Consider the following 144179-nt stretch of genomic DNA (forward strand, 5'->3'; position numbering starts at 1 on the left):
AAAAATACATGTATAAGCCTACTAATGTAATAATAATAATACAAATGTATATTTAATGTAGCTACATAAAATAAAAAAGTAGAAATGTCTGTTTAATAGCAATGACGACAGTGATAACGTGTGTGTTCGTTGATTGTGTGCTCTTGGTAAAGCAGAGATGGATATGCATTTGGTCCAGTAGATGTGCTGTTGATACAGTAGAGGGCATTGTCAAGAAACAGGGCTCTTTAAAAGTGTAGAACCGTGTGTGTGTGTGTGTGTTGTGTAGTGTGTGTGTGTGTGTGTGTGTGTGGTGTAGTGTGTTTGTGGTGTACTGTAGTGAAGTGTGTGTGGAATAGTGTAATGTAGTGTGTGTGTGTGTAGTGTGCTGTTGATACAGTAGAGGGCATTGTCAGGAAACAGGGCTCTTTAAAAGTGTAGAACCGTGTGTGTGTGTGTGTTGTGTAGTGTGTGTGTGTGTGTGTGTGTGTGTGGTGTAGTGTGTTTGTGGTGTGTTGTAGTGTAGTGTGTGTGTGTGTGTGGTGTACTGTAGTGAAGTGTGTGTGGAATAGTGTAATGTAGTGTGTGTGTGTGTAGTGTGCTGTTGATACAGTAGAGGGCATTGTCAAGAAACAGGGCTCTTTAAAAGTGTAGAACCGTGTGTGTGTGTGTGTGTTGTGTAGTGTGTGTGTGTGTGTGTGTGTGTGTGTGGTGTAGTGTGTTTGTGGTGTGTTGTAGTGTAGTGTGTGTGTGTGTGTGGTGTACTGTAGTGAAGTGTGTGTGGAATAGTGTAATGTAGTGTGTGTGTGTGTAGTGTGCTGTTGATACAATAGAGGGCATTGTCAGGAAACAGGGCTTCTTTAAAAGTGTAGAACCGTGTGTGTGTGTGTGTGTGTGTGTGTGTGTGTGTGTGTGTGTGTAGTGTTGTGTTGTGTGTGTGTGGTGTAGTGCGTGTGTGGTGTGTTGTAGTGTAGTGTGTGTCTGTGTGTGTGTGGTGTGGTGTACTGTAGTGTAGTGTGTGTGTGTGTGTGTGGTGTACTGTAGTGAAGTGTGTGGAATAGTGTAATGTAGTGTGTGTGTGTGTGTGTTTGTAGTGTTGTGTAATGTGTTTTTGTGTGTGTAGTGTAGTGTGTGTGTGTGGTGTAGTGTAGTGTGTGTGTGTGTGGTGTGCTGTAGTGTAGTTTGTTTGTGTGTAGTGTACTGTAGTGTAGTGTAGTGTGTGTGTGTGTGTGTGGTGTAGTGTAGTGTGTAGCGTTTTGTGTGTGTAGTGTGTGTGTGTGTGTGTGTGTCTGTGTGTGGTATACTGTTGTGTAGTGTGTGTGAAGTGTAGCGTAGTGTGTAGTGTGTGTGTAATGTACTGTAGTGTAGTGTGTGTGTGTGTGAAGTGCAGTGTAGTTTGTGTGTAGTGTACTGTAGTGTAGTGTACTGTAGTGTGTGTGTTTGTGTGTGTGTGTGTGTGTGTGTGTGTGTGTGTGTGTAGTGTAGTGTACTGTAGTGTGTGTGACGGGATGTGTGAGTAGTGTGTGTGTGTAGTGTAGTGTGTGTGAGGGGATGTGTGTGCGTGTAGTGTGTAGTGTGTATGTAGTGTACTGTAGTGTAGTGTAGAGTGTGTGTGTGGTGTGTTGTAGTGTAGTGTACTATGTGTGTATAGTGTAATGTAGTGTGTTTTTGTGTGTGTAGTGTAGTGTGTGTGTGGTGTACTGTAGTGTAGTTTGTGTGAAGTGTACTGTAGTGCAGTGTAGTGTGTGCATGTGGTGTACTGTAGTGAAGTGTGTGTGTGTGTAGTGTTGTGTAGTGTGTTTTTGTGTGTGTGTGTGTGTGTGTGTGTGTGGTATGTTGTAGTGTAGTGTGTGTCTGTGTGTGTGTGGTGTGCTGTAGTGTAGTGTGTGTCTGTGTGTGTGTGGTGTGCTGTAGTGTAGTGTGTGTGTGTGTGTGTGTGTGGTGTACTGTAGTGTAGTTTGTTTGTGTGTAGTGTACTGTAGTGAAGTGTGTGGAATAGTGTAATGTGTGTGTGTGTGTGTGTGTGGTGTGCTGTAGTGTAGTGTATATATATACTAATAAATACTAATAAAACAAGCTGGAAAAATAGACATTTATTTATTTTAATATCTTATATACTGTATGTATAGCTGGTGCAACCGGCCCCTGTAGTGCAGTGTGTGTGTGTAGTGTACTGTAGTGTGTATGTGTGTAGTGTACTGTAGTGTAGTGTAGTGTAGGTGTGTGTGTGTGTGTGTGTGTGTGTGTGTGTGTGTGTGTGTGTGTGTGTGTGTGTGGAATAGTGTAATGTAGTGTGTTTGTAGTGTTGTGTATTGTATTTTGTGTGTGTGTTTGTGTGTGTGGTGTAGTGTGTGTCTGTGTGTGTGTGTGTGCGTGTGTGTTTGTGGTGTACTGTAGTGTAGTTTGTTTGTGTGTAGTGTACTGTAGTGTAGTGTAGTGTGTGTGTGGGTCTGTGGTGAACTGTTGTGTGTGTGTGTGTGTGTGTGTGTGTGTGTGTGTGTTTAGTGTAGTGTTGTGTGTAGTGTAGTGTTGTTTGTGTAGCGTGTGTGTGTGTGTGTGTGTAGTGTACTCTAGTGTAGTGTACTGTAATGTAGTGTACTCTAGTGTAGTGTGTGTGTAGTGTACTGTAGTGTAGTGTGTGTGTGTGTGTGTGCTCTAATGTAGTGTACTGTAATGTAGTGTACTCTAATGTAGTGTGTGTGTGTGTGTATGTATAGTGTAGTGCAGTGTAGTGTAGTGTAGTGTGTGTGTGTTTGTATGTAGTGTAGTGTACTGTGTGTGTGTGTGTAGTGTACTGTAGCATAGTGTGTGTGTGTGTGCGTGTTTGTGTATAGTGTAGTGCAGTGTAGTGTGTGTGTGTGTGTGTAGTGTAGTGTGTGTGTGTGTGTGTGTGTGTATAGTGTAGTGCAGTGCAGTGTAGTGTGTGTGTGTGTGTATAGTGTAGTGCAGTGTAGTGTAGTGTAGTGTGTGTGTGTGTGTGTGTGTGTGTGTAGTGTACTGTAGTGTAGTGTGTGTGTGTGTGTGTGTAGTGTACTGTAGTGTAGTGTGTGTGTGTGTGTGTGTGTGTGGTGTGCTGTAGTGTAGTGTGTGTAGTGTAGTGTTGTGTGTGTGTGTGTGTGTGGTGTGCTGTAGTGTAGTTTGTTTGTGTGTAGTGTACTGTAGTGTGTATGAGTGTAGTGTTGTGTGTGTGTGGTGTCGTGTGTGTGTGGTGTGTTGTAGTGTAGTGTGTGTGTGTGTGTGTGTGTGTGTGTGTGGTGTACTGTAGTGAAGTGTGTGTGGAATAGTGTAATGTAGTGTATGTGTGTGTAGTGTGCTGTTGATACAATAGAGGGCATTGTCAGGAAACAGGGCTTCTTTAAAAGTGTAGAACCGTGTGTGTGTGTGTGTGTGTGTGTGTGTGTTTGTATGTGTAGTGTAGGTGGGTGGTGTACTGTAGTGTGTGTTTGTGTAGTGTACTGTTGTGTGTGTAGTTTGTGTGTGTGTGTGTGTGTGTGTGTGTGTGTGTGTGGTGTACTGTAGTGTGTGTGTAGTTTGTGTGTGTGTGTGTGTGTGTGTGTGTGTGTGTGTGTGTGTGGTGTAGTGTGTGTGTGGTGTGGTGTACTGTAGTGTAGTGTGTGTGTGTGTGTGGTGTACTGTAGTGAAGTGTGTGGAATAGTGTAATGTAGTGTGTGTGTGTGTGTGTGTAGTGTTGTGTAGTGTGTTTTTGTGTGTGTAGTGTAGTGAGTGTGTGGTGTAGTGTAATGTGTGTGTGTGGTGTGCTGTAGTGTAGTTTGTTTGTGTGTAGTGTACTGTAGTGTAGTGTAGTGTAGTGTGTGTGTGTGGTGTAGTGTAGTGTGTAGCGTTTTGTGTGTGTGTAGTGTAGTGTACTGTGTGTGTGTGTGTGTGTGTGTGTGGTGTACTGTTGTAGTGTGTGTGAAGTGTAGCGTAGTGTGTCGTGTGTGTGTAATGTACTGTAGTGTAGTGTGTAATGTACTGTAGTGTAGTGTGTGTGTGTGAAGTGCAGTGTAGTTTGTGTGTAGTGTACTGTAGTGTAGTGTACTGTAGTGTGTGTGTTTGTGTGTGTGTAGTGTAGTGTACTGTAGTGTGTGTGTATCGTAGTGTAGTGTAGTGTGTGTGACGGGATGTGTGTGTAGTGTGTGTGCGTGTAGTGTGTGTGTGGTGTGTTGTAGTGTAGCGTAGTATGTGTGTATAGTGTAGTGTAGTGTGTTTTTGTGTGTGTAGTGTAGTGTGTGTGTGTGTGGTGTACTGTAGTTTAGTTTGTGTGAAGTGTACTGTAGTGTAGTGTAGAGTGTGTGAAGTGTAGTGTGTGTGTGGTGTGTTGTAGTGTAGCGTAGTATGTGTGTATAGTGTAGTGTAGTGTGTGTGTGTGTGTGTGTGTGGTGTGTGTGTGTGTGTGTGGTGTAGTGTAGTGTGTGCATGTGGTGTACTGTAGTGAAGTGTGTGTGTGTGGAATAGTGTAATGTAGTGTGTGTGTAGTGTTGTGTAGTATGTTTTTGTGTGTGTGTGTGTGTGTGTGTGTGTGTGGTGTAGTGTGTGTCTGTGTGTTTGTGGTGTGCTGTAGTGTAGTGTGTGTGTGTGTGTGTGTGTGGGTAGTGTACTGTAGTGTGTGTAGTGTGTGTGTTTGTGTGCGTGTGTGTAGTGTAGTGTTGTGTGTGTGTGTGTGTGTGTGGTGTGTTGTAGTGTAGTGTGTGGTGTGCTGTAGTGTGTGTGTGTTTGTGTGTGTGTGTAGTGTTGTGTAGTGTGTTTTTGTGTGTAGTGTAGTGTGTGTGTGTGTGTGTGTGTGTGTGTGTGTGTGTGTGTGTGGTGTACTGTAGTGTGTGTTTGTGTAGTGTACTGTAGTGTGTGTGTGTAATGTAGTGTTGTGTGTGTGGTGTGCTGTAGTGTAGTGTGTATAAATTACTAATAATACTAATAAAACAAGCTGGAAAAATAGACATTTATTTATTTTAATATCTTATATACTGTACGTATAGCTGGTGCAACCAGCCCCTGTAGTGCGGTGTGTGTGTGTAGTGTACTGTAGTGTGTGTTTGTGTGTAGTGTACTGTAGTGGTGTGTTGTGTGTGTGTGTGTGTGTGGTGTAGTGTAGTGTGTGTGTGTGGAATAGTGTAATGTAGTGTGTGTGTAGTGTTGTGTATTTGTGTGTGTGTGTGTGTGTGTGGGTGGTGTAATGTGTGTGTGTGTGTGTGTGTGTGTGTGTGTGTGTGTGTGTGGTGTACTGTAGTGTAGTTTGTTTGTGTGTAGTGTACTGTAGTGTAGTGTAGTGTGTGTGTGTGTGGGTGGGTGGTGAACTGTTGTGTGTGTGTGTGTTTAGTGTAGTGTTGTGTGTAGTGTAGTGTTGTTTGTGTAGTGTGTGTGTGTGTGTGTGTGTGTAGTGTACTCTAGTGTAGTGTACTGTAATGTAGTGTACTCTAGTGTAGTGTGTGTAGTGTACTGTAGTGTAGTGTGTGGTGTACTGTAATGTAGTGTACTCTAGTGTAGTGTGTGTGTGTGTGTATGTGTGCGTGTATAGTGTAGTGTAGTGTGTGTGTGTGTGTATGTAGTGTAGTGTACTGTATGTGTGTGTGTGTGTGTGTGGTGTACTGTAGTGTAGTGTGTGTGTGTGTGTGTGTGTAGTGTAGTGTACTGTAGTGTGTGTGTGTGTGTGTATAGTGTAGTGCAGTGTAGTGCAGTGTGTGTGTGTGTGTATAGTGTAGTGCAGTTCAGTGTAGTGTGTGTGTGTGTGTAGTGTACTGTAGTGTAGTGTGTGTGTGTGTGTGTATAGTGTAGTGCAGTGTAGTGTAGTGTGTGTGTGTGTGTGTGTGTGTGTGTGTAGTGTACTGTACTGTAGTGTGTGTGTGTGTGTGTATAGTGTAGTGCAGTGTAGTGTAGTGTGTGTGTGTGTGTATAGTGTAGTGCCGTGTAGTGTAGTGTAGTGTGTGTGTGTGTGTGTATGTAGTGTAGTGCAGTGTGTGTGTGTGTGTGTGTGTGTGTGTGTATAGTGTAGTGCAGTGTGTGTGTGTGTGTGTGTGTGTGTGTGTGTATAGTGTAGTGCAGTTCAGTGTAGTGTGTGTGTGTGTAGTGTACTGTAGTGTAGTGTGTGTGTGTGTGTGTGTGTATAGTGTAGTGCAGTGTAGTGTAGTGTAGTGTGTGGTGTGCTGTAGTGTGTGTGTGTTTGTGTGTGTGTGTAGTGTTGTGTAGTGTGTTTTTGTGTGTAGTGTAGTGTGTGTGTGTGTGTGTGTGTGTGTGTGTGTGTGGTGTACTGTAGTGTGTGTTTGTGTAGTGTACTGTAGTGTGTGTGTGTGTAATGTAGTGTTGTGTGTGTGGTGTGCTGTAGTGTAGTGTGTATAAATTACTAATAAATACTAATAAAACAAGCTGGAAAAATAGACATTTATTTATTTTAATATCTTATATACTGTACGTATAGCTGGTGCAACCGGCCCCTGTAGTGCGGTGTGTGTGTGTAGTGTACTGTAGTGGTGTGTTGTGTGTGTGTGTGTGTGTGTGGAATAGTGTAATGTAATGTGTGTGTGTGTGTGTGTGTGTGTGTGTGTGGTGTAGTGTGTGTATGTGTGTGTGTGTGTGTGTGTGTGTGTGTGTGTTTGTGGTGTACTGTAGTGTAGTTTGTTTGTGTGTAGTGTACTGTAGTGTAGTGTAGTGTGGGTGTGTGGGTGGGTGGTGAACTGTTGTGTGTGTGTTTAGTGTAGTGTTGTGTGTAGTGTAGTGTTGTTTGTGTAGTGTGTGTGTGTGTGTGTAGTGTACTCTAGTGTGGTGTACTGTAATGTAGTGTACTCTATGTAGTGTGTATAGTGTAGTGCGGTGCAGTGTAGTGTAGTGTGTGTGTGTCTGTGTATATTGTAGTGCAGTGTAATGTAGTGTGTATGTGTGTGTGTAGTGTACTGTAGTGTGTGTGTATAGTGTAGTGCCGTGTAGTGCAGTGTGTGTGTGTGTGTGTGTGTGTGTATAGTGTAGTGCAGTTCAGTGTAGTGTGTGTGTGTGTGTGTATAGTGTACTGTAGTGTAGTGTGTGTGTGTGTGTGTATAGTGTAGTGTAGTGTAGTGTAGTGTAGTGTACTGTGTGTGTGTGTGTGTGTGTATAGTGTAGTGCAGTGTAGTGTACTGTAGTGTGTGTGTGTGTGTGTGTGTAGTGCAGTGTAGTGTAGTGTGTATGTGTGTGTGTATTTTGTAGTGCAGTGTGTGTGTGTGAGTGTAGTGTAGTGTGTGTATGTGTGTATAGTGTAGTGCAGTGTAATGTAGTGTGTGTGTGTGTGTGTGTATAGTGTAGTGCGGTGCAGTGTAGTGTAGTGTGTGTGTGTCTGTGTATAGTGTAGTGCAGTGTAGTGTAGTGTAGTGTAGTGTGTGTGTGTGTATAGTGTAGTACAGTGTAGTGCAGTGTAGTGTAGTGTGTGTGTGTGTGTATAGTGTAGTGCAGTGTAGTGCAGTGTAAGGTAGTGTGTGTGTGTGTGTGTGTATAGTGTAGTACAGTGTAGTGCAGTGTAGTGTGTGTATAGTGTAGTACAGTGTGGTGTAGTGTGTGTGTGTATAGTGTAGTGTGTGTGTGTATAGTGTAGTGCAGTGTAGTGTAGTGTGTGTGTATAGTGCAGTGTAGTGTGTGTGTATAGTGTAGTACAGTGTAGTGCAGTGTGTGTGTGTGTGTATAGTGTAGTACAGTGTAGTGCAGTGTGTGTGTGTGTATAGTGTAGTGCAGTGTAGTGTAGTGTGTGTGTGTGTATAGTGTAGTACAGTGTAGTGCAGTGTGTGTGTGTGTGTGTTTGTGTGTGTATAGTGTAGTACAGTGTAGTGTAGTGTGTGTGTGTGTGTGTGTGTATAGTGTAGTGCAGTGTAGTGTAGTGTAGTGTGTGTGTGTATATATAGTGTAGTGCAGTGTAGTGTGTGTGCTATTGCTTCAGTGGAGGTCACTGCTTTCACTGTTTTCATTCACAGCGCTCTTAGAGGAAGAAAGCGGCCGGACGTCTCACACACATCGAGAACCAACCCAAACCTGCAAAAACCACTTGAGCTTTTAATTTAGGTAAAGGCTACACACATCACAGCAGAATATTCACCACTCTGCTCTCATACACGTTCGATACTAACGAATGTCACGGTTTTGAACGCTTTCCGGGGCTCATTTTGAGAGTAGCTGTTAGCTTTAGCATCTCTTGGTTTGGTTCAACCCGAGGTCAGCTAACGCTAACTAGCCTACTCAATGCTCAACATTTACACATTTTTCCGCTGAAAAGTGACACGGAAACGCCAGTACTGCTGAGCTAAGCGTTAAAACATTAATTTGGTGTGAAGGTAATTTGGTGTGGTGTTTGATATCGCTGTATAACCCTTGATATGAGTGTGTGATTATATGATTAGTTAGTCATGGCTCTGGCTGATTGTTGTGCTGCAGTCAGTGTTCCTGCAGCTTTAGCTCAGTGTCATGTTACTCTTCCTATATTCCTTTCAGTTTACATTGCTATCGTGTTTGCGGGCAAATTGTACATTATTATAATTCCTAAACTGATCCCTTTGTCTTGATCTCAGTTGTTGAGGAAAAGGAAAATGTGTCTTTGTAGACAGTAGTAGGCAGTCAGCTGATAGGTGTCAGTTGGTTGGATATGTTGATTTTCTTATTAATGATTAAGAATTATTGTTATGCTTTTTAGTTAATGTGTCTTTTTATGCATTTCAGAGGAACAAAATGACGACTGCACCTTATAACTATTCCTATATTTTCAAATATATCATTATTGGTAAGTGAGCATATTAAACATATATAAGATGTTAATATAGTACCCGTTGGATTTGCTTTGTTTTGGTTTTAATTTGCTCAAATGTTTGTCATATTTTTCCTTGTATGATTGTTTGGTGTCTTCATAGGTGACATGGGGGTTGGAAAGTCGTGTTTACTTCACCAGTTCACAGAAAAGAAATGTAAGTACCAAGTGTGCTTATAAATACACTAAAACAAGCAAGGATCCATTAAAACCCCTTAAACTTTATTACCTAGAGGTAATGTGGCACAAATATTAATATGAATAAAAAAAGTCATCCACTTAGCAAACAGACAAGTCATATATCAAAAGATATATAGTGATGAAGCTCTCATTCTCAGGAATGTTTTCTGAAAAATGAGACCAATTTTTTTGCAATTAACATCTGTGCTTCTGGTGGCACACGGCAATACACTATACATAACTGCTTTTAATTTCGTCTCGTTTTAGTTATGGCTGACTGTCCTCATACAATTGGTGTTGAGTTTGGCACACGGATAATGGAAGTGAGCGGGCAGAAGGTGAAGCTTCAGATTTGGGATACAGCAGGGCAGGAGAGATTCCGAGCCGTCACGCGCAGCTACTACAGAGGAGCCGCCGGGGCCCTTATGGTGTATGACATCACCAGGTAGACCAGTACGGTGTTGTTGTTCTCATTTGATGCCAAGGTTCTTGTTTGCTGCTTTTGATCTGTTATAATGTCATTTTAATATATTACAGTGCTCCAATAAGGGTGTAGTGTCTTGCTTTATCTTATTTTAAATGTGGTATCATTGTGATTCATATCGTTCTTATTAACAGGCGAAGCACATACAACCACCTCAGCAGCTGGTTGACTGATGCCAGGAATCTCACCAACCCCAATACTGTAAGATTGTTAGCTTCAGCAAGAGAAAGTAGACATTTTAAATGATAGTGGCATAAAAAAAAATCTTTAAATTTAAAGGAATATTCCAGGTTGAATACAAGTTAAGCTCAATTGACAGCATTTGTGACATAATGTTGATTACCATGAATATAATTTGAACTTGAAACATGAAGTTACAGTGAGGCACTTACAATGGAAGTGAATGGGGCAATTTTTGGAGGGTTTAAAGTAGGGCTGGTTGATACAAACAGTGTTATCGGATATCAGCGATGTCTTACAAAGATTCCGATGTCGATTGCGACACTCATTGACAGACAATGATCGACAATATCGGGAAATGGCAAAACCATGGATCTGGGAAGCCAGCAAATATAATAAACAGTAGCCCAGGGTGTGAATCTTGCAAACGCCACCCACAAAATGCGAAGAGGCTGAATCGTATTTCATGCATGAGTAATTTTGCTTATGTACCCGGAGCAGGCGGGCGACATCTTGGAGTGACACATGACAAGAAATGCTGTTAGTCACAAAGACACGTGCTTGAAGAAATACACTTTATTATATTTTTAAGAACAGACAAAAGAAAAGCCGTCATTGCTCGTGTCTGATTCTCTGTTTGTTCAGAGGCGTGCAACACAAGCTTGTCTCGTGGAACAAGTGCATGTAAAGAGTTTTTTTTTTTTTTTCTCTGTTTCATTCGTCTGAAAACTGTTTTCAAGAATAATGTCGTCTATGAGAATGCTGCAAATGATCTCCGATCATCTCAGGAGGTGCTGTGAGTTTAGTTCGCTTTATTTCCACACGGTTAGCATGCATTGTGAACGCAACTGCAGGTTCAGTAATAATATCTTTGTATTAAAGAAACAAAGACGAAAGTGATTAAATCATAAAATAATAAAAGACACGTTCACCTTGAACCTAAAATTGAGTTCTGTTTTATTTTCTTCAGGCACCATTAACTGTATTACCAAAAAAACAGAATACAAACATAAATTCAATAAGAGCACACATTTGGCAGCATTATTTTGGGAACACAAGGGAATTTATTAGGCTTTATTATTATGATTATTATTATCTTTACATTTATAATTGTCTTTAGTTCTTAATCTGTAAGCTATTAGTAATATTCCACCTGTTGTTGACAGATGCTTGTGTGATGGCAAATGGAGTCGTTGGAGACAGTAAATGTTTAAATAAGGTGGTTAAATAAGATTTTTTGATAACTATATTTTATTGCTTTTTTCATTTAGTTTAAAGTGCAATTTGAATTTAGAAATGTCTTTTTGTTTATGTTTTTCGTGTTTCAATAAATGAATTACATTTTTAAAGCAAAATCAATAAAGCAAAAACAAATCACCAACCTTCAGCAGGGGGGCTGACGATGTAATTGGATATCGACATATTTTTTTTAAGACGATTATCGATAAAATCATTTTTACATATCGCCCAGCCCTAATTCCGATTCAGTAGCTTTCAATTCAGTCATCGATGATGATTCGATTCATATGGGTATATTTAAGTTATAATTGTCCACTTTGCTTACATATGAAAGAAATTCTCTCCCAGCTTATGCTGTAAATAATACTGAAAACCTAAACTTAATATATTATGAAAAATTTAATTTAATAATTATATTTTATTATTGTTCATAATTTTGGTCTTATTTTAGCTTTTCAAAAATGAACAAAATATATTATATTGCATATATTATATTTTGTTACATGTTTATTGCTTACATGCATAATTTGTACTATTACAAGTATTTACTTTGATTTGTCGAACGTGCTAAAAACTGGTACTGTCCCTTTTAAGAAAACCAGCAGTTCTGTAAGGAGTGTCTGTAGGTGAGCGCATATGAACAAAAGCAGACTGGAATGGCTTTACATCATCCATGCTTTGCGTGATTAGAGTTAAATATTTTTTTTTTGTTATTTTTCATCCACAACTGACTGTAAAGAACAGAAAGGGTATTAAAAGAGACATTATTCAATGACAAATGGATTGCGTGGATCTCGTCTTTGGAGACACACACGGAACGAGTCAAACCAAACTTTTACTGTCAACATGGTGCTGAACTTCTTCCCCACTCCTCAATCATTGGTGAGTGAAGTCTTAAAATTTTCCAGCCAGTTGCCAAATATATAAATTTTTAGTTGCATAGTGTGAAATTTGGTTGCAAATGCAAGTGATTTCATCTCATTTTAGTAGAGGGTTGTGCATAGAGTAAAAGGTCGATCTTGGGATTTAAGAATCGATATCGTTCAAATGAAGATCGCGATGCATCAGATAATCAATATTTTTACCCAGTCCTAGTTTAAAGGCAGAAATGTGAAGCTTATCATTGTATAAAAGCACTTTAATTCTTCTATTAAAATTTGTTATTACTTTATTAAATTTGTTTGAGGGTTTACAGCATTACGTTGTCATGGCAACGAAGTTGTAAAAATTGTGTATAACTTTACACAGACAAGGTAAGTAAGGGATTTAATCATACTAAAATCATGTTAACATGCATATTGTTTTGGTCTTGTGGCTATAATTTTGAAAAAGTGAGTATTTTAATGCTTACAGGTTGACCCCATTCACTTCCATTGCACAGTTGAAGTCAGAAGTTTACATACACTTTACATTAATATTAGCAAACTATAGTTCTGGCAAGTCATTTAGGACGTACTTTGTGCATGACATGAGAAATCTTTCCAACAATTGTTTACAGACAGATTGTTTCACTTTTAATTGACTATATCACAATTCCAGTAGGTCAGAAGTTTACATACACTAAATTAACTGTGCCTTTAAGCAGCTTGGAAAATTCCAGAAAATTATGTCAAGCCTTTAGACAATTAGCTTATTAGCTTCTGATAGTCTAATTGGAGTCATTTGGAGGTGTACCTGTGGATATATTTTAAGGCCTACCTTTAAACTCAGTGCCTCTTTGTTTGACATCATGGGAAAATCAAAAGAAATCAGCCAAGACCTCAGAAAAAGATTTTTGGACCTCCACAAGCCTGGTTCATCCTTGGGAGCAATTTCCAAATGCCTGAAGGTACCACGTTCATCTGTACAAACAATAGTACGCAAGTATAAACACCATGGGACCACGCAGCCATCATACCGCTCAGGAAAGAGAAGCATTCTGTCTCCTAGAGGTGATCATAGTTTGGTGCGAAAAGAGCAAATCAATCCCAGAACAACAGCAAAGGACCTTGTGAAGATGCTGAAGGAAACAGGTAGACAAGTATCTATATCCACAGTAAAATGAGTCCTATATCGACATAACCTGAAAGGCTGCTCAGCATGGAAGAAGCCACTGCTCCAAAACCACCATAAAAAAAGCCAGACTACAGTTTGCAAGTGCACTTGGGGACAAAAATCTTACTTTTTGGAGAAATGTCCTCTGATCTGATGAAACAAAAATGTAATTCTTTGGCCATAATGACCATCGTTATGTTTGGAGGAAAAAGGGTGAGGCTTGCAAGCCGAAGAACACCATCCCAACCGTGAAGCTTGGGTGTGGCAGCATCATGTTGTGGGGGTGCGTTGCTGCAGGAGGTACAGGTGCACTTCACAAAATAGATGGCATCATGAGGAAGGAAAATTATGTGGATACATTGAAGCAACATCTCAAGACATCAGCCAGGAAGTTAAAGCTCGGTCACAAATGGGTCTTCCAAATGGATAATAGCCCCAAGCATACCTCCAAAGTTGTGGCAAAATGGCTTAAGGACAACAAAGTCAAGGTACTGGAGTGGCCATCACAAAGCCCTGACCTCAATCCGATAGAAAATTTGTGGGCAGAACTGAAAAAGCATGTGCGAGCAAGGAGGCCTACAAACCTGACTCGGTTACAGCAGTTCTGTCTGGAGGAATGGGCCAAAATTCCAGCAACTTATTGTGAGAAGCTTGTGGAAGGCTACCCAAAATGTTTTGACCCAAGTACAAACAATTTAAAGGCAATGCTACCAAATAATAACAAAGTGTATGTAAACTTCTGACCCACTGGGAGTGTGATGAAATAAATAAAAGCTGAAATAAATCATTCTCTCTACTATTATTCTGACATTTCACATTCTTAAAATAAAGTATTGATCCTAACTGACCTAAGACAGGGAATGATTTCTACGATTAAATGTCAGGAATTGTGAAAAACTGAGTTTAAATGTATTTGGCTAAGGTGTATGTAAACTTCTGACTTCATCTGTAAGTGCCTCACTGTAACCATTTTTGCTTTCTTTAAAGAAAATAAATTTTTGCGGTAAACAACATTACAAATGCTGTCGATTGAGCTTTACTTTTATTGAGCCCCAAATATTCGTTTAAGTAAATAGTGTCAGAATTTCAAACATAGATTATCTGCAGATGTGGTTGAGTCTACTGTATGTAAGATGATCTCAAACTTTCCTCAGGTGATCATTCTAATCGGTAACAAAGCAGACCTAGAAGCCCAACGAGATGTCACATATGAAGAGGCCAAGCAGTTTGCTGAAGAAAATGGTAAGATGTTTTGGACGTTGGTTAAAAGGAAAGCAAAAATGGATGTTGGAACATTAAAAACCATCTATTAAGGGCATCTATTGTCATTTCCTGAACCGCTCTTTGATTATTATTGGCAAGACCAAAATTATGGAGTGGTCAACAGTTGAATCTTGTTGTTTTGTGGATATCAGTACAAGGCGAATGAAAATATGGGAAACATTAACTGTAGAAAATTCCAAACTCAACATCATATCTTCAATCTTTTGAAACAGGTTTGTTATTCCTCGAGGCAAGTGCAAAAACGTAAGTGGTTTTTTCAACCTGTCTCATGACAAGTCATAATAATTAGTACGAGATGGCAAAATCGTATAGTATGAGTTTGCTCTTACAATAACGTACAACTTTTGCTCTCATAGGAAAAATATACAAAGTGTTGGATAGGAGGTTACCAAAAATCTGATGCCGGTTTTGTATTGATTTGAACTGCTGTTTGTTAATTGGTCGGTCTGTATGGGAACACGTATCTTTTTGTTCGAGCCCAGTCGTAGATATCTTACGATTTTCCCATCTCTTATGAGTCATTACGAGTTGCTATAAGACTTGTTTTTCAGTCTGTCTGTAATATTCCCTGCACAACATTTTAGTACTCTTTAGCATTTTTGCATATGTCCATCCAACAGAGGTGAGAATGTGGAGGATGCATTCCTTGAAGCAGCAAAGAAGATCTACCAGAACATTCAGGATGGCAGTCTGGATCTAAATGCGGCAGAGTCGGGGGTCCAGCACAAGCCTACTGCCCCTCAGGGTGGGCGCCTCAGCAGTGATGCACAGCCCCAGAAAAAGGGTTGTTGTACGTAACATTGTTTTGTTTAAAAAAATCTAAAACTGAAATATTGGATTCTGTTTTAAATTAGATTTTTTGCAGTTTCACATCAAATCACCAAATATTTATCCCTGTTTGTTCCTATTCAGGAAATAGTATACATGTACTATACAACATTACTATTGTTTTGAAAGAAATTCAATGGAAGGTCCATTGTAAAAATCAGATATTACTTAGGTTGATTCTGGCACAGTTATTTTAACTTAGTAATTGTTATAGTAATGTATTGAAAAGGACAGGACATATTTTAAGTCCTGGAGAATGTTTTTGCACTTTGCAGTTTTGATTTGGCTTTCTGAGGACCTGGAGCTTGTGTGGTATTACTGAGGTCTTAAAGGGATAGTTCACCAAAAAAGGAAAATTCTCATCATTTACTCACCCTCGTGTTGTCCCAGATGTGCATGACTTTCTTCTGCAGAACATAAATTAAGATTTTTAGAAGAGTATCTCCGGTCTGTTGCTTCCACAAAATGCAAGTCAAAACGGTCCAAAAAGCACATAAAGGCATCATAAAAGTAATCCATATGACTTAAGTCCTTTTTTTTACTATTAAACATATCGCTTCAGAAAAAAATGGATTGAACCACTGGAGTCTTATGAATTACTTCTGTATGGCTTTATTAGCTTTTTTTGAGCTTCAAAGTTCTGGCCACCATTCACTTGCATTGTATGGACCAAAAAAGCTGAAATATTCTTCTAAAAATCTTCATTTGTGTTCTGCAGAAAAAGAAAGACACATCTGGGATGGAATGAGGGTGAGGAAATTATGAGAGAATATTCATTTTTGGGTGAACTATCCCTTTAAGTCAGTCCTACTACAGGGTTTAAGATCCCTTTTGGTCTGTTCTTAAGCATCCATAAATATTTCAAAATCAAGTTTCTATCAATTCAGTGATAGTTTAAGAAACAGACCTGTTCAGGGACCATGTACCAAACATCCAGGCCCTGCAAACCCTCATCATATCGAGATATTCATGTTTTACATTGATAATTTCAGTTGCCTTATGATTTGATTTTGTTCACTCTGATGTGCTGCTCATTTTATTCTTACTCCTTGTAGCTTTTATCAAACAAAGGAATTCTAGCAATTCACTTGTAATAAATTGCAATAGAGAAATTTGCCTTTTTTTGAACACCTTGAAAGCATTCCATTAAATATATTTCCAAACACTGATCATAATATGCTCTGTGCTGGGTTTCTTTATAGGTTTAAACATTACGCATGACAAGACTGCTTTTAATAGGCATCATGTTATTTGCCCAGTGTAATTTAAGAATATGTAATGCAAACCCAACCACAGCATGACGAACATGATTGTGGGAAAACTCTGCCCAGATCCATTTAATAGGTCATCAACAAAAACTAAAAATGGGCTGATGTAACAACCAGCAATTGTTTCTTTTTCCATAGACGTTCATCTGCAACAAACTGGTTAAAAAAGGCAAAAAAAGCACTCCAAATATTTTTTCTATTACATTTCTGTATTATGGTAGATTGTAAACTGAAAATCCATGTTTTAATTTGCTCCTACTGTCTTGCTTTTTTCACATCTATAAACAGCAAAAACTAACCTGATCTTGAACTCAAGTATGCCTTCTATAAGTGACATTTGTTTGTAATTATGTTAATAAAGATATTACTGTAGACTGTTTTTGTCCACATACAAGCTTGTTTGCACTGTATATATGCAATAATGATGTGATAATCTTGGAACATTTTCTTTAAGAAGAAACAGGGACAAGAAAATGACAAAATAATTTTATTGCACTCATTTTAAGTTGTATTTGATTTTAGACAAACTGCATATTATAAGAAGTGTTGTAATAAATACTCTTCATATCTTGACTTTGAATACAAGGTCATTTTTGATAGTCATGTTAAAAAAATATAAATACAAAATCATTCATTTAGCATCTCAGAGCATTATGTACAGTCAATAACATGAGTACTAAACGACTGAAAGCGTAAATGAATGAACTCGCATGATGAAACCTGAAACCTTCACTACCCCTGTTGTTTTACATGTAAACATTAAATATTCTCAAAGCAATTGCCTAGTACAAGTATATATATCGAAAAAGGCACATCACAGTGTTGGTGTTAAAATAATTAAATTCTAAAAATGTCTACAAATGGCTTTCATCTCTACAGCAACAGAACCTAACTGAGGTAGAGAGTGAACCTTCACTGTACTTTTACCTCAAGTTTCAGTTTTCTCATTTGTATATGGAAAGTGTACATATTTATTGGTTCAAAGAAAGCTGAAACTTATCTAGGCTCTGTTAGGGGCCGGCACAGGTCTGTTTAGTGGCTTTGCAGAGAGCAGGAAGTCCACCTTGTGGGTTCCTTGTCACTCAAATCGGAGTCGTCTTTGGTAGAGTTGCAGAGGAGCTGGTCCAGCTTGTCGACGTGTCTGCGAAGACCCTCAATGCTGCCTTCAGTCTGTAGTCTGCGCTGAGTCAGAGCCTCCTGCTGGGAGAACATGCATCTGCGCAGCTGAACCTGGATAACATTGGATAGACACTTCTTGGATAAACATCATCTTGAAAGTGTCTAAAATGGTTTAAAGTAGAAACGGTTGTCTTTATCATAATAGACAATCTGTTTCCTCATTAAATGATTGAGATACAGAGACACAAGAGGAGATCTTGGGATATATCTAGAAAAAAGTGGATTTTTATGATACAAATTAATTTCACTTTACCTTCAGGTGGTCCTCCTGCTGCCTCAGTCTTTCTCTAAGTGCTTCCCCTCGCCACTGCTCATCCTGTTAGTAGAAAAATGACTGACATTAGCCGTTTACTAAATCTTAAAGGAATAGTTTGTGTGTTCTTATGCGGAACACAAAAGGAGACGTTTTATTGATTACAGCCCGTTATTTCAATGGCAGTGGATAGTGACTCACTTTAAAGCTTAAAGGACCCAAAAGTATCATAAAAGTAGTCCATGCGACTCGTGTGTCATATTCCAAGTCTTCTGAAAGCATACAAAGTTCTTTTTGAGAAACAAAATGCTTTGTTGGTTTGCGTTTACGCAAGAACGTGTTTTAGCGTTGAAAACAGCACAAGTTCTCACATGGACACGTGTTTCTATTCCTTTAACTCTTGCCGCGTTCATGATACACGCAAAAAAGTTTTGACACCATAGAATGAGGAAATTGTGCACAGACCTCATCATCAGTGTGCCTTGTTTAAATATTTGGAGGCATGAATGAGATTTGAGAGCTACAGTGGAGAGTGATTTTTAGTGAATAATGACAATTTTTTTGTCTGTTCCACTTCCTCCCAGAAACTTATAGTTTGGCTTCTGTAGACCTGGAATATAGTGCTCAAGTCATATGGACTACTTTTATAAAAAAAATTGTCATTTTGAGGCTTCACAGTCCCTGTTACAATTTACTTTAATTTTCATGGAAAAGAACAGCCTGGACATTCTGCTAAACATCTTCTATTGTGTTCCTCGGAAAAGAAAAGTTACATAAGTTTGGGAAGACAAGAGGGTGAGTAGATGACAACAGAATTTTCATTTTTATCTTACTTTAGTGTAACCTGTGCACTTTTACGCTATTGCTCCTCCAAACATTCTTGATTAACATGCTCAAGCTTTTGCCAAATAAATTAAGCAGAGAATACCTTAGTGTTGTAGGCTGGTTTCCACAAGGTGAGCTTAATACAGGGACTGTTTTCTTTCAGGCTGTCTGTGTCTGAGGAGGCGCTCGAGTGCGACTTGAGCTTCCTGTCCAGCTCAGCTGTCACCTGTGACCTTACAGAGTGCATGGTGTCCTTAATCTCACATAGCCGAGCCCTGCTCTCCTCTTGGCTCTGCAGCTGAGAGAGGCAAGTGACAGTTATTAATCTTTCAATATTCATTGATAACCATCTAACATGACTCCATGTGCTACAAAAATCAATCCAGCAAACAAACAAGTAAAACAAGCATAGCCATTACACAAAGACGTTGATCTACAGCAGATGTATTACAGAAAACAGATGTATGTCTGTCTCTGTTAAAATGCTGTTTGTACCATGTCTGGGAGGCAGAGCAGCTCTTGGGAAATGGTGCTGAGCTGTTCCTGCAGCCTTCTGGCTTGTTTATGGTTTTCTTGAGCAGCCTTTTCCACAGTTAGCAGTTCCCTTTGGAGCCATAAACGCTCCTGAAACAAGCTCAAGTTAGTCTGTGGGTTTACACTTCAATGAATTGACTATAACAAAGCGCTTAAGAGCCAAAACAAATATATTTTATTAGAAAGGCATCATACAACTAAGCTGTTACTATTCCATTAATGCAGCATGAAATATGGCAGTTTCCTTCTTTTTGCTTAATAAATGCACTGCAACTTAAAATCTGCAACAAAAAGTACTAAAATATAATAATGGTAATACCATGTTTTTTGTACATGTACCAATGTAATACCAGGGTATCACTGAGTACACTGCAGTCTCACGTAAATGCCATAGTACATGAATATGGTAATGATTCAGTCCCAAGTACGACAGTATTATCATCATCTGGAAACTATGCACCATGGCACCGCCACAGTACTCTTTCTCTAAGGCTGTTACCTCATTAATGATCTAAGCTGATTTATAAGCAGTGCTGATTACTTCTGGGTAGATTACTTCTGAAACATAATCTTTCAGATTACACTTCTTAGGTAATGTCATTTGAATATCAGTGGATTATTTATTGCATGTTTTGATGAAAATCTTATTTGAAATGAATTAAAGGAATGCTCCGGGTTCAATACAAATTAATCTCAATCAACAACAATTGTTGCACAGTGTTGATTACCACAAAAAATAATTTCCACTTGTCCCTCGTTCATTTAAAAAAAAAGCAAAAATAGAGGTTACAGTGAGGCACTTACAACGGAAGTGAATGGGGCCAGTCTATAAACGTTAAAATACTCACTGTTTCAAAAGTATAACCGCAAGATGTAAACATGTTAACATGATTTTAATATGATAAAATCTACCAGCTTTACCAAGGCATTTACCAGATTAAAGGGTTTATCAGTGTTACATTGTGTCGTCATGACAACTAAATTGTAATATTGGATTTAACTTCACACAGATAAGGTTAGTAAGCAATTTTATGACACTAAAATCATGTTAACATGTATAATCTTTACGTCTTGTGGCTATAATTTAAAAATGTGTGTATTTTAATGTTTATGGATTGGCTCCATTCACTTTCATTGTAAGTGCCTTACTGTAACCATATTTTTTTTTTAATAAACATGATATGGGCCAAAAATATTTTTTGTATCAATCAACAATATGCCACAAGTGCTGTCAATTGAGCTCAACATGTATGGAACCCCAGACATTCCTTTAGGTAGCAGTTTACATTCCTTTCATTAAATATTAAGCATGAAATAAGTAATTGTAATCTGATTACGCAAATTTAAAAATGTGATTTTATTACAAACACTTGTTTTTTTGTAATCTGATTACTGTATGTAACCCGCATTACATGTAGTCCATTACTATCCAACACTGCTTATAAGAGTCATGTAAACAATAAGGGTTTTGGAATGAAAAAAACTATTTGTCTCAATTAGGGTGACAGAATTAAATTTGAACAGAAAAAAAAATAATACTAAATAAAAACTAACAAAACTAAAAACTAAATCTAGAGCCCTAATTTATACATCCGAGTCAAAAACATAGTAATAAATAAACCTTCTCTACTCCTTGACGTTTTTGTCTGTCTGTGTGGGTGTGGTTCCTCAGAGCCTCCAGACAACCCTCAGCGCTGGTCCTCTTAGACAGCAGAGCCTCCTGCAGGTGATGTGTCTCCTCTACAGCAGCCTGTAGCCTGATGTCCTTCTCACACACCTCTTGCTCTAAACGCACACAAAATTCAGTACATAAACCTGCTGAGAGACTGGCTAAGACTGGTTAATATATTGGTCACCCTTTTAAAGATGTACTGTGGTACAGTGATGACATCATGGTAACACCATGTTACTTTGATATGTATATAAAATGTTGTTACACTAACTAGGGTAAAGTCATCAAAATGCTAGCCCCTGTCCAGTTTTTGCTTTCTTGTCTGCACCCATGGGATGTTTAATAAGAGGACATTTCAAGTATTGGACAGTAAAGAGTTATTCAAAACTCTACGATCAAGAAAATATTGATTAATTGAAAGCAAACTTCAAGACATTGCAAAGCAGGGAAGGGAAACACAAATCGGAGGCAAATGATCCTTTCTCAGACCAGATGAGCTTTGTCTAATTTGCTAGTCTAATAAACCAAATTAGATGCTGTCATGCAAGTTAAAAAGCATTTCAGATACATGATCATCCGTGGGCTGTATCATATGGCTAAAATCTAAAGAAACATGTTATAAGGTTATGCATCCAGCTCACCCAGCTTAGCCACTTGCTCTTGCAGCACAGTGCACTGATTGTGCTCCCTCTGCAGAGTGTCACTCTTCGGGTCCATTTCTGCTGCTGCAGCTGTGAGCGGCTCCCTTCTGTCCATCCTCAGGGCCAGAGCTCTCTGTTGCCTGCAGCTTCTGCTGCTTCAGCCTCTGCTGCTGCTCCAGATCAAAACTCTGCTGCTGCTGAACCCTGACCAGCTAGATGCACAATATAGACACAAATATCATGACTTCTCTACTCTACGACCCTCAATGAACACAAGCTCCTATTTCAGTTAATTAGGTAGTAAATTGTTATATCATTAAAGCAATAATCCATAAGAGGCCATGCATTACAGTGATTTGACAATGGATAAGGAGTTAAGTAAGTGTTATTAGGGTGCCTGAAACCCCTATAACTGTGGTAAAATCACTGTAATGCATGACCTTGAGTAGTTAATTGCTTTTATATAATGCCAGCAACAACAATATGATAAAATACACTAATGTTCAACTAGATAGGTAGGCTTAAGGATGTCAAATCAAACTTTGATGTTGGCTTGACAAAGCCTTGCCTGAAAGTGTAAACTAGTTTTACACATTTTAAGCTTGATGGTTACACAGACATACAGCCAGACAGCTAGCTAGATAGACAGTCAGACACACTGTCACATAGATTTGTTTACATTTGAATTTTTTAAAGTTGAAGTTTGAATTAACAAGCATTCTTTTGGACCATTTGAACATTCTGTCAATGCAAGTCTATGGGATATTTCTGATATTTGATTGTGCGCTGTGCGAAAATGGTAAGTTCAATCAGTTAACAAAAGACATAGCACACTATTACAGAACAGTCCGAAGGTCTGTGCCAAGTTTGGTGGATGGAGCTTGAAAGCTGTTTTTGGTCTCAGTTTAGGGATTTTGGAAAACTTTTGTAGAATAAACATAATTATTACATTTATAATCTCAATCAACATACATAAATAATATAGTTAATTGGACTAAATGTTGAGTATATAGTATACTTACAGTAAATACTATAGATGATGTGAAGTCACAGATGACAATCAAAACGTATCTTTGTGTGCTACTTGTTTTAGCAGACTATGTTTGCCAGTTGTTGTGACTTAGTTGAAGATCAGATCAAATTTTATGACCATTTTACACATAAATCCAAGTAAATCTAAAGGGTTCACAGTATTTCCTGCATGAAAACAGGCTGATAGATAACAGTGGGTTACTTCACCTTTTCATGTTCTTCTAGCTGAGTCTGTTTCTTGGCTACTTTTGCCTTAAACTCCTGCAGTTGCTGCCCCAGTTTGTCCAGCTTCTGTTGTCTCCTCCTGATCTTCTCCTCTCTCTCCTGCAATTCTGCCTTTTTTTCCTTCTGCTGCTTGACGAGCTCTTCTCGCTGCCTCCTCGCAGCCTTCACCTCCTAAACAAGTAAAAGAGATAGACTTTTCATGCTGCAGGACAGTAATATCCTTGAAACTGCAGCACTTTTCCATGAACTCACCTCTCTGATCTCATCTAACTGAGTCTGAGATTCCACAAGCTGTTTCTTGAGTCTGTTCAACCCTTCTGTAGATATAAAAAGCATGAGTGCTCCTGTCCATAGCCTCCGTAAACCCACAAGAGCAGGTATTATGGAGCAGTAATGCTGTTGAAGAGCGGATACGACCACATACCCTCTAGCTGCTCCCGTGTGGCTGCAGCGTCTCTGCTGATCTCCTGTCGGAGGTCTTGTGTGTGTTTGTCGAGCTCAGCCTGTCGTTTGAGCAGCTCTGTTTCTGCTGCCTTCGCTGCCTTCTCTGATGCCTCCAAACACCTGAAACCGCAAAATCCATTTCAGCTCCATCAAAAATCCATCAAGTCATGCTTTAAATAATTTTCTAAAATGTAAACACTTCAAATGAACTGCATAAAATTAGTCTTATAAAGTCTGGTCCACACTGTTGCTTATTCTGGCCAAAAAGTGCCCACATAGACAGGAAAAGACTGCCTGACCGGCATGTAAATCAATCACTAGCGCCACCGAACCGAATTGCAAAAATAAACATTATTTATAAACATTGTTATTATTAACAGCCTTGCGAATGGGCTGGGTAGCTCAGTGGTAAAATAAGCTGGCTACCACCCCTGGAGTTCGCTAGTTCGAATCCCAGAGCGTGCTGAGTGACTCCAGCCAGGTCTCCTAAGCAACCAAATTGGCCCGGTTGCTAGGGAGGGTAGAGTCACATGGGGTAACCTCCTCGTGATCGCTATAATGTGGTTTGTTCTCAGTGGGGCGCATGGTGAATTGAGCGTGGTTGCCGCGGTGGATGGCGTGAAGCCTCCACACGCACTATGTCTCCGTGGCAATGCGCACAACAAGCCACGTGATAAGATGCGCGGGTTGACTGTCTCAGACGCGGAGGCAACTGGGATTCGTCCTCTGCCACCCAGACTGAGGCGAATCACTATGCGACCACGAGGACTTAGAGCGCATTGGGAATTGGGCATTCCAAAATTGGGAGAAAAAGGGGAAAAAACCCCCCCCCCCCCCCCCCCCCAAAAAAAAAAAAAACAGCCCTGTCTTCTGTTGATCGAATGAATAGATAGTCCCGCCCTCAACTCACGCCATTGGTTAAGTCAATGCTATTGTGTCAGGTTGGATGAGCCGCTCAAAACAAACAGAGGAATTATTATAGTGCCACAGAGACGAGAAGATAAACTACGAATGGCTTAGTTGTCTCTGCATAATAGGCCGGGGTGGAGAAAGTTACACACTTCAGCTTTAAAGCTCTTATATGACAGAGGAGTTACCTCTGAGCATGTATACGTCTGGCCTCCAGGTTTCTGAACTGTTCCTGCCGACTGCTTCTCTCTCTGACTGCTGCGTCTGTTTGCTGTTGCAGATCGAGGCTCTTCTGCTGTAGAGCATGCAGCTCTGCTCTCTCTTTCTCCAGCAGGATCGACTGTCTCTCAGCCTCTCCACACTGCTCCTGCAACTCCTGCTGAACACGCTGAAGTTCTACACGCACCTAGGCAGCATACACTCACACGTAAACTTCACATATACGTCATACTCCACACTCTCACTTGAAATATCTGCTGGACTTCTACATGTGGAGGTGAAATGTCCACATTAAGCTTAACACAGTTTGTTGGACTGACCTGTAGTAGAGTTTCCTGGTTCTTCTCCAGTTGGTCTAATTTCTGGTTATGCTGAATCTTCACCCCCTCTAGTTCACCAGTCTCCAACTGGACCATTTCTAACATGTGCTTCAGCTCTAGACACACAGACACACATTATTCACATCTTAACATGAATTTATTAAGTGAACCAGGGACAAAAAACGAAATGTTTTTCCTTTCGGTTCGTTCTGAGCAAAAACTGTATTTTTTTGTTCTGGTTCAGAAGTTCTGCAGTCTCCTTTCCAAATGGTAACCGGTTAGAACAAAATAAAAGAACGATTAGTAATGTTACCAATTGCAGCGTTGCCAGATCTCACAAGAGAAACATGCAATCTGGTCTGGAAAAATGAGCTCAAAATAAGCCACATGCTTCAAAATAAACAAAAAAAATGTTGATTTATCACAATAGAAATCGTAACAAGCATAGTTAATTAACAGTTAAGTATAATTTTAATTACAGATCTGCTTCTCAGTCAAAACGGCAGCATCAAATCTGTATTAAAGCATCATATCTAACAATAATTCAGTGAAGACTTGGAAACAACTGAGAAATGTACTTTTTACCTCTAATAATGTTTTCCTTGTACCTGGATTAGCCGTGCATGTGTATGTAGTAATTATACATAGTTGTTAAAAAGCTCTTCATTCAGAGAATGTCTCATCCACAACGGGCAATTAGGCAAAGAAATGTGTGATGCAGCAGTTTCCTTCAGGTTCAAATCATGAAAAAATTATCGGAACAAAATTAAACGGTTATAACCGGTTTTCAGCATTTAAAAATAACGTTTTCACTCCGGAACAATTGAAAATCACTTTGTTCCAGTTTTCGGTTACATTCTGCAAAAAATTTCTTTCGTTTTCGGTTTTAGTTCCTTGAACCGTTTTTAGTCCCTGAGGTGAACATTTGATATAAGTGATCATGATGAAAAAGCCACAAGAGGCAGTACTTTACAATGATTTTATCCTGGTTAAGGGGTGTTGTAAGGCACTGCATGATTTTTTTCTGCCAAGTAATATAGTTCACTTGCATAACTGTAAGCTATTTACAGTTGCCAGCCAACACAGTTACTTGTGGCCAGTTGCAACAAAGCCCTTAAAGGAATATTCAATAAATTAAGTTACAAGTTAAACTCTACCGACAACATTTATGTCATAATGTTGATTACTTATAATTTTATAAAAGCACTTATATTAATTCTTTTGTTAAAACTTAGGTATTATTTGAGCTGTAAATTCATATAAATCGTCATTTTTATGGTCATTTTAGGGTTTACGACATTACGTTGTCATAGCAACGAAGTTGTAAAATATTTTACAACTTTACACAGAAAAGGTTAGTAAGCAATTTTATCACACTAAAATCATGTTAAAGGAATAGTTCACCCCAAAAATTTAAATTCTCTCATAATTTACTCACCCTCATACCATCCCAGATGTGTATGACTTCTTCTACAGAACAAAAATTAAGATTTTTATAAGAATATTTCAGCTCTGTAGGTCCATACAATGCAAGTGAATGGGTGCCAAAATGTTGATGCTGCAAAAAGCACATAAAGGACTCATAAAAATAATCCATATGACTCCAGTGTTTTAATCCATATTTTCAGAAGTGATATGATAGGTGTGGGTGAGAAACATTATTTTTTGCTTGAAATGCTTCTCCCTGCCCACTAGGGGGCAATATGCATGAAAAATGTGAATCACCAAAAGCACAAGAAGAAGAATGTAAAAGTGATCTGTTTCTCACCCACACCTATCATGTCGCTTCTGAAGATCTAGATTTAACCACTGGAGTCTTATGGATTACTTTCATGCTGACTTATGTGCATTTTGGAGCTTCAAAATTTTGGCACCCATTCACTTGCATTGTATAGACCAAAAGAGCTGAAATATTCTTCTAAAAATCTTCATTGTGTTCAGCAGATGAAAGAAAGCTATACACATCTGAGATGGCATGAGGGTGAGTAAATGATGAGAGAATTTTTTATTTTTGGGTGAACTGTTCATTTAAAAAGCATATAGTTTACGTCTTGCTGCTATACTTTTGAAACAGCGAGTATTTTAGCGTTTACAGATTGGCCCCATTCACTTCCAATGTAAGTGCCTCACTGTAACCCAGATATTTGCTTTATTTAAAGAAAAGGAGGGACGAGTCAAAATTCATTTTTGTGGTAATCAACATTATGCCACAACTGCTGTCGATTGAGCTTAACCTGTATTGAGCCCAGAACATTCTTTTAAGTTAAAATTTTAAGGGTATTATTACTAAGGCTTTTCTTGACATAAGAGGTTTGTTGCAACTGTCTCTGGTATATTAATATAGAATTCATCTGTTGTGTGGTCACAGGTGTGTGTATATCATCTAGTTAACAGTAGGTGGCTTGTCTAATCAGATTTCAAAGCTGGAATGATCTGTTCTATCATTGTTATCCTTATGTTAAAGGAACAGACCTGCTTTGTGTTTGTTGATGGCTGAACAGAAGTTCTGCAGGGTTTCCTCTTCTTGTTGTTGATCTTTCTTATACTGAGCCAGTCTGCTCTTCCTCTTGGACAACTCAAGAGTCCAGCTCTCCCTTCTGCACAGCCAAAGACTGCACATCCCCAAAGAGCTCCTACACATACAGTTTATACAAGAAGTACTTCCTAAGTACTTTATACTTCCTGCTTCATAAACATTATTACCTCCTAATAGCTATTTTGTGATGGTGAGAGCAGTAATATAGACCTGAATTCTCTGGTGCAAGCTGTGCACGTTCTCCTCTCCCTTTCTGAGTACATCTAGCAGGCCCTGCCTGTGCTGCTCCACACTAACCCTTAGCACCTCCTCCTCCTGTTTCCACTGTCCCAGCTTTCTGTCCAAAAAAGACAGTTCCTTCTGCTGCAACACCACCTGGACTCCAAGCAAGAGATTCTCAAAGTCATATTGATGTGTATTTAATAAATAAAATCCTAAACATTGGTCTTTCTCAAATTTCAATGTAATATGCTGCTTGTTCATACAGGTGAGTTACCTGAGTGCTGATTTTGTCCAGTTCTGTTTGCCGTTGTGTTAGGCTGTTCTCTGTCTCTCTGCAGCTCTGCAAGAGTTTTGCCTCAATGCTCTGGGTCTCTTTGAGCTCCTTCTGAGTGACCTCCAGTCTATAAAAAATATAGATTGATTTTTATTTCCATGAGGAATTTACACTTTGTGTCCAGTGATTTACTGAAATGATAAGTTGAGTTTGCACCTGTCAGTCGTTTTTTCCAGCTTTCTGTTGACTTCTTGAAACTTTGCATCTTGACACGCCAGTACCTCTTTTACTTCTTGTAAAGTTTGTTCTTGGTCCTGTTTACTCTTTTGCAGCTCCATAACTTCCTCTTGAAGATTCCTGGAGTGGAACATTTACATGTTGATGCTGACTGACAAAACAGCCTAAAGCCTGGCATAGATCTACACTTGTACTTGTTTAAAGCTGCTGTGTGTAATTTTTATGAGGATTCATATTTTCTTTTATTTCAGTTTAATATGCAGAGGTTGATTTCCCTTAAAAAAATGGCTCTGTGGTGTTCTCAACATTACTCTGTTTAAGCGCTCAAACATTGCAATACTGACCATGTTTACATGCACTTAAAGGGATAGTTCACCAAAAAAAAAAAAAAAAAAAAAAAAAAAAATCTCATCATTTACTCACCCTCATGCCATCCCAGATGTGTATACAGCTTTCCTCAGCAGAACAAAAATCACATAAAGGAAGATAATCAATATCTTCAGAAACAATATGATAAAGTAGGTGTGGGTGAGAAACAGATCAAAAGTCCACTTTCACTTTTACATCTGAAAGTGAAAGTAACAGTAGAGATTTAGAGTACAAAAGGACTTAAATATTGTTCTATTTCTCACCCACACCTATTATATTGCTTCTGAAGATATGGATTTAAACACTGGAGTCATATGGATTACTTTTATTTTTCCTTTATGTGATTTTTGGAGCAACAAATGTAGCACCATTCACTTGCATTGTATGGACATACGGAGCTGAAATATTCTTCTAAAAATCTTCGTTTATGTTCTGCAGAAGAAAGAAAGTCATACACATCTGGGATGGCATAAGGGTGAGTAATTGATAAGAGAATTTTTATTTTTGGGTGAACTATCCCTTTAAGAAAATGGTTTATTTCATTTTTTTTTTTTTGCAGAAAGCGACATTCTAAAATGTCATGTAAAAAGAACAAAGATTTCCTTACACTGCTTAAGGGATTAAGAGAAAGCGGTTTAATACACCTAGGTTTCTCTAGGAAAATGCGGCTTACGTGGTCATGTAAACGCATAAGCGGCATTGTGCTGGGTGTTTGAAGAGTGCGCATGTGTGGAACAGACCAGTTAACAAACGTCATAGGACAGAGCCCTAGTCAAGTCAACACAGTGGAAAGAATTTAACATTTCTGTGAGTACAGTGGGAAAATCACACAAACTGTACCCCGTTTACATACACACCAATGTAAAATTTTGACTGTCCCTCACTTTCTTGTATGTGCTCGTACATTGGGGAAATCACGCAGTTTTACACAAGAGGGAAACCCCACTATTGCAGTGCAGTTCAGCTGCAGGTCACAATAGAAAGTGAAGGAAACAAACACAGCAACAACTCTGGAATATCTGGAAATAAAGCGAAGCAACGGAGAATAAAATAGCAAAGTAATCATCGGATCCCATGTTTGTTATTTACACAAGTGTCGCAAATAAATAATGTTGCTGTGGAGAAAGCCGCTTACCGGCCGAGCCACATGTACAGGTGCATCTCAATAAATTAGAATGTCGTGGAAAAGTTCATTTATTTCAGTAATTCAACTCAAATTGTGAAACTCGTGTATTAAATAAATTCAATGCACACAGACTGAAGTAGTTTAAGTCTTTGGTTCTTTTAATTGTGTTGATTTTGGCTCACATTTAACAAAAACCCACCAATTCACTATCTCAAAAAATTAGAATATGGTGACATGCCAATCAGCTAATCAACTCAAAACACTTCAAAATGGTCTCTCAGTTTGGTTCACTAGGCTACACAATCATGGGGAAGACTGCTGATCTGACAGTTGTCCAGAAGACAATCACTGACACCCTTCACAAGGAGGGTAAGCCACAAACATTCATTGCCAAAGAAGCTGGCTGTTCACAGAGTGCTGTATCCAAGCATGTTAACAGAAAGTTGAGTGGAAGGAAAAAGTGTGGAAGAAAAAGATGCACAACCAACCAAGAGAACCGCAGCCTTATGATTGTCAAGCAAAATCGATTCAAGAATTTGGGTGAACTTCACAAGGAATGGACTGAGGCTGGGGTCAAGGCATCAAGACCCACCACACACAGAGACGTGTCAAGGAATTTTGTCTATAGTTGTCGTATTCCTCTTGTTAAGCCACTCCTGAACCACAGACAATGTCAGAGGCGTCTTACCTGGGCTAAGGAGAAGAAGAACTGGACTGTTGCCCAGTGGTCCAAAGTCCTCTTTTCAGATGAGAGCAAGTTTTGTATTTCATTTGGAAACCAAGGTCCTAGAGTCTGGAGGAAGGGTGGAGAAGCTCATAGCCCAAGTTGCTGGAAGTCCAGTGTTAAGTTTCCACAGTCTGTGATGATTTGGGGTGCAATGTCATCTGCTGGTGTTGGTCCATTGTGTTTTTTGAAAACCAAAGTCACTGCACCTGTTTACCAAGAAATTTTGGAGCACTTCATGCTTCCTTCTGCTGACCAGCTTTTCAAAGATGCTGATTTCATTTTCCAGCAGGATTTGGCACCTGCCCACACTGCCAAAAGCACCAAAAGTTGGTTAAATGACCATGGTGTTGGTGTGCTTGACTGGCCAGCAAACTCACCAGACCTGAACCCCATAGAGAATCTATGGGGTATTGTCAAGAGGAAAATGAGAAACAAGAGACCAAAAAATGCAGATGAGCTGAAGGCCACTGTCAAAGAAACCTGGGCTTCCATACCACCTCAGCAGTGCCACAAACTGATCACCTCCATGCCACGCCGAATTGAGGCAGTAATTAAAGCAAAAGGAGCCCCTACCAAGTATTGAGTACATATACAGTAAATGAACATACTTTCCAGAAGGCCAACAATTCACTAAAAATGTTTTTTTTATTGGTCTTATGATGTATTCTAATTTTTTGAGATAGTGAGTTGGTGGGTTTTTGTTAAATGTGAGCCAAAATCATCACAATTAAAAGGACCAAAGACTTAAACTACTTCAGTCTGTGTGCATTGAATTTATTTAATACACGAGTTTCACAATTTGAGTTGAACTACTGAAATAAGTGAACTTTTCCACGACATTCTAATTTATTGAGATGCACCTGTATATGGGAGTAAAGTGTACGCTGCTTATAAAGTGCATGTAAACCGGAAATCAGTTTTCTTGCAATAACCTGTTTTCTCGCAATAAGCCACTTTCTGGTGTCCGTGAAAATGTAGTCATTAATTCAACCAATGTCATGAGTTTGGGACGCGACTACCTGTTAATTCAAACAATGGTAGACAAGGGAGTGTGTTCAGATTCTTGGAAAATATGCATGCAATCAGAAATTAGGAAGTAATGGGCATTTCCCAATCAGTGGACGTTTTCAACCCGGGATGGGCGTTTTTCAACTATCCAGTGAAAGTAGGGAATCTCTATTGTGGCAGGATGAGCAAGAAACAGACACAGTGGGTGTGGCGTCAAACCTCGGAGAGGCATTTATTGGAAATAATAATAAAAATAACATGATCATAAAAGGGGAAAATAAAGTGTCCAGAGTGAATAGTGTTCATAACAAAGGGGGAATCTGGCATCCTCGCGGTGAGACGGGGCTCCGTGAAGGGCAGGGTAGTGTCTGTGGAATGACCCAGGCATGAGCTGGGTCCATCGGCCACTCACGCTCCCCTCCAGGGTCAATGGCAAAAGGGGTGGCGGCATCCTTGGCAGCCTGACTTCCCCGGCCCGCGGCAGGTGAGAGGGGAAGGCGGCCCAGCCTCTAGCCCATCGGCCGCGACGTGAGCTGTTCTCCCCTGGCGACTCATTTAATCCATCTGGGGGTCTGAGGAGCGGGTCCGGCGGTGCATCAACTCATCCGAACCCTCCCGGCGTCCTTGGCAGCCTGACAACCCAGGCCCGCGGCAGGTGAGAGGGGAAGGCGGCCCGGCCTCTAGCCCATCGGCCGCGACGTGAGCTGTTCTCCCCCGGCGACTCATTTAATCCATCCGGGGGTCCGAGGAGCGGGTCCGGCAGTGCATCCACTCATCCAAACCCTCCTGGCGTCCATCCTTGGCAGCCTGACATCCCAGGCCCACGGCAGGAGAGAGGGGAAGGCGGCCCGGCCTCTAGCCCATCGGCCGCGACGTGAGCTGTTTACCCTGGCGACTCATTTAATCCATCCGGGGGTCCGAGGAGCGGGTCCGGCAGTGCATCCACTCATCTGAACACTTCCGGCATCCATCCTTGGCAGCCTGACATCCCAGGTCCGTGGCAGGTGAGAGGGGAAGGCGGCCCGGCCTCTAGCCCATCGGCCACGACATGAGCTGTTCTCCCCGGCGACTCATTTGATCCCTCCGGGGGTCCGAGGAGCGGGTCTGGCGGTGCATCCACTCATCCGAACCCTCCCAGCTCTGGTCCTGGGCATGCGAGGATGCCAGTGTGTGCACACATGGAGATTTGAAGCCGGCTCCCCGAGAAGAGGTGCGCTCTGTGTTTTAAAGACAGCAGTGATGAAGCATTATTCACATCAGGTGTGCTTTATTCACCGCTGTCAGAATGAGACTTGTTAATTATGCACCTCTTCTCGCTCTCCTGCCCAACTTCCATTGAAAGCCTGGCTGAAGGGCGGCCCTAAGAGGTGGGGCGACGATGACGAGCTGGAGGGGCGGATCATTCCGCCGCACTATGTAGTAGGCAAATTGAGAAAAGCGGTTGAAAAACACCCATCCCAGTTTGAAAATGCCCACTGATTGGGACAGGCCTGAAGGGTTGGTGGAATTCTATTTTAAGTGTGAGGTAGTTGTTTTACCTGAGTTGATGTTTGGTGTGCACCAGCTGTTTGGCGCTGTCTTGAGTTCTCTGTTCAATCTCCATCAGCTCTCGCTCCATCTCTCCCACCTGACTCCTGGCCTCATAATAGCACTGCATGTTCTCTTTAGTCTTCAAAGACACACATATTACATTGTTAGCATTTTTTCCATCAGGAAGTTGATTCATACATGTAAAATGTGGAGAGACTAATGTCTAACCTTGACTCTTGTGTCTCTGAGCTCCATCTCGGCCTCTAGCAGCAGTCTGTCAGCCTCTCTGAGCTCTGCTCTGCGCTTCATTAGAGTCTTCTCCACACACTCCACTTCTCCCTACACACACTGTTCCTCTTCTGCAAGAGAGATGGGGCTTTCTTGCAAACTCTTGATGAACCAAACAGTTGAAAGGCACAAAACAAGCACTTTCTATTTTTTGGATTTTTCCCTTTTTTCTCCCAATTTGGAATGCCCAATTCCCAATATGCTTTTAAGTCCTTGTGGTCATGTAGTGATTCACCCCAGTCTGGGTGTCAGAGGACAAATCCCAGTTGCCTCCGTGTCTGAGACCATCAATCCACGCATCTTATCACGTGGCTTGTTGAGCGCGTTGCCATGGAGACATAGTGCATGTGGAGGCTTCACGCCATCCACCGTGGCAACCATGCTCAACTCACCATGAGAACGAACCACATTATAGTGACCATGAGGAGGTTACCCCATGTTACTCTACCCTCCCTAGAAACCGAGCCAATTTAGTTGCTTAGGAGACCTGGCTGGAATCACTCAGCACGCCCTGGGATTCGAACTAGCGAACTCCAGGGGTGGTAGCCACCGTCTTTACCACTGAGCTACCCAGGCCCCACAAAACAAGCTCTTTGAAATAATTTGTGTGTTTATATTGAGTACTGTTATGCTGACTAACGTGTGGCGCCTCAGTGTGTGGACAGTCCTGCGCAGGTGTTTGATTTCCTGCTGTAACTCTGCTGTCTCTTCCTGCAGTGTGAGCTGCTCTTTCTCACCGTTGGCTCTATCAGCCCACTCCTCTTTCATTTTGCACTCCGCCTGCTTCAGATCTCGCTCCTGCAACACAAATAAAAACAACTGATTGATCATAAGATGGTGATTAAATGTTACTCTTTATAGGAATTTGGAGAACTTAACATAAATCAATGGATCATGATGTTAAAAAAAAGTCCAACATAAAACATTCATATTGCACATTAATACAGTATTTAGTGTAATATCACAAAGCATGACATCCCAACAAAACGAATCTGGAAATAACACTGCTTAAAGGATGTTGACAGCATCTGTAACATGCTGTCGATTGGCACAGAAAATTATTTGAAAACAAAAATCATGTTTACAGTAATGCATTTATAATGGAAGTCTATGGTGTGATCATAAAGGCAAAGGAATAAATAGTAATAAAAATAATCACACAGTTTGGAAATTACAGACATAACACTTTAAACATTATAAAAAATTAAAAATAAATAAATAAACATTATATCTTGTCTGTGTAAACTTGTATCCAATTTCTTTTAACTCTTTCCTTTCATGTCCATGTAACTTTCCCAGTAACTTTCACATGATACGCACAAGAATACCAGAAAGAGATGTGACATCACTATCCGTAAAGCACTGTTTACATTATGAAAATAATGCTGGTTAAAACCCTAAGTTCATCCACCTTGAAAAATAGTCCCACTGCAAAGGATTATCAAGACAACTGTACACATCAAATAATAACCATTCTTTTCTCAGACATGTGATTGGCAAAGAAAAAAAAAAAGGAAAAAAAAAAGAGGAACATTTACCGAGCAACCTCTGACCATTTTTGGAGGATTTCAATTCTTGAACACATAGGTGTTAATGAACACAAAACTACTCAAATGGAGTGCAGAAGTTATGAAACTGGGAATTTTTTTTATGTCTATTTAGCCTGTTTTTCTGTCTTCTGACACCTGCATACAGGCATATTTACAGAAAACAATTGAATGATCAGTGCAGGACCAATAAGCGCAAACCTAATAACCTATTCTAAACAAAATTCACCGAGTAAAAGTTACCTGGTTAAACATTCAGGACATTGCTGAAAATAATTAACAGGTAAGCAAGGCAGAAAAGTTGTGCATATTGTGCGACTTGCATTAGATACACTGCCATTCATAAGTTTGGGGTCACTTGACTGAAATGTTTCTCATGATCTTAAAAATCTTTTGATCTGAAGGCGTATGCTTATATGTTTGAAATTAGTTTTGTAGACAAAAATATAATTGTGCCAACATATTAATTTATTTAATTATAAAACTAAAAATTTAATAAAAAAAAAAAATGGATGATTGGACGAATAATTAAGAAAGCAGCCAATAAGTGCCAACATGATGGGACCCTTCAATACTGTTTAAGCATCAGGTGATACCTCAAGAAGTTGAGAAATGTCAAGTGTATTTCTGCAAATTCTAGGCAAAGGGTGACTACTTTGAAGATGCTAAAATATAACACAGTTTTGATTTATTTTGGAATTTTGTTTAGTCACAACATAATTCACATAGTTCCATTTATGTTCTTCCATAGTTTTGATGACTTTACTATTATTCTAAAATGTGAATATAATAATAATAATAATAAAGAATAAGTAAGTGACCCTAAACTTTTGAGTGGTAGCGTATACTACAAAATATTACAGCTGTTCACTCAAGAAAGTTATCCAATATCAGTTATGATAAAAAAAAAAAAAAGCTAGGTTAGAAATATTGCCCTGTGAGAAACATAAACCTAATATATTATTCTAAAACATGACATCCACTCACAGAATAACCACTTTAACAGCTGGCATTTCTTTGAAAATTAGCCTACTTGATGAACTGCCAGGGTAAAATACATTTTTGTTGAGCGAAATTAACAACATGTCAACGTGGTCCAGTGACAGATGAGACCTGGCTCACTTGCGTAGCATTGCGATCCCCATTATAAACAATGATGCTGTTTACACTGGAAGCATCCTTTGCAGTATGTTGCGTCGGCAATAAACGGATGCCCCATCTATTTCGTGCTGCACACACTGGCACTCCTGCCAGCAAGACAAATGGACCAGTTTAGAACGTTTGCTTTGTCCAGTGTAGACAGCTGTTGCGTCACGTAGTGTCAGCAGACGCACCTGGAGTAGACAGGTGAGGCGATTAAACCCTGAGCTTGAAAAAGTCAATTCGGATGGAACAATAAAGCCTTTGTTCACACCGCAGCTGAATGTAAACCAAATCAGAATTTTCACTCACATGTGACACAAAAAAGTTGGACTAAAGTGTGAAAACACTCATAGGAACTTGAGTTTCGCAACTCTGCTTCCCACAGCATGACCAGTGATCCCCACTGATACTTTGCTTTTCTTGTGAGAGGACATTTTCCTGCGAGTGCCGCCAGCAGGCTGGAAGCAGCATGTCTTCTCACTCGTGAGTCGTGGCACGTGCCGAAAAATGCAACATTGAAAGTGCTACAGCAGCATTTGCTTCATGCATTACACTTGAATGACTTGAATGAACTTGTTTGGGTGAAGCTATCAAGAGTGTACTGTTTATATTAACGCCTGATGAGATATTGCACCCCCCCCTTTTTTTTTTTACGGATTTACACAATTCACGTGGGTCACACTTTTAGATCGGAAAAGACGGAATTCTGTATTAATGCGGAAAAATCACATCCGTGTTTACTTAATAATTAATGTACTAGTACATCTAATGTACTAAAGTCTAATGTGTTCATGACTGAAATCTCTCACCAAGTCCTGATGTCCAGGCACATTACAGTGCAGTGTTCCATTGGGCACCAGGGGTATAGTAAGATTGCTGGGAGCGGGCCCGTACACCATCCAGGCTCCATCAAGGGGCGGCCCATAAAGGAATGTACTTGAGCCAATGGGAAGGCCAGATACAGGGCGACTGTAGATAACTGAGCCTGGAGGAAGAGCAGTACCATCAGGTTGAGTTAATGCAGCAGAACCTGAGGGAGGAGTGAAGCGTGGCCCAGACACACCCTCCATATCACTCTCTCTTCCACTGTCTCTGCACATCTGAGCATCTGAGAAGACAAACACATGTATATATAATAAATAATATAAATATTATAAATAATAATAAAGTGTAATGTATTATACATAATACATAATAAAGTGTATAGTATAATATATCTATATATACAGCTCTGGATTTACTATTTATAGGTTGTGTTTGAGTATCGGTGATGATCTGGAGGAGTTTCAGCAAGGCTGGAATCAGGCAGATTAATCTTTGTGAAGGAAGCATGAATCAAGCCACATACAAGGTTATCCTGGAAGAAAACTTTCTTCTTTCTGCTCTAACAATGCTCCCCAACTCTGAGGATTGGTTTTTCCAACAGGACAATACTCCATGCCACACAGCCAGGTAAATTAAGTTGTGGATGGAGGACCACTGGATCAAGACCCTGTCATGGCCAGCCCAATCTCCAGACCTGAACCCCATTGAAAACCTCTGAAATGTGATCAAGAGGAAGATGGATGGCCACAAACCATCAAACAAAGCCAAGCTGCTTGAATTTTTGTGCCATGAGTGGATTAAAGTCACCCAACAGCAATGTGAAAGACTGGTAGAGAGCATGCCAAGACGCATCAAAGCTGTGATTGAAAATCACCAAATGCTGATTTCTGAACTCTTCCTAAGTTAAAACATTAGTATTGTGTTGTTTAAAAATTAATATGAACTTGTTTTCTTTTGAAAACATATTTTTTGTTATTCTGACCAGTTGTCATTTTCTGCAAATAAATGCTCTAAATGACAATATTTTTATATGAAATTTGGGAGAAATGTTGCCAGTACTTTATAGAATAAAACAAAAATGTTCATTTTACTCAAACAAATAACTATAAATAGTAAATCCAGAGAAACTGATAATTTTGCAGTGGTCGCTTAATTTTTTCCAGAGCTGTATGTATATATACAGTTTATATACACCGACCGTTGGTGCCAGATGGGCTGGTTTGAGTATTTCTGTAACTGCTGATCTCCTGGGATTTTCCCGCACAACAGTCTCTAGAATTTACTCCGAATGGTGCCAAAAACAAAAAACATCCAGTGAGTGGCAGTTCTGTGTATGGAAACACCTTGTTGATGAGAGAGGTCAACAGAGAATGGCCAGACTGTTTCGAACTGCAAAGTCTACGGCAACTCAGATACCGGTTTGTACAGTTGTGGTGAGAAGAGTATCATCTCAGAATGCTATTCTGAGATGCGGGTTGGCGCTGTTTTGGCAGCACAAGGGGAACCTTCACAATATTAGGCAGGTGGGTTTAATGTTGTGGCTGATCAGTGTATATCATATAAAATATGATTATTTTATATAGTGCCTTTCGATAAACTTAAAGTCGCCTTACAAATCCAAAAATACAAGAAATTCAACTTTAAAGAATATCCTATTTTTTGGACCATTGTGACATATTAGAAGACAATTAAACATAATTCACATCCAAATCCTTATTACCCTTAAAAACAAAAACAAAAAACAATGAAGATTATCTAAATTGTAAAGTAAATTTGTTAAGTACAATTGTGAGTATACATCATGGTAGCATTTGTTATACTTAATTTAACTTATGCAGATTTTAGTATTTTTTTAAAGAAATGTGTACGACAGTATTTTCAATGGGATTCTACACATTATGGAGAATTTGGGGGGTGGGGGTGCAATTCATGTGCTGAACTGTCCTAAAAATTATGTTGCAAAATTGGATAGAAAGAATCGGAGCTAGAGGCACTTGCCTCTCCTTCCATGAGTATGTGGATGTGGGGAGTAGACCCAGTATCCTCCATTAAGAAGGGGTCTTCTCTCCCTGTGTGCTCTCTGGCTGGACTGCCGGCCTCTCTCAGGGGAATGAGGATGCACAGAGCCCAATCCTGAGTCATGTGTGCCCTGAGATCCCAGACTAGGAGCCTGAGGACAAAAAACATGCTGATTACTGTTTAAAACTGGTACTGGTGAAAAAATAAAGTCATTTTCAAGTGTATTCCTTCACTAATGCTAATACAACATTTGAAATATGATTGCTTACAATTTCAGTAGGTGATACATAGAACCAATATCCTGTGTTTGGCATGGGATATCCTAAACTGGACAGATAGTTATTCTGTTGCATCAGAGTCTCCCTCAGGGCTCCAATCTCTTCCTGCAGCTCTTCCAGGCTGCCATTGTTAACTAAACAAACCACATAAAACATATTAATAAATATAATGATCAGCCACTGATATTTCACTAGATGAAAATATCAGTGGTGCTTGCCTTCACAAAACTTGCAGCTAAAATGCAACGGTGTTGTGGGTGGTTGCCAGGGTGCTGTTATACTGAGGTTTTCTGAGTGTTATTTTTAATGTGCTGCTATGCAGTTGCTAGGGTGTTCTGGGTGGTTGCTTACTGGCCCAAGTCAAAAGAGCCCACCTCCAAGTCTCTATGATTGTCAGATTTCTAGATATGGCTTGGGTCCCTCCTTTAGTGTACGTCTATGGGACTTATTTGCCTGTTTTATGGTCTGCCAGGTAAAAATCTGATCACTCAGGAAAGTGATAGCACACCTCTCCTCAAAAAGCCTCATGATTTGATGTATTATTCATGTCCGTAGCATAGTGCAGGTGGTCTAACAACCCAAACTTTAACATTAAACCCAAGAGACTGTTTGGCATGAGACGGACCACTTCTATTAAAATTAATGGGAGAAATTGGAACGCCCAATATGGCAGATGTAGAAAAGGAAGTCCTGCCTTAAAGGTAAAAGAGACAATCACCTTTTAGATACAGATATTGCCTGTCAGTCAATTTGAGAATGTGCTTGCGCATTAGCTAGACATCATTTTTTAGCGTTATCTCAGATAAAGAGGCACAATTAATGATACCACTGTTGTCAGATTTTACTGCTGATTTAAAATATGATATTTGATCACAATCTGGACCAACCGTTTTGGACATTTTGGTCTTTCCCCATACAAGTATGACAAGATAGGAGCTGTACTTTAATGCCGTTTGCATCCATAGAAAATAGCTGCCCGAGAGCTTCCAAAGATGGCCGCCGATTGGACTGACTTGCCTTGAAATGGACTTTGAAAAACCTTAAAAAACTCTAAGTATGAGCAATACCTTAGCAAGCACAATTAATAATAAATGTGAGGATCAGCACTTAGAGTTGTTACAATGTTCTGTAAAATTTGCTCTTTTATAAAGCTTTTATAATGGCAATTGGCAAACAAACCTTCTTTGGCTTGAGCTAGTCTATCTCTAAAGCGTTTGGTCTGGGCCTGTTGTCTTTTCAGGGTTTGGCTTAATCTGTCCAGTTCTTGATGTTGAATGCTGGAGTTTGGGACACCGTGGGGATGCCCATCTGTCTCATGAGCCTACCAAATAAGAGAAACCAGCAAGAAGACATTAACAAACTGACAGTACTAAACCAAGTCTTTATGAAGATTTTGAGTAGATTCATTACCTTATCACTCAAAAGCCTCTGAAGAACCTGGATCTCTGCTTCGGCATGAGCCAGATCCTGCATGGCTTGAGCTGCCTGGATCCTGGTGCACTCCAACTCTTCTGCATTCTACAGAAACCCAAACACACACACCATCTCCACCAGTGAACTTTTCTCAAATTTATATTACATCTGAAAGTTCTGAAGTAGTCCACCCCATGTCTTACCACTGCTTTCTCCACATGAATTTTCTCCACAGTACTGTGATGTTTTTCTTTTGCTGCATTTAGTTGTTGAGCAGCCATTCTGTCAGCAGTGGAGAAAGATCTCCTGAGTGCCTGCAACTCCAGTTTGAGAGACTCAATCTGTTCCTGAGTCTGAGTCTCCTCAGCCTTCATCTAGAAACACACAAACCACCAATACAGAACTGGTTAATGCAATCCGTACAAAGTGAATGAACGTAGTACAATTGTGCATAAATACTCCATTTAAAAAGTTCAGCTTTAGACTCTTTGGATGCTTGGGGATTATTCAGAACATTTTACATTGTATTTTTCAGATTGTGGAGTCATGCAGGTCTTTGCATGTTATTTAGGGTCCTTTGTGAAAATTTTAAAAAAGTGTGTTGGCTTGTTATAGTTCCCAAAAGATAACATTAGTTTTTGAAACTGTTAAAGTCAACATGAAATGTCATTCACAACCCATTTTACTTCAGTAATGTGATGTATTTCTTAGTGAAACAGGTTATTCAACAATAAAAAAAAAATTAACTTGATATGATCTATCAGGAATTGATTGATCCATAACATGGTTTGCATTGATTTTGGAAGTTATTAATACATTTTAATGAAAATGTATAAGGAAACTGGTAACACTTTACAATAAGGTTCCATTTGTTAACATTAGTTAAACACATTAGTTAACATAAACTAACAATGAACAATACTTTTACAGCATTTAATAATCTTGGTTAATGTTAAAAAAACATTTACTTTTTTTTTGGGGGGGAGGCTCAATCCGGGTGGCAGAGGACAAATCTCAGTTGCCTCCGCATCTGAGACCGCCAACCCACACATCTTATTACATAGCTTGTTGAGTGCGTTGCCATGGAGACATAGCGCATGTGGAGGCTTCCACCACGGCATCCACGCTCAACTCACCACGCGCCCCACTGAGAACGAACCACATTATGGTGACCACGAGGAGGTTACCCCATGTGACTCTAGCCTCCCTAGCAACTGTGCCAATTTGGTTGCTTAGGAGACCTGGCTGGAGTCACTCAGCACACCCTGGGATTTGAACTAGTGAGCTAGCGAACTCCAGGGGTGGTAGCCAGCGTCTTTTACCACTGAGCTACCCAGGCCCCCCAAAAAACATTTACTAATAAATTTACAGTTAAAGTTGTAGTAGTTAACATTGGTTAAGACACTATGAACTAACATAAACTAACACTGAACAATTATATTTTTATTAACTAACATAAACTAGGGTTAATAAATGCTGTAAAACAAATCTATTGTTAATTGTTTGTTCATGATACCTAATGCATAAACTAATGTTAACAAATGGAAACTTATTGTAAAATGTTACCAGGAAACATCTTTTTTCTTCTCTTTGGAATAATGTGCACTGATGAATTGTGCACAATAAGACCTGGAAATGTAAGAAAGTAAACAGGGTAAATTTTGACTTCATGTTGACTTCAGGTGTTATAATTCAGCAATGAAAGAGGAAATCAGGAAGGAGGCAATTATATTGTACTGCACTAACCTAAAGAGTGCAAAGACAATAAATCTAGATATATAAAGTTGAATAAGGTAATTTCTATGTTTATAGCACCTGTTTATCCTGTTCTTCTAATTCAGTAAGCAGGCGATCCCTTTCGATTTCTGTTTCCTCCACACGTTGCAGCACCAAGTACTGCTGCTCATGAGCGTCTTCTAGCTCCTCCCTCAATCTGCGGAGCTCCGACTCCTCACCCCGCCTCTCTGCTGACTCCTGGAATCAAACACAGGGAAATAAGCATCACATCATACTAGGTGTGATGTTGGCGTAATTGTGCATTTAAGCATTAGAAACGACAATGCAAAAAAGTCAATTATGACCTCACAAATTCAGCTCACCTGAGTCTGTTCCACCTGGTATCTCTCTTGGTACTTCCTGAGTCTCTCTTTGAGGGACCTCATCTCTCCGGTGAGTCTGTCCTGACTGCGCTGGGCCTCGTCTCTATCTCTCTGAGCAGCAGATACCACATGATGCAGCTCCTGTTGCAACTCCACGACACTCTTATTCACAGCTTCACCAAGGTCTTCAAGTCTGGTGCAATAGGATGGAAGACAACATCTCTAAATCTCTGATGGATCAGTAGCCAGACAATCCACTTTAATTTTAATCAGATGTAAGGATCTAACAAACCTCTGTCCCTCTTGTCCTGTAGCTATGCCTCTTCTCAGCTCTTCTAAATGATTAACCACACGCTCTGGGCACAGAAACTTGTTCCTGACCTGCTCCAAATCACTCTGAAGAGTATCTACCCTCTTTTTAAAGGAGTCACTCTCCTCCTGTAAAAGATATCAGTGATTCAAACTAGAGGTTGACTGAAGGTGGATTTTGCCAATACAGGTGTTGCAAAAGGCAGATAACCAATTAATCGGTCGATAGTTTTTAAAATCCATTTATAGAATGAAAAAAATTAAGTTCTTAGACTTTCTTTACAATGACGGGCACAGACACAGATGCTACAAGAGGCCAAAATGAATAAAATCCCAGATGCAGTTTATTGTTCAACCAAAATCCCAATTACAACCAGAAAAATGAAGATTTGGTGCATCATACGGGAGTCTACAAGCAAAAAGTGAAAGCGACAGAGTCTGTAATAAAACACGAACCAACATCAGCTTGGCTTTTCAGAGGTGGCGACAACTCCGAGTTCTGAAAGGATTTAAAAGTGACCCAGAGATGACTTTTTTCTTACTCAACAGGTAAGATATTTAATTGATATGGTTTATGTATAATTGTGTAATCACACACATCTGTGTGTGTGAGTGTGTAGTGAAATACAATAATTATACTGTAATCGGTGCAGAACTTTTCACTTGCTAGCACACATGTGTATTTTCTTTACAACGGCAATAATTTATATAAATAAATCCTTTAGTCCTAGGCTTGCCAAGGACATGTGAGTCTTGAAATGATGTTGACCACTGGTTGGTAACAATGACAATCTATAAATTACTTACTACCGTGATCTATTTGGCCAGAATATCCTGCAGTTATAAAAACTTTACAACGTTTGACCTTATCAGACTAGCAATCGTTATGTCTAATGTTAATGAATGTTGCCAAACTTTTGTAATGTCATTTATTTCAAAACATCAATGTTTACAATAAGTCAAATCAACAGCATAAGATATGACACTTATCTGCTCAGATGACATGTTTTCGGCTATCCGTCTTTTCCATTCTTTCGTTATTTATTTGTCCATTCACTCTGATAAGATGTGTTGTATTCATGTGTACATCGGTGCCTCAAACCATATTCATCCACGCAGAGGAGCAGAGCCGAAACAATGTTCTTATGCAAGACACATGCAGTTTTATTTTTTAACCACTAGAGGCCCAATAGTTACATAGTGTATCTTTAGGTATTTACCAAATTAAGCTTTTTACATCCCATATATTCACCAGATGAAGGGTTTTGTATACCGTAAATATAAATTCCATATACTCACATTTTTCTTTGTATGCCCTAAATTCAATTTAGAACACATTATTGTCTAATCAAAATATATACCTCTAGAGGCCACTATACTGTAGACTAGAGTCCTCCAGCGCCAGCCACTATCAGCACAGAGTTTTGCTGATAACCAATAGCTTCAAAAAGCAACTATCGGCACAGACTAATCTGTAAAACGGTTATACTGCATAATCCTCCAACGCTGGCTACAGAATAACAGGGAGGAAAAATTAAATATTGGCATCTATCAGCATAGATTTTTGCCAATAACCGATAGTTCCAAAAAGTAACTGATTTGGCACTGATTAATCGGTAAAACCGATATATTGGTCTACCACTGATTCAAACATGTGATTCTCATTGTAGACAGGACAGTGATTCACTCAAGAATGATTCTCAGACACAGAGGTGGGTAGTAACGCACTACATTTACTCTGTTAGATTTACTCGAGTAACTTTTTGGAAAAAAAATGTAATGGCGGGTACTTTTCACTCTTAAGGGGGTCACACACCGGACGTGTCTGGCGGACAACATGACCCGTTCTAAAATTCAAAACAACTGATTTCAATGAAGGCATGCACACCTAATAAATGCGTAATTTAGTGAGAGATTTTTGAATGGAACTTTTACGCCAGCGGAACTTTACAGCTGTGCTATGTCACTCGAGTCAAGTTCATGACTGCAGCAGCAGTAGGCGCTCAAAACAAACACTTTCATCACACAATGCCTTAAATTTACACCAAGATAAGTGGATATTTCAAGATTAAAATTGCAGAGCGGTAGGTTTTGGCGATAATGTGGGCTTGTCTCGTGGTCATTTTCTGGGTGATTCTGTAACTATAGACCATTGTGCGTTGAACATGCGCTACATGAATGCCTTTCGGTTGTGCACCATCTCCATGTCAACAACTGTGTCTCCCACTGAAAGGGTTTAAACGCACTCCTCCCATGAACATGGGGAGCATTCCATTCAGAAGTGATCATCCCTATGCCCTATTCCTTTTGAAGACTTTACCATCCACTGTGAGAGCTTTGGAGGGCTAAAAGGTGTGGGGCTCAAAAATAAGGGTAATTCGGAACCCACTTTTTAAGTAATTTTTATTGGAAATTCTGTTTGAAACGATCTCACAGCATAAATATCATGATTTTTTTCCCTTCAAAGTGCTCTTTGGAAGGTGATTTATCCCATTTGGAACGCAGGGATGAATAGGGGAAAATGGGGTGGCGGACACTGCAAGCTGGGTTCCATGGGAGTTGGGGGCCCCTGGGCTTCAACCCATGAAAGCCTGTGCGTTAATGTGCCCCTGCCCCTTAATTGTGTTCCATGGAAGAAAGAAAGTCATATGGTTTGAAACATGAGGGTGTATGATGTCAATTTCCATTATTAATAATAATAATTATTATTATTATGTAATATGTGTTAAATGTGTATTATGTAATGGAATATTTGGGAGTAAATGCTATTGGATACTTTCTTACTCTTACTCAAGTCATTTGTAACATTACTACTTTTACTTCTACTTGAGTAATATTTTTTTTTTAAGTAATTACACTTTTACTTAAGGAAAGATTTTGGCTACTCTACCCACCTATGCTCAAACATCAATAAGGTTTAGAATTTACAGAACACTCTTTTTATTGGCAATGAAAGAGGTTTAAATGTAGTACAGTGATACATGTTTGGGGCTGAAGTGACTGAACTTTTCTTAAAGGAATATTCCAGGTTAAATACAAGTTAAGCTCAATCAACAGCATTTATAACACAATACTGATTACCACTAAAAATATTTTCAACTGTTGTTTATTAAAAAAAGAAGCAGAAAAAAGCGAGTTTATAGTTAGGCACTTACAATGGAAGTGAATAGGGCCAATCCATAAATGTTAAATATACACACTGTAAAAAAGTACAGCCAAAAAGTATAGCCATAAGATGTAAACATTATATGACTTAACATGTTTTAGTGTTATAAAATCGCTCACTGACCTTATCTGTGTACACTTACATCAACAATTACAACTTCGCTGTCATGAAGATGTAATGCCAGTAAACACTATTAGCAATTCTGTCACACTAAAATCATGCACAAAAGAGATTTTATCACACTAGAGTCAAGTTAACATATAAAGTATTTTGGTTTTGTGACTATACTTTTGAAACAGTGTGCATTTTAATGTTTATGGACTGGCCCCACAAAATGAAAAATCAAAAATGGAAATAAACGACAGATGAATTGAAAATATTTGTAGTGATAATTAGCATTATGCCACAAATGCTGTTGATTGAGCTTAACTTGTATAGAGCGCAACAGTCTGGTTCCAGAAGTAAACATCTCATTATTTTTTTCCATCGACAAATTGATTTCTAACAATACATTTAAAAAAAATTATTCAAATAAAAATGATTTCACTTGATTTGACTTTTATGTTACAATGTTTTTTCTACTTTGGCAACAAAAACTACATTTTCTCTATTTGCGCAATCAATCATGTGCAATGTTCAATTCAATGACATCATTCGCAATGTTTCATGGGATTGCAGTCTGTGCCCTCATGAAAGACGGTAAGTACACAGCCTTGTACCTTTGACGGACAAAAATGTCAAAGGTACAAGTCTGTGTACTTACCGTCTTTCATGAGGGCACGGACTACAATCCCATGAAGCACTGCGAATGACGTAATCGAATATAAAACTATGAAAATATATAAAACTATTGATTTTAGGTTGTTGATTATTGGTACAGAAAATACCATTTACTTGTATTGTGAAATATTCCGATACACACAAATAACTAAGTAGTTTGAGATTGCAGTTTGACGACTCGTTTGCATCATTCAGAGTGCGTCATGGGAGTGGGCGGTCGCTTCTGGGATGATTACGCAGGCTTTGTTGGCCGCGGTTCTCTTATGGTGAAGCATTCTATGCTGGACCATGGGTAATGTAGTTGTTCAACAGGAATTCCGCTATTAAATACGATTTTTTAAGCAATGAAGTTGAAATAACGCAGATGGATGGCTTCAACAGAAACATATATGGTTACCATCGATGAACAACCTCAGAGCTTATGGTAAGTCTGTCTTTAAAGGTTTATAAGTTAGCATTGAAAATCAATTCGTCTATGGAAGTAATGAATGGGATTTTTACTTCCAAATCCAAACTTTTAAGCTCTTTTGAACCCGGAATATTCCTTTAATGCAGCAATGTTGCCTGGCAACCGTAAACAGCCTTCAGTTAAGGCCGAGTATACTTCGCTTCTCTGCGTTCTGGGTCATTTTGCACTCGGTCGAGTGTTCAGCCTTTCAAAGTACACACTGACCGCGATCGCATAGTATTAACGCAATACAAGCTATAAGCTATGAGAGGCTGTGTGTTTCAATGATTTTACCATGGTTGAGGGGATTTTAGGCACTCTGCTCCACACAAATTCAAACATAACCATGGTAAATTCACGTTAACATACAGCCTCTTATGGCTTAATGTTTTTTTAGACATTGTTAATACTGACATGTTTGGGGTCACTGGGATCCAGGCTGTGCAACAGACTCTGCAGCTGGTCCATTTCATCCTGGGCTTGATTCCTCTCTGAACTCTGTCTGTCCAGCTGTCTCTTCAGGGTCTCCATCTCTCCTCTCAGCTCTCCCAGCTTCTGTATCCTCCTCTGAAGTTCCTGCCTGAGCTGATCCTTCTCCGCTTCACAGATCTGCATGCAAAAGCAAAAAACCCTATCATAAACATTCAAGTTTGTATTTACTGACTGATCGGATTTAATTAAAAATGACTGAAATAACAAAATACTGATCATCTCACCCGTCTATGAGAAACTGTCTCCTCTAGCTGTCGGAGTTCTTCAATGGCTCGGAGGATTTGCTGTTCTTTGTCCTTGATTTCTTTATGTAAATGGTGTAATCGCTCTTTAGCTAAAAAGCAGACATTATACAATTAAGCCACACTTAAAAATGTATGAATACTGTACTGAAATTCATTAGATAACAAAATATCAAACCAAGTGGTATTTATTTCAAAGAAAGGTAGCACAATTTTCACGCAAAATATATATAAAAAAACAAGTTTATTAAATTATAAAACAATATATATACTGTCGAAATTATGGCAAAAAGCACTATTTTGCTGTCTACTGTACTGAAATTCATACGTTTTTAAGAGAGAATTAAGTGTCCAAATATATTTTGGGGCCACTGTAGAGAACTACAAAATACCTAAATAACAGTCATTTCAGACCATTTTTATTTGAAACTGTAATGGCATATACAGCATGCACTTTAAGGTCCTATGGTGTGTTTATTGTTTTTGCTACTTTTTTCTTTTTACAATTTTATAGTGCCCTAGAACTTTTGTACCTCTGAGTTGGGCATGTCTGAGCATGTCATCTTCTCTTAGGTTGTCTGTCTCTGTCAGATCCACTGAGAGTAGCTGCTGTTGGTCTTGTGAATCAATGCTCTCTGATGTGGATGTGATGTTTCTTTTCTGATGAGCCTTTCCTATATATGGACTCTCATTTAAAGGTTCTCTATCTCCACCTTCTGAAGAACATAGAGAATGAGGGAAAGATCACTCTGAATATGAATATAATCCTACTATAGCCTGTTTAGAGTCATATATAAATCAGCACTGCATGATTCAGCTCTAAGCAGGTCATTCACAACTGAAGTCCACTAATGCCAAAATATATTATTGCTAATAAGGCTGCCAAAGCGAACCTGTTAACCAAAATATGCTACATTTATGTCACATAGTTAACATATTTACCTAATTTGACATTAAATTCTGTCCTTTTTCTAAAGACGTAACTTTCTCTTGTTCCTGGCTCTTATTCCTAGTTTGAACAAGAGCGGCATCATAGATGTTTGTCAGTAAAGGATGGAGAAACTTCCTTAGAGAAAAACCTTCTTAACAGCAAATTTATTTTATAAATTCGGATGGGACTTGTTGACATCAAATGGGAAAAATCAAGTAATGCTGCAGATACTGTCAATTATGTTTGTTACATATTTCATTTTCTTTTGGTTAAAGGAATAGTTCACTCAAAAATGAAAATGTTCTCATTATTCACTTACCCTGATGGCATCCCAGATGTGTATGACTGTCTTTCTTCAGCAGAACACAAATTTAGATTTTTAGAAAAATGTTGAAGCTCTGTAGGTCCTTCTAATGTAAGTGAACAGGTGCCATCAGGCTGCTGGGTATATGACGGTCCAAAAGGCATATTTAGGCAGTATAAAAAATAATCCACACGACTCCAGTCAATCAATTAATGTCTTCTGAAGTAAATCGATAGGTTGGTTTAAGAAACAAATTGATAATTAAAACATTTTTAACTTTAAAAAAATAGCTTCCTGCCAGCAGTCGATGCATCAGTGACGTAAGTGCTATGGCGCGTTCACGCGAGAAGTCGGAAGTGCGTGCTTTGTATACAACAGAGGAACGAACGTCACACGAGAGTTAGTTAATTTCAAACAGCATCCCAGCGCTGGCGAAAGCAAAGATTTAAAGTTAAAAAATTTTTAATTATTGATTTGTTTCTTACACCAACCCATCGGTTTGCTTCAGAAGACATTAACTGATCGACTGGAGTTGTGTGGATTACTTTTATGCTGCCTAAATATGCCTTTTGGACCATCAAATAGCCAGCAACCTGATGGCACCCATTTACTTTCATTAGAAGGACCTACAGAGCTTCAGTATTTTTCTAAAAATCTTAATTTGTGTTTTGCTGAAGAAAGACAGTCATTAAATAAAAAATACATTGTAAAAATGTAAATATTTAAAATCTAATATTTTACATATGATTTATCTAAAAATATATGTATTAAAAAAGGTGACTATAAACATGATAGAAATTTTAACCGAAAATAACTTTATGCTATGCATTATATACTGTTTATACACAGTATATACAATATACTGTATATCTATGTATGTTTGTATGTAAGGGGGGTAATTGATGCATAGCATAACATTTGGTTAAAATTATATCTCATGTTTATAGTCACCTTGTTTTTTTAACTAGTTCATTTTAATATATTCTATTGCATATATCTGCAAATTTTCAGCAGATCATTTTAGAATAATTAGAGCAATTAAGATGAATTGTTCTACAAATTATTCCACCAATGAACAGGCATTGATAAAACTTACAGGGTCTGGACTAAATGGAAGAGGTTCAAACTTCGCATCTATTTTGTGAAAAGCCAACTCCTGTTCCAACTCATAGTGCTTCTGACAGGCCCGGGTCAACTCCACTGTTTTCTGCTTCAGCTGTGTAGTCATAATGAAGACATTTAGAAACCAAATTTTACATAGTCCCAGAAAACACATCAGCAGCACTTAACTATAAACCTCTCAACCCAGAATAAGATTTGTTATTATTCCATTGAGGTTAAATGTGCCAAAAAAACTGTTACACTCATGGAAATACACAAAGCAATGATCAGTGAAGATTTACATTACTACAAAATGCAAACATGCAGAAACAACCTCAGAAACGTGCTAAAGAACATAGCAATGCCATACCATCAACATCTCTCTAAGCAAACACCTGGAATCTCATGAAAACACAATATTGACATCATACAGTGATCAGTGTGGCTTATGGGTAACAGATTGGACAGATGTGAATACCTGACAAAGAGAATCCAGCAGAGGAACATGAAGTGGAAGCTGAGGTTGAAGCAGGAATGAAGAGCAGAAACAGTTAAGGACATGCAGACAGTTTACACAAGAGCATAGTGACAGATACAGAAAAGCACCAAGGGTGGATGATTTTTGTGAGGAAAGCTGGAGAATAAAGAACTTTATGGATTCCAAAAGCATGACTAAAAGACGCTAGATGCTACTAAGTGATATCAATATGCCAAAAGTAGACCAAACATTAGGTATTTTTGGGACTATATAGCCTGTGTTATAGTTTATCCTAAAGCAATATTCCAGGCTCAATACAAGTTAAGCTCTATCATCAGCATTTGTGGTATGCTGTCAATTAATTTCGACTTGTACTTCAGTATGAAAAATATATGAATTTGATGAATAAGGAAACACAAACAAAGACTTTTCAACACTGTTTACAAAGTATCTTTAGGGCAACTGACAACAGTGTGTAGTAAGAACAGAGAGCTGAAAAGGGAAATGGCTAAAAATAGACAGGAAAAGGACAGTTGGGAAAATTATCCTCTATCCTTGAGTACTCTAAAAGCACATTTGGAGTGCATTTGGAATCTGCAAACGTCAAGACCTACATTGGAAATTAGACTGAAAGCAGATATATTAAATGTACAGATTAAAAAGGCAGTGCTTCCAAATGAATGATCTGGAAATAGAAATATTTTTCAAAGAAGATATCACAATTGCCTTGCTAACGATCACCAAAGCCAAAACCCCTCTTCAAAAAAAAAAAAAAAATCACCTTTTTTTAAAAGGAATTTTTCATCCAAAAATAAAAATTCTGTCATTTACTCACCCTTGTGTCATTCCAAATCTCAACACAAACTGAGAATATTTTATGAATTTACAGGGAATTAAATTAGCACCCGCCACCCGCCAAATACGGGTATTTCATGCACAGTGGAGGGTAATTTTGCTCATCTACCCGGCACTGTGGCGGGCGACCTGTAAAGTACATACGCAAATGACATGCAACAACATTAGGTAAATGGTCATGTGTGTTATCATAATTCAGAACAGCCTCAGAAATGGTTCTTGAACAAGAGGTTTCTCCTGTGTGCTTGTCTTCTCTTTAGCTTCCATATGTATGTTGCAAAATTATCATGTTAAAAATATTAATAGCCTATGGTAACATGTTATATTTTATATTCTAAAATAACATTGTTATTATATATAGTATATATATATATACTGTATATATATATATATATATATATATAATCAAAGTCGCTGGTAAAATTGATCATTCACCCACCACTGAGGCTGGTGGGCAAAAAAGTTAACTTCATACCCTGAATATCTCAGTCTAGTTTAGTGCTGACAAAAAAGCTTCTCTCAAGCACTCATGAACGTGCAACAGACGTCAAGATTTCCCTGAAAAAAAGTGACTATAGTTTTGGGTTGTTGCTCACCAAAACCTATCTTATACATTCAGAAGACTTGGATTAGGACACATGAGCTACCTGGACAAATTTTATGATACTTTTTGATCTTTTTAAGCTTGAAGTCAGTTCCTACCAACCACCATTGTATTGAAAAGATGGACCAATTTGGAGCAATTTATTACAAATTTTCCTTTTATGTTCCGTATAACAGATAAAGTTATGTGGGTAGGGGTTGCATTAACCAAAAATTCTCTGTCATTTACAGATTTTTTTAAACATAGACAGATAATTTCAAATGCTTTGCATCATTTTGACAGATCAAAAAATAAAATATTTAAACCTAGCGCCTCAGTTTTGATTCCACTCATGATTGTGTGTGTGTGTGTGTGTGTGCTCTTCCCCTGTGTATTGCCTGGTTTTAAGATACGTTTAGGGTGATCCGATCACAAGTGGACAGGCACCATTGCCATTTACAGACACATCACCATTTACACCTGATCGTATAGTATATGCATCTCTTTTGGCCCCTTCTGTTCGGATTTCGAGGAGAGTGACTCTGATTTAATGACTACATACATCAATCATTACAGTGTGTCAATGTATTACTGCATGATAATAAAACGTAAAAAGTATTAAAGATCAAAAAGAAAGCATGAAAAAATTGGCTTACCTTTTCTGCCAATTATACTTGCATTTAATCTTAGCGCACACATGACATTTAGAGCAGAATTCCGGTTATTTTAATGGAGATCTTGTTTAAACTGAGCTGATGTGCTTGATATCAGGCATACTGAAGTTCCGTGACGTCTGTACATGAGTGTATGTGCTTTAAATAAAATCCCAACCAGATGATTATTTCCTTTCAAGCCACACATAACTGCCAAATTTTAAAAAGCTTATTTTAGCTCAGTGGTTGATTGACGGGTAGAACTTTCACCCTAGACTCCTGTTTCACCAGACTCACACATAAAGGAATGTTCCGGGTTCAATACAAGTTCAGCTCAACTGACAGCATTTGTGGCATAATATTGATTACCACAAAAATGTATTTAGCTTTCTTTTTTTTTTTTTCGTTAAAGGCCAGTCCCTCCTTATCTTTAAAAAAAAGCAACAGTTGTGGTGACAGTGAGGCACTTACAATGGAAGTTAATGTGGGCAATTTAAGTGAATGGGGACAATTTTTGGAGGGTTTAAAGGCAGAAATGTGAAGCTTATAATTTTATAAAAGCACTTACATTAATTCTTCTGTTAAATCTCATGTATTATTTGAGCTGTAAAGTTGTTTAAATTGTAAATTTTACAGTCATTTTAGGGTTTGTTGACATTACATCATCAATGCAATGAAGTTGTAAAATTGGCTATAACTTTACAAAGAAAAGGTTAGTAAGTGATTTTATCACACATATTGTTTACATCTTATGGCTTTGCTTTTGAAACAGTATTTTAATCTTCAAAATTGGCCCCCATTCACTTCCATTGTAGGTGGCTCACTGTCAGGGTTGGGAGGGTTACTTTTGAAATGTATTCCACTACAGATTACAGAATACATGCTGTAAAATGTAATTGTAGTGTATTTCGTTAGATTACTCAAGGTCAGTAACGTATTCTAAATACTTTGGATTACTTCTTCAGCACTGGTAGATTTTTTCACTTGTTTTGACTATAAAAACTCTGCCAGTACAGTAAGACAAAATACACATGTTAAAAATACATTCTCTGAAAAACCTAAATATCTTATGCAGTGTTGTTTCTAAAACAAGATAAATCTAATTGATCTTGTTTTAAGGATTTTTAGATATTTTTACAGGAAAACAATAAAAAAATTATTATCAAGAATATGATTTTTGCTCTAATATCAAAAGCTCTTACTAGAAAAAAAGAAATTATGATCCAACATGAATTTTCTTGATTAAAAAATATGATAGTGCCTGGTAACGTGCATGTAAAATGGCTAGAAATAGCATTTTAGCTTAGCGTAAAGCTGACAATTTACACAAGGTTTATTTCTATTTCTTCTGCTTCAAACATACTTCAAACTTACTTCTCTGTCTGCTCGTATGAATGTAACACATCATAAGAAAGTGTTTCACCGCTGTTCAAATGCACTTTGGATCGCATCATTTATATGTATAAATCCCTAACCCTGCTCACTATAACTCAGATTTTTGCTTTTTTTTAAAGAAAACAAGGGGCAAGTCAGAATTAATTTTTGTGGTTATCAATATTATGCCAAAAATGCTGTCGATTGAGCTTAACTTGTATTGAACATGGAACATTCCTTTAAGTCAAAAATGTATTATACTGAATATCCACTGTTTTGTACTGTATGTGCCATTATAATGGATGCTACACCACTGAATGTAGCCTCAGTATTTATGAAATGAAAACAAGTATGACAGATAAAAAAAGACCATGACGAAAAATATTTTTTCTAGCGCAACCTCTGCATGTGGGTTTGGAATGACATGAAAGTGACTTTGGTGAACTATTCCTTTAAATCAATGTCGCATTAGAGTTCCTTTCATCCCTATTCACACTGGGGCTGATGGAAGTGAAAACTCCCTACTGAATCACCCTACCAGTTCATTCTTTGTGTCCAGTTCTCTCCTAAGCTGCTCATGGGACTGATGCTGCTCCTGATTCTGATGCCTCAGGCTTTGATTGACTGCTTCCTGCCAATCCAGTTCTTCCAGTGCTGCAACCTGCTCTCTCTGAAGCCTTGCAATCTCCTCAGCTCTAACCTCAAGCTCTTGCTCCAAACACTCAACCTCCTCTGTAAAGACAGTACTGACAGGCTCAGATCATACCACGACAATGGAGGCAAAGGTTGGGCCCATAAATGTGAAAGATGAAATGTTGTACCCATGTGAATGCGCTGATGTGCTTGCTCTTGTTCCTGCGGACTAATGGGCTGTCCATATAATATCTCCAGTGACCTCAGATGGAAGATCAGGAAGAAGTGGTAGTGGGGCAGACTGGAAACAGGGTTCTCTGCTAATGTCAGACTCAACGGTTCTTCAGTGTAATCACCTCATGAAGCTAGATCAAAAAGGTGGATCATGTTGCAAATAATATGATTTTGCATGCACTAGAATCAAACAGCAGTCTTTTACTTTAAGATGTTCAAGATGTGATAAAAGTGGACATGTTGTAGCTGGGGTAAGCAATTACTATTGCAAATTTAAAAGGATAAATATAGGCAAATGTCTAAATGTACAGTACTTTTCTATGAAAATCACAGAAATTGCCCCACCGAGAATATCTTGTTGTTCTGGAGGTTTATGGTCTGAAGTGATCGGAGCTTCTTTGCCAGCCACACTGGTAGATGTTCAATGTTGTTAAAGGCCAGATTCAGAACCTGAAGAATTGTCATGTGCTCTAGACCTTCAATTTTTCTGCAGTTAAATGAAATATAAAAATTACTTTATTGGCCTTTTGAACATAATATATTTTCCTGCAATTTCAGGCATAATGTTCTAAAACACTAATAATACAAAAAAGTAACAAAAAGTACAATGGTACTCCCATGGTTTTTTGGACACGGTACTATGGTAATACTTTGTTTTTTGGACAAGTAACATGGCAATACCATTTTTGGATATGTACCATCAGATTCTTTGAAGTACATTTAGTTATGAAATAATAAAATAAATATGATTTATGGAAGCACAAAAAAGTGACACTATTACATATCTTGGTCTTTAATGACCCAATACACTTTTGGTAATTAAGCAGTTATAAAAAAAGGATATTTTGTGCAAGTTTACACTATTCAGAAGAGGACGATTGAGGAATACTAAAGAGTGGTGGACATAACTCCAAAAAATGGATGAGGAACAGTGGGTGGGATGAGGTCCTTGGTCACTTAAAGTATTAAATCAGCAGAATTCCCAACAACAGTTTCAATGTATCACAGAAAACCAAATATTTAAACAAAAGACATGCTGAACAGGCAAGTTACTGTTTTGTCAACTGGCCCGAGATTTCTTACACTCTCAATGGGTCATCATTATTGTTGAGCTCTGGGTTATAAGTCTGGTCTGCTGTTGTATAGGTTGCAAGTGTACAGTAGTTCTAGTAGAGACAAGTCACTGAAATGACCACAAAGTTTTGGCACCTCCTAGTATCCCTGCAGTCAGTGAAGGCATACTGTATATCTGTGACGAGAAGGAGGGTGTGGCCGGGCCGTGATGATGCACGGCAGGCGCTGAATCAGCTGATCAGCGGGACAGCGAGATAAAGAGGAGCCGGAGGCGCCAGTTCGAGAGAGAGAGAGAGACATACGCAGCCGCGTTGTGTGTGTGTCATTATGTTTTATGTTGGTTTAAGTTTATGTTTACCATTAAACTTTATGTTGACTGTTGCCGGTTCCCGCCTCCTCCTTGTCCACCTTTGAACTGTTACATTGGTGCCAAAACCCGGGAGGGAGGAGGGATGAGCTGTCGCGGAGTCCTCGCCGCTGCCATCCGCCAGGGGAGGACTGTAGAGTTAATGTAGAGTCTTTTACTGTAGAGTTAATGTAGTAAGTAACATTACTAAACTGCCACTGCAGGCATGAGAGTCTCCTTTACTGTAGGATATGAGCAATAAAAGACTGATTTACCATCATCACTGTTATCATGTCTAAGATCTCCATCCTCAGTGTCCGACCATGAGATGGCTTTGGGTGACACAGCTTTGCTCTGGAGGCTCTTGGGCCATTTGGATCCCCCTGCTGGTGACCATTTGCGTGTCTGACCCCCTCTTTTCATTTTGATCTCATGTAAAAGGGATCTTGTTTTTTAGAGGTCTGGTTGTTTGAGGAGGTTGGCGAATAGGATGTTCATCCCGACTCACCTCGACTATTAGTAAAACACAGCCCAAGGCAGTTGAGTAGTAACATTTTCTTCAGCTTTGTGCTTTAAAATACAATGTGCATGGCCAAATTTGCCCATATGTAAACAATTAAAGACATCTAACAAATCAAAGGGCATTTCCTCATCTAACTGCACGGTATTTCGCTGATTTATGAAGACTGATCAACTTTTGTTAGCCTAGTTTCCATGGCGACCGATCAGGATATGCCACAGACCGTCAGATTTAACATGAACTGATGAGTCATTCTTGGTAAATTTGAAGAGTAATAAAAAATCTTTTTATTTTATCTTTATCTGTTGTCCCTAGCCTCTTAATGTGTCTCATGCGCTTCTAAATGTTTACAGTGAGCTTGCAGTCACTCGCTTTCTAATACGACTCCGACTCAAATGGTTCGCGGTGATGTTTGGATCACGTGACACAGCTACATGTATTTCAAATGAAAAGTCCTGCGCGCTCGAGGCAGAACTAGAGCCTCTCAACCAAGGTTAGCAAAACGCTGCGATACACTGGCGAGGAGAACAGATGCTGTTCTTTACCTTACGCCCTCTCCCATGTTCGAGGTTGGTAGTATCCAGATGGAGAAGGATTTCTGACAGAACCTGTTCCATGTGTCCTGTCGGATTTTCGCAGATGGTTTTGGACTATCTAACTGGTTGATTGAGAAACAGCTGGGATAATGTTTTCACTGTGTTTGGCAAAATATCTGCATGTGCATAGCCTATTGTAAAATTAATATGCTGTAACAATATTTTTGTTTTCATCCATTTAAAGGGATAGTTCACCCAAAAATGACAATTCTCTCATCACTTACTCACCCTCATACCATCCCAGATGTGTATGACTTTCTTTCTTCTGCTGAACACAAAGATTTTTAGAAGAATATCTTAGCTGTGTTGGTCCATACAATGCAAGTGAATGACTGCCAAAATTTTGAAGCTAAAAAAAAAGCACATAAAGGCAGCGTAAAAGTAATCCATAAGACTTCAGTGGTTAAATCCATATCTTCAGAAGTGATATGATAGGTGTGGGTGAGAAACAGGTCAATATTTAAGTCCTTTTTTGCTAGAAATTCTTCTCCCTGCCCAGCAGGGGGAGGTATGCAGAGGAGAATGTGAATCACCAAAAACACTACGCCCAAGAAGAATTTGAAAGTGAAAGTGGAGATTGATGGTAATTAAGGACTTAAATATTGATCTGTTCTCACCTACACCTATCATATCGCTTCAGAAGACATGGATTTAACCACTGGAGTCGTACAGCTTCAAAGGTCTGGTCACCATTCACTTGCATTGTTCTGACCTACAGTGCTGAGCTATTCTTCTAAAAATCTTCATTTGTGTTCAGCAGAAGAAAGAAAGTCATATACATCTTGGATGGCATGAGGGTGAGTAAATGATGAGAGAATTTTCATTTTTGGGTAAACTATTCCTTTAAGTGGTTATTTTAAATATGCATTAATTTAAATGTGGGCTAACCTTGCTATATTCAAAGTGTTTGCATATGGTGACAAATTTTGTCCTGTCACTATTGCCCCTGTCTCTACACTATATCACTACAGCACATGCAATAGTAAAGCTGCCAGTTGTGGGGAAAATAGATATATCATTTTTTCCCCCACACAAATTGTTTACTCCATCAATCTTCAATAAAAATGAAATAAAAATCATCATATAATTTAGGATCAGAAATAGTACATTTTATTTAAGGATGCTTTTAGGCCTGTTCAGACCTGTTGGATTATGCTATCATGTACAAGAACCCAACAAAGTTATAGAATAACAATAGTCATAAGAATGACATCTTCTACTGGCATTGTATTTTATCACTTATCCCCACAGCCAGATAATATGAAATCAAATTCAAAATCATTCAAAACATTGAGATATTGTCTGCAGGCGTCATCTTTGCAGTCATGTGGCCACCAGTTCACCCAAGCATGTGAGTCCATAGGAAACTTATACCTGAAACATGGTTTGGAGAAAATCAGTATAGTACCTGAAGCTTCAGTGTATAAAATGAAAGATGGGAAAGTTTGATTTTTTATGATGCGCGAACGTCATACTAACTGATCCAGCAATGCAAGGTGTTAAACAACTAATTAAAAAATTTAACAAGAGTTCTAAGCTGTTGTATAGTCCGAGAAAGTTCTTCATCAAACAGGATGCAAGATGTGTGACTGTTAAGAACTCACTTGTAAGCACGGCCCACTTGTATCTGCATGCGCTCAGCAGTCATGATTAGATACTGCTTACCAACTTCGAAATTTGTAGAACTGCAAGTTGCCTTTTTAATTAATTCTATCTCTGAATCTTTTTTTAGGTCGACTGCTTGTTCTGTAGAACAGAAAAAAAGTTGCATTGTGTCAGGAAGCTTGTTATAAAAATTGCTTATTTGAAAAAATATATAATTTTTATTTCTACTTAAATATAATGACACAAATATATTTAATACACTCTTGCCTTTTTTGAGGACTGCTTCAACGTTTGCTTTGTAAGTCACAAAATCCCCAGCTGCCTCTGAGGATTCAATTAACACTCTAAAAGCTGCACAAAAAAAAAAAAAATTACAAAATACGAAGTAAATTACACTCAAAATATTTTTGAGAAATATAATGTCTATTTTTAAGATTTACTCATTTCAATTTTAGGACAAATTTCCATCAAACTGAACTGAATATTCTTTAAATAGTCTACATATTATGAATTCAGAATAAATGAGAGACTTCATTAAACTTAATGAGGATGTACTTCATATTAATTTAACCTTAAATCAATATTCACCATATTTGACATTTTCTTTGCACACATCCTTCATGCGCTGTTCAATGGTGATACTGGAATCAATGGTGGATTTAAAGTTGCAGCATTCCGCTTATTTAAAAAAAGGACATAGAAATACAAATACATTTTTAGCCACAGACATATTACACTCAGCATATGGTCAGAGTAAATAACTTTATTCTTTTTAATTTTCTCATATAAATTTAAAATGAAAATGGCACAGCAGCAGTATGGTGCATGTGTTGCTTACCTGCCATGCACTGGCATTGGTCTCCCTCACAGAGTCGTAACAGCCTACGGCTTTTTGGATAGTAGTACTTGATGCATTCATTTGCTACCAAAAAATAAAATGCGTTTATTAGCCCACATATTAAAGTAGACTTAGATGAATGTCACAGTACTTCCCTGCAGTTTCCAGGTGAAATGAACACTAGAGGTGCTACAACAACTGTGTTTTTTATTCACTTTCATTCAAATCATGACTTCAGTGGCTGATTATGACTTTATAAATACTTATTTTTCTCTCTGTTACTCAGACCCTGCTATTTTATGATATCGACACACTTTTAATCTAACGCATCTTTTGAAAAACTATACATTTTAACGCTTGTATTACAGACCCACCTACATACGCCACAATATTAAAACCACCTGCCTAATATTGTGTAGGTCCCCCTCGTGCTGCCAAAACAGTGCCAACCCGAATCTCAGAATAGCATTCAGAGATGATATTCTTCTCAACACAATTGTACAAAGCGGTTATCTGAGTTACCGTAGACTCTGTCAGTTCGAACCAGTCTGGCCATTCTCTGTTGACCTCTCTCATCAACAAGGCATTTCTGTCCACAGAACTGCCACTCACTGGATGTTTTTTGTTTTTGGCACCATTCTGAGTAAATTCTTGAGATTGTTGTGTGTGAAAATCCCAGGAGATCAGCAGTTACAGAAATACTCAAACCAGCCCATCTGGCACCAACAATCATCCATGCAATTATCTAATCAGCCAATCGTGTGGCAGCAGTGCAGTGCATGAAATCATGCAGATATGGGTCAGGAGCTTCAGTTAATGTTCACATCAACCATCAGAATGGGGAAAAATGTGATCTCAGTGATTTTGATCGTGGCATGATTGTTGGTGCCAGATGGGCTGGTTTGAGTATTTCTGTAACTATTGATCTCCTGGGATTTTCACGCACAACAGTCTCTAGAATTTACTCAGAATGGTGCCAAAAACAAAAAACATCCAGTGAATGGCAGTTCTGCAGATGGAAATGCCTTGTTGATGAGAGAGGTCAACAGAGAATGGCCAGACTGGTTCGAATTGACAAAGTCAATGGTAACTCAGATAACCACTCTGTACAATTGTGGTGAGAAGAATATCATCTCCGAATGCTATTCTGAGATGCGGGTTGGCGCTGATTTGGCAGCACGAGGGGGACCTACACAATATTATGCAGGTGGTTTTAATGTTGTGGCTGATCGGTGTATATACACTTATTCCAAAGTGATTAGCTTGCGCGGTAACTTGCCTCATAGAGCATTGGACTTTGGATTCGGAGTACCGCGGTTCAAGACCATTCATAAAGTCAAGCTGGCACGTGTCATACAAGTAACACGAAATGATGTGGTTGCTTCAGAAAATGTTCTTTTCATTTCGCTTCTACATTTCAAAACACTATCGGTTAACTTTAGGCATTAATTAGGTAAGGATGTATTTTTAAACGTCTCTATATTTATATTTATATTTTAAAACACTATTGGTTAGGTTCAGGCTAAAGTTTTATGTTAGGGAGGTATGCTTTATTTATGAAAACATCCATCTAAAATTCACCTTAAAACTGCATCTGAATACGACAGCATTTTACATGCTTTTGGCTCCTCCAGCTGGACATTTCACCTGAAACCTCCAGCCAAACGTGTAATACAGCACATACATTTTGAATTGCAAAAATTTTGTCATGGTCACATAAATTTCATGAGACCAGGCTGCATAAATCAGCTTAAAGCTGAAGTGTGTGTTTTTTTCAGTGTTAAAATACTTTTTCCTATCAAAGCTTAATATGCAGAAACAGCTGAAAGAAAGCCATTTGTAGCTTGATTTCCCCGAAAAGTCTGTGGCTCTGTGGGCTTTCAAAACATTGCCTTAATTTGTTTGATCATCCCAACCAGGGGTGAGTTTCCCAAACAACGATGTAACTCACTGCTTAACCGCCATAGTACGATACATCATTGGAGAAATTAACTAGCTAGTCAATTGTTTCCCATAGTACCATAGTAACTTGGATGTTGCACATCCATTGTTCGAACCACGGTGGTTCAATAGAGCTGTCATTAATGACGTTAGATGGGGTGGAGTAAAAACTTCCTGGAATATTGAATTATAATAGCTCATTTATATGTACACCAGAAAGACGTTTAAAGCGAGAAGGCTGCTGAAGACATGAAATCGGCATGCGTTTTGTAATGAGACAGATGCATTGCTCTGCAATAGGTGTGTTTTGCTCTACATCAGACTTCGGAGTTCCCCTGATGCACTTGAGCACAAACGCACATGCGCACTCTTCAAATGAAGAGATCATCCCTATGCCCTATTCCCTTCAAAGTCTTTACCATCCACTGTGAGAGCAGTGGACGGCTGAAAGATGTGGGGGCTTCAAAATTACAGTTATTTGGAACTCACTTTTTAAGCCATATTTATTGAAAATTCAGTTTGAAGGAGGCTATCTATGTTGATTGTTCTCCCTTTGAAATGCCCTTCGGAGGCTGATTATCCCGTTTGGAATGCAACCAAAAACGCCACTTACGTGTTAACATGGAAACAGTGTTCTCCAACAGAAACTGCTTGTGTTAAAGCACTTTCTCTTTCTCTTAACAGCCTTTAAGCACTTGAAATGAGAACGGCACTTTCTGCAAAACCCTGAATACGTTTTTTATTTTTTTATTTTTTTAAATGCATGAAAATGTGATCAAAGTCTTGACAGAATGAAAGATATATATGGAATAAAAGTTATAGAAACCTCAACGAAGTGAAATGATGTCCACACAGCAAACTATGGTGCTTCTAACCACAGGTAAAGAGCTGTTGTTCCAACCACACAACTTTGCGATGCTGTTTGCGAATGTTCGTTGGAACTACGATTTCGGGAAACACCAAATCGCTAAACTATGTTGGTAATGATGGAACTTACAACCATAGTTGGCTAATGGTGCTTTTGGGAAACGCACCCCAGCCTGACACAGCAACATTAACTCAACCAATGGTGTGAGTTTGGGGTGGGGCTATCTGTTTTCCGAAAACCTGTTTGAAAACAATCATTTTTGCAATTTCATTTGGCAATGCTAGCTGGCCAGAAACAACACACTTCAGCTTAAACTTTAAGCATTTGTGGAAACATTATACCTCGATCATAAAATTCATAAACTCTGAATACAGAAGCACTAGTCATGCCAGTTTCAAAGTCCTCTTGAATACGGAAACCCACACAGTAGAACTCGTCTGAGGGTATCTGCGTGATAAGTAATGTATGCTATAAATATTCTATAGGATTAAACACACACATCACATTGTAAAAATAAAAAATGTGCCAGATGTGGAGATTTCTTATGCTCGATGATGCTCACTGAATCAATTTGAAGGATGACTTTGTCACCCATGATTTCGTAGTTGGAAATTCGAGACTCAAGTCCATTCTGGTACTGCAAAATTAAATGTAAAATATCACACAGTTTTATAAATAAATAAATAAATAAATAAATAAATATATATTGGATGAATGCAATACTGCAAGAGAATATTAAATCTCTTACCATATCTAGATCTTCCAGAACTGGGCTCACTCCAGTCGGCAAATTAATTTCCATTACTGTGAGTCCTGCCTCCCTCTCAGCTGCATTTTCATGTGGCTTGTATCTTCACACAAAATGGAAGGGGGGCATTTTCATTTTAAAGCATTTTAAAAATCATAATATTGCAGTTTTTTTTTTCCAATAAAAATATCTATAGATCCCTAATTTTACTTGATAAAATAATAAAATAATAAGACTTGTTTTCAGATATATCTAAAATTAAGTTATATTCTTTCCCCTTAAAACATGAAAAAAAAACAAAACAAAAAAACAAACAAAACATGTATACTGTATTAATAGGATAAAAATAAACTTCAAGAAATATTCTCTGAAAACAAGTCTTAAAGGGGTCATGAAATGAATTTTTTAAAATAATTTAATTATCTTCCCTGAGGTCCACTGATAATGTTAGTAATGTTTTTAGCACTAAAATAGTCATGGTTTAGTAATTAATTATCATTTTCCACCCTGTTTTTTGCCCTCTCTTTGAAAAGCTCAGTTTTGGCCACAGTCTCCTTTAAACTTCAATGTAAACACCCACTGTTCTGATTGGCTAACATCATTCAGCCTCTCAAATACACAGTCATATTTGAAACTCAGTCAGAAGAGAATGAACCTGCTCCACAACTTTATAACGATAAATTTCAGGGTTTACACATAACACACATCAAACACATTGCATCCGAATATATTATACTGTTCAGTCAAGCACCATAACCATCAAACAGTCATGACATATGTAATATTCATGAATGAAACAGTTTACTCACATTTTTGCAGTCAATTCCAAGTGTTTTTAACTGCACCATCCTTCAATAACAGTTCCTTTGCAAAGTTTGAATCATAATATGGCTGGTTCAGAAGCAGTCCGCACACATACATTTGTCTATTCATAGCACGATGAATAGACAAAGACACTCATAGGTGCACTGAGGCGCAGATCGCCAGAAATGTATACAAATGGTCAAAGACATCCAGCTAGTCCATGTTTACACCAACACCGACATACACCAATGATTAAAAATAGCGCAGATGGGTGAAAGAACAGTATGATTTTTTCAATTTCTTTTTCATCCCCCTTTCTCCCCATTGGAAAGCCCAGTTCCCACTACTTAGTAGGTCCTCGTGGTGGTGCGGTTACTCACCTCAATCCGGGTGGCAGAGGACAAGTCTCAGTTGCCTCTGCTTCTGAGACAGTCAGTCCACGCATCTTATCACGTAGCTCGTTGTGCATGACACCGCGGAGACTCCCAGCATGTGGAGGCTCATGCTACTCTCCGCGATCCACGCACAACTTACCACACGCCCCATTTAGAGTGAGACCCACTTATCACGACCACAAGGAGGTTACCCTCCCTAGCAACCGGGCCAATTTGGTTGCTTAGGAGACCTGGCTGGAGTCACTCGCGAACTCGTGACTCCAGGGGTGGTAGTCAGCGTCAATACTCGCTGAACTACCCAGGCCCCGAAAGAACAGTATGTTGAGCAGTTTGTGTTCAGTACAGCAAGAGGAATGAAGCCGAACGGAGTCTCCTTTTCTGAGTTGTTCTGATAAACCTGAGTTGTGTCTCCGTTAAAGCGGCATGATAAACATGACAATGGTAAAAGATGGCTGTCCAATGCAAAAATAACAAAACTTAAAAATAGTCCAGATGGGTCTTTTGGTGTTCAAGAATAGTTGGTAACACTGGGCCTGTCTCTCTCCCTCTCTGTTTACGATATGAGCTGAGCGCCAGTGGGCAGGGCCAAGGGAGCGATGACATGTTGTGGGGTGTGTAAATACAACTGAGCAATAACTTGTGACGTCACGAACACACAGTTTTTAAAATGAGACGTTTTAGCAGGGTGGGAACTATAAATGCTCTTTTTAGACTGGGGAGGAAGTTTTGAGTTCTGAAATTTACAGTAGGTTTTCATAGTACAGTTAATTCTTATATGTCTAAATATCAAGGAAAATTAGATTTTCCATTTCATGACCCCTTTAATATCTTGTACAATTTTTATTCCTGAGTAAATTAATCTTGTTTTAAGGATGTTTAGATATTTTACTGAAAATAAAAAAAAAATAAAAAAGATAATGAAAATGAATTCTTTGAAGTAAGAACATTCTACAACTTACTTTGCACATGCCACAATCCGCTGTGACAAAAACATGGGATCTGAACAAAAAGAAAACAGATTTGCACTTAAAGTTGTTTCTGAAATAATACTGGGTGTAGCAATGCAGATAAAGTTTAAAACCTACCATTTGAATTTTCCATACGGTCATGAATGTCAATTGAGGTATCAAACTGGCAGTTTTCATCACTTTCAGTCATCTCATAGTACACTGTTCTCAACTGTCAAAAAAACAGATATACATACAATGTATTGTGTAGAAAAGCAATTAACATTAAGACAAATACTGATCTTTGTGGCTGCAGCCTGGTCTCATAGAATGAACGTTGCTCTATATAATTTTTTGCAAACTGACTTGTACATGCCGCTTTCTACATTTTGCTGCAGTTTCCTGGTTAAATGAATACTAGAGGTGCTGCAACAACTGTGTGGTTTAAACATTGTCACACAAATCACGAGTACACTTGCTGATTTTGATTTTATACAAATTTATTTTTCACTCTATTACTCACCCCCCCGCTATGTTATCATATCAAAACACTTTTACTTTAATGCATGATTTTAAAAACAAAACATTTTAACACTTGTATTACAGACCCACCTACATATACACACTTATTCCTATATTGTTAGCTTGCTTGGTAGCTCAACTAATAAAGTTTGTGCTCGAAGGCTAAAATGTGCGAAAGTGGCATAGAAGTGACACAAGATGATGTGGATACTTCAGTTAATGTGTGTTTTCTTTTTTGTATTTCGAATCTGCGTTTTAAAACACTATGGGTTTCACTTATTAAAACCTCCATCTAAAATTCACCTTAAAAACCTTGTCTAATTACAGCCTCATTTCGCTCGATTTTGGCACCCCCCGCTGGACATTTCACTTTAAAACTGCAGCCAAATGTGTAATAAAGCACATGATTTCAGTTTTGCAAAAACGTTGTAATGCTCACATAAATTTCATGAGACCAGGCTGTCTATGTAGTGTTTAAGAAATACAGTGAAAATGACTCTTTTAATTAAAGCTCACTTACTGTCGCAAATGACACGCCAGAGCTCATTGCTGTTTTAACAATAATATCGTCATTTTGGGTCACCTTTTCAAAGAAGCAAAACATTTTTGTATTCGATTTGGAAATCAGGTCATTGCTCCCTTAAAACAATGGTTTACATAATTAATTGTAGAAATGAGAGATCTTACCTCTATTGGTTTAGCCACTGGCTTCTGCTGAGTTAGTTTTATGCGGCTGATGTCACCTTTAGTCCTGTATTCAATGTTGACCACCATGTCTAAATTGGCTTGTTTAATAAGGATGCTGTACTTAGTTAGGGCCTCCAAAGTGAGAATAGTATCCTGGAAATATGCAGAAAGTCAGATCACATTTGAGAAATATCAAAATTAAAAGCTAAAAATAATTGTTTATGCTGTATTCCGTATTTGTAAGTCACTTTGGAAAGAAAGAAAAGATAGTTGGAAGATAGTTGGAATACAGACAGACAGACATGCAATTTTGCTTGGTTCATTAATTTCACATATGAGGTGGGGATTTGAACCCAGGTCCCCACGCATGCCAGAGTCGAAAACTATACCACATGACTAACAAGTCTTATAATTTTGTTCTTTTGGTCATGTCTTATCTAGTCTAGGGCACCAAGTGAGCCAGGACTGCCACTGGTGTCCCTTAAACTGTAGACTGCATTTAAGTGTACAATGTAAAACTCCTTGCCACATGTGTAAGAGTACCTGCGTTGAATGGAGACCCCCTCCATATCTCTGGTCTTGCGTCAGCCAGTTCAGGATTGGTTTTGCATAGCTGGATTCACCTCTAAGTAAAGCATTAAGCAGGATGTAAACTGTTGTTTCCACCGTCTTTGCTGTTTCTTTACTGGGTTTTAATGGATCCTTGATGTCTTTTGTGTCTTCCCAGAAACGAACCGTGACCGGGTCACCTGCAAATGTAAAATAAAATCTGACAAGTTGTCTTATAAATATATGTAGTCTAAAATGTTTACAACAAAATCTGATTTATTTATTTTGTAAAAAAAAAAAAAATCAAAATATGTAGAATAGCATGAATAAGATTTTACCTTCAATCTGAGCTTCTTTTTTTAGTTCCTCATAAAGTTTGACTGCAGGCATACTATTCATGTCTGCTAGTGTCAGGGCATAGGATGCAATGGCTCTAACATATAAATTTTTTATCTTCTCCGTCTTAGAGAAGAGGTATCTTGCTGCATGATCTATGGCATTTTTAAAGGCCTAGATAGAGAAATGTGTTTTTAACCAACAAGGCTTCCTCAAGTATTGTCATCAGATCTCTATAATAATCACTGTATTGCACTTCAATCTGCATTTCAGATAGTTAATACATTGTCATTATCAGTGTATGATTAAGTTAATAACAGCAGTACCTCCCATTGTTATTCATAAGATGTGACGTACTGTCATTGCTACAGAGTAAACATTTCGATGTGGTAAAATTTGTCTTTTTCTGCGAGAGGATGTTCCAAACCCAGTTTTCCTTTATCTAAATTTGTTACATTTGTTCAGATTTTACTGCCAGTTGTACCTCTATGTTAACATTTTGGATCTTCAGAGCGTTTGTGATTCCAATCATGACATAAGATGTAAGGTAAACAGTCTCTTCAGTGACATCTGCTCCGGAACCCTTAAAGAAATAAGACAATGAGGATCAAAATGCAGCAAAACATAATAACTACACTCTATATAATTTACACAATCCAATGCGTAAGGGATAATGTACAGCCAGCCAGTCATTATCGCAAAATAAGCAGAACTTTTAAAACCCTTAAGGGGTTTATTTTGCGATAATGACCAATAGAACACGGCTGTTTAACAACTCAATAAATACAAGGACATGAAATATTGATTTGAGTTTATATTATTGTATTATCTTACTTGTAGATTAGCCTAAAGTGCCTTCCACTAAAAAAAAATAGTCCATTGCTATGTAGTAAACACTCAGCCTAGCAACAAGACGAACACTGCAACAATATTACAATATTAATGTATATACTATTTTCCATCTGCAATCCAATTAGCCTAACTTTTTCAATTGACTACTTAGCTAGTATATTTAGCTACAATGTAACATGTCCTACTCTGTTAAGTTCTCTCTCATTCATCTCTTTGAGTCTATTAACGATTTCTTAGGAATCTTGTTTTTCAATCTTTAAAGGTTTTATACTCACCATATACCGTACAGTATATTACAATTAATAGTGGTGTCATAAATAACCATTTTGAGTTGAAAGATGGTGCCAATTAGATATTTTTGTTCTGACAAGACGAAGACTTGGAACTTGAAAGTAGCACCGGTTTGTTGTAAACAGTGTGTGTCTGCTCAATGCCACAATTAACCAATCAGAATCAAGCATTCCAGAGAGCCATATTATAATAATTATAGTAATACATAAAATACATAATATACTATATGAGGTTTCTTCTCTTACCATAAGTTTTAGTGGTTTGATTTTTGACTTCTCAGTGAAGGAGCCATCGTTATTTTGACATTGTGTTATTAGCCAATGAATGGTGTTGGTCAGCACATCGGTGTTTACAGGGACATATTCATTCATATCAGCAAACGTCTTGACAATGAGAGCCGTCACCCTAGGGAGGTATTGCCCATGCAACAGTTTACCTCATTTCAGCAGACATTGGAAAATAAAATAGGGCTAAGAACTTGTAGAACAGTTGTTTACCAGGTGCTGGCTGATTTGTCCTCAACTGACCACATGCTGAAGGCAAATTCTCGCTTTAACTTAAAAGACATGATGCTGGTGATGCCTGGAGAGGAACAGTAAATCTTTGGATCACTTTATGGTTAGATCCATGCATGCAATTGTAAGTGCAGTTTGTGTATTATGCTATGAGGCACATGCTGTAAGTTATGTTACAATAAAAAATGCTAATATTACTGTTAATAACTTAATTAATAATGAATGATACAGTGCCTTTCATACAGGTCAAGCAGGTCACAAATTCGTAATATTATTTTTAATATTATTAAATCATAATATTAATGATGATGATAGTAATAATTGAACAGAAAATGCTAAAAACACAGAAAAGAAGGCCAGAGAAAAAAGCATGCTACAGTAATTGGACTTATAATATCTATTCTAGTCTATTCTATATTGAATCTGAAACAAACATCCCACCAGCTTGCATCTTCCTCTTTAATTCCTTGTGACTCGTAGATGCCTCTTGGCCCAGAATGTCCCATCCCTCTGTGCTCTCCAGGTAGTGGTAAACATAGTAGACTGGCAGAAGAGCCATGAGCTCCATCTCTGCCGAGCCTCTTGGCAGGTCAGTCAACTGCTTTAAACCTTCTGGGCTATTTATTATCAACAGAAGTTTTCCCAGAACTTCACCTGAAGTTGAGAGCAAAATATATAAATATATATGTAGTTACACTGTGACTTCTGATGTTGTTCTTTGATGTTCCACACATTGGCACATACAGTATCATCTCAATTTTGTCATGAGCTATCATACCGCCAACTATGAGAACACGGTCCACAGATGACTTTGGCACAACTTTTGGAGGAAGAGAGGTTTTGAACTCAAGTTTATGTATTGGGGTACCTGATAAAAGAAATAGATGAAGTGTGAACGAAATCATGACATGACCAGAGAGCATGCTGCTATTGTTCAGAAGTCCTTACCATAGACACCCCTGGGATCTATCCTTTTTCCATTTAGTATTTCCTTTCTGATTCCCTCTGGCTGTGAAGCAACAAAACCATTAGTAAGTCTGTTAGATGATCGTAAACACAGGCATACTTAACAGAAATGTGAGAGGTTTTGTTCTTTCAGTCCATTGTATTTGAACTAAACAGATAAAGGTTACGAAAGCAAACAGTATTTGTTATTCATGGCTACAAATTTAAAGGAGTCACATCATGAGGAACTGAATTGCCCTTGATCGTTTGAAATAAAAGAGTTCATTCATTTAACTATGAAAACATACGGTACAATAACTTTCAGAACTCAATAGTTCCTCAACAGTTTAAAAAGACTATTTATTCAAACAAAGCTGCAAACATGGCTTGCTCTGAACTTTAAGACTAAAAGGCATAGTTCTGCTCACACAATAATAAAATTATGTCATAATTTACTCTAATTTCATCTGTGAAATCAGTCAACACACAATGACATCAGTCATTTTCATTGCATCTTGTTTCAATACAATGAAAGCCCCTATTGAGGAATAGGAGGAAGTACAATAGATAGGCAATCATTATATCACAGCAGTGTGATAATTCAGGGCCAAAAAAAAAAAAAAAAGAATTAATGAAAAGATGATATGACCCCTTTAAAGAACAACATGTCAATTAAGTGCAGTATATCAGCACAAATGCATTAGAATGAAAGGACTTGTCAATAAACCTATTCTCTTATAGCACTGGCTATTGGCTCTTACCACGACTCTCAACATCTTTTCCACACTCTCAGTCCCCCATGAGGTTTTTAAAGTGAAAGTGAGTTTATGAGTGCCCACTTCCAATGCCATGATGTAGAACATGACCAAGGCCACTGAACGAGCCTCTACTTTCCCCTTGTTTTCATGTGGTTCTCCATATTTCCCTCGCTGAGTACCACGAAACACACACACTCCCTCTGGTGCAGTCAAGGTCACGGTGAACTACAGTATGTGTGTGTGTGTGTGAGATAAAGAGGGACACAGAGAGAAGGAAAACTGTAATCGGTTTATCACAATGGTGTGGCAATTACAAAAAGCTATATTATTATATGAACAGTCCTGGATGCTGATTGGTCAATACAGTGTTCCAGCTGTGCTATTACCCACTATAGCAAGATGACACCTGTCGACCATATCAGTGCGCAGCAGCCATAGTACATTGTTATTTTTGTTGCATAGCAATGTTCTGTTAAAGGGTTATTTCAACCAAAAATAAAAATTCTCTCATAATTTACTCACCATCATGCCATCCCAGATGTGTATGACTTTCTTTCTTCTGCTGAACACAAACGACATTTTTTTAGAAGAATATTTCAGCTCTGTAGGTTCATACAATGCAAGTGAATGGGTGCCAAAATTTTGAAGCTCCAAAATACACATAAGGGAAATATAAAATGTATCCACAAGACTCCAGTGGTTTAATCCATGTCTTCAGAAGCGATATGATAGGTGTGGGTGAGAAACAGATTACTTTCACATTCTTCATCTTGTGTTTTTGGTGATTCACACTCTTCCTGCATACCACACACTAGTGGGCAGGGAGAATAATTTATGATAAAAAAAATAACTTAAATATTCCCCACATCTATCGTATCATGTCTGAAAACATGGATTTGACCACTGGAGTCATATGGATTACTTTTATGCTCCCTTTATGTGGATTTTGGAACTTTAAAATTTTGGCGCCCATTCTCTTGCATTGTGAAGACCTACAGAGCTGAAATATTCTTCTAAAAATCTTCATTGTGTTCTGCTGAAGAAAGAAAGACATACACATCTGGGATGCCAAGAGGGTGAGTAAATAATGAGAGAATTTTCAGTTTTAGGTGAACTATCCCTCAGGGACTAAATCTTCTTGTGGAAAGATGGCACTTACTTAATTTTGTTAATAAAGTTTTAATGAAAATTGTGTCCTTAATATTTTTATATAAATATAGCCGCCATATTTATTTTGACGCAAATTAACTCTAGGTTGTTGGGGAAAGAAGCATTTAGTCTGTTCAACTGGTTGTGTCTGAAGGAATGTTCTGGGTTCAATACAGGCTAAACTCAATCAAGAGCATTTGTGACATAATGTTTATTACCACAAAACATAATTTTGATTAGTCCCTTGTTTAAAGAAAAAAAAGTTGGTTACAGTAATGCACTTACAATGGAAGTAAATGGGGCCAGTCCATAAACACAAAAAAACAAACAGTTTCAAAAGTGTAGCCACAAGACATTAACATTATACTATGTATTGACTTGATTTTAGTGTGATAAAAGAGCTTACTGATTTTATCTGTGTAAAGTTATATTCAATATTACAACTTCGGTGTCATGACAATGCAACCCCAGTAAATCTCTGATGTTATCACTAAAATTATATTAACACATATATAAAAAATAAATAAAACGAAGGACAAGTCAAAACATTTTTTTTTGTGGTAATTAACATTATGCCACAAATGCTGTCACATGAGCTTAACTTTTTTTGAGCCCGGAACATACATTTTATTTTTTCTCCCAATTTGGAATGCCCAGTTCCCAATGTGCTTTTTAAGTCCTCGTGGTTGCGTAGTGATTCGCCTCAGTCAGGGTGGCAGAGGACGAATCCCAGCTGCCTCTGCGTCTGAGACCGTCAACCCACGCATCTTATCACATGGCTTGTTGAGCGCATTGCCACGGACACATAGCCAGCCCACCGAGAGCGAACCACATTATAGTGATCAAGAGGAGGTTACCTCATGTGACTCTACCCTCCCTAGCAACCGGGCCAATTTGGTTGCTTAGGAGACCTGGCTGGAGTCACTCAGCACAGCCTGGGATTTGAACTAGTGAACTCCAGGGGTGGTAGTCTGCATCTTTTACCACTGAGCTACCCAGGCCCCCGAGCCTGGAACATTAATTTAATATCTTAGGTCACATCTATTTTAAACAACCCATGTTTTCTAGAGTATTTTGTTCACTAGAGATTTTTATAAAATATGTTTTATCGGTTGAATGATTGACACCAAGGTACACAACAATTCAAACCATAAATCAAACTATATGTCTGTCCCTCACACCCTCGTTTTCATTTGTGTTCAATTAAATATGGAGTCTGCCCTGACTAAAGTATATGGCTAAGTTAGGAATTGCAAAATACCATTCTACTCTAACTGTGATTGCCATACTACCGAAATAGTTATAGTAGTAGGTAGTGTGCTATTCTGAACATAGCAATTATCACTGTCCCCTGGTACCTTATTGTTTTGATAAATAATTTCTGTTCTAATCCTCAATCACATTCCACAGAATGATCAGAACTGAAACTCTTACTGAAGTTCTTGAAGTACGCTGATTGTAGACAGACCCCTTGAGCTCAAGCTGCTCTCCTCGCACCATGGAATAAGGCAAAGGGACTTCCATACTAATATCCTGAGACACCTGAACCCTTTTAGGATCTGACACACATATCCCTGTCCAAAGAAACAGGAGAGTGAGTCTGATTTCTATCCAAATATATCTCCAAAACTGCTAAAAAAAGTTTGCATGTACTGTATATTGCATTATTTCCTGAAAGGAATATTTGTTTTTGTTGGTTATGGCTTTATTCAGAATACATATACTGTCTACTATTTTTCTTGTGCATTGCTTTGTACCATCGGACACATGCAGCAATACATTTTCATCACATTGCATGTGAGTGGAGTCCAGTTATCAACTTCACATTTTTTTAATAACATTTTTGGTAGTCTAATCAAGTTATGAGTCAAAATAGAGATGTTTAAAGTAGTGGCTGTAATTACTTCTGTATCACTCTTTACACTGGAAATGGAAGGTCAAGTTAAGTACATTGCATTGATGCAGTAATCTGTGCAGTGTTATTTGTTGAATACTGAACATTTAACCTTCTGCATTGAGGTATTCCATGCATACAAAAATGAGCATACTGAAGAAAAATTAAGAGTAGTGTGTTAATATGCTAGATATATCAACTGGATCCAGGTGCGTTGCCAAGTATGCTTCAAGCAGCAACAAGGTGATGCTGAAACTAATTTCAATCCAGCCTGTTGACTCACCCTCATTGAAAATCCCAACTGCTTTCAGCTCCCAAGTAGTCAGTGAATCTGGGAGATCTCTGTTGATGCTAACTGATCCAGACCTTAAACAGCAACAAAAAAAAAAAAAGAAAAAAAAAAAGAACAAAAAAAGAAAGAGAAAGCCTTCATTGAGTTATATCACTCAGATTTCTAAGCTGCATTATTATTATTTGATTTGTTTTTTGCAATTATAAGATTATGATCAATTAAACTGAAGGGGTGTGATTTAGAAATGTTTCTTCTTACCTGCTGATTGTCTGTTCCTCCCATAGCCAACTTTCAGGGAAGTAGCTCCGAATTTGATGTGGTGCCATATCCATCAAAAACCCTATTGCTGCATTAAGTAATGGAGAAGCTTTTTCATTTTTAGTTCAAAAGGTTGATCAAGCTAATGTCAATGTACAATAAGGTGATGATGCCGTGGAAGAAACCACCATACCTGCACGACTTAGGATGATCGTGTCCTCGCTTTCTTTACGGAAATGTATAGCAGCTTTACAGCATTGGGAGAAGGCAGCTTTACACTTAAACTCTTTATTCAGTCTCCTAGCACGATCTTCACAGGATTCAAGGGTCGGGCTACTGTGTGCCCCAGATATGCAGCAATTCTTGTACTTCCCATATTTACGGGCTGTAGATCAAATAAGTGGGCCAGGTTTATTGCTGATGTTGTAAATATAAAAAGGTTATTCAACAGTTCTGGCCCTCTAATCTGTCTGGACAAGCTGCATTCACAGAGAGATGATATTTTGTATAACAGCACTGGGACGCTTCACTCTTTGTATCAGTACACTACAGTGGTTACTTTGACACCATGTGGAACTATTTTCGGTCACACTTTATATTAGGTGGCATTAACTACTATGCACTAACATTAAATACATGCAAGACTATGTATTTACTGTGTAACTACATGTTGTTCTGCAAAATTCCCACATGTGCTGCTACTGAGATTGAGGTACAGGTATGTTTAGGAGTAAGAGTAGGGTTAGGGTTAAGATTAGGGGTTAGAGTTAAGTTTTGGAGTTAGGGTTAGGGGCAAAGTTAACAGTGTAACTACAAGGGGGGGCCTGGGTAGCTCAGCAAATAAAGACGCTGACTACCACCCCTGGAGTCGTGAGCTCAAATCCAGGGAGTGCTGAGTGACTCCAGCCAGGTCTCCTAAGCAACCAAATTGGCCCGGTTGCTATGGAAGGTAGAGTCATATGGGGTAACCTTCTCGTGGTCGCTATAATGTGGTTCGCTCTCGGTGGGGCGCATGGTGAGTCGTGCGTGGATGCCGCGGAGAATAGAATGAAGCCTCCACACATGCTATGTCTCCATGGTAACACGCTCAACAAGCCACGTGATAAGATGCACGGATTGATGGTCTCAGACGCGGAGGCAACTGAGATTTGTCCTCCGCCACCCGGATTGAGGCGAGTCACTACACCACCACGAGGACTTAGAGCGCATTGAGAATTGGGCATTTCAAATTGGGGAGAAAAAGGGGTGAAAAAACAAAAACAGTGTAACTACAAATGTAATTAAATGCAAGTACTTTAAATGTAATTACAATGCAACAACGTGTACATAATAAGTACATTGTATCAAATGATTAAGTACATAGTAGTTAAGGCCACCTAATATAAAGTGGGTCCCTATTTCCTACTAGTGGAACAAAAATAGACATAATAACTGTACATATTCAGTCTAAAATGTATGTTACTTTGAATTAACTTCTTGTTAATAGAACTTTTGTATAAAAGCAATATCACACTCGATATCGTATTGTACTGAATTTCAGCTTGGCTGCAATGAAGCCATAGACAGTCTTGCTTGTGTGATACTTTGACTATTTTGAACATAGAAATGATTGTGAACTTACACATTTCCTGATACTTATCTCTCAGCTCAACTGAACGCTTTGGCCTAACCTTAGTTGTGCAAACCCCTGCTAAAAAAAGAAGAGAAAAAATAATTGTCAGCAGTTCAGCAAATTTTCTGCAAATGTAATTTCATTAAATAATATCCCTTCACCTGACAGAACAAACAACAGCTCAACTGGCCTCCTGAACTCAGACACATACACTGGCGGCCAAAAGTTTGTAATAATGTTCAGATTTTGCTGTTTCGGAAGGAAATTGGTACTTTAATTCACCAAAGTGGCATTCAGCTGATCACAAAGTATAGTCAGGACATTACTGATGTAAAAACAGCACCATCACTATTTGAAAAAAGTCATTTTTGATAAAATCTAGACAGGCCCCATTTCCAGCAGCCATCACTCCAACACCTTATCCTTGAGTAATCATGTTAAATTGCTGATTTGATACCAGAAAATCACTTGCCATTATATCAAACACTGATGAAAGCTATTTGGTTCGTTCAGTGAAGCTTAACATTGTCTATGTGTTTGTTTTTGAGTTGCCACATTATGCAATAGACTGGCATGTCTTAAGGTCAATATTAGGTCAAAAATGGCAAAAAAGAAACAGCTTTCTCTAGAAACTTGTCAGTCAATCATTGTTTTGAGGAATGAAGGCTATACAATGCTTGAAATTGCCAAAAAACTGAAGATTTCATACAAAGGTGTACACTAAAGTCTTCAAAGACAAAGGACAACTGGCTCTAACAAGGACAGAAAGAGATGTGGAAGGTCAGATGTACAACTAAACAAGAGGATAAGTACATCAGAGTCTCTAGTTTGAGAAATAGACGCCTCACATGTCCTCAGCTGACAGCTTCATTGAATTCTACCCGCTCAACACCAGTTTCATGTACAACAGTAAAGAGAAGACTCAGGGGTGCAGGCCTTATGGGAAGAATTGCAAAGAAAAAGCCACTTTTGGAACAGAAAAACAAAAAGAAAAGGTGAGAGTGGGCAAAGAAACACAGACATTGGACAACAGATAATTGGAAAAGAGTGTTATGGATCTTAACCCCATTGAGCTTTTGTGGGATCAGTTAGACTGTAAGGTGCATGAGAAGTGCCCGACAAGACAGCCACATCTATGGCAAGTGCTACAGGAATCGTGGGGTGAAATGTCACCTGAGTATCTGGACAAACTGACAGCTAGAATAACAAGGATCTGCAAAGCTGTCATTGCTGCACGTGGAGGATTTTTCATGAGAACTCTTTGAAGTAGTTTAAGAAGTTCTGAACATTTTTTTCTAATTGTAATAGTAATTTATATTATTAATGTCCTGACTTTACATTGTGATCAGCTGAATGCCACTTTGGTGAATAAATGTACCAATTTCTGTCATACCAAAATCTGTACATTATTCAAACTTTTGGCTGCCAGTGTATACATACACTCAATAAACTATCTAAGTTAGCATGTACCTGCACTAGAGGCCTTGGCGTTTGCATTGGTAATGAACATAAGTCCGGCGCGGTCAAACACATCAGCATTATTTTTGCCTCCTCCTCTTCCACAACCCAAGTCACTTTTCTCAACATGTTGCAGCACCTGCAACAAACAGACATTTGTAACATAAAAGTGGTAACCTGCAATTGGGAGCTATTTCTACCTGATCTAATCCTTAAAAGCAGTTTTGCTGATGTACCCTAATGTATTCAGGTTGATTCGGAGATGTTAAAGAATACAGCAGTTAACAAACAGTATGTAATTTCATTTTGAACAAATCTGCTATTTTACCTTTTTCAGTGGGTCCTTATCGTTAGGTTTTATGATGTACAGGGCTGTGTCTACAGCAGACAAGGCCACAAGGGACTCATCTCTTGTACTCTTAGTTGACACTCTTAATTGAAGCTTATCTTTGGGTTTGTAGCTTTGCTGTGTGTCAAGAGTTGAGAGGTCCACCTGAAAAATACACATACAACATACATTTTATTTTGGTCATCATTTAAATTCACAGTAGTTAAAAAAAAATATGAAATGTGACAATGTAAAAATGGTTAGCAAGCTGAACAGGGGAAGAAGAGAGGTGTTTTGTAACTTCTGTCTGCTTTTGTTTAATTCTGAAATACTTCCATCATATGTTTTTATTTTTTATATTTATGAATTCCAGTTTCATAACAATATTTAGTAATAAATATTGAGGAATATTTAATAAAATAAAATTAAAAAACTGAATATTTTAAGTTTTATTAATTCAATTTTGTTAAACATTACACAATTAAATTTGATGGAAGCTGAAATTCAGTTACATTAAATTGAAATGTGTAAATCTTAAAAATAGGCTAATATATGTTTTTTTAGTATCTAGAGTATAAGTAATTTAAAACAGAAGAACTAATAATGAGAGAGAAAATGACATTACATTTAAATTATTCACACAGTTAGCCTTAACATCAATCCACACAGAGTCTGCCACAAGCTCAGCATGTTCCTCCCCAGACAGGATGTAGTACACCAGTAAGCGAGCAGATGGCACCATTTCAGGGGTCAAGTGAATGTTAAGGCTTTGAATCTTGTCACTGACACGATCAACTGTGGCAAACTGCACAACTTTTCCTCTTGAGATGACCTGAGGTAGAAAAGATTATGTCATTTTAAATGACTTTCTTTGCATAAAGTAAACAAGATTTAGTGCAACCTTAGAGTAGAACCTAACAAATTTGTCATATTATGTAACATTCCATTTGACTGCATTAAAGTATGTGACTGACATTTAAATATTCACATGCAAGCTAAATTAAAAATAAAATGTATGACGTAACACTGTATGTAATATGTTACACATATTAAACATGAACTAATTACAATAGTAACAGCAATAACAGTAAGTTATTCCCCGGGCTATAACACAATTACACATTAGTAATATGTGTTCATTATGTTGTGAAATTTGTATTTATTATGTGTAATACGTATTACCTTAGGGTTTAATAATTGGCCTTTAAACAAAAATATTACATTCTGTATTTGATAAGTTTACTCAAACCATAGACCAGTGGTTCCCAAACTTTTTTAAACTGCGGCACCCCTTCATAGTGCCTTTTCCCCCACAGAACCCAAACCATTGAAAAAAATAAATAAATTAAACAAATATGTTTTTGAAAACACTCCTTTATTAAAAAAAGTATAATATTTTTTATAAATATTAAAAAATGTAATCAAAATAATGTAGTGGTCAAGTGTTTCTCCTAAACATGGCTTCAAGTTTTTAAAGTAATTATTCAAGATCTAGTAATAAAATAGAGTAATAAAATAAAAAATAGAATCAACCGTGCTTTTAGATTTTTTTTTTGTTATTAACATTTTTATTGATTCAAAAATTAACACAAAAAATACAGCAACATATATATATATATATTGAATCAAACACTTTCAATACTTTAAACATTAAACCCCCACTATATCCCCTCTCCCACCAAACTCTCACCCCACCCTGACCCCCCCACGAACACCCCTGTTGTTAATAGAATATAGACACACACACAGAAAAAAATAAAACTACAACATAAAATAAAATACAATAATCAAGTATAAAAAAAAAAAAAAAAATTTAAAAAATAAACTCTAAATTACTCCCTCCATCACCCCTCCTCGAGATTCCCCCAAAATTGCTAAATAATTGCCCCATTTCTTATTGTAAGAATCTCTAACCCCCATCCTTATGCTCGACCCCTCCTCGAAGGCAGCCACCCTCCCCATCTCCGCGCACCACTCCGGGAACTAGGGTGCTCCATCCGACTTCCAACTCCTCAAAATAACCTGCTTACCAATCATCACACTGGTCAAAACCCAGTCCTTCATGTACTTATCCTCCAAATCCATGACCTCCCTGTCTTCCAAAATACAGAGTCTGTGACAGAACAAGACCTGAGTGCCCAACACATCACACACAAAACTTTGCCCCTTCAGCCAAAATTCTTGTATCTTACGGCACCCCCAAAAAACATAGATGGTGTCTCCATCTTCAGAATGGCATCGCCAGCAGATGGGTGTGTCCTTAAGACCAAGCCTATACAATCTAGAGGGGGTCCTATAAAATCTATGTAAAATCTTAAATTGCATAAGGCGAACCCTTACATCTCTAGATGCAGACTTGATGTTTTTTAGAATTCTAGCCCACACTCCCTCCTCCAATAACAAATTTAAATCTTCCTCCCATAATCTTTTGAGAGAATTTAAAGCTCCGTCCCCCAGACTCTGAATTAACAGGAAGTAATACACTGATGCCTCATGACACTTCCCAAAAGCAGTAATCACCACTTCCAGAGTATCTGCCGCTCTAGGGGGGTGTATGCTACTCCCAAAAACAGAGCAGAACAGGTGGCGCAGCTGTAAATACTTATAAAATTGAGATTTGGGAATCCCAAAATGTTGAATCAAATTTTCAAAAGATCTCAATATTCCACTCTCATATAGGTCACCAAGTATATTAACCCCCCTCACAATCCAATCTGACCAACAGAAAGGGGACTTATAAATACATAGTTTAGGGTTCAGCCATATGCTCGAGGCTACGTTTTGTCCATATCGAGTGCAAATGCAAAATAACGGGGTGCGACTTAACCTCTCTGGCAAGTTTAATTGAAAGGCTTTGCAGTGGCGAGATAGGGGCAAGAACTTCCTTTTCAATACAAAACCAGGGAGGGGCTCTCTCAGGTGGAAACGACCAATGAGCCAAATGTCTAAGACCGAATGCATAATAATAAAACAAAATCTTGGGTAGGCCTAACCCACCTTTGTCAATCGGCCTATGTAACTTATTGAAATTTAAACTGGGACGTTTACCATTCCAGATGAAGGACTTCGCTATGCTATCAAATTGCTTGAAATAAGAGAGGGGGACATCTACAGGGAGAGATTGTAGCAGGTAGTTGAATTTTGGAATACAGTTCATTTTAATAACATTAACCTTCCCAATCATCGATAAGTGTAATGAAGCCCACCTGTCCACATCATTCGAAAACCTTTTTATTAAGGGATCAAAATTAACTCTGACTATATCAGACAAATTTGCTGGGAATAAAATTCCCAAATACTTAATTCCCTGTTTGGGCCACTGGAAGGCTCCCGGCTGGAAGGCCGTTACTGGACAGTACGCTGTCAAAACCAAAGCTTTGGATTTAGACCAATTGACTTTGTATCCTGAGAATTTGGAAAAGGAGTTAATAATTCTGTGGAGGCAAGGCATAGATCTAGTAGGGTCGGAGACGAATAATAAAATATCATCTGCGTAAAGCAGAAGCTTATGCGCCACACCTCCTGCTGTCACCCCTGGAAAATCATCCTTCGTTCTTATTGCGGCTGCTAATTGTTCCAGGGCAAGACAGAACAATAATGGGGAAAGAGGGCAACCCTGCTGGGTGCCCCTATCCAGAGTAAAATAATCTGAAATTAACCTGCTTGTTTGCACCGCTGCTACAGGGTGTCTATAAACTTAATCAAACCAATAAATGTACTCCCGAACCCATACCTTTCCAAAATCTTAAAAAGATAATCCCATTCTACCATATCAAATGCCTTTTCGGCGTCAACAGAGATGGCAGCGACCGGAGATTGATCACTCGCTACTGACCGCATGATGTTGATGAGACGCCTAATATTATCAGAAGAGCTACGGCCTCGAATAAACCCCATCTGATCTATATGTATAAATGATGTCATAACTTTACTTAATCGATTAGCCAGAATTTTGGACAAATTACTTTACATCTAACTGGATCAGGGAAATTGGACGGTAACTTTTACACTCGCTTGGATCTTTGTCCTTTTAAGAATCAGACTGATCCGGGTTTGCGTCATGGTTGGAGGAAGCTTTCCGTTCTTTAATGATTCCGTATAAACTTCTAACAAAAGTGGAGCCAGTTCTGTAGCATAAGATCAAAAAAATTCAGAGGAAAAGCCGTCAGGCCCCGGAGCCTTGCTTGTAGACAAGGCCTTAATTACCTCATCAAGCTCCTCCAAGGTTATCTCAGAATCAAGAGAAATTTTTTTGCTCAGTCGTCAGTTTAGGGAGATCTAATGGTTCCACAAAGTTTCTAATATCTTCATCAGTGGATGAAGACGTGGAACTATAGAGATCGAAATAGAATTCTTTAAAAGCATTATTAATACCAATGGCTGAGGTAAATATTTCACCACCAGCAGATTTCACTGAGGGAATGGTAGAAAAAGACTATCTGCTTTATATATCTAGCCAAAGGTTTTCCTGTTTTGTCCCCCGACTCAAAGTATGACTGTCTTGCCCTGAATAGCCAAAACTCAATTTTCCATGACAAAATAGTATTATATCTATATTTCAATCGGGTCAATTCTCTGAGGCCATCAGATGACATCCGGCGCTTCAGCTCTGCCTCGGCACTTTTAATGTTTCCTTCCAACTCCACAAGTTCTTGTGCTTTGGATTTTTTGGTGAATGAGGCATATTGTATGATCTGACCCCTAAGAACCGCCTTAAGTGCCTCCCAAGCCACGCCCACAGAGGATACTGAGGACCAGTTGGTCTCCATATAAACATTGATTTCAATCTTTAACATTTGTTGGAAATCAAGATTTTGCAAAAGGGACACATTAAGGCACCAACTATATGATTTCTTTTTCTCTGTATATGGCAACTCCTCTAAACTCACCAGGGCATGATCTAAGACTAAGATATTTCCAAATGAGCAATCAACAACAGATGAAATGAGGGATTTGGATATATAAAAAAAAATCTATTCTAGAATAAATCTTATGGACTGATGAAAAAAATTTATAGTCCTTACCGGATGGGTTCAAAAGTCTCCATATATCCGTAAGACCAAGATTTTTACACATCCTGTGAAGCGTCAAGGTTGCTCTAGGGGGTTTACACACTTTTGCTTCACTATGATCAAGGACTGAGTCCATCAAAAGATTAAAGTCTCCTCCCAATATTATATCATGAGGGGTGCCAGCGGCTTGCAGCATCCCTTCAATATCTATAAAAAAGCCCTGATCATCAGCGTTAGGTGTGTAAATATTAGCCAAAATCAATCTTTGCTCTTGAATTTCAGCTAAAACAATAATGACTCTTCCAAATATATCTTTAGTCTGTTTGAGACATTTGAATTGTAGATGTTTATTAATCAATATAATGACTCCCTTGCTCTTACTTAAAAGACCACCCCATATCTTCCCAATTTTTTCAGCTTCCTGCAGGGAGAGATGTGTTTCTTGAAGAAACACTATATCATATTTCTTACATTTAAAAAAAGTAATAACGTTTCTTCTTTTTATGGGGTGCCCCAACCCATTTACATTCCATGTGGAGAGAGATGGTACACTCATATTAACATTTGACATTTTGATATAGTAGAAAAAATAAACTGTGTGTCAAAAACAAAATTATACAGACCACATTCCTCATTAGTGAAACAATCAAACCCCGAACTTCCCCCCAAACAAAACAAACAGAAAAAAGAAAAATGTGCGCATTAACCCTGCGCACGAAAGCGCCAACCGGCAACAATCCCTCTAAACTCAAAAGGTCAATGAACGCCCACGAGCCCCCACGACAACTTTGCCATCGGATTGCTCAATTTTGCCTCACAAATTTGTGAGGCAAAATTACATAACAGAAAATACTTTGTAAAATAAACCCCAGCCAATAGGAAGAATAAACACAAAGAACATGTAGATTCATTCACAGAACTGTCTCAAAGGTGTGATCTTCCACAAAACAAATTCTAGCTGATATAAAACCGTTCAGATTCCTCGGACAGACAAACGAATGTTCAGTGAGCCGGCTGTTATGAGTTCAGCGGATGACGTAATCATTCCAATGTCCCGTAAAAATACTCAACAAAACAAATTCCAGCCAGCAGGGGGAATAAGCATGAAGAACGAACAGATGAATCAACAGCTGTTCCAAAGGAGTTTTATTCAATAGAACAAGCTCCAGTCGCTAGGCGGAACCAGTACAAAAAGAAACAAAACCTGCATCCCGGTTCCCCGGATGGTCGAGTCAATTCACTTGGAGGCCGCATAAACATATATACCATGACTTACACAATCCGTCAACTTTATAAAATACATCCTTTGTGTGAGCATGTAGATATTTTGCGGTCATCCATAGTGTCCACTCTCAAACTGGCCGGGAACTTCAATGCAAATGTAATCTTTCATCAGTGCAAAAGTTTCATTAAGGAAAAGTGTTATTCACAAAACAGGCTCCAGCCGCTCAGCAGAGCCAATGCAGTTTACTCACCCATTGATTCAATAAAAGACATTGCCTGATTGGGACATATAAATACTTTGCAACCGACCTTCGTTTCTATTCTCAGTTTGGCCGGAAACATCAGAGGAAAAGTGAACTTTTTCTGATGTAAGAGTTTCTTACATTCCTTGAACCGATCGCGTTTCTCTCTTGTCGAACTTGCAAAGTCCGGGAACAAGAAAATATTATGGTTCTTCCAAGAAAGCTTCCCTTTGCTCCTCACCTTGCGTAACACAAGATCTTTATCGGATGATCTCAGAAATCTGGCCAGAATTGATCGGGGCCTATCTCCCTCAGCAAATCTGTGAGCTGGGTCTCAGTGAGCTCGCTCGATTTCTAGCTTGTGGCCTGTTATGTCAAGCAGACTCGGGAAAAGCTCGTCTAGGAATTTCACCATATCTCTGCCCTCCTCATGCTCAGGAATTCCAACAATTCGAACATTATTCCTGTGGCTTCTATTCTCATGATCTTCAAGTTTTTCAAGGAGATGTTCCAAATCAACTTTGGTCGCGGGCGGATTAGTGGTTATTTCCCTCACCGAAGATTCCAGAAAATTGATTCATCTCTCAACATCAGTCACTCTTGTAACTATCTCAGAGAATTTTATTTCCATTGCCGTAATCGATTGACGTATTACAGTGAGATCCTCCAAGTCAGCAAGAACCTTCGTCTACATCACCGACATGTTGGACAACTGACGCTGGATTCCTTCTCCTGCCGCGCCATCCAAATTGAGTCCCTGGTCTGTAGGCCTGTCGGGGCTTTCATCCTGAACACGTAAGTGTCTTTTAATATCTCCAGAGCGGAGGATTTTGACTTCTTTTCCATGTTTTGCCTCAAAGAGCAAATGTGTAACTGGGTATATCAAATTTCACCAGATTATAACATGAAAATAATAAAAAATTTAGCAAAGTGCGCAGAGCTCATCGCTCACACATCTGCTTCTTGCATGGCGTCACGTGACCTCCCGCTTTTAGATTTTTTTTTGGAACAGCAGCAATTAATAAATAAAAAATTATGATTTAAAAACATAAAAAAGTAATTCAATGAAAAATAGAACAAATGTACTATCTGATTATTAGACATCCATTAATAAAGATTCAATACAGTCAGAGTTTGACTGAAAAGCAGACTTGTTATTGAAATTTATTGGGCGGTGAGTGCTTTTCTCTTATTCTTGTCAATATTGTTGTTAGATTAATATTAACAATAGGCATATAACAGCTTCAGCACGTCTATTAGACTGCATTTACACATCGCACAGATTTTATATTTTGATATAAGATTTTTGTCCTGTCTGCATCACATAATACAATAATGGCTTACATTAATATCGCATAAAGATGGCGCAGATTTTTGTTCCGTCTGTTAACACTCCCATAATACATTAACGTCTGTGTTTACATGCATATCGCGTCAAGAAGCACATTTAATTGTCGGATTTGATGCTACTTTTAACTGGTGGCTTTTTAAATATTAAACTGAGCAGAGATTTCTCAGCACCCCTAGCCATCCCTGGCTGCACCCAGTTTGGGAACCACTGCCATAGACGAAAGTAGAAACACGTGGCAAAATTATTTTGGCACAGAGGCTGTTTTGAACGTTTAGCAATGACCAATGAACCACATAAAAAATGTATTGTAACAGTAATGCAAGAAGCAGTAAATTATTTCAAGTTCAGTCAGGAAACTCTACAAGCTGATCCTTTGAACTTGTAATCTGTCACTCAATCGGCTTGCAAACTCTGTGGCCCAAGCTGACGGATCCTTTGACATGTAATCTGTTAGCCAATCAACTTGCGTACTCTGTTTTGTCTACCATTTAAATTCCTTTCTTGTTTGCAGATAGCTGGTGTAACTGCAGCATGATGTGAGAGTTTTCTTTCTGAAACCCTCCTCCTCCCCAGCACCACATGTCTATAGCTGCTTCAAGAGGATTGTATGCATGTCTAATTGTGCTGCAGCAGCATGTCCTACATGCTTGATGCAGCGTGTCTTATGTATGCCTAATTGTGCATTAGTTGTTGAGAACTGTCATGACTGAAAAACTTTACAGAAACAAAAGTAAAGATATTTGAAATGTGCAGTAAAAATTTCTGAAACAGAGAAATTAGAATAACTTCATTAAACACAACTTTTTATACAAGACAACCACCAGTGACTGCAAGCAACAAAATTCAGCTATAGTTTCTACAGTCATTCAGATGACTCAACAAATGTGTGTGGTTCTACCTGGTAACTGAAGGTCTTCAGGGAAAGATAGTCACGATAATGAAAGTAAATGTTGACGTTAATATACTGTCCAACTTTAAATTCTGTAGATTCCGATGGTAAATCGATGTGCAGGTAACGATGGTTAATTGATACATATGATTCAGCCTTTAGTGTAAGTTCAGCACTTTTCCAAGAATCATCTGCTGTCTCAAACTGAAATGAGAATGTGTATTTAGCACATATACAGTATCACCATAATGTTTAGCTGCTACTTTGTCAAATGCATCAAAATTAAATTACTCCTCTTTAGCAACCTGACCAAACCATTACATAATTTACAACTTCTGAAAGTAGTCACTCATTTACCTAGTCGGAAATTTACTTTGCTTTCTGTGTTGAAAGAGGCCACAATCATACTCACTTTGAATTCAGCTTTTTCTACTTTATCAGGTATGTTACTGATGAAATAAGCAATTCCATCCCTCTGACTTGTCTCTGTGATTGTATCCAGGTGCCCTAAGAATTTGAGCTCTTCCAGTTCTTTGTTAACTGTAGTTATAGTTGCCCTTGCCTTGACTGGCACACCTTTTACCGGTTCACCCAAAGGATCCTGAACCAAGACCTATGGGGGAAAAGTAATACAAAATATTCCAATGGATGAGACATTTAAACAGTGCATATATCTACTTATATATATAAATATGCAGTTATCTTACTCTAACAGGGTATGGTAAGCCTGGTTTTATGAAAGGAGGGGTTGCAATCAGACTCAGGGTAAAGGGAGATTGTGCAAATTTCACATTCGAGAGCACTGCCTGCTGGGAGAGACCACCTGATGATGAGAAAAGGTCCAATAGTTGTGTAATGTTGAATGAAGAAAATGTTTGTTCAGAAGTATTTAGGGAATGGCAGGTGACATAATGACTGAAACAATTGTGAAGGAAAAAAGACCACTGATGAGCATATTCAGAATGCTTTTGTCTTGTGTCTGAGGAACTAGCAACAAATGATAACTAGACCTACCAGTTGACTCCTGCAGTAAAGCTGTCACATGAAGAAAGCTGTTTTCGCCCATGTCACTCAGTTGCTGAGGCCCATCGGGCACCTTTGACAGAGCCGACTTGATATTTAGACTGACTTCCAGCTTTCCATTTCTCATCTAAAAAAAAGTTTAAAAACAATTTCCAGCTGAAATTTTTCATTTTCTGAATTCACATTAAAAGGCATGCTTTCATGAAGGAAACACAGACTTTACCTCATATTTTAAAAACGTTGAGGGGATCATGACAATTGTTTCTGGAGATCTGTACCCAAATCTCAAGAACACTTCCGCCCTACTAACTGGCGTTCCATGGACATACCTGTCTCCATACATATACATGAATAAGAGTTATTTCCATCACCAGCAACCCATCTAGATAAGTAGTCCTCAATTAATTATACTGTATTCGATTCTCACACCAATCGTGATTTTTTAAAATTATATAATAATAATAATAATAATAATAATAATAATAATAATAACTTTATACATATGTTACATAATACAAGAAAACCCACTTGGCTGAAATCTTCAACGGGAAAGACTCAATGTTCTCAGGACTGACGTAGTTTGCTTCAGGCACAATTTGGAGTGAAATGCTGGGCAGCACTGAGAAAAATAACATGATTTCACACTACAAAGGTAAAAAACAAAGAACTTTGATCACCTACATAACACCTGGTCAAGAAACAAAGGTCTTACCGTATTCCTTGACCTCAAATTCAGCAGTGGCAGTTGTTTGAAAAGTCTCAGCATAGCTGGCCACAATTTTCCAGATTCCAAAACTGAAGAGATTAACATTTTAAGTAAAATGAAATGCAGTCAAAAACATACAGTGCCTACAAAACAACTAATGAAAACACTACTTAACTAAACCAGTAAGAGTTCCTTGGTCAACGAACTTTAGCTTAAAGATCATGCTGATTGATTTGCATTTTTACAGGTGAAAAGCACAGCTATGTTGGTCCACCAGGTAGACCAGCACCATAACCACCACTAACCAGCATAAACCAGGCTGAACCAGCTGCAGGTGTGAGCTGGTCTTTTTAGCAGGGTTTCACTATTACTCCAAAATAATTCTCTAAACCAAACATCATATCAATCTAAATATATTGTTGGCTATACATATTTAAAATAAATGTTTCTTACGTTGGCTTAAGAGGTATTTTGAAAGGAGGAAGAAGTGGTTTTGCTCCATTGATATCTGTCAAATCGATCATTTCAACCTTGATGCCATCAGGGTCCTGAAAGGTGTTTGAAAGAAACAATGTTGACATACAGAAATCATAGTTGAGATTAAGAGATTAAGAGTACTTCATTGCAAGGCTGTAACCAAGTCTTGAACACTTGGGGAGACCAAACCATTTTGGGGGTGGGTGGTCACGGGTGTTGAGATCACAAATATAATGGTCCTCTGTGGTCCTTTAATATAGTAAAGCGCTGAATGCAATAATTTTCTGAATAAACCCTTGAAATTCGATAAAGGCCCCAAAGTGTATAATTTTTGGTTTTAAAAGATACATGTATTTTTAAAGTCCACAGAGTACACGACAGACACTGTGTCTGCATTGCTAGAAATTTGCCTGTTTTTGTCATCTTTTCTCTCTTTTGTGCTGTCTCAAAGAAAGGACGAATATAATTTGAATCTCTTTTCATCACTGATGTATCTGTAAAATGACATGACTGTGTCAGCTGGCTAGCAAAAAGAAAATATACAAAATTATTTACTGCTCTCAAGTTGTCCCTCATTGTTTTTTCCTCCCAGTATAATCTTAACACAATATTTTCTTCAAGATTCCTAATGCTGCTCTCTTCCATACAAAAACAGTTCATATTAAGCACTGCTGTCAAGGTCCAAAGAGAAAAAAAAATAAAAAATCATAAGAAACATTTTCTTAAAAGTAGTCCATACAACACATAGCTGTTGTGTGGCCCCAGAAAGCTTGGAATATAATGCACTTGTCATATGGACTATTGTTATGATGTCTTTATACTGAACATTTAATAGTGCTTTATAGTATTTGTCCTTTTTGAAGCTTGACAGCTCCTGCTCGCTATAAACTGTTTAAGCTTAAAATATTTATTTTTATGTTCCAAGAAAAAGTAACAGCATATGGGTTTTGAACATCAAAAGAGTGAGTAAAATAGTGAGTAAAAGTACATTTTCCATTCTTAGGTGAACTACTTTATCTGGTGGCTAATTGTTTTGAGCACAGACCTGACAAGACATCCTCAAATTAAAATGTCTCTTTTAAAAGTAGACTCTTAGCAGATGCTGTACAAAATTCTGAATTAATTAAAGACATAAAGAAATTATTTAGAAAATTAAATGATTTTAAATTATTAACTAATAATATTTGCATTAAATGACACTGTTCCTCATAAGTCACAAGTCAGGTCTTACCATGTTCTAGTTTTGATCTGAGGGTGAAAATGGTCTAGCTTGTGTTATTGATCATTTTCTTAGACAAAGTCAAGTGAATTTTCTAAAATGTTACTTCAGAAACTTTCCAGATTACCACATTCATTCAATTCCTTTACAATATATACACATTCGTTCTTTGTCTTAAGCCTGATATGCTGAAAACTACTCACATTCACAGTTATGAATGACTTACAAATCATGTACTGTACATATTTTAAATTAAAAATGGCAAATTTTGCCAAATGGTGAATAGTTTGCTCCCTTGGAAATTACTGTCGGTTGGTACAACATTTCAATCATAAAACAGTGGGCAAATATTGCATGTTTAGTTATATACTGGCATCTCACATGACACAAACACTCTTAAACTGAACTGCTGACACTGATGCATGTGTGCTGCGTTGCGCTGGGATAATCCACAACGTTCCTGCTCAATTTCTTAAATTTGAGTCCCGACTTCATCGATTTGATTGGCTATCTCAAATGACATTGACGAGCAGTGTTAGACTACTGAGCGCGGTAAAAATGTTACTTTTTTAAACCATGATGTTATTCCTGCAACAACTTAATGACAGTTAAACAGCGGTGCATAATGAACTGCAGCAGAACAGCAACAAGGATATCAATTATTGGGGGACAGTCTGGCCATATCTGATTATTGGGGGGGAGGGGGGGACTTGTCCCCCTCAGTGTACATTGTGGTTACGGCCCTGCTTCATTGTCATTGTCTGGGACAATGAAACTGCAATTGCTACCCTGTATAAGTGACACAACGACATATAATACAAATTAAAAACAACAATACAAACAATAAACACCACAATATATCCAAAAGTAAGTAATTTGAAAAAGTACGTGTAAAAGCAATCATAAATTCAGAAATTAATAAAAACAACTCCTGCTTGCAAAGATAACTTTTGCATTTAAGTCTATACTGCACTCATATTGGACATTCCCATGTATGTATTTACATAGCTTATTGCTCATGTCCATGTTCTTGCATCACAATAATCATGTGAATATGAGGTAGTGAAAGGCCCGGCTCCAGCTCTAAGACGTAAGGTGGGCCATAGGACCCTCCAGGTGGGCCAAACCTTTGGAGGGGTTGGTGTGATTGTCAAGGTGGGTCATGCTCATGATTGGGTGGGCTAGGCCCACCCACGCCCCCTTGTGGAGCCAGGTCTGGGTAGTGAAGAGAGACGCTTACTATAAATGTGAGGATAACAGGCCGGTTAGATTTTCTCTGCTCCTCGTTGACGGAGTAAACACGCACTTTTACTGTGAAAACAAAAAGTTCAAATGACATAGGTACGTAAGTTCTGCTTTTTTTTCTTCTTCTTTTTTTTTCATTAAAACACTGTACAATATGTTTATTTAGATGTCCTTATTAAGCAGGTGGTGTCAGGTTTTCCTACATTATGAGGATGTCCCCTTTTTTGGTCCCCTTAATGCAGGTATACCTCCACACACACACACACAAACACATGCACACACCTACTGTAATATATTATTATCATACTGACCCTCCTGTTCAGGTGTGTATAGGTGCTTGTCAGTCTGGATAAAGAGAAAACCATTGACAGTAGTAACTGGAATTTTTTGATGTTCATTGATGCCACCAGAAATGGCCTGAAGGTAGACAAAGTTGTCCTCCTTAGGGAAGTCTTGAGGCATTATCTGAGTACAAGAGAAAGAAGAATAATTTTTTTCAGGGCTGATTTTTTAAGATATCACTCATCAAAAAAAAAAAAAAAAAAAAAAAAAAAAAAAAAAAAAAGACAAAAAAAAATAAATTCCAGTCCTTGAACTCTAAATATTATTTATAATGAAATCTCTAAATAACAATAATGATCTTGCAAAAGTAGAAAACAACAACAATAAAAATGTTTTAAACATGAATACAGTATCTTCCAATAAAAAACTGCTACATTTGCAGTCCTACCCGTAAAGTAGCTGCAGCTTGATATTTATTCTGGGCATTGAGCTTCAGGGACTGAACTGCATATATTTTATCTTTTAATGCCAGCGTTCTCTTTAAGTAAAGATCCACTTTGGTTTCCTGATCATAGCCAAACAACTGTACCACCACCGTCTCTGAAGCATCGAGTCGCAGGAGTTTAGGTGCAGTGATTAGATATCTGCAGAAAAAGATCAAATTGGGTCTGATTCAGTAGCAGAGGCATAAAAGAGGACAGTTTATTTCAAGTATAAATACCCTTTTACAAACAGACGTGAGAGATTATTCACACAAAGTGAGGCTTGATAAAGTTAGGGTTTTCTGTTTAACAATGTTGCTGATTGGAAAACACATTGCAGTGAATTTGAAATGAAAGTAAACTTGCAACTTACGATTTTTCCGCAGCATTGTTGCGCACGAGGAGATGAAATATGCAGATCCAGAATATTCGTGCCATTATAGACTGTTTAGTTGCTCAGTGTTTGTGAGACAACTGAGCATCTGCTGTGCTTGTTTTGAGTTAAGTATTACCTTATCTGTCTTGATAGTGGTCCAAAAAATAATTTGTGGAGGTTTAAAAAAGTGTACTTCTGTCTTTAATTTTAGAAACCAAAATGAACCCTTACACCAAAATGTGAGAAAGTACAGCAATAGTCCAGATCTGACAACTAGAAAAAACACAGATAATGATGATTATATTTATTGAATTTTTCTGTGAGATTTTAACATTTGATTGAGCAATACTGACCTGCAGTTTACTCAGTCATTGTGCAAGTCTGTAAAAGAAACGGTGCACATAGATCTATTTACTTAGTGGAAATATTTGCTTTGCAGTGGGGTTTTTAATTCTTGTGCAAGAGAGTTTCTTTTAACAGGACATCAGCCATACTCTTACGGGAAAATGGGAATGTTGTCGTTGATAAGCTGAATCTGAGCAAAATATCCACAAGTTTTGGTAGAACAACTCGAATATGGCAAGTTGTTGAATGGATTTGATTTGCATATGTTGCAATTTTGTAACATGTTTTAAGTGAGACAATTTACATTTTTAGTTCTGCACAAAAAGTCACAACACTTCTTTTGAGATGTTGCCATCGTAACCAACCAAAATGAATAACTAAACAGTTTAATAAGTGACTAATTATTTATTGAGCATACAAGGTGAATACCCCAGCAAACATTGTATACATTATGTAATAGAACCCAGTTTTGTAATAATACTTTAATCTTTACATACATACACAGATAAAGTGACTATTCCACATTTTTGGAAGTAAATTTTAAAATCATATTTACATTCCTTTACATACTTCATATATTGTCCATTCACAATCAACATGCTTTGAGCTCCACTTCTCTGATTCGGTTGTAGAGACACGAATCGGTCACAAAGTGGTGATTGGTCCCATTGTATCTCCTACACTGAAACCCAGTAACACATTCAAGGAGTTGCCACAGGGTTGATGTCAGATTGTAAAGAGACTCAGTCTCTCTATTACATTCTCAATAATTTTATGAGGCTAAAGTGTATGGAGGGAGTGATGTGGCTTGAAATGTGAAATGGGACAAAGCAATACTGCATGCAAATATGAATAAAAGATACACAGACTAGTGATCATCTTAAATGGCATATTATAGCCTAATGTTTGATCAGTTAGATCAAAATAAGCCCAGAACAAATGAACTTTAAAGAGCCATCACTGTGTAGTTCTGGCGATGATAAGAATTCAACATGAATGTACAAAACAGCCCTTCTATGGCCATATTCGCTTCAGTGCTGTCAAAACTGAGTTTGTACAGGCCTTGCTCATCATATCTGATCACTTCTTCTCCTTTAGGGCAGCAAACCACAAAGCATCCACTAACGGTAAGAGTTCTCAGCAGGACCGGCTCCACATAGTCACACTTCTACACATGAGCCAGCAGCACTGAAGATTCGCCTGTGAGACTGTGAACATCTGAGACAGTCGAGTGCATCGTGCCCTCTCAAAGCACCATGGTGGGTATGTGATGCATCAGTGAGGCTGGGTGAGGGACCTGTGCCAGCTGAGGAGGTGGAGGAGGGGGTGAATGGGCCTGCAGCCCCACGACAGTACCTGTGCTGGCTGGCCGGTGCCTGGCACTTTTCTGGTGCGCCCGCAGCCCTGCCAACTGGGAATACGCGCTCTGGCAGACGTGGCACTTGTAGGGACGCTCGCCCGTGTGCAGGCGCACGTGGTTGCGGAGGGTGGAGGACTGGCTGAAGCGACGGTTGCAGAAACGGCAGACGAAGGGCTTGTCCAGTGTGTGGATGCGCATGTGGGAGCGCAGGTTACTGCGAGAGTTGAAGCCGCGGTGGCAGATGACGCAGCGCATGCGACTGGCAGTGGAGAGGGAGGTGGTGGAGGAGGTTTCGCATAGGTGGAATTCATCTGTGGGGTGAGGAGAGAGCTCGGTCAGCACACAGAAGTTTAAAGAGATGCTAATGGGGTTTTAACTAGAGCTATTGTAACGCTGTGATAAAGATCTGTCTTATCTTTGCCACCTGAAACCCACCATAGCCCTGAAGCAACTAAGCAAACTCACCATTTTTACTCTTCTTCTGCAGTTCTTCCTCTGTGCCAGGGACTCCCGGGATACCCAGGAAAGTGTTGTGGGAATTCCCATACCACACAAGCAGCTCTTGATCTGGAGGTATTGTCTGTCAATGGGGTATAGTAAAAATAGTAATCATTACTATCAATACTAAGCTAATTAAATAAATAAAAAAGGCTGTAATTTCCAGAAATTATATATTTAAATGTATAAATGTATGCATACAACAAGTACATCATCATCATCATCTGAAAAATATATGAAATGAAGAATATGGGGAAGATGCCCCATGGGGTAAGAATAAGATGGCCCCTTTTCATAATGTTTTTATTTTGTGCTATGACAGCTAATGTTTCTATGTATTTCCCAGTGCATGCTAAACTTGTTACAATTTCAACTTAAATTGTTCTTAAGGGGGAACATCTTCCCTCCATCTTCCACTAATACAAATAAGACTCTGTGAAAACTAAAAAAGATCTAGTTATTAGGCGCACCTCTACTGCTTTGTAAAATATGCTGCTTCCGATCTGCACAACCTCCAGATTCTGTTCTTGCTCATTGCGCGCGCATTTGATGTAAGTCATCCAGCTGCGATGATCCTCTTGACTGGCATCGATGAAGTAGCGCACCGTGCCATCCTCATTAAAAACCTAAGAAAAACAAAAGCTTCCCATCAATCCCTGACTTGGCATCAAAGGTTGTGAGGCTACAATCCTAAAAATGGAGCCAATGCGACACCTGTTGCACATACCTCCCACATGAGATTGTTGTTCTTGAAGAGATCGACGTGTTCGGGAGAAATGACCCTGCCAGTGAAGGGACCCATCTCGGTGCCGGCTTTTATCCAGGTTTTGGAGAAGATGCCAAGACCTTCTCCCGGGATGGAGCTCTGCGCTATGATGACTTCACTTGGCAACACTAAGCTGGAGAGCTTCTGGACCTCTGGAGAGGAAAAGCGGCAAATAAGGTAGGCTATAAGCGGGCCGTTTGGATAACGTTGGATGCAAGTTTAATTTAGAGAACTAGCAAACAAATAAAAAGCTAACTTGGAAATGTCTGTTTAAAGAAAAAAAATGCAAGTAGAAGTAGAAGATCAGGGTAGGCCTACATTAAGTTCAAAATACTGTTTTTTTTTTCATTGCATCATTTTCCCGTATACAATTGCAATTTCTTTTTGTACTGCATATAAAGGAATGTGTTCGGGGGGAAAAGAAGCGACGTCTAAGTAGGCTACATCTAGATCGTCATAAGACGAGACTCAAATAAATGTCATATGCTTCTTTTAGTCAATGAATTTAGCGATTTGCTCCGCTTTGAATGTGACGAGGCTATATATTCATAGCTTATTCCGTATTCATGATCCTTTCAGAAACTTTGTAGCACTAAATGTGCAATGAAAGAAACGAGAACCTCCTTTAAACGGCCCAAGAATTTGTGACAAAACGCAGAAAAGGAGATTAGCTGCTTGACATGGTGTGAATAGCGGCAGAATTAGCTTTCACGGCATATTAACAGCGGGACGGAAAACTTGAAATGCGACTGCGGGAAGAAAAGGTGTCAACGCGGGGGTGTGGGGATTGTCCCGATGAATGACGGGATTTTCTCCATCCAAAGTCCTGGATTCATTCGCAACTTTCTCAGGTCAAGCACAACGGTAGGCTACCCTCATGATTTTAATAGCCTAATTAAGCTTATTCAGTGGCAACCGGCGTAAGCTACGTAAAAGTTAGTTATTAAAATTGGTAGATTCAGACAGGTTAAATAATATATACATATATATATATATATATATATATATATATTACTTAACCTGTCTAAAAGCTCCTTATATATATATATATATATATATATATATATATATATATATATATATATATATATATATATATATATATTAAACTTTTATAAAAAACAGTTAATTTAGATGTTAACACATGAAGCATTTTTCCCCCCGGTGTGTAGAAGTGAGTGTGTAATTTGCCATTCTTAAACCCTGATTGATTTTTATAAAAGAAATAATCCAGGATAAATATGCATTTCGCATAAATGTCATTTCATAAAGTTAATTTAAGGGATGATGTGCAAAAACTGATGGATAGTTAAATATGCCGTACACAGATTATCCCATTGCAAAAGTAAGACTCTGAAACAATATAGGCCTCCAGGCTACATCCCATCATTTTACTCAACGAATAAAGTGAAATGTGATGGACTCACCTCCTGAGAATGACTGCGCCAGGACCTCGGCGGTGAACGCTGTTTTGGGGCTGACAGTGGGGGTCTTCTCCTCGAACAGGTGTTCCCCGAGCACGTTCCTCCAGCGGCCGTACAGGAAACTGTGCAGGATGTCCGATGTGATGATGTCGGACAGGGCCAGAGTCTGCTGCTTAAATCCAGCCTTCAGAACCAAAGCATCTGCAGGTAGCACTGAACCCATGATGACACAAATACAAAACACGAAAATATTCCCTTGCTTTTTAATGAGACCAAATATCTATGCAGTAATACGCGAGTGTAAGTCGATGAACGCCAATATAACATCAGTCTGGAGCCGATGCAATAGCTATCAGTCTGCGCTCGTCTCGCTAAGTGTTGAGAGAATGTTGCGCCTTTCCACGGTCCCGGTGGGCTTTATATGCGTCAGGTCTGACCCACGGTAATTAGTTATTAATGACCCTCCCCTTGTGTTCTTCAGACTTGTTCAACCAGAGAGGAAAAACGCCACTCTTTATTGAGTGGTTACTCCTGAGGGGGGTGGGTGAGGAAGGGGGGAACAATGTGTGTGTGTGTGTGTGTGTGTGTGTGTGTGTGTGTGTGTGAGGTTCAGGATCCAACAACCACGTCTTGGATAAAATAACAAGCCCTGTGAGCTCCGCTCCGGCTGTTTGCTCGCATCCACATTACAGCCCTTCTGACATGGAAAAGCGAGAAGCAAACTTGAGTCATGAACCAGGGTCAAAACGAGTTGATTGATCTCACTTTGCTGACATGTCTCAGAAAAACGAATCACATTCGGGTACATCATCAGCTATAGGCTTATGTTTTAATTAGGGCTGATTTACGCGTAAAAATGATCATACAAATACCTAGAAACTATTGAAACTTTGGTCTCTCATATAGTTTGAGAACTCATATGTTCTCCCAGAGTGATGCAGATGATTGAGCAGTTATATTAAAATGGTCTCTTTATTTTGTTGCATAGCCTGCATCATTTTATTAGCCTAATAGTTATAATAATGCATTATTATTTCATGTATTATTTCATTTATAATTAATTAACGCGTATTTTCACGTCTAATGTCACAGTTATCTGAACCCACGCTGGACGAACTTTGCGTTTCTGTTATTTCTGATGTCAATAGCGTTCTTTGTAATCATATCGAAATTAAAATCGCATAAACAAACTGAATAGGTTTTAATGATGTGCTTTGGAGTACGCAAATATGCAAAGCCGTCTGGGTCAAGTATATCTTTTATTCGATCTTTTTCAGGCCGAAGTAATTTAATATTCATGGATGTTAATTTAAAGTCTTTTAGTATTGTTTGCGGTGTATATGGGCTTTTTTTCGCCCCTGAATAGCCCCTTGCCTTTCCCCCTCTTTCTCCAGGGTTGATGGACTGAGACAAAATGGGCAGTTTCCCCCCTTTCCAACTGGGAGGACATCTTTATTCCTTCCCCGGCTTGCGGGTTTCCTATTCAGCTCTCTTTAAAATAATGCCGGCTGAATGAAAAGTGCTGCAAATCAATCTTTCATGGTGTTTTGAGGGCAATTTGACATCCATGCACTCTTCTTTTCTTTGAGATAAGTACAAGGGGATGGCCCGAAAAAAATCTGGACACGGATGGGGTCTGGCGAGTGGGGAGAGCCACTATAAGCCGCGAGCGAGAACTTCCACAGAGAGATGCGAGGAGAGCGCTGACGCCGAGGAGAATATAGGTGAGTGATAGGACAAGAAAAACGATTAGGACTCAACAGCTGCTTTTGCGGGCTAACAACCCAACCCAACCCCACCCCACTCTTCAAAATCTGACCCTCCCTGTTGAATTGGATTTGCACAACTAGAGATTGATTTGCTTGTATTGCACTATTATTGGTTTAATAAACAGGGGAAAACTTTGCCTGGGGTGAAATATGCAAACAGAAAACTGCTGACATTATGGAAAGACCTTTAAAAATAGGCTATTAACGGAAAAGAAAGAAGAAGAAAAAAAAAGAAGAGTCTAATAAGATTGGAAGATAAAACCCAACAAGCCCGATCTTGTACTTTTACAGACTCCTAAATTATTTTCAGCAATTTTACAAGCAAATACAAACGAATATTAAACAATATGATCAGATCTGATATAACAAATGTCTGCAATGGCACAGACAGGTGAATGCGATGCGAACTGTCTTTTATACGGTGTATCCTGCTGATTTGGAATGTCTGACTTTAAATCGGCATGCATTCGTTGATATCGATTCATTTCGGGACGTTCTTAGAAAAAGCGATTTCACACTAAATCTTATTTAAAAAAATAAAAAATACTGGGAAGAGAGTCGTCTGTCTTACGTAACTAACTAATGCAAAAGTTGTATATCAAGAGGCGACAGACGTTGTATCCTAAATGAAAGCATGCAGTGACAATTAACAGACGGTAATTTAATATTCAATGAAATAATCGCATGCAAAAATGGCCAATAACGGGACGATAAAGAAACTTGCTGCCGTGCGTAATGCCTTTTGCATTCATGGCCTTCGTCTGTCCCGAGCGCCTCGGTTGCACAAAGCTGCAAGCTGTTTCGCGGTGCTTCTGTCAGAACAGAAAGGAGACAAAAATCCCATAATAATAGAGATTTGCAAATGTTTTTCTATTGATATGACTCAATGAACACTGGATTCTTAGGGGCAGAGGAGTTGGGTTGGAAAGCTCAATTGGGAGCGTGGAGGAGATAGATGTTTTTTATATGGCTGGATACAATTTAATTAGCGTAGTACAGCCCTTGAAGGACAATAGAGGTCTCAATATGTACCCAATCAGAATCTCATTGCGGATCCAGACCGCAGAAAGTCAAAAGAATTGGAGAGAGAAAAGCAGGCATTGAGAAAGGGAAGGAGCGAGGCAGACGGCAGGTGACTGGCACGCGTAAAAACAAGAGGGACACTTTTGGCGCACGGCTGATTATTTGAAAGAGAGGGAAGACAAAACAAAAATAGAGGTTTCTTCAGGTTTGACCCACTTAGACCAGCTGAAACTAGGGCGTGAATAGAGCACAGAGACCAGAGGGGGACTCGAAAGCAAACAGAAAACGCTAAAAAGCCGAGTCGGAGAGGGGCGCGACATCACACAAGTGCTTATGGGAATGTGCCCAAATGGTCGAAGAAAACTGTCGCCAAGAGCAGAAACCAATATCACGCGAGTAATATGCATATTCATCGTCTGCTCAATGCAACCAAAGCTCTTACTGAGCAATGGATATTGCAGGAGCACGTGCGCAATTTCCACGGAGAGATTTATGAGACAAAAGCATCTGGCTCGCGCGCTTTAATTACTGCCGTTAATGTGGATTGACACTTGGACGAAAAGCAAAATGTTTGTGTTTTATCAAAGACATTATCAAATGCTTGTGAACACCGCGTGCATTTGTTTCGAGGCTAACCGTGGTAATATGCTGCTGGTCTGATGGCCACAGAAATGGCTTAAAATGTCATGTTAACGGTATTAAGATTTCAGTGCCACTAAATTTGCACGTAAGACAAAATTAATTTGAGCGAGAGAAATTATTAATTAGTTGTTACATAGTCCCGTGAAAATGTATAGACACATTTCTGTCTGATTGCAATTGAAATATGGAAAAGAAAATAATAAATGCGTTTTCCTGCACTTTTTTTTTTTTTATGCATTTAGAAATTGAGAAAGCAACACTGCCAACATTATTTACACCTTTTAGTTTGAGTTGACAGGCTGTTGTAGACTTTGCATCGAATGTGCAACTCGCTTGATTAGATATAGAATTACAGAAAAAAAAAAAAAAAAATTAAATGCACTGCCCAACATCATTATATCATTCTCTTGAACTGACCTTGTGTGCCAAATGCAAAATATAATCTGTAATATTGAATTATTAAACAAACAACTAAATTGATTAACCTATCATAACATTAATACATCTATTTACCAATACATTAAATTACTACGACTGAAATAGATTTTAAATAGTCTTTAAAACGTTGGAGATGCAAGAAAAAATCTGGAGAGAGATGAGGTGATTTAATATGGAATGACAGAGTTCCACAGGTGACAGACAGATGGCAGGAATGCTTCTTGTATAATAATAATAATAATAATAATAATAATAATAATAATAATAATAATAATAATAACACAAATAGAGTGAAACTACAAATATTCTTATAATGTAAAAACTTTCGTTTTCTTCTGCCAGGTGAGCAGAAGTAAACTAAAGCTGTGCATTAATTCTCTTAAGGTTTTCCTGATATAAAGATGACCCTAGCTGCAAGCATATATGCACAAACATTCATACTAACACATACCCACTCACAGGGAGCATTTCTCCATTAATAGGAAATACGTAAAAAGAAATACTTACATTTTTCTCCACACAAAAACCAGGAGATTCCAAATGAAGTATCAGGCTGGTTTAATGGCTTTTCACTAATTCATTTACTTTGTAAACTTAGAGCTAATTACACACAATCAAAATCTTTCACAATCTTGTTCACAATAATGCATACCATATACCATTACCTCTACCATTTTGCCAATCAGCATGTTCTAAAAGCATAAAGTAATTAGCAATGGATAATGTATGGCAGTTGCATTGTTTCGGTGTAAAATATTTGATTACTTGCTGATTAATCTCTCAATTAATTTCATTACAGGTTGATTATTCAACAAAATGTCTGTGAATTGTGGAATGAAGTGTTTTATGGTGCATGGACATTTTCCCAGGTTTTATCTTTTCTCTAAAGTAAAGAAGATTATAAAATGTAAACGATCAATGAAGTGATTCTTTAGAATAGATTTTAAAAGCTCCTCGGTAATGAGAATAAAGCAGGGAATGATCTGAAAAGGACCAGAATTTGAAAACAGCTGCTCACAGAGTCAGTGGGAGACAGAGACAGGTCTCCCGGTGGGTGGAGACCACAATATGCACCGACAGCGGATTTGGCAAATCAGTATGACACAATTCAAAGTGAGAAGCATCCCAGTAGCAACCAGGCTCAGACTTTGCCAGAAGTCCGAGCAACAAGCCTGCAGACACGCTTTTCTTTAGATAAGCATTGTAGCAGCCTGCAGTTTGTTACACCGTCTAAGAAGAATCACAATTGTATACTTAAGATCAGATGTGCCACTTAAAATTTCCATTTGATTAATGGCTATTATTAATTCATTTCTATATGTTCGGTCGTGGTGGTGCATTTTGTGCGTTCATTTTATCAGCGTAAAGGAACTAGCACATAAATAAGAATTATATAGCAGGTTAGAAAAGGGTCCCAGACCTTAATAATAGGTCTGTGTGCCATTCTCAATATAGCGGGACCTAATTGATACATCATACCTATTTGAACAGCAACCTGTTACAGTTAGAAAACTCAAGGTGAGAGTCCAAGGATAAGCACCAGTAAAGAATGAACACATCCAAAACGTGAGGATGAGATGGCACTAAAACAAGACCCACATTATTCTTGCAGATAAGTGATGGCACCAGCAGGCAATTTCCTTTCAGAGATAAGTGCATTAAAAGAAAAGGTAAATGCTTGTAAAAAGTAAATATGGCTTTAACTGATGTCTGCATTTACATAATTCACCTATCATTTTGCAAAAAAGGAGGAAAAGGCATACGCCTCTCAGGCATTGTAGTCAGTAGAGTGATCTTGACATTTCACTGGGAAAAATGTCGCTGCATCAAATGATCTGAAAACAAAAGACCTCTTAGTCCACACAATAGTCCACTTACAGCTTTTTCTAAAGTATTTCTTTTTTTTCTCCCAGCACAAGTCAATTTGTGACTAATGCATTTCAGAAATAAGACTGAATGTGGTGGATGAAGGTCTATTATGGTCAGAAAAAAAGAAGCAAAAAGTAAAAGCAAAAACCTCTTCTCCCACTAGAGCCTAAATTTTTAATCAGTGGTTATCTATCTAAAGGTCAGAAAAATAAATGCAGGCTCATCAGTATTTACCCTTCCACTTAAGAAAATATTTCCTGAAATAATCCATCCGCTTTTATTACAGTGTGGCACCACTCTCCCTACTTTCACTATTCAATTAAGGGACACCTTCTGGGTCATTACCCAATAATTACTCATTTGCTACTGATGCCAAATGTGCTTTTGGCAATGGGTTGTGTGTGTCTATTACTGCAGAGCGTGTACTGTACAGCTGCCCCAGCAATTCCCATGCTGACACCCTCATAACACGGCTTTTCTCTCGGCTTCCTGTCTCAAACTTTTCAAATGGCCACTTAGCGCTCACACATCAATTTTAAGTTGTTGTCATATGATGTGTAATTACTGGTAAAGACTTGATGGCTGACATCATCGTCAGCCCAACCGCAGACCAGAGAGTGTGTGATATGGGAGAAGGAGGTGCATCCTAAACAATGAGCTAAGCACTAAGCCGAGTTTGATGGGTTACATGCATGCATACATCTAATGAAAAAAGAATGAATTTACTTTGATTTCACCAACTATCCTTTATGAAAACTGCCCTGCAAAGCCAAAATGTAGCAACTACACGTTTTGTCCTTTTTTTTTTTTTTAGTTATGATAGAAATTATGTCAGTCATACAGTATGACAAACAGGTTTGGCTCAACTATGCTCAGACAGAAAAAAGTGAGACTATTTTATAATCCACATTTGGCTAGACAATCAAACATTTTTGAAACCTTCTTTTTCAGTTTCAGCAACAGGCAACAGCAGTGTTGTCACAATACCAAACTTTCAGTAGTTGGTATCAATACCTGTGAATTTTCATGGTTCTCGATACCAATTTCAACACTACAGCAAAAATATGCTAGTATGGTAATGTGCTACTGAACACACTCTTTTAGCTTATTTAAAGTTGAATTTCAATTTAAATAATAAACTAAATGAAATGCATGTTTAAAGTGTTTCTCAATTAAGTTTGCATTGAAGTAGGGCCCTACTGAAATCTGTTTTTTTTTCCCCAAATCCTTTTTTATATAATTCCCTGTTTTAAAGTTTAATGAAAATTAATTTAGTCTAATCAAATTAATTTAGAAAACTTTAACAAGTAAAAAATAGAACAATAATTTTTATACTATACCATTACATTTTTAACAAATTCTTATTTAGCACTCTTCCTTGGATATATTATTACTATTATTATTCTTATTATTTATTATTTATATGACTAGTACTTCAGTGAATATTACATTTTACAATACAGTTGTAATATATTTCTGTTGCAATTTCTTCAATTTCAGGCACCTATCTTTTATTTCGAATCATGCTAATTTTGACGTGAGCTTTTATTTTGACATGTGGTTTGGATGGAAGCTTCACTACTTCTTCTGATGGATAAACAGTTTGCTACATGGCCCAGTGTGATCGTTAAATGCTGTGGTTTAATTATAAAAAATATATAATCTACATGTGCTCTGCTTTGTCCTCTCTCATACAACGTGAAAGTTTTCAGTGAATAAGCGGCCGGCTTCACACATTCATTTAAAAGAATAGTTCACCCAAAAATGAAAATTCTCTCATCATTTACTTGCCCTCATGCCATCTCAGATGTGTATGACTTTCTTCTGCAGAAAACAAATTAAGATTTTTAGAAGAGTTTCTTAGTTCTTTATGTCCATAAAATGCAAGTGAATGATGACCAGGGGCAGGTACCCAGCACTATGTCGTAAGTCATAAGTGCAAAGTCAATGGGCATGGCCATGAAATTTTGGTATTTTCGTGCAAGCATACACAAAGTCTAGGCACAAGCAGGTTTGGCGAAACTGCCCACGCAAAGTGCAAATGGGATGGATTAAGTGCAATTGAATTCTGAGGTTCTTCTCAGGGATTTCCATCGTCTGCGTCCTATTATAGCCCATACCCTGTCAAGCACCAGTGATATAAACAAAGACAGCACATTCAGAAGTTAGTAGTGTAAATGGACTGTATGTAATGAACTAGAAGAACAGAAAATGTGCATTAACTGCATCCTTGATGAATGCCAGGCATATTTCTATGACAATGACACACTCTTTTTATACACATAGAAAATGTGATTCTCTTCTGAATTTGGATGTACGCTTAGTTAAATTATAGAGAATGTAAGAATTATTAATCATTTTCATCTACTGACACACAAATCATGGCTAGTATTAACAGTGATTGTATCGGCACGCACTTCACTTCTACCGGTCGATTTTGATTTTTAAAACTTAAATTCATGTATTCAAACATTCAAATATTTCTAAATTCAAATTACACTTTAAACAAAACAAAAATATAATAAAAATAATGAAGTGGTACAAAAATCATACCAAATCCAAACATTTTAGTCTCTCCTTCCACTGGCCCCTTTTGCAGTGACTTCAATCTCAACAACAGGTGGAAAATTACTAGTAGGCTACAAATTAAATGATAAATACAATTGTAAATATACAATAATAATAATACATATAAAAATATCAATACTAATAAAAATAATTGAAAAAAATAAACCATGACCTCTAAAAAGTTTAATACAAATCTCAACAAATTACCCCTGAAAAATTGCGATTGTCAGGGACATTATTTGATGTTCTGTTTTTTTTACCACCTGCTGGTGGAATCTCCAAACTGCAAATGCAAGAACTGAATTTGAACTTTGCGCTGAGTGAAGAGGTGGTATTGAAACATCTTAGCACAACGACCTATTTCTCAGGAAAATAGCAAAATGCGCTTTGCACCACTTAATTTACATACAGTACACCCACAGTTTGCGTGCCTACACCTACAATAGCGCAAACACTCCCACCCACGCCCATTTGCGCTTTGTGCTGGCACGAAAATTGTACTTAGAATTAGCGCTCTCACGAAAATTGGATAAGACGTTGCGCACGGTCATAGTGCGTAGCGCTGTGCTTTACGCACTCATGAAAATAGAGCTCAGAAGGTCCAAAAATGACATAAAAGTAAGCATAAAAGTAATCCATAAGACTCCAGTGGTTAAATCCATGTCAGAAGCTAAATAATAGGTGTAGGTGAGAAACAGATCAAAATTTATGTCCTTTTTTACTCTAAGTCTCCACTTTTGACCAGCCCCAACCAGTAGGTGGCTGAATGTAAAAGTAAAAGTAACTTCAACATCAGAATGTGGAAGTGAAAGTGAAAGTGTAGATTTACAGTAAAAAAAAAAAAAAGGACTTAAATATTGATCTGTTTGTCACCCACACCTATCATATCACTTCTGAAGACATGGATTTAAACACTGGAGTCTTATGGATTACTTTTATACTGACTTTTGGGCTTTCAAAGTTTTAGTCACAATTCACTTGCATTGTAAGTACCAAATTTTAGAATATTCTTCTAAAAATCTTTGTTTGTGTTCTGCATAAGAAAGAAATTCATACACATCTCAGATGGCATGAGGGTGAGTAAATGATGAGAGAATTTTCATTTTGGTTGAACTGTCCTTTTAAAGAACGTAGCTTGAAAGCACACTAAGATTGCAGCCTTTAATAGTTTGATAATCACACTAGGACATATCATGATTTTAATTTGATTAATTGTGCATTTTAGTGTAAAAGGAGTAAAAGAGCACATGCTCAAATAAGTGTGTGAGCATTTGGAAGCAGCTGTGTATCAATCAGACAGCATGTGAGTATTGGATTGAGTTGGTGCTCGGTACTAATGGTACTGCAGAAACACCGGTATCGTTACATCATTTTTATTTTAGTACCGACTCGGTACCGAAGAACTGGTACTTTTGAAATCACTAGGCAGCAGTACTTTGAACTAGAGGTCTGCATTCCCGTGGAACTCCCGCAGGACCCGATTAGATTTCTTGAGGCACGGGATTCATTTTCAGAGTTGAAGGCTGGAGCGCACGGTAATTCCAATGTGTGGTTTGCGGCAGCGGGCAGTCAGAAAAGATCATGAAAAATCCAATGTGGATATCTTTTTTTATGTTAATAATTTATGAATGCAGTAATACAAAAATTATTATTTTATTATAAAATTAATTTATTGTTGATAACAATAAACTGAAAATATTATGGAAAATGTGCACACAGCATGTGCATCAAATTATCCAATATTTACAGCAGGCTATGCAGGTGGTCAATGGGGCTTTAGAAGAATGGCAGAGCAAAGAAAACCAGATAGAAACATGCGAGAGCAGGATGGATAAAAAACAGTCACATGCAGACCTCTAGTTTGAACGCTTTACTGCTGAAATAAGTCTGTGCTTACCGAAATGTGAATCTCTGCTCCCAGTGGCCGAAGCTCGAAGTGTTGTTGAACATGGGAAAATGTGTGAGATTCAGTTTCCAAATGAAATGTCCACTGTGTGGCGCCAAAAGCAAGTTGTATGTTTAGTTGCAAATTATGTAATACAGTCAACAAGCATGAATAACCCAAAACCTGACCCTAAACATAACCATCAGAGAGTAAACTTGTAATTTTAGAGTAAAAAATCCAACTTGCTCCCCACTGTAAATGTGAATACAATTACTTCCTGGTTCCCATGGAAATAGAACCCGTGTCTCAGAGGTTGCTTGCGCAATGAACAATTAGTAGCTATAGCCTACAGGGTAATAAGTTCATGCTTAAATTTTTACAAAAACGTCTGATGGTGGATGCCATTTTTCAGTCAATAATTCGTCTGAATGGGGTTGATTTCAGGGTGCATGAACTTTCGGAAGCAACATGCTGATTTCCTTTGTTGATCATGTTGCTCAATCCAATGTACTTCTCAATTATTATTTTTTTCATGTATCAAAATGTCTCATAATTAATGAAATTATCACGAAGAAGTGGATATATTTCAGAGAGAGGAGTATGTCTATACATATTGTGCCACCATTAGCCTAAGTAGTTTTATAAAGTTAAAAGCTAGATGGCAACTTAAAAAATAATGATTTGGAAAACACATTTCAATCTCAACATTAAAAATATACCAATGTTTTTTCTTGAAAGAGTCAATAGGGCATCCTCTTGGCATTCATTAGAATGTATTCCTTCACTCTACAAATTGCTGCCGGTTGTTATGCAAAGGTGAAAATAAAAAGAGTGTTGAGTGTTCCTGCTCTAACACGGCCTGATAAAAGGCCTGTGACTCCTCTCTACATTTTCTGCTAACATCCATGAAAATCAGAGACAAAAACAGACAGTGGTCCCAGCGTAGAGGAGAAAGACCATTTGAAGAACATCAGCAGTGTATACCACCCCCATCGCGACCTATGTGCGGGGGTTGCATTTCAACAACAAGCAAAACAGAACCGATTCAGCAGGGGTTATAAAGGGAAAAAATCCAGGAGTACCCCCACCACCCCTTTTTTCGGCTTGGCAGATTGTGCGTATTCATGAATCAGTTTCCCCTTTCTGCAAAAAGACCCTCAAAGGCCAGACAGCAACCTCTTCTTCGGCCAGGCTCAAAAAGAGTCGGTCAGAAATGTCCGAACATCAATTACATGTTTGTTCACTTTTGGGTGACACACAGTTGACCCGGGGTGAACTAACACTGAAAGAGCTGTAAAAAAAGCCTCCTCCTCCTGTTGGCCTTCTCCCAGTGCCAATAGACTACCCTCGGGCCATTAACCCATTGTCAACCAAATGCAACTTCTGCATTAATGAAGCCATTATGAGGTCTACAGTCAGAGAATGAGAGAAATAAAGACACCGACTATTCAATTCATAGAGTGGGCCTTGGCAAGAGGACATTATAAGAGACTCTCAATGAAGCAGGTTAGGGGTGCCAGAGGAGAAGGGAGGCTGGGCGGACAGCTGTGTGAAGGAATGTCAAACAGCTAAGCCGCAAAATAGGTCAATTCTCGAAGATTCCCGTATGTGCAAAAGTGATCTTTTTCAAGAAATGCATCAATGCATGAGAAGCATTTATACATTTTGCAACTTTACAACTAAAGCAGTTAATGGAGCAATAAATTTATAGCTATTAGCAGTTCATGTGTTGCCTGGGATTCGAACCCATGACCTGCGCGTTGTTTGTATCATTCTTTATCAGTTGAGCTACAGGAACAAAATGAGGCTTGAATGCGATCAAGTTTATTGCTGTGCATTTCTCATAACAACACTGCAAAAAATTATACAAGAAATGAATAAGTTGGATGTGCTCTGCTTGGTGCGGTATAAAACCGTTTTCATGAGTAAAATCCAATGTCACCATATTCTCAACTTCTTTCTAAAACTTTAAAGACTAAAAATTGCTGGATATCCCACGCGCTGCATCAGCCTCCAAGAGAGATGCCGGACCGATGAGGGCGGGTCCAGCGTGGCGCTCGCTGCGTGCGGTATCGTAAAGACATTAATCACCTTGGCGAAAAGGTCCGCTGACAGCACCCAGACCGGCTGACTTCCAGCCATATTGGCCTGTTTCTTATGTTAATGCAAGGATGGGGCCCTCTAAAACCAGGTCTATTTGTCCCATTCACTTCCACACAGAAGGCACTTGACATTTCTATTGCTCGCCTTTTTTTTCCTTAACTATCATAGTTGGAGCTGCTGGCCATCCATCCCTGCCCTCCAACACAAACACGGCCACCACTGCTCATTGCACACTCACTGCGACCAACGGCCCGTCCCTAAATGGTCAATGACTTTTAAATAGCAGGCAATAGAGTGTACGTGAATGGCAAATCAGCTAATTTGACTCTGTCATTCACTCATTCGAGTCCATTGCCTTGAAAACGTCTTTCATTTAAAGCCTGAAGCAATCTTCCAGATGATTGAGGGCTGTTATTATCAACCTCAAACAATTAATGTCACATTACTTTACATGCATTATCCCCTTCATTAAGCACTTTATGTAGGGAGCAAATGGTACTTTTAAAAGCCATATATACATGAGTGGAGAGAAAGAGAATGAAAGTCAGAGAGAGAGAGAGAGAGAGAGAGAGTGTGTGGGAGAGAAAAAGTGAAAGAGAGATAGAAAGAGACAAAGATACACACTCTCCCACAGTGGCCACCCAGGTGTATAGTGCTCATTATGAAACTTCAAATGACTTCCTTTCTGAGAGGTGAACTGGGAAAATATTGAAGCTCTCCAGGAAGAATTAACATAATAAAACCTTTTCAATCCTATCATGTTTGACATTAGAAAAGTCAAAGTTATAAAATGCTAACTACTGTATAAAAGGAAGATAAGAAGATCAAAAAAGTGGACAGTACACAAACCTCTGCAAGTGAAACATACTGTACAGTGGCCTATTTGGACACTTATGTCACACTTAAAATGTCTGATTGTCATAGCATTAGATGCAAAATATCATTTTAACTGGCATCTGCAAACAAATGATGCTCGAGCTTTTCTAAGAACTAACTTCACCTTTCTGAGCTATTTTTGTAATTACATTTAACCAACTGGTGTCATGGTGATTTTAATGGATGTATGAAGTCAGTTCCCTTCAAGTTCACACAGGTGTTCTAGCAGAGTAACCACAGATGTAGTTTCACAACAAGAAAGTGTCCAAATGTTTTGTCTACATCTTGAACATTATATAATTTAAAATCCTGCTTTTGTGAAATGCTTTGCATGAAAAGTGTGCTTGTGCTGTCTTTAAAATAAATGGCACTTCGTTTGATATTTTATTATCTAATGCAACAACATTCATCGAATTTGAAGGGTGCCAATAGTTTTTTGGGGCCACTGTATTAGTTGGACACCATGGAGCCAGGTTCAAGAGTAATTATGAGCAATGTTTCTGAATTGCTTTGGTCTGAATAGTTTGAGCAACATGTTCAGTTTGAATAGGGAGATGCAGTGCTTTGTGTGTGTGCTCGATTTAATGAGCAATAGGAATTCATGAGATGACTCAGTCAATATCAGTTTGTCAATACATTGGGTAAATTGAGTAGGTATCACTTATGTTAGTACCATCAAGTCAAGCTGGTTACCCAGAGTGAGGGCAGAATAAGAGACAGAAAAGAAGAGAGAAAGATAAAGAAAATGACTGAACAATATCACAAGTTAATCTAACTTTCATCTGTCTTAAAAGACTTAATACAAAAACAATTTTAGCATCTGTAGGGCCAAAATACCAAAGTGAAAGGGTAATGATCCAGGACAGATTTGATGAGAAAAAAAATCAATGGCTTTGTCGATATTTTCTATAACAGACTCTCAGTCGGGAGCTTGGTGCAGCAATGGGTGCAGAAAACACGATAGATCTTCAAAAGTTCACAAGTAGGTGTTCCAGTGCCTCAATGCTCACTGATGGAGGCAACCCAGTCTCATGACAAGTTGTAATAATAGTACGAGATAGCGAAATTGTACGCTTTGGCTCATTCAGAAACGTTCGACTTCTACTCCCATAGAACAAATAAACCCAAACACCCCAATACCCCAACCCAAACCCAAACCTAACCATAAAGTCTAACCCGTTACCCTATCCCTCAACATATCCATGATTAGAAGAGGAAAATAGCTTTTCTGTACCACACAGGAAAGTAAGAATTGGGGTTTATGTAAGCATTTAACAGGTTACTGACATACGTATTATCAGTCATTTGTATTACATAAAAACATATGGAATGAGTAACCAAATTTGTTCATAGACATTTCCCTTCTTAAAATCAAGTGCTGGATAGGAGGCTAGCTAAAATGTGTTGCTTGTATTGTCTTGATTTGAAATGCTTTTTATTGATTGGTTGGTATAAAGTTCTTCGAGCCATGCCGTACGATATCTAACGAATTAACCATCTCGAACAAATTATTACGGGTTGTCATGAGACTATGTTGGATGGAAGAAGTAGCTTGATTGAAGAGGAAGACTTGATAATATATTAGCTCTCCCTGTATTTTAGAGTAAGCCGTTGGTAATGAATCTTTTTGCATAATAAAATGAACCAATGTACAATACACGACTGAACGTGCCATGACGCAGTGTGCCAAACTGTGGAAGGAAAATGTTAACAAAATCCTTAAAAATGAATTAAACTGGCATTAGTAAAGCAATTAGAGTGATCCCATGGAGGACTTGGCAAAGTACCTCTGAGCAGCATAAAATGAAAAAAACCCAGGCTTTTCAATGTAACCTAACATGGGGGTGTAATTAATTAAATTTGATCAGATTACAAAACATTAAATTAAAAGAATGTTCCATCTTAATTACAAATTAAGCTCTATCAACAGCATCTGTGACATACTGTCCGTTACCACCAAAATGATTTTGACTTCTTGTACTGTTTGTAAAAACAAACAAAAAAATGTGTTGAAATAATGTAAGTGGAGTTTAATTTGAAATCCGAGAACAATGGAAGTCTATGGGGCAATAGTTAAAATACACGTACAATGAAAATCTATGGTGCAATACAATACCAATTCCTGACGGTATGTTGCCCAGTAGACTTCCATTATAAGCAGCCCACAACTGTCAAAGCAGTATCTGTTTGTTTTTACAAAATGTGAGACGAGTCAAAAGTACTTTCTGTTTTTTTCATGCCACAGATGCTGTCGATATAGTGTAAGTTGTATTTAACCTGGTTTATCCTTTTAAACTGCTTATTTTACAATTTTGACATTGTGAGTGTTCTCCTTGTCTGGGATGCATTTTAACAAGGCATGTAAAAATATGTAAATTTGACTTTGTGAGAGCTTTGAGTCAAGACACTTGCTGTTCAGGAATGTCAACAGAAGACTTTCAGAATTGCAGGATTTCAGCAGTGTGTATAATCTTGCCTTTGATGCCTGCCGTTTTCGCTCATCATGACTTAAACATTTTTGTCCTCAGTCTGAAGTTAATCCAGTGGATTCTACACTGAACATTCAGCCACATTATGGCATGGTTCCTTTTCTTCCTCCTTTCCCATGGAGTCTATTTACCTACTATAGGAAATAATTCGGGGCCTGTGGATCTTAACAGATGAAAAGATCAGTCTCAGCTCAACAGTTGGACAGTGCCATCATATTGCACAATAGTGTATGTCACTCACTGCTAACTTAAAGCCTCTTCCATTTCTCTTAGGATGGTTAAAATCTCTTTCTCTCTTTCTCTCAACAGGACAAGCGTCGAGCAAAGGAGCTGCAAGAGGGTGGGAGAGCTGGCAAACTCACGCTACACTCCTCAAAACAGTCTCTCCATTCTCCAACTGTTTGCCATTTCAAGGTCCTTTCGCATTTATGCTGAAAGGACTCCAGCGTGGCTGAGAATTAATGGATGGGCCAACAAATAAAAATCTCTGAATACCAACTGTCACTTTTTAATTTTTGCTGTTGCTCTTTGAGTGCCAAGTACAGAATGTGTAATATGTTTCTATGAGAGGATTTAAATAAATTTCAAACATTGCTAAGTCAAAAATACCAGGGGTTTATGAGTACACCAGTGGAGGGCTTTTTAACACCAGTCAGTCGTGCCTTTCATGCTTTACTCATATTTTTTGTGTGCAAAGCAATTGAGGCAGGACACAAGATTGAGGCTAAAGTGCCACGGCCAATGCGGATTCTATGCAGAATTTGAATGGATTTAATAAATAAGTGGATTATTTAACATAATTTAAACTTTGCCTGTCAGAATCAACAAATACTTGCACCCCTTGTTGAGAAGTTGTATATTGTCATGTTTAATGAGTCATACTGTATGCAGCAAAAAAAAAAGTGTTATTCAGAGACATCTCTGAGCAGTTGAATATGCTGCTTTCCACCTGTGAATACGAACCGATCCATATCAATGTCTTACAGGTTTAATTAGCCAGAGAATGCTGGCATTCAAGCCCTCCAGGTGAGCCATTACTCAAGCTAACGTGGCAGCCCTTTACTTTTCAAATGCACTGCTTCTACAATTAAGGCTCTTGACATTTATCTCGACATATACGAATGACTTGGAAAACAAAAGGAAATCTGAAATTTGAAAATTATTGAGGGGGACGAGCTCATCACAACCACCAAAAGAAAATCCATGTCTCTCTTTAAATCTATGCATGCATTAAACAGCCAATTATAGACTTTTCAGCTAAATTAAAAAAATCAAACAAATATGAGGCACAAAATGATTCATTAAGCAAATAAATTGGAAAAGTTAACATAGAAAATATTTCCAAACATTGTTTGGCCAGCAAATATTGTAATTAATAAATGGTATACTGTAAATGTATGAAATTTAAAACATATGTGACAACCTGTTCCGATAACAATATGACAACATGCCTGATTTTCATTAAAAATACATTTGTCTTAAGAACACATTTAAACCTGTTCATAAAAATCTGTCTTCATAATACTGTATAGTTGCCTGAATGTATGCTAGTTTGATTATGTTCACTTGTTGAGCTATAACAATACAATGATAGCGAATATTTACTTTAGAGGATAAAATTCACAAATCTTATTCCAATTTAACAGTGTTTTAAAGTAGGTATTTGAAACCACCATACAAAACCTCTGCTAGTGAAAACACACATTTGCACAATTGTATTCCTTTGACTCCAAATCTTACCATTACTGAGGTATAGCCCTTGTGACTACTTCCTTGTGTGACAGCTAGCCCAGGTCTCCCCTATGTCATATCTGTTGGTAATTAGTGATACATCAATGTAACATATGGAAAATCTATATGCATATTTCTATATTACCAGCACAAGGCCTAAAGTGTAAACTTACTTGAATACTCAACATTAACAATCTAAAGCAACAAGTAACAAGGCAACTCCTTAGTAATCATTGCGTTATCTCTCTTAATTTCTATTTTTGGGGGGAGGGAATTCACTTTCACCTACACAATGCCCTACTCAGTGTGTCTGATAGGTGATCCTCATGGAGGAAGCCTGACTAGCACCCTAACGTTCCGAAATCCAACCCCAGAACCACAGTGAATGAGCTCAATGCATCTCCTCCTCTGACCCCTCAGAGTGACAGAGCTGACCCAAGACCTGCCCTGGTCACACACCTGGCCTGTAGGTCCAGATGGCACTGATTGGAGCGATAAGACAGATAAGAGATGCATTCTTACTGTATTGGCATGTGTGCGTGTGTGTGAATGTGAGGGCGACTTGAATATCGCATTACTCTCTCTTGCATGGTGATGACTTATCTACGTAGTGAGAGTGAGGTTGTTGTAGTTAACAGAAGGTGACTTTGAGGGTGCACCAGTGTCAGAGGCAAAAAGTGACTTACACTGATTTATTTTCTTGGTGCTTTTGGGGGTTCCCGTGGCCAGCAAAAATATTTCCAGAAAAATGTGCAAACTGTACAAAACAAATCAAATGTACTAAATGCGACTTTTGGTTATACCAGACTTAATTACTAACTGCTAACAACCTCCTTTTTATTGCTCCTCCTCTATGAATAAACCATATATAGGACTAATTAAGGAAAACAAAGCAACTAGTCAGAAAACAAACAAGTGCCATGGCATACATTAATTAATACAGAGTATAAGAGAAATTACGCATTTCCACCCTTAGACGTTAAAATATTACGTTGTGTAAATATTTCCATAGTTGTTTCCATAGGTTGTTCAGCAAATAAAAATGTAAAGAAAGTAGTTAAGTTAAATAATATATATATACTGTATATATATATATATATATATATATATATATATATATATATATATATACACACACACACACACACACACACACACACACACACACACTGGCGGTCAAAAGTTTGGAATAATGTACAGATTTTGCTCTTATGGAAAGAAATTGGTACTTTTATTCACCAAAGTGGCATTCAGCTGATCACAATGTATAGTCAGGACATTAATAACGTGAAAAATTGACTATTACAATTAGAAAAAAAATTCAGAACTTCTTAAACTACTTCAAAGAGTTCTCATCAAAAAATCCTCCATGTGCAGCAATGACAGCTTTACAGATCCTTGTTATTCTAGCTGTCTGTTTGTCCAGATACTCAGGTGACATTTCACCCCACACTTCCTGTAGCACTTGCCATAGATGTGACTGTCTTGTCGGGCACTTCTCGCGCACCTTACAGTCTAGCTGATCCCACAAAAGCTCAATGGGGTTAAGATCCATAACACTCCAATTATCTGTTGTCCAATGTCTGTGTTTCTTTGCCCACTCTAACCTTTTCTTTTTGTTTTTCTGTTTCAAAAGTGGCTTTTTCTTTGCAATTCTTCCCATAAGGCCTGCACCCCTGAGTCTTCTCTTTACTGTACATGAAACTGGTGTTGAGCGGGTAGAATTCAATGAAGCTGTCAGCTGAGGACATGTGAGGCGTCTATTTCTCAAACTAGAGACTCTGATGTACTTATCCTCTTGTTTAGTTGTACATCTGGCCTTCCACATCTCTTTCTGTCCTTGTTAGAGCCAGTTGTCCTTTGTCTTTGAAGACTTTAGTGTACACCTTTGTATGAAATCTTCAGTTTTTTTGGCAATTTCAAGCATTGTATAGCCTTCATTCCTCAAAACAATGAATGACTGACGAGTTTCTAGAGAAAGCTGTTTCTTTTTTGTAATTTTTGTCCTAATATTGACCTTAAGACATCCCAGTCTATTGCATACAGTGGCAACTCAAAAACAAACACATAGACAATGTTAAGCTTCACTGAACGAACCAAATAGCTTTCAACTTTGTTTGATATAATGGCAAGTGATTTTCTAGTGTCAAATTAGCAATTTAGCATGATTACTCAAGGTTAAGGTGTTGGAGTGATGGCTGCTGGAAATGGGGCCTGTCTAGATTTGATCAAAAATGACTTTTTTCAAATAGTGATGGTGCTGTTTTTCACATCAGTAATGTCCTGACTATACTTTGTGATCAGTTTAATGCCACTTTGGTGAATTAAAGTACCAATTTCCTTCCGAAACAGCAAAATCTGTACATTATTCCAAACTTTTGGCTGCCATTATATATATAAATAACTGTTTAATATTTGTTATTTATTTATTTATTTATTTATTTTTACCACAGATGGCAAAGCCCAAATTTTCACTTCTTTGAGAACACAGTGTCACCTAAAGCTAAATAAATTATTCTAATGTGCTTATTTGGACATTTTTAATTTTGGTATTTTAGAAGATTCTCTCTCTCTCTCTCTTTATTTAGTTTTTTCACTTTTCACAAACCAAGTCAAATTTGGGTTTTAGAATGGCTACAAAGAAACACATTTCTCAAGAAACTCATCAGACTATTGTTTTTCTGAGATGAAGGCTATTCCATACACTACTGACTTGGAAGAATAAAACAAACTAGATCTGACAAGGAGAGGGAATTGGATGGCACAGATGCACAACTACAAGAAGACAAGTACCTCAAAGACTCTAGTTTGAAAAACAGACTCCTCACTGGTCTTAAACTGACAGCATCAATGAGCAGCACATGACAAACACCAGTTTCATCTGCAAAATTGAAGAGAAGACTCTGGGATGTTTGACTTTCAGGCAGACTTTCAAAGAAGATGACACATTTGACACTTACAAATAAAAAGAAAAGGTAGAATGTGCAAAACAACTTTAAAGGTTGAGTGGTAAATTATTAGAAATGAGTATTATGGATTAACTAATCAAAGTTTAAGTTTTGCACTTTTGTAAGAAATGTTTGGTTGGCAATCCATGAGAAGTGCCCTTCAAGCCAAAGACATCTTTAGGAAGTGCTGCAGAAAGCATGGGACTTCTGTCAATCTTGAATAAACTGAGTGCTAGAATGCCAGAGGTGTCATTGCTGCAAGTGGAGGATTCTTGGATGAACAGAAAGTTGTAAGAATACAGCATCTATTTAACCAGAAACAATCATTTGTAACATTAGAAATGTCATTACAGTTAATCTTGATCAATTTAAAGCATCCTCCTTGGTGAATAAAAGTATAGTTTTCTTTCAAAAACATAATTCCACATTGCACGATAGTGATTGAATACAGACATCACATGCATTACATAAAAATTACATTATGTATGTACAGTATATATATATATATATATATATATATATATATATATATATATATAGTACGTGTGTGCATGTGCCTATATAAACATACACGACTGCACACACGCACACACATATATACACCGTAGTATGAATTTACATATATACAGTATACTGCATATATATACACTATAGTGTGTATATACATAATGTTAATAAATGTGTAATTTGAATGTTTAATGTTTATTGCAATGCCTATTACAATGTTAAAACGTAATGTGACATAAAAGTCCAATTGAACCAGCTACTGTAGATCATTTTGCAGGATACACAGAATAACGTTCCGTTATTAGTAATATATAAAGGTCTATATTTTCTAGCACATGAATTACATTTCATTAATTTTCTTAATAAATCAACATTTTAATTAGAATTGGTGAAATATTTTTATTATGTAGTGACAGTTTTAGAAAAACAATAACCTGTGTTTTGTTGTACATGTATTGTGACTAGCAACACAGAGATATCAATGTATACCAAATAAATATAATAATAACTTGGTATCATGGTGAGAGTAACGACTGTACACAAACAAACTACAAATAGTCTAAAGTGGCAATTTTCATAATCTGAGACCTCTATAAAGTAAAAATGAACCAGAGGCCCCTTTTAACCATATTATCAATTAGTAATATCCACATAACATTTATATTGCTTTACACCAGCATTAGAAGTGTGTTTAAAATCAAAGATTCATAAGGGAGACGAATGGACATAAGAAAATAGAGTATAATCAAGAAGCTATATTCAAAGCTGAACTCAACAATGCTGGTCTACAGAGTCACTTGGTAAATTATAAAATCTTCCCGAGGAGAGAAACGTCCCAAAAACGGTATTTCCTTTCAGAACAAAACCAATCTCACTTGCATTCACTAAGTGAAATCTGTCTTCAAAAGGCAAGAGGCTATCGGAGACAAATTGCCTTCATTTTTTACTAAATGAAAGCATTACAAAAGGAGCCAAATGAAAACAAAATTACTTGAGGTAGGTATCGGGCTGAAAAGACAACACATAAAAGCTCTGCGCAAGAAAAGAAAGAAAACAGTTTCCGTTCTTGTAAGAAATCCTCAATTGGATCTCCGGAGGGTAGTCTTCTGTCTTATTACCTTCCCCCTTAGCTTTTATTCATCTATGTATCTGTATTTTAAATGACTCAATTACCCAGAACCCTGTGGTGAAAATTACATATGTTTCCCCCATGTTTCCTTTTTGGGTCTGGGGCACAGGAGACCTCAATGTGCCTGTACCCCTCCCCCACCCACTCTCTCTGATTCTCCTTTCTTCATCTCTTTTCATTCTCTTGCTCCATCTGTTGCAAAATGAACAAATATTATGGAGCGCAAGTTCATGTGAGAAATGTACACTTTCTGTAGGCCAGTTTACAGCTTTAGAATAACATTAATGATCAATATCATCAAAATAATTCCCATCCCATCAAACTGCTTATGAACTTTCTGATAATTAGTTAATAAATTGTGCTGTGACGTGTTGCGCGGGTCATGAATTTATATATATATAATTTATATATATATATAAATTCATGACCCGCGCAACACGTCACAGCACAATTTATTAACTAATTATCAGAAAGTTCATAAGCAGTTTGATGGGATGGGAATTATTTTGATGATATATATATATATATATATATATATATATATATATATATATATATATATATATATATATATATATTTTTTTTTTTTTTTTTTTTTAATAATTTGCAATTAAACCAAAGTGGATGAAAATCCATTTAATTCTTCAATGCTTTAGATCTGTATCTCTTATTTTGAATGTTCAACCGGTTCTTTTCAGACTATTAACATTCTTAGTTTTCCCATCTGTCTCTATTAATGGAAGGCTTTTCATCCTTGAACTGAAGCGCTTCCACAATAGTCCGTCCATTTTCAAGAGAAATGGCTTTTTAGTGGAGTCATTATGCGTTCCTATGTTACATCTCTGCCTCAGGAGTTTGTTTGCAGTAATTGGCTTACCATTGTCTCCTTCAAATCGCCGATATTTACACACATGCACACAAATGCTACCATAGGAACATGTTTGACTTCACAAGACACATCAACAGACCGCAGCAGACCTTCTTCTGCTGAGTCCCATCTGGAAATGCCTGAATACTTAAGAGGCTTTAGCCATTCAGGACACACTTGCATTTCTTATTGGTTATCATTGTTTTATCCCACAGCGAGGAGAGAGCCAAGAAAAGTGGTTATGTAGTGGCACAGTTAGTGGGCTGATGTCAAATGTGACCTGCGTGGCATTCTTAAGGCACTCTTAAGGTCGTGTTTTGTCTGCTTTTGTCTGGAGAGCTCTTCAGTGTCCATGATTTTCCACTTGGTGGGGCCTCTTTACACACACCAACACAATCAGGAAGGGAGCAGAGGCTGTGTTGATTGAGTCAACAGCGAGTCCTGCATAGAAATATGCTTGAGGATGTCACACTGTTGCATTCACACGCTTAGATAAACAATTGAGTGAGCAGCAGCATGCATGCATACACCATGTATACTCGCTCGTCTCACAAACAGATCTCTGTACAATGAACTGGCAGTCTACTGTATTTACTACTGTATAAGTGGATTTGATGCATTATGCATCCATGGACTTTTTTTTATATCAACATCAAGTTTAAATGTTAATATGATTATAAAATGTATAAGGAAAAATGATTATCTAATGTCCTTTCCAAAATACTACATGTAGTATTTGTACTTTAAAAATTAATTTGTCACACTGCATGACTATTTAATTGAAATGTAAGGTCACTTAAGTCATGTTAAATTAAAAATTAGGAAAAAACTAACAGTAACTGATTACAACAAAATAAATTAAAATAAACAAACAAACAAACAAATAAATAAATAAATAATAATAATAATAATAATAATAATAATAAACAAAATGGAGGAAAGTTACAGTTATTTTTCTTATTATTTAACCACCTTTTTCACGTAATTTAAAAAGTCACTTAAGTCCTGCAGTGCAAAAATGTATCTTTAAAAGTACAAATAATCCACATAGTTTCTCAATAAAGAGATAGTTCAGAAATTTTAAAATAATGAAAATGCTCTCCTCATTTACTCACCCTCATATTGTTCCAAACCCATATAACTTTCTTCCTTCCATGGATCACCAAAGGAGTGGTCAGGTAAAACATTAGGGACTGACAGCTTCAGTCACCATTCACTTTCACTGAACCTTATTTGTTTTCCATACAATGATACTGAATGATGATTGAGGCTGTCAGTCCTTAACATGCCTAAACTTCTCCTATGTTTTCCACAGAAGTAAAGATAATCTAAAAAAGTAAAAATGTTGAATTAGGGTGAACTAAACCTTTAGTATTAGGTTGTAAAAACTGCATGTACAATAATTATAACAGAATAAGCTAAATGCTGTTCAAAAAAGCTTTGCATGGAGCATAGCATGCCACACACACTTTCTAATGAAAGGAAAAAAAGATTTGTTGGATTACCTAAAATACATATGTAGCATTTTATATCATGCTTTTTAAAGTAAATTCAACTTATGGTCATTTTATGTCAGCACAACTAGAAAACCTTTGTTAGATACACAAATGTATTGCTTCATTCAACTTTATTTACTGAAAAAGGTATGTCACACAAATAAGCTTTAACAACTAATAGCAAGTTGTTTCAAATGAAAATGTATATAATTGTTTCTATTTTATTTAATGGACTCTAAACACAATAATGACCAAATTCAACAAAGGGAACACTAATCACCCTAATGGTGACTTTCCATGAAACAGCTATTTACAGTAAAACGACATCAATAACACTAAAAAGAGCTAAAATCTCGACAAATTCTTAATAACAACTAAGTAAACACCCAATTGCGCTTGAACTTAAATTGTTTAAGCGCAAGTCCTAATGGGTATTCCCCACAACCGTAGTTCTGTACTTGATCGTTTGAGTTAGTTGTACTTAATACATTCATTTTAAGGATTTTTAAGCCAAAGAAGTTCAAGGAACTCACAATTATTAATTTACATTAAGTATCAATCTAAGCCCATTTTATAATTAATATTTTGTGTTGTACACATTAATTCAAGGTAAACTGTTATAAATATGTACATTTCTGAGTAGAAGCTATTTATTTTCATACATTATGGTTAAGCCAACAAATATATATATTTTTTTTTTTGTGTATAACGCAAATATGTCAACAAATACAACTAAAATAAGCATGTTCAATGCATAACCATATGAAAGTTTTGTTTAGCAAACGTTTTCCCAGCGACCTCCCATAAGGAGACGAAAACATCAAAAAGAGATCATACATCCTCATAATTGTGCTTGCAAACAGACGACTGCCCTCTGGGGAATCGGCAATAAAGCCCCCAAAAGTGAGATGAAGGTATTGATTGGAATAAGCTGCTGTTGCATTATTGCTATCCCAGGATGTTGTGGAGACCAAACCAACTGAACAGCCAAGCAGCGGGTGAGAGGTTAGACACCACTTGCGCATTCACATCTATTCTGCGTCTAGTCAATACTTGACACTAGATTTACGCTCGGGTGTTCATAAGTGGACTGTGGGACTGTGTCTAGGCTAAGATTAAGTCTCAGCAGGAGGGCGAGTGAGGACTAAAGCTCTAACATCACCCGCATGATTGATAAGAATATCATTACCCTGGAATCTCAGAAAGGGGCTGCTGGTGAATGGATAGAGTGAGATTAAGTGTCACATTATTCATCTTGGTTTGGTGCACTGACTCATTAAACATTAAACAACATTAAAGGGATAGTCCACCCAAAGATGAAAATTCTGTCATCATTTACTCACCCTCATGTCATTCCTAACTCGTATGACTTTCTTTCCACTCTGAGCAGAATGTTAGCCCCAGTCACCATTTACCATTCTGCTTAACATCTCATTTTGAGTTTCAAGGAACAAAGAAAGTCATATTGGTTTGAAGTGACATAAGGGTGCGTAAATGATGACATATTTTTTCTTTTTTTTTTGGGATGAACTATCCCTTTAAGCATGACGGAGGGAAAAAGAAAGTTTAGCACTTTATGTATTTCTTCCATTTTCTTAAAGACAAGGTAATGCAGTTATCAATATTTCAGGAACTCTGGAAGTGCCATTAAATAGACTGTCATCATATTATCTGATAATGCACAGTCATGCACTTGCTTTCATGAAATTGCAACTCTAAAAGGCCTGCAACTATAACCCTTAGTTTACCCATTTAATGTTCTGCTATTATTGAAATATCTCTAAAAGTTTTTTTCTTGATCAGAATCATTAATTGCTTTAAGTAAAAAAAAAAAAAAAAAAACATAAAATTAGCAGGACCAAACAGACTTTGGGATTTTCAAATGTTCAAATGTTTCCAAAACAGGTAGTCCCACCACAAAAGCCGTGGTCAAACTAAGTTTAGTTTTAATAATTAATATATCACCAGTAACAAAAATTATATTCAAAATGTTGTTATATACCATCTACACACTTTACGGCAATAACAATACATGTAGGTTTGAAATATGTATACTTTGTACTGAGCCAAGAGGTCAGTGTGTGACATTTTGCTCTTTCATTGTTCACGTCTTCTCATCATCCGAATTCACAGGTCAGAGTTCGTCAAACGTGAACTTTCACGTGCAGCAGAATGCAAAATTTCTTTGAATGAGCTTGCTGTTCCAGTCTCTGACATTCAAATGCATATGAATGGAATGCAAAGTGTAGTGTGAACGTGGCTTTACACCAGTCAAACAAACATATACAATTTGCTTACTTACAGTCGTCTCTGTACACTCAACTGGGATATAATTTTAACATTCAGAAATATGCACTTCATCTTTAAATCTTGATTGAGGTTATAATTTAACTTCTGGAGCATCATAATATCTCTCTGACAGGGAAAGACTGCTTTTTCATATGGATCTAAATCCAGCTACACCAACCCCAAGCATTTGTTGCTAAAACTGTTACAGATCAAAATATCTCAATAGCTTGCATCAGTGAAGAAAACCTCAGACCACCAGGGGTGGGATTGCCCTCTGAATTAATAGTACCACTGAGTCTGAGCTGTGCGAAATCACCATCCAGAGAACTGACATATTCTCTTACATAACTGAAGACATTTCTACACTCTGTTTAGGAATAACCATACTCAGATATACTTATGTATGCATTGTATTGCATTGCAATCCTTGCACTTGCATATCAATGGCATTGAAGTAAGAAGAGAACGTCTGCACGCTGGCCAGGGGTGCAATGACCCACATCATCATCTTGCACCTGAGATTTCATGCTCAAGCAAGCTGAAGGAGCAGTAAAAAAAATGTAAGAATCAATTTCAACTAAAATCCTCCTTATTGTTACTGGTAATTTCTTAATGATACTTTTTAATACTTAAAATAATACTTTTTATTGTTCTGATTTGAGGAACCAACTTTGGTTCCACAAGAGCAGAGAGTGTGACTAATGTCTCAACTCCATGTCACAGTCCTCTCCTGCTCTTTAACAGGAAGACTACCACAGCTCTAGGTCTCAGGTTACAGCAGCCAAACACTTTGCTGCCCTCATTTAGTAATTGAGCGACCGCATGCATTGTTCCACAGACCTCGTGGAATCTAGTTCACGAGCAGGCAGGTCATCAGACCAGGACCTGGATACCTGAATGTCAGAGATTGAATGACAGAAAATGGAGGAAAATGGAAGAGAAAATAATGAATGAGGGAGAAATGGCAAAAAAGAGGGAGAAAATGAAATTTATGACATAATTTTTTTTAAGTGATTAAAAATCAGATCAAGCAGTTTTTAAATAAGATTTGCTAAGGAGTCACTTAAACATTTGTGAAAATTTTACAAAATAAAAAAAATGGTCATATAACAAAGTCTTTGACCAAAACAAAATAAAACAAAACAAAAGCAAAGTAAAAAAAAAAAAAAAAAAAAAAAAAATGGAAGTAGCCAGTAGAAAGTAAATCTGCTCCATTGTGGCTTATGAGTAGCCAGAGTGAGATTTTCTGTGTAAACTAGATGGGTTGGGTGAATCCCCTTAAACATACTTCCCCTTGAAACAATAGCTAATATCTTAATGAGTGTCTAAGGACTCCCACAGGAGGCTGAGAGGGTCGTGTACTGTTATTAATGGGATATAATGGACGCAAGTCAAGCATCATTAATTTGACCTCCCACCACTGACAGGTACCTCTTATAGCCCCTGGCATTTCAGGAACATGAAACCTGTGAGTGCAACTGCACTGAATTGAAGCTCTTACGGAAGGCTCAGGGGCAGAACTTTGTGCCAGAGTCCACAATTTTAACAGAATTATACCTAACTTTTAGCGCAAGCTTATGTTCAGCTGGAAAAGCAACACTATTGGACATTTTTAACACAGACATGCACATAAACTTTTGATATAACCTAGTTGCTTAAATAATTAATTATTTGATTTCATGTTAAGATCACCCACATTTTCGTAATTAGTAATTATGGCAGAGTAATTGAGAGGGATGTGGCTTACATAACCATTTTAGACAACATACTACTAATGTAACTGAGAGACTGGTTAAACAGAGCAATATGTTTAAAAAAATGTGACTGAAGAAGACAGCTAATTATAGCTTAATTAGCCAGATGAGGAGACTTCAGGGCATTAAGGATTTGCCACTACATTGAACTACTGAGCTGTCTTTTTCAAATAACTGGCTAGATTAGGGGAAAAAAAAAAATATTTTTTTTCCCAATTCTACAAATGAAAACTGGGTGCACTGTAAAAAGTGTAAAAATCTGTAATTGTTACCTAAGGGAGCTATTTCTACTGTTCATTATATATCAATGGCACTTTTTAAAATATTAATTTACTGTATATTCAAAGCTTAACACTTTTTCATTCTGTGAGAAGAATGTGTAGCAGGTAAAACATAGAAAAACGAACTATTAGATCTAAATTTGAGGATTTGAACAGGCAGTAAAGAATCACACAAAAGGAATTCCAACCATCTAAGCAGAAAAAAATGTCAGTGATGCTACAATACAATTCAACAATAGTCCATGTCATCCAAGAGTTCCCGGTCTTAAACACTGTGTGAGAGGATGTCAAAATAACAGACCCTTTGCTGCCCCCGTACCCCCTCTCTGTGTGTTCATGTCCACACAGGTCTCACGACCAGCTGACCAGCACACCTGCTGGGTCCAAACCCATCTGCAGCAGATTAGCCTTTCCTTCCACTACAACAGAGCCATTCCAGCCTCAAATAGTCCCATCACTTCCGCTACAGCTGAGAGATTGCCTATCGACCAGACTTGACCCCACATCTTTATACATAAAGATATATGCAACACGATTCTCTTTCCTGCCCACTATCGCACCTGCCTGCCCTCAAGAGAAGGGAGCTGGTCTCTACGCTGTAAATTACTAAAGTGAGATGGTTATTATTTACGGCTGAAAGCAAAATTTCAATAATTGTGCAAGGAAAAAGTAGTGGGTTTCAAAGCACTTAATTTTTATTTGAGGTGGACCTTATTTTTGACTAAAGGGGTAATTGATGATATTTTAAACATGACCTGGACCCATGCAAGATGGAAAGATAAAATAATAACCAGAGATCACAATACAGCACAGAAATGTCATGACAAAAGTGAAGCCTTAATAAAATGTCTTCTTTTTGACCCAAAAGACATCATGTTGCAGCTGCATTCACAAGCTTTAAACAAAAGCAAATAGAACACTTACAAAAGGTGTTAAATTCTGTACAATGAATCTCAGACAAATTTATAAGTTTGAGATTGTATGAAGTAGATGAAGTAGAAATTTTTTTTTTTTTTAGTTTTTGTTTTTTTAGTTTTTTTGTTGTTGTTGATAATTTACTACCTGTTAAACAACTGCCTGGAACAGTAGTTTAAAAAAAAAAAAATTCTGTAATTATTTACTCATCCTCATGTAATTCCAAACCCATATGACTTAGTGTATTTTGTGGAAAAGAACAGAACAAATGGAACTATCTAGCAGAATGTTCAAGCAGTTTCTTCCATACAATGAAAGAAAATGTTGATCATAACTATACCTAGTCCCTATTACTTTCTTTGTATGGAAAAGAAAAGCTTGGAGAATATGCTACTCTTTTAGAACTACACGAACTTTCTTTTAATTAAACATGTAATTTACTCATATCTGATTTAAACACACATACACACACACACACACACACACACACACACACACGCACACACACACACACACACACACACACACACACACACATACACACACACAAAACAGGGGTCAGACCAACTAGTACTTCTTTATAAAAAGCCACTGATGCAGATGATAAAACTTGCTGTGAATAGAATGTCCTTCACATTCACTTTAACTTCTCAAGCCTTAAGTGGAAAGAGGAGCTTTTAAAGCCATCAGTGATAAAAATAGCTGCCAGAGTGTTTTTTGTGTCTAACCGGGTCCATTTAAAAGAAATCTTTCTTTTGTAGTAGCAATCCACTCAGTTTTCTAAATCAATATTATGGGGATTTTAACTTAAATGTTTTGTGGACATCTATTTTACCCTCACTTTTGTGACATGGTGTTGATATACAGTAAGAGGCGAACATCCATTATTACAGTTACACAACAGACTAGTGACAGTTTGCTCATTTACGGTTGCTCTTCCAGGTACAGTCAGTCAATGCTGAGAGGGAGGTTTCATTTATTCTGTCTGCGGTACATCACATCCCATTACACTATTGATCTATTGATTGACACTATCTCTTCTTAGTTTGATAACACTAATATCTTATACTGTAAAATAATATTTAAATAATATTTGGATTTTCAATGATTTACTTTTTTCAGATGTTTTCTTTAACGGAGTGTCTATTTGCACACCGGTGTAAGTAGCATCTGCCACACAGTGCAGCTATTTGCACCCCAATAGTCTGGCGGAACCACAGAAATATCCAGCAAACTAATCAATAGGTGTTGCTGCAGTGGAGTGGGGTGTAAAGACGGTGTGTGAATGTGTAGTGTTGTCCTAGCAACCGCGGTTTGAATCTGCATTTTGTCTCACTCAATTCCATCTGATTTCTCGTTTCAACTCTTAATATTTCCTTTAATACAACTTAAAATAATAGATAAAAATGAATATAAATGTTGATTTCATTGCAATGATTTGTTCACGGTGAATGTCGAGGTGTGCAGAGAAGGGTTTGATCCGGAGACGGGGTCTGTCAATCCGCACTCGTTCCCGCGGCTCGGCGTCGATTGCGTAAAGATTGCATCACTGTATTACTAATATTGTAGTAACCATGTTTTTTGGCAGAAACCATAGTTTAAATGCAAATAACCATGGTGTTAGTATACTAATATGGTGATAATATACTGTATAACCATGGTTAATTTTGTGGTTACTGTAAATTTACAAAAAAATACCATGGTGAAGCCATGGTTACCTTAGTAAAACCAAGGTAATTTTTTTCTAAGGTAAGGTTAAGGTTAGATTTAGAGGTAGGAGTTAATGTAGTGTGTCTGTGGGACTCTAAATAAACATAATAAACACACTGCAGTGATGCACATACTGTATGTTAGCATTTAAATATGGGTCCAAATAGTATTTGACATTATTTGCACCAGGGTTGGGGTGTATATAATATCCATGCCACTATTTGCACTGGGGTGCAAATAGCATCTACCTTTTTTTAATCGGTGCAATCCATTTTGCACAGGAAAATAAACAGAAAACTGCAGGGAATAAAGGCCTCGATATACTTCCTAGGAAATCGAAGAACGAACGGGTGTGACGTCATTTCGAAAAAAATCTGGCCTAAAAGGTGTTTTTGCGTTTGTTTCGGGGGTTCGTAACAGCTCGCTGGGGCGAACTTTTAGGAAAAATTCTTATCAGCTGCTAAACACCTTCTTACTGCCATTGGTCCATGTCATCTGTACGTGTGACCTGGAGCTCCACTTACTTTGAAGCCAATGGCTAATTTTTTTCACATTGTTCAGTGAGTCAAAATCAGTCAACATGAACTCATCGATGTGCAGAGTTATAAGCGAGCTGGTGCAAATGTACCTACATCTGTACGTTCGTTCACTTAAAGACATTTTCCAAGACCAAGTCATGTGATTTCTTTTTTTCTTCTTTTAGTCTACTAAAGGAATCAAATCTTCAGCAAAAGCCATTCACACATCTGTTTAAAGTAAGATATGCCTCTATCATCGTTTTATCTTTGTTCTGCACATTAACACTTTTATACACTCATCTTGGCATGGTATCAGTGTCATAATAAATTACAATAACAGAGTGTAACCGGCGCATATTATGGCTCATTACATTCATAATGTAAACAAGACAAATTAAACATTTTCTACTGCATATATATACTTTAAATCATCATCAAGTGGTTAAAACAGCTTCTTTTACTGACCTAAAAGAACTCAGAATGAGGCATAAAGTCATTGATAACACATTTTTAAGGTTTCACATGAAGCATCCTCATATTTAAGTGTACTTCTAAATGCCTCCCACATCAGTGTGGCCGGTGTCTGAATGTTCGGAAACAGTATACCGTTGCTCTGCTGTTTAGAACTTCTTTTTACCCCTGAACGAAGAACGAAGAAGAACTTCTATGGAAGTATATCAAGGCCTTCATTGGGAAAGGGAACAAGACATGAACCAATCAAACTAGCATTCCTGTTAGCACAACTTGAGTGTGTGCAAGCCACTGCACCATGGTTCTGTCTAGTTTTGGCCTCAAAACTCTTGGTCTAACAGGAGGTTCAGAGGTCTAACAATCTGTGTCCCACTGGATCCTTGGTCTTCTTGGTCTAATAGGGCAACTGTGTGTTGAATTTAAGTAATATCACGTTGAGTATGAGTGCTGTTATAGGCTACTAAAAATCAGCACTGTTGTGATTCGACTGCACACATTCACAGCTGTGCTGATATTCAATATAACAGCTGTGATAACGTGCAGTCGAATCACAACAGTGCTGATTTAAAAAATATATTGCTTTTATACCCAGTGTTGGGTGTAATTAATTATTGTAATCTAATTATTTTTTTAATAAAAGAAGTAGTGTAACACATTACATTTTAAATTTTTGTCATCGGATTATAGTTACTGACTTTCAGTTAAGTTACTTACGTTTAAGTGCCTTATTTGGATTACACATATTTTAAAAACACTACTTACGTAGATTACATTTAAAGCATAAATTATGTTCATAGGTATATCTGCTTGCGTTTCTGTGACAGTCAAAGGGCGTGACCCAATAACAGGTCATTGTATAGAATGAACATGAGATTTTGAGTGACTTGGACAAGGAGGAAATACACTGTAGACATAATTTTGAATTTGCTTAGCTGACAAACAAAAACTTTTATGTGAAAAGTGTAATTAATGTGAAAAGTGTAATTAGTAATGTGGTTACTTTTTCGATGAACAAATCAGTAAAGTCAGTAGTTTAAGTTTTGAGTAACTTACTCAACACTTACACAATTGTTGAGTAATTGCACTTAAGACACAATATGGCCAGTCATTTTTTCTGTTTTTGCTCTGAAGTCTAAAACAGTTCCAAAAGAAGGCAAAACAGGATCAACAGCTGCATCTTGTTAAGTACAGACTGACAACCTGTCTGGAAGGCCATGAACACAGACAAGCGGTGTGAAGCATCCCAGTGCTGTTATACTAAATACAGTATCAGCACTTATGGTTGTATAAGATAATCTGTAAAGAAAATACATGAAATTGCCATGACATCACACCTCAGTCAACCACGCTTCCAATTTCTTTTCAGCAGCATTTTTCAATGGTGGATATGGGCAGCACAGCGTTTTTTCTCCCCAATTTTGGCATGCCCAATTCCCAATGCACTCTAAGTCCTCGTGGTGGTGTAGTGACTCGCCTCAATCTGGGTGGTGGAGGATGAATCTCGGTTGCCTCCGCGTCTGAGACCATCAATCCACGCATCTTATCACGTGGCTTGTTGGGCACGTTACAGCGGAGACCTAGTGCGTGTGGAGAGTTCACGCTATTCGCTGTGGCATCCACGCACAATTCACCACAAACCCCACCGAGAGCGAGAACCACATTATAGCGACCACGAGGAGGTTACCACAAAGTGACTCTACCCACCCTAGCAACCAGGCCAATTGGTTGCTTAGGAAGCCTGACTGGATTCACTCAGCATGCCCTGGATTCGAACTTGTGACTCAAGGTGTGGTAGTCAGCGTCTTTACTCACTGAGCTACCCAGGCCCCCAGTTTTAATAATCTTTTACACATTATAATATGTTATAATGTTTGTTTATGTTAATGAAAGTTCTAATAGATGGATATCTATGGTTTACAGTGAAGAAATATACAGTATACTTGTATAAAATATATACAATATACTTGGTTCAATGGACCCTTTTCACACATCCGGGGTGAACTTTAATAGCAGTGAATGGGAGTGAACGGGAGACCACGGCAAATATAATTTTTGCCTATCCCTTTGCTCCAACATCAAAAGACAACCGGCACTATTACATTTCCACATCTTTCCAAATGAAGAAAAAAACAGTTACTTACTGCATTCAAAATAAATGTACAGACATAATAATTACAATATATAATACAATATAAAAATAAGTATTACAATATTTGTATTAGTATTTTCTTTCAGTCTATATGCGCTGTGGAGGTAGAGACAGTGTCCCGTTTGGCACGTTAGATCTTACATGGTGGTATAAGATCATTGTTACATCATATTTGACCTAATACTTTTAAATGAAAAACAGCCGTTTGCGATCGGAGTGTGTGCGACTCTCTCGTGAAAAGTTAAAATCTAACAAAAGCAGCTGCAGGGTATGTGGGTTTAATACTGTAAGAACAGTATTAGGACAATGAGGGTGATCCGTCAAATATCCCTTATTATGGCAAATCCAGAGTTTGTCCTGATTCACCGATCCTGATTATATTTAAAGAAGCCACAAATCTCTGATAATATTTGGAATCTGGGTGATTCAACCCTCACAAATGGCACTTTTTTTTTTAGCTCCATTTCTATTTTTTTTTTTGTAAACAGTAACTTTATCTATACTTTAGGTTTTGATTTAGAAATTAAAGGTAGGCCTATATACAGTACATGAGAAGAATCACCTCCACAACTCTTGCTGTCATTATCATTTGAAATTTAGTAAGTATAAATGAAGTGGTTTTTATTAGGGGACAAGAAAATAAGTAAAAAATTCACCTGCAAAAAGTATTTAAATTTGAACAGGAAAGTGTCAACACACAAACAAATGCACACTGGTCAACACAGTGCCTACAAAGAGTTGCATGTATCCACCAAAAACAAGCAATTCTCATCCAGTTTAAGCTCTTTTCCCCCATTACAAACCCCTACTTTCCTCTCTCTCCACTAATTTCGCCTTTTTCTTTTCTTTCAGCATGAAAACACACTTGCTTTTATTTTTGTGCTTTTCTTTTTTAATGTGAGCTACGTGTTCAGGCTATTTTTCTCCTCCTCAGTGTGTCTGTGCTCTATAATTACGGTAGTTTCTACCTACTGCGCCAAAGAGCGCCCACCCCTCTTCATCCCCTCCCTGAGCGGCCGCGTCTCCCCATGCTTAATGTGACACCGTCAGTCAAAGCCTTTGGAGAGCAGCCGAGCAGAAATCAAAAGACAGGGATGGAGAGTGAGGGACAAAGAAGACAGTGGATTTGATAAACACAGAGGGAACCTGCACGTTACCTGACAAGGGCCCATGTACACTGCAAACCTGGTTCCTGCTGCTTTTGAAGGTATAGGGAGTGTTCGCATCTCTGTATTCAACCGAGAATGATTTCACTAAATGAACTGAAGGAAAGCAATCCGTGTGACTCCTGCCAAAGTCCAACCTGTTATTTTCTGTCATCAAGTAAAGGGTTGAAGAGTTAGGAAGTTAGTTTGAGTAAGGTAACAACACACATTTTAATACAGTTAGTAATTTCTGTTTACTTGTGCATGCTAAACGGAGACGCATCCCCTTCAGAAGGTCTCAAGCACCACCAAACCAAAAATGTAATTATTTTAACTCATATCAACAAGTATGAAATATTGAGTGAAGCCTGTCATGTACGTTAATGAGAATCCAATCCATCTCTTCCTTCCCGAGGAATTCAGCAACAGGCCAGCAGCAAAATATCTTGGTTACATATTTTAATGTTTATTTTACCCAAAAATGAAAATTCTCTCATCATTTACTCACCCTCATGCCATCCCTTCTACAAAACACAAATTAATATTTTTAGAAGAATATCTCAGCTCTGTTTGTCCATATAATGTAAGTGAATCGGTGCCAAACCTTTGAAGCTCTAAAATCCACATAAGGGCAACATAAAAGTACTCCAGGTGACTCTGTTGGTAAAATCTATATCTTCAAAAGTGATATGATTGGTGTGAGTGAGAAACAATATTTGTGTGAGCTCAATATTTAAGTCCTTCTCCCTTCATTTTCACTTTCTTCTTTTGTTTTTGGTGATTCACATTCTTCCTGCATATCGCCCCCTACTAGGCAGGGAGGAGAATTTATGATAAAAAATGACTTAAATATTGATCTGTTTCTCACCCACACCCAACATATCATGTCTGAACCAATGGATTAAACCACCGGAGTCATATGGATTACTTTTATGCTGCCTTTATGTGGAGTTTGGAACTTCAAAATTTTGGCACCCATTCACTTGCATTGTGAAGACCTACAGAGCTGAAATATTCTTATAAAAATTCATTTGTGTTCTGCAGAAGAAAGAGAGTCATACACATCTGGGATGCCAGGAGGGTGAGTAAATGATGAGAGAATTTTCCTTTTTGGGTGAACTATCACTTTAAGTCCATAAATTGTCTGCAAAGTTGTTACATTTAATTATTACACGGCTCTCTGGAATACGCAATTCTGGCAGGTCACTTGCAGCATTCTGAGTTCAAGTATTTTTGTATAATGACCACAAAAATCTATATTTGCTTTATGTTGGGGCCATGATCACCCTGACAGGGTTTATTTTGCAATAATGACTGGCTCCCTGTATATTATCCCTTACTTATTGCTTATTCACATTGAGTCCAGTGTTTGCATTTTCTTTTGTTTTATTCCAGTTTGAAAAATATTAAATCTGTGCTTGCTATTTTTTAACTGAATTTAATTAATATTGTTTTCTGTGGTTTAAGACGTGATGTGAGGAGAATAGTACAAAGTGTTGTATTTTTGTGAATGTTTTACACATATTATGTGAAAATGCTACATTAATCACGGTTAGTTATTGTAATATATAGAAAGCTGTTCAATTTTCTTAATACCTTAATTTGTAAATTTACTGTTTTTATTTAATTTTTTCTTTCTTTTTTTTAGGTTTTATCTGCCAAGGTGCCCCCCAAGGTACACATACCCCTGGTTGGGAATCACTCTGCTGTTGTATTGAAAGGTTACAAAGTTGCTTTACCCTCCTAATCAACAGATGACCAACAGATAATCCCTGGCCATTAAATTCTTTAATCTGCCTATCATTTACACAGGGGCAGATCTGCCAGCTACCAAACACTGAGACACCTCTGTGTAAATTTTGTAATTCTGACACATATGTCACTTGTCTGCCTTTCAAATAGGTGAATCTCACCTTTCCCTCCCTCACAGTGCTCTCTGACAGCTGGGCTGGAGCCTGAGGACATTCTCTATCAATGGAGACTTTCACTGGGTCCATCTGTCCCCTTCTGTTCTGTACCTCTCACAAACACTGCCTGAGGATAGTGGAGTACAGCTCTTCACCTTAAGCCCACACTGCTGCTTTAGCACTGGAAGACCTGAAAACTACAAAAATATAACAATTTAATTATATATATATATATATATATATATATATATATATATATATATATATATATATATATATATAATTAATTTATTAATAATAATAATAAAGTTTTTATAATAATGTTTTAATAAACATCCTTTTTTATTTTATGGAAGACATGAAAACATATTCTTAAAAATAATTTGCATTATTACAATGATAATGATGATGATTATTATTAATCATTTTTATAATGTCTTTTTTATAATGTCTTTTTTATCAACATTTTTATTTAATGCTATTAATTATAATAACAATTTTCAATAATTTTACAATTGATTATTCTTTAGCTCAGATATCATCTAGAAGACCTGACAACTTATTATTATTATAAATAATCATTATTTTTAAATGACGATGACGATGATAATAGGTAATAAATGTTTATTTTTAGTTTGTTTAATAAATGTATAATGTATATTAATTTGTAAAATAATTATGTTTAAAAAGTTTATTAAAAATGGTGAACCAATTTAAAGAATTTAAAATATTTAGAATTAATTTATACATTTTTAATTATTAATTTTCAGATCATCCTTCAGATTCAAGGCTTCATGCATATACTTTTGTGACAGTGATAAGTTAATCATTATTTGGCCTTAGTGCATGAGAATAAGTCTTCAACTTCATCCATTACACTGATGCAGAAAGACACAAATGAACTATCTCATTGCACTAATTCATGAAGCCATCAATAAAGAGCAAATCAGGGGGAAATATAAAAAACTTCATATGTTGATGACAAAAATGATCCCCCTTCACACTGACAGGCCCCCCCGCAGTTTGCCCCCCTTCCTTTTCTCCCCGTGTAGCTGTTAAAAGGCATCTGTCATTATGGCCCCACTGAGGGGCAGGCAAGTCCACTCTACTCTCGGGACCTGCCGTGAAAATCTCCAGCTTCCCCACGGCTGAGCCGAGCTTGACGCAAGTAAATGACAGGGTAGAGCCCCGTTCGGCTGCGCGGCATCCAGGGGCATCGCACTCCCGTAACCCTGCAATTAAACCTCTCCTGTAGGAAAGGGAGGGGGCAGTGTCAAAAGAGAGGGACATCACAAAGAGAAAGTAAATCAAATTAAAATATAACTGTGAAAATTAAGTTAAAAAAAGCAGGTAGGGATGCACGGATGAGGACAAGACAAATAATTTCAGTTTGATATCTTTTATTTTTTAATTTATCTTTTTCATGAGTCTACCCCAGAAGACAGGTTAAACCAGCCTAAGTTGGTCTTCCAGCCTAGTCAGCTGGCTGGTTTTAGAGGTGTTTTGAGCACTTCTCAGCAGGCCTGGTAGACCAGCTAAGACATGCTTAAACCAGCTAAGACCAATAAACTAGCTAAATCTAGTTTAGTCTGTTATAGTTTCAGCAGGGCAGTAACTGTTTTGGGAAGACATGAATTACATCTAGCCTGAATGTTGTAGACAGTTGGCGCACCAAGCGGGATCAAGGAGTGTGTGTGGGTTGTGCGTTTCAGGCTAAAATACTTCTAAGTGCTGTGTTGGGTTTTAAAGGAGGTGGGGTCGTTGTGTAAGTGCTGTGTGGGTGCTACCGGGTGTACTGAGTTGACTTTAAAGGGTCTGTGTAAGATGGCATACTGAAGTGGGGAGCAATTCACTGATCCACACCTCCTAAAACATTATATCTTCCATTGTGTCATACAAGCTACTGATTCACTTGAAACCAAGCAAGACACAAACAAGTTCTGCACTAGATCGCTCCAAATGGAGGGTCAGCAAACAAGCCAACTGCTCCACTCTGAAGGCCCTGGGGTCTATAAAGGAGAACAGAGGCTCTCATTAGATCAGAGAGCTAAGAGACAGGCATGAAAAGAGATGCCTGAGGGTCCACCCAGAGGTGTGTGTTTTAAAACCCATGGACAAGACTGTGCCACCAGAGCAATAAACCAATAAATCAGGGGCTGGACCTGCAAAATAGACATGAGAATTAATCAGCTGCTCGTCAATCAGTCAATCAATTAGCAAAGTCTCGATGGCCATTAGATAAGTCAAATCAATAAGTGCCTCGTTAATCATTTAATCACCATTACCGACTGTACTATGTATTGAAGGACCGATATATTGCAGAGGCCGATAAATCGGACGATTTTTGTTATTTTTAAATGATCACATCAGTCGTTAAATGTTCCCGTTTGGCCGATTAGTTTTAGAAGCTGCGACTGCACCGAGAATTGCCTTTTTGCATGTGAAGGAGCCGTTATGTAATTGGTCATTAAATGTCATATTCACTGTGTGCTGTATGTACAATAAGTTTGATTCTGTCTTTTTCTGAGAAAAATGTGTTTACTAATGTGCACATTCCATCCATGGTTACTGGACTTCCTTGCACACTGTTGTAATTTCCTTCTTCCTTTTAACAATATGTTTAAACATTTTCTTTGTATGTGAAAAAACGGCTAAATTTGTTCCAAACTTTAGCAAAAAATACCATTCTAAAACACACAAAAATCTTATCTTTTTCTAAGTAGTCTACATTTTTTGCTGAATAAATGTTTATTTAATTTTTAACAAATTATGTACATAATTTACTATCATACTATATTGTGTGATATAATATATATCTGCATTTTATTGGTCTATCAGCCACCCTGCTCTCTAAATCCCCTCATCCCCTCCCCTTGGTTGTTCGTTAATTCAATATTATGGATACATTTGATTAAATTTGCATTCAGCTAACAATTAGACAGCAGTACTATCAACTCCACTGAACAAATTTTACCACATTTTACTCCATTCACCATAACTGCGCAGATTTCCCCCCAAAATCAGCACAGGACAAGCACAAAAAGTAAGTCAATTCCATCTGAGCCAAAGCTTTAGATAAATGTGGACTGGACCACAATAGAAAGTTGTACAAGTAGTCAGACATTTTCTTTCCCTCTCTGTAACTAAGAAAAATCAGCATGGGCTTTGAAATGAACGTTTAAAGGCGGTTATGGAGAGAGAGGGGTGAGTAAGGTAAGTGTACCTCATTTAATTGCTCTCTTGGTGGCTTGACTCACTGCGAAAGGGTTCTTTTCAGCCTCTTGTGTGACTGCACAGCAGGGGCTCCGTAATGGAACAGGTAGAAAAGGCGTTTATCAAATTTGCTTTTATTAGGAAGAGAATTTTAATAGAGTGAGAAAAGGTAGACCCACTGTGGAGAAAGCCACCACTCTCGCAGGCCTATCTCGGTAAATTAGGGGCTGCCAATGTCCACCGAGGGCTGTATGGGCTTAGCAGCTGACAGTCACCTGCACAATAGTGAAGATCTGGAGACAGACGAAGACCTCTCAGTGCTACCGGGGTGATTTCAGTCTGTTAGGCCCTTAAATGCTAGAGCAAGGCAAATAAACCAACACTTGAGTGACAAGATCAATGGAAGGATAGATTGTCTCTCACGTAGACATGGATGGCTAGATTCAGAGTGACACAGCACATGACAACACCTGCCATGGCTCTATTCTCTAAAGCCATCATACGCATGAAAACACGATGACAAATATGACACACTTCCACTTTACCTCTCTCCAGCCAGAGTTCCCCCTTTCAAACTCAATAGACTGCATGTCACCGCGCTCACTAGTTATCACTTGTAATGTATTTACCGCATTTATATAAAAAGGAAGGTGCGGACAATAACCTGATGTAGAAAAAGACAAGGAGCCACAGAGAGAGAGAGAAAGAGAGACACATCAATCTTTTGAGCAATCAGCGGAAAAATGCACTTCACATTTTTCAATTCCTACCTGCCACTCGCTACTCATGCAGCAGCGGATATGCTTGGCAATTTGCCAATCAGTGTGTTGTGTTGCACAGGGGGAGTCTGTCATGGCCTCTGAGTCACACACACACACACACCGCAAAACAACTACCTGTAGTCACATGCACACACACATTCACAAGCTATCATGTCTTCATTGCTTGTCATGTAGAACCAGCAAATAGATAAAAAAAATAAAAAATTCTAGTCAATAGAAATTATGCATCTTGATTTAAGTTTAGAATTCCAGAATGCCGGAACAAAATATTTGACATAACAGAGCAGTCAGTCAATCGGGTAAGGAGTGATATTCTGAGCTAATTAAAGGGGGGCCAGACATGCATCTGCAGGAGTACACAAACACACACACGGCAGTGCAGAAGTGCATGTGTCTATGATTCAGCCTCCTAATTTGCCCTCCTCCTGAGAATTAGAGGATCATTTAATAAAGAAAAAGGGGAGGTCGTGGGGGATTGGGGGCTCTATTAAAGTGAGGTGAACTGTGAGGTACATAGCCAAGAACACATCAAACACTTCTGTAAAATTCCACAGTACCAAAACACCATATCCAAACTTCCAAAATTGTTTATGCTTTTGGTACACTGATAGCAATTTCTGTAAATCAGGCAGTATTTTACTGCATTATGAACAGTTTATTACTGTAGAGTGATTACACAGTATGCTACTGTATTTCACAGTTGCATTATGGGTAAATATATTCTGATTGGTATTAAAATACAGCATTTTTGATTTACTGTAAATACAAATACAGTAAAATTGAGCAAAAAACAAAACAAAAACAAAAACAAAAAAAGACCAATGACAGGAGACTATTTTTTGCACTGAAAAGGCAGAGAGAAAAAAACCCAAGAATGTAATGGGAGTTTGCGCATATATTTCTTATATTTAATTTTCTTATATAATATTTTTTCCTCACATTTATTTATAGTTCTTTAAAAAATCTTTAAGCAATCGATCATTTAATGTTTAAGGAGTTCTCACAATGCATTAGGCTCCCTACTTGCCTCAGGCTTCAATGTGTGACCACCAGAGAGCGGATTGATTTTTCTACGTAAACTTCATCTCTCTAAACTTCAACATTTGGAAATTGAAAATTTTTGTCAACCAGTATTTGTGTGAAATTAACAGCAAGGACTCCATGCTGGTTCTTGTGAACCACTTTCGGAACGGCAATTTGCGCTTATTTTTTATTTTTAATGTGTTTGTTTTAAGTGTTTTTCCCTCATCTACACTTCACCGAAAGATTAGTTACTAGATAGTTAGCTAGTGGAGATTTGAATTTGAATCACCATGTAATCATAATATTTGATAGCCTACATTTATTATGAGTTTGCTGGGCTTAACGCTAACAAAATGATTCAAAATGCACGTCTGCGAGTGTAATGAACTGGCCATGGAGACGGTGTTAGGATCCATGTGCTGGAAGTTTATGAACACAAGCAAACAATCCAAATCGGCAGGCAAATAGAGGTAGTCGTAAAGCAAGCGGTATAATCCAATAAACCAAAAAGATAGTCCAACAAGGCAAACAAAACAAAGGGGTATCCAAAAGGCAGTAAACCCAGGAAAACAGGCAATGGTCATAACATGAAAACAATCAGCAAAGGCAATGGAAAAACACTTGGTAAGGCAAGGTAAACTGGCAATACTTCGCAAATTCAAAATAGAACAGCATGGTATTTATATAGTTCAAACAGGAAATCACCAAAGAAGAAACGGTACAGAGTTAGTATTCGGGAGAGGGCTCCCTCTTGTGGTTGATAGAAGGGGTAAAAACCTTGGATGTTACAGCGAGCAATCTTGTCTCTTTCTAGAGACCATATATGCTTTTTTAAATTTGCAAAGGGGCACAACTAGGCAAACTTCAGGTTTCCCCCATGTACATTCACAACAGCTGCATCAAAACAATCTCAAAATGCTGCCTGCCTTCTGATGCTGTATGCGAAGGTAGGATTAAAATATGGTACTTTTCAAACTGTTCTGAGACCATTTTCCTTGAGAGTCCCCTTTATTTTAAGAGGCATCCAGTAGTTCTCTAGCTAGTGTTAGTATTGCTCTTCTTTGTGTACTTTAAGTACCAATACGACAGTGGTGTTAGACTGCCACCTATCGATGTGGATAAGCACAATCGTCTCTGCTGCTGCCGCCAGCTGGAATGTTATTTGCATCTGGAAAATGTCGAAGTTTGAGGTAATTTCTAAAGTTATTTATTACTCCTATAATATGATTGCTTTGCCTAAAAACAAATGTCAGAAATCAAGTGAATATGTTTCTACTGTTAAGGACAGATTATTATTGTCCCTCATATCAATAATCTTTGGAGACTGTCTACGTTTCACGTTATTTCTGAAGACAGTTATTACCTTTATTAGAGAACTGCTTGGCGTGAAATAAACCTCAATTATCTAGCAATACAGAATTTTATGGTAAAGGAAAGATTACAATTGTTTTTGAAGATCAAATTTAGCATGTCCATGAATACTGTATTTGAAGAACTCGTTTTTTTCCAAGAAAACCATCGTCATGGTTTACTCAAAATCCACAACAATCACTGTGCCACGCTACTAAACGAATGAAGACGTATGTCATTTCATAGAGGTGGAGGTAGATGGGCCCCCCTTACTATAGCTGTGATAACAAAGAAAATAAAATTACATGCTGCTTTCCGGTTGCGTTTGTAAACACTGCTGAAAACTGTCCGTTACTAACATACTTTGACTACACATGTAATTTAAATTTTTTTTAAGGGAAACTTTTATGAGTTTTCTGTAAATTCCACTGATAATATTTTAAAGAGTGGTCTTAACAATTAAAAATGTTTTACCTGTCCAACAAAAAAGAAGCAACATCAGCATCACAACTCATGTTTTTCTCCATTATCAAATCTTTCCACCTTGTGTATGCCGTTCCATAGTTTACTTAAATAAGAGGGAGCACCAAAACTGTGCGTTTCTGAAAGAGGGTCAAAAGATGATGTTTTACAAATATATGAATTTTTTTTTTTTTTTTTTGCAAAAAACTTTACTAATATTATGAGTGAACCTCAAGGAGCATATTAAAATAATAAAAAGTCATGTCATGACCTCTTTAAGCATGAACTTGAAAATATTAAGTAAATTCTTTTTTTGTACTCAATTCAAACATGTAAAAATGAACGCTTTAGCTTATAAGTAAATATTATTTGTGATTTTTTTATCTTTACAATGTGTCATCATGTAATAATCCTAAAGTAAGAAGTCAAATGTATTCACTAATTTGAGTTAATTTCACAGATAAATAAAACGGGTAAATTTTACTTAACTTTTTAAAGCTGGTGCTCCCAGCATGCACCGGGTTGTAAGTTACTGTTTTAACTGAAATGCTTAGATTAAATTTACTGACTCATTTTAATCAATATTATGTCATGAATTTAAATAGATTTTACATCATTTTATACCATTAAAATGTAGAAAAACTGTGTGCAAAAACTAGCAATAGTGATGACGTGGTGTGATTTTGACAGATTATCTGAGAAGGAATCCCGGTTTACCAATTTTACATTATTTGCCATTTTTCTTTTTATGCAACAGCACTGAGGCCAAAAAAAAAAAAACAAAAAAAAAAAAACAACAAAAAAAAAAAAACATATCATCAAATCCCTTTCGATAGCGAAGCGTACAAGGTTAGCACTGATTAGCGTAACGCGGCCATTCCATATACGTTCTATGGCTGTACACTGGCGAGGAGACAAGAGGCCGTTCTTTTTTAATGGATGTTTATGGAGGAGATGCTTCACAACGCTGAATAAACTGCTTTTGTGAGGAAACAGCTCATCACTTAATGAATGAACTGCTTGTTCACTAATCTACAACATGTTTTACACTAAACCATCCTTTTGGAGTGAACTATGTGTGAAGTTTAGTCTGATAAAATTGCTGTTTTATAAGAGAAATCACGGACGATTTTACGACCCCGGAAGGTGTCAGTTTACGGCTCTCCCCTTTCATTTGTATAGCATCAGCAAACTGTCGTAAAACGCTAGTTGACCGTTACAGCCATAGACATATACAGCCGTTACACGCTCTCCAATGATAAAACCACGAAGGTTGTTATATACTGTAAGATCTCTGATATCATATCACTATTGTCCCTTCGCTAAGTCCCGCCTTAAATGTGCTTCTGACCAATCCTGTTTTAGCAACTGTTTACCTGCCGCTATTAAAAATAATAATAAATAAATAATAATAAAAAATAAATAAATAAATAAATTGTAAAACACAATACCGGGTCATTTGTAATAGTGATACCGTTTTTCTTTCTTTCTTTCTTTTTCTTTCTTTCTTTTTTTTCTTTCTTTTTTTTTTTTTAAATAATATTTAAATAAGTCTGGAGAAGATCATGTAATGGATTAAACTGTGTCAGCCCTCATTCCCAAATGAACATATAACATCTACAACGACACCTACATTTGCTCCAAGGTAAACTAACACTAATAACTGAATTTTATTTTATTTATGTATTGATTCAAGTCATAGTAATTGCGATAGTAAATCAACAGTTATGAGATGTTATGAGCAGCTCTGTTCAATTGCTGTGTAATTTAACAATTTCTTTTACAAAAACATAATATAAATATGCATTACAATGTCACTCTTCATACCAGCCCACGTAAAAATATCATCCATTTCGTTTAGGGATGTCCTGATACCATTTTTTTGAGAACAAGTACAAGGATACCGTTCCCCACCCCCCAAACTCCTTATCAACTGTTTATTTAAATTTTATCATCAAACTTGTTTAAATGAATAAATTCATTAAACATTTAATCAAATTAAAATATAACAATTAATTTTCAACAAAATATTGTATTATTTTTGATCAAATTAAGTGCTTATATACAGAACCAAATTACAACATTGCAGTTATATTTTGTCAAATAAAGTGCTGCATAACAGAGCATCACATATGTTAGATACTGCTTCAGTATAATAACAATTTACTACTGATTTATTATTATTATTAGTAGTAGTATTACAGTAAATATTACATAACTTTACAGTAGTGATATATTTCTGTCATACTTTTTTCCTATAAATGTACCTTTTACTTTGACAGAGCTTTTATTTTGAAGTGTTTCTGTGTTGTTTTGACCAAGGAGCTCTGATGTTTGACGGCAGATTCCCACTCTGGAAAAGCCGGTCGCTATGTGACTCAAAGTGATCTCAAAGTGATTATTAAACCACAAAAGACTGCTATTTAATTAAATAAGTATGTACTCTGTATGTGCCTCACGCTACAACATGAATTTGCCCTCTGTTTACTGTCATCTGCTACAAACGGAGCGTGCGATGCTCATGATGGTGTTTTCCCTGTATGAGCCAATGAGAAGCTTTATAAGATATGAGCAGCCGGTGTCTGTTCACATTTAAATTATATGCAAACTATATATTTATCTCATTAAATTGCCGCTTTTGCTGTTAAATAATCTCACTAGGACATAACGTGATTTTAATTAGTACACTGAATGTTTACATAATGGCATTCATACGTCAAATGGTATCGGTTTTTGGTACATTTTTACAAGGTTGAGTACCAGTGCATGACCGTGGTATCGGACCCGATAACGAAACCAGTATTGGTATCGGGACATCCCTAGACCTTACTAAACTAAACCTTAAGCTTAATCCTAACCAATTAAAACCATAAAAGCTAATGTGACATGAAAAACGCAATTGCTAAAGCAACCACATAATTTTATGTTGCTTATGACTCATTGGTCGACTCGCCTGCTCTTCAGAACCCGCACCTCGGTCATTTGCATCACATTCACAAGGGAAACACTCCATCAGTCAAGCTACCACGCAATTTGATCACATTTGAACCAGCTTGTAAATGTAGTTTTGTGATGCAAATGCCTAAATATATTGCCTTAAGCATGCACTATAGAAAAA

At 37.8% G+C, this 144179-nt stretch overlaps 4 protein-coding genes and 1 long non-coding RNA gene across 7 annotated transcripts; 2 read left to right on the forward strand and 3 right to left on the reverse strand.

Moving 5' to 3' along the window:
• Positions 1-7746: 7746 nt before the first annotated feature.
• Positions 7747-16602, forward strand: LOC127440214 (ras-related protein Rab-14-like). The gene is made up of 8 exons (XM_051696684.1): positions 7747-7992; positions 8644-8704; positions 8832-8885; positions 9176-9353; positions 9527-9593; positions 14000-14087; positions 14342-14372; positions 14750-16602. The coding sequence occupies exons 2-8, from the start codon at positions 8653-8655 to the stop codon at positions 14925-14927; spliced, it is 648 nt and encodes a 215-aa protein (XP_051552644.1). The 5' UTR covers positions 7747-7992; positions 8644-8652; the 3' UTR covers positions 14928-16602.
• Positions 16603-16699: 97 nt separating this feature from the next.
• On the reverse strand, positions 16700-56545 carry LOC127439709 (centriolin-like). Its single transcript, XM_051695971.1, is given in 40 exon segments — positions 16700-17455; positions 17658-17720; positions 18586-18780; positions 18978-19106; positions 20638-20801; positions 21330-21466; positions 21468-21541; positions 22569-22757; positions 22839-22903; positions 23011-23150; positions 24128-24345; positions 24479-24594; positions 26951-27056; positions 27058-27111; positions 27225-27389; positions 27511-27637; positions 27727-27867; positions 32516-32646; positions 32736-32897; positions 33432-33593; positions 36295-36593; positions 38309-38480; positions 38599-38741; positions 39787-39928; positions 40018-40125; positions 40224-40394; positions 41836-41994; positions 42120-42312; positions 42412-42557; positions 47237-47431; positions 47539-47648; positions 48090-48251; positions 48254-48272; positions 49888-50007; positions 54374-54567; positions 54657-54807; positions 54810-54833; positions 55048-55189; positions 55786-55837; positions 56398-56545. Coding segments are annotated over 40 exon segments (5586 nt in total). The 3' UTR covers positions 16700-17257.
• A 1780-nt stretch (positions 56546-58325) lies between these two features.
• On the reverse strand, positions 58326-92576 carry LOC127439258 (complement C5-like). Of its 2 annotated transcripts, none has more exons than XM_051695479.1 (41): positions 92356-92576; positions 91949-92144; positions 91530-91683; positions 91214-91284; positions 88731-88825; positions 88284-88366; positions 88100-88190; positions 87795-87900; positions 87563-87698; positions 87256-87371; positions 86961-87161; positions 86558-86752; positions 78456-78662; positions 77831-77995; positions 77515-77641; positions 76054-76119; positions 74626-74817; positions 74433-74520; positions 74166-74248; positions 73423-73562; positions 70843-71064; positions 70085-70145; positions 69915-70004; positions 69578-69790; positions 69119-69203; positions 68867-69026; positions 67963-68061; positions 67481-67652; positions 67137-67342; positions 66594-66746; positions 66427-66489; positions 65523-65616; positions 65397-65436; positions 63239-63341; positions 63053-63127; positions 62832-62937; positions 59682-59765; positions 59432-59521; positions 59111-59194; positions 58843-58984; positions 58326-58612 (listed from the first exon to the last, which is right to left on the reverse strand). In XM_051695479.1, the coding sequence occupies exons 1-41, from the start codon at positions 92418-92420 to the stop codon at positions 58474-58476; spliced, it is 5058 nt and encodes a 1685-aa protein (XP_051551439.1). In that variant the 5' UTR covers positions 92421-92576; the 3' UTR covers positions 58326-58473. The 2 variants fall into 2 exon arrangements, with proteins under 2 accessions (XP_051551439.1, XP_051551430.1); XM_051695470.1 differs by having other exon boundaries at positions 76054-76122; positions 92356-92575.
• Positions 92577-93112: 536 nt separating this feature from the next.
• Positions 93113-98158, reverse strand: LOC127439272 (PR domain zinc finger protein 12-like). Its single transcript, XM_051695491.1, has 5 exons — positions 96755-98158; positions 95289-95479; positions 95032-95187; positions 94529-94643; positions 93113-94374 (listed from the first exon to the last, which is right to left on the reverse strand). The coding sequence occupies exons 1-5, from the start codon at positions 96972-96974 to the stop codon at positions 93950-93952; spliced, it is 1107 nt and encodes a 368-aa protein (XP_051551451.1). The 5' UTR covers positions 96975-98158; the 3' UTR covers positions 93113-93949.
• LOC127439279 (uncharacterized) lies at positions 94238-113699 on the forward strand. 2 transcript variants are annotated; one of them, XR_007896894.1, is made up of 4 exons: positions 94238-94381; positions 94551-94636; positions 98341-98475; positions 112723-113699. It is a non-coding gene; the product is annotated as an uncharacterized LOC127439279 (long non-coding RNA). The 2 variants fall into 2 exon arrangements; XR_007896893.1 differs by lacking the exons at positions 94238-94381; positions 94551-94636 and adding an exon at positions 96824-96958 and having other exon boundaries at positions 98146-98475.
• The last annotated feature ends 30480 nt before the right edge of the window (positions 113700-144179 follow it).

The sequence above is a fragment of the Myxocyprinus asiaticus genome, chromosome 4 (genome assembly GCF_019703515.2).
Source record: "Myxocyprinus asiaticus isolate MX2 ecotype Aquarium Trade chromosome 4, UBuf_Myxa_2, whole genome shotgun sequence".
Classification (NCBI taxonomy): domain Eukaryota; kingdom Metazoa; phylum Chordata; class Actinopteri; order Cypriniformes; family Catostomidae; genus Myxocyprinus; species Myxocyprinus asiaticus.

Coding starts and splice junctions, on each gene's coding strand:
- LOC127439258 (XM_051695470.1), bottom strand. CDS start 92,420: ATGGCACGAATATTCTGGATCTGCATATTTCATCTCCTCGTGCGCAAC. Junction 63,342..65,396: donor CGGATTGTGGCATGTGCAAA/GTAAGTTGTAGA, acceptor TTTTGTGTGAAG/ATACAAGCCACATGAAAATG. Junction 59,766..62,831: donor TTATGAATTTTATGATCGAG/GTATAATGTTTC, acceptor ATTTTTTGGTAG/CAAATGAATGCATCAAGTAC.
- LOC127439272 (XM_051695491.1), bottom strand. CDS start 96,974: ATGGGTTCAGTGCTACCTGCAGATGCTTTGGTTCTGAAGGCTGGATTT. Junction 95,188..95,288: donor ACAACAATCTCATGTGGGAG/GTATGTGCAACA, acceptor TGTTTTTCTTAG/GTTTTTAATGAGGATGGCAC. Junction 94,644..95,031: donor TATTTTACAAAGCAGTAGAG/GTGCGCCTAATA, acceptor CCCCATTGACAG/ACAATACCTCCAGATCAAGA.
- LOC127440214 (XM_051696684.1), top strand. CDS start 8,653: ATGACGACTGCACCTTATAACTATTCCTATATTTTCAAATATATCATT. Junction 8,886..9,175: donor CCAGTTCACAGAAAAGAAAT/GTAAGTACCAAG, acceptor GTCTCGTTTTAG/TTATGGCTGACTGTCCTCAT. Junction 14,088..14,341: donor GCAGTTTGCTGAAGAAAATG/GTAAGATGTTTT, acceptor CTTTTGAAACAG/GTTTGTTATTCCTCGAGGCA.